Genomic DNA, 144,179 nt, shown 5'->3' with positions numbered 1-144,179 from the left:
GGCTGTCAGTCAGTCCTGGGGGCACAGGTTACTGCCACCGCTCTCTATGCACAGAGTGTGACTGATAGCCGACTCAGCATTTCATCGTTTTGCCTCCGCCTGTCAGTCTGTACTGGGGGCCTTGGGTATAGCCACCATTCTCTATGCACTGAGCGTGACTGACAGCCAGCTTAGAATTGCATCATTTTACCTCCGGTTGTCAGTCAGTCCTGGGGGCACAGGCTACAGCCACCATTCTCTATGCACAGAGCTTGACTGAAACCATGCCGGGGCCTTGTTACTGAAATTCCGAGGCTGTCAGGAGGAATAAAAATGTATTTCCTCCGAGCAGCAGGGCTCTTAGTGCGGTATCAGAACACTATTAACCTGCAGATTAACTCCATATCTGCAGGGTAATAGCGTTTTTTTTATTTTTACATGACAGGCTCCCTTTAAATAGAATGAAAGAAATCCATATTCCATATCTTGCTCCTATGAGCGGCTGCAGCATAATATATAACATACAGGCAACAAGCTGCAGTGCCCGGTACATCGATTGTAGGGGGTCTTTTGCTGCACCGGACCCCACTGTTGATTGAAACTGATGACCAGGATAAATGATCAGTTATAGTCCTGGAGAACAGCTTTATACAAGGTCTCGGATCCCTCCCCTCCCCCGCTCACCGAATCTCCCCATATCACAGAAGCAGCGTCGTGAATATTTCATGAAATTTCATTTACTCGCTGCAGAGAAAATCCACAGAATCACGATTTACAGAGCGGAGGTTGCAGCAGAATGAGCCATTTCTTCACTTTTCCACAATTAATTTCACCTAAGGGTGGTCCGATAAGACAGCGGCAACCGTCTCTTCTATCAGGTGGTCCGGCACAAAGGCTCTGGCAAACCTCCAATCTTTCTATAGCAGTGGCCAGCGGGTCACCGTACTGGCTACCTCCCAGCGCCGTGCCACGTCCCAGTGCTGTGCCACCTCCCAACGCTGTGCCACCTCCTAACGCTGTGCCACCTCCCAACACTGTGTCTCGTCCCAACGCTGTGCCTCCTCCCAATGCTGTGCCACCTCCTAACGCTGTGCCACCTCCCAATGCTGTGCCACCTCCTAACGCTGTGCCTCCTCCCAATGCTGTGCCACCTCCTAACGCTGTGCCACCTCCCAATGCTGTGCCGGCCTCTCAATGCTGTGCTTCCTCCCAATGCTGTGCCGGCCTCTCAATGCTGTGCTTCCTCCCAATGCTGTGCCTCCTCCCAACGCTGCGCCACCTCCCAATGCTGTGCCTCCTCCCAATTTGTGCCACCTCCCAATGCTGTGCCTCCTTTCAATGCTGTGCCTCCTCCCAATGTTGTACCACCTTTTAGTGCTGTGCCTCCTCCCAATGCTGTGCCTCCTCCCAATGCTGTACCCCCTCCCAATGCTGTGCCTCCTCTCAATGTTGTGCCTCCTCTCAATGTTGTGCCTCATCCCAGTGCTGTGCCTCATCCCAACGCTGTGCCACCTCCGACTGCTGTGCCACCTCCCAATGCTGTGCCTCCTCTCAATGTTGTGCCACCTTCTAGTGCTGTGCCTCCTTCCAATGCTGTGCCACCTTCCAGTGCTGTGCCTCCTCCCAATGCTGTGCCACCTCCTAACACTGTGCCACCACTTGTGCCACCTCCCAATGCTGTGCCGGCCTCTCAATGCTGTGCTTCCTCCCAATGCTGTGCCTCCTCTCAATGCTGTGCCTCCTCCCAACGCTGCGCCACCTCCCAATGCTGTGCCTCCTCCCAATTTGTGCCACCTCCAACTGCTGTGCCACCTCCCAATGCTGTGCCTCCTCTCAATGCTGTGCCACCTGCCAATGTTGTGCCTCCTCTCAATGCTGTGCCTCCTCCCAATGTTGTATCACCTTTTAGTGCTGTGCCACCTCCCAATGCTGTGCCTCCTCCCAATGCTGTGCTTCCTTCCAATGCTGTGCCTCCTCTCAATGCTGTGCCACCTGCCAATGTTGTGCCTCCTCTCAATGCTGTGCCTCCTCCCAATGTTGTATCACCTTTTAGTGCTGTGCCACCTCCCAATGCTGTGCCTCCTCCCAATGCTGTGCTTCCTTCCAATGCTGTGCCTCCTCTCAATGTTGTGCCTCATCCCAGTGCTGTGCCTCATCCCAATGCTGTGCCACCTCCGACTGCTGTGCCACCTCCCAATGCTGTGCCTCCTCTCAATGTTGTGCCACCTTCTAGTGCTGTGCCACCTCCCAATGCTGTGCCACCTTCCAATGCTGTGCCACCTTCTAGTGCTGTGCCACCTCCAAATGCTGTGCCACCTTCCAATGCTGTGCCTCCTCTCAATGTTGTGCCACCTCCCAGTGCTGTGTCACCTACCAATGCTGTGCCACCTCCCAATGCTGTGCCACCTTCCAGTGCTGTGCCACCTCCCAACGCTGTGCCATGGCAACAGTCGTACGGCCCAAGGGCACCAGTGCAGTGTTTCCATTCTGGCCCTATATAATGACCAAGCTAAGTGTCAGATCTGGGGATAGAAGAGCTAAGAAATATTTTGACAAGTTTATTTTTCTTTTTAGAAATCAGAGATCCCCCTTAACTAAACACAAGGTCTAAACGAGGTCACCCGAAAAACACACAACAGCTGTTCTAGTTCGTTAGCAGGTGCCACACACTTCCTTGCCCCCCCCCACCCCCGGTATGATGCCCTATTCTTGGCTTTAAGTAAGAAAAAAACAAAAAGAAAACAATAAAAAGCCGTTTATTTTTAAATTACTGTATTCTGTAAATATCAGTTTTGCTACAATGAGCAGAAGATCTGCCCAAGCATAAAACCACAGCTCTGAGCAGCAGCCCAGTGGGGGGAGTAGTGCAATGGCTGGAGCAGTGTCCCATGGAGGTCACATCACCAGAAGCCTCTGCCCCTCAGTATTGTGCGGACCCCCGTCCTCTTTACAGTACAGTTGTTACATTGGGGTCACAGCTGAATTTTCTATTTATAATGAGGCCCCCTTAGTGTCGTAAATGCCAACAGAGTCCTCGGTGTAACTCGCCCTCTGACAGCGCAGGGGTTTCATGGCCCAGCTGCCATTATAGTGAACTGTACACAATGCCCCGTCACAGTTGTTTGTAGCAGCAGCTGTCACTTCCCATAATGACAGCTGGTACAGCCCAAAACTACAGGGCACCACCATGGGCTCAGTGCTGGAAAGGTGCCCCCCAGACTTACAGAAGACCGGAGTAACAACATGGGGACAGAGTTATAGGGGTTTCTCCAATTGTCCCATCATTTTCATGGGGGTCTGATATTTGTTACCTCCTATTGTTCCTGTAAATAAAGGGACACTTCTACTGGTTTAGTGTTGTCTCCCTGAACAGGTTTAATAGTGACCCCCTGTGCCGGCCCGGTAGTGTCCCCCCTGTACCGGTTCGGTGGGGTCCCCCCTGTACCGGTTCGGTGGGGTCCCCCCTGTACCGGTTCGGTGGGGTCCCCCCTGTACCGGTTCGGTGGTGAATGAGCCAATGCAATTAGCAACACACACGGTGGCCGGAGCTCGGCTGAGCAGAAGAACATAGGAGGGAATGGAGCCACCATTAAAATATTTTGACTTAATAGAAATGTAGTCACAGGATGCACCAAATGTATCAACAGTATAAATCTCCGCCATTGGATTAAGATGCTTAAAGGGATTTTCCCGGATATATGGATATTAGAGCGGTTGGGGGTCCGACCACTATGATGGGGGGGGCTGTACATTTGCCGCAGACTCCAGCGGCAAAGAGGTTCAGCGGAGGTCGGGGCGTCAATATTAACCTCCTGGAGACCCCTCCAGCCCAGACCCCCATGGTGACCACAGAATACACAGTAACGAAGGCTGAAGACGTTTCAATTAAAACAGGGAAATTTATTGACACATTAAATAGAAAAAGACATTTTCTCATTTATAAACAATATTGCACGCTATTCAGTAAAGTGCTTCTAGAAACGACGCGAGACGATCCAAACAGATAGGAAAGAACGGAAATCCTCTGCCATCACCATCTTCAGTGTCCACAAAGTCAATGGGGCCAGAACAAGCCGCTGCGAGAGCACCAGAAGACAGACTGGTCAGGACGGGGCGCATCTGCAATGTGGCGACACTTGCCGATGGGTCCGACGCTCACTATACTAGTGGAGCTGGTGATACATGGGGCGAAACACAAAACATACCCCTCCCCCCCAAACTTGTGTACAAGTACTCCTCCCCCCTAAACTTGTGTACAAGTCCCGGCTCACAGGGGCTCTCGGGTGGCTCCTGCTGAGGGGTTCATACCAGAATCAAACTTGTACCAAAATATGGTTTTGATCCATTTTTTACATGTGATGGATGGGACACCATGTCCTTGTGTGACCCCCAGGTGAGCATCATATACGACAGCCCTCCCCCCTCCCGGGCCTCATCTCACAGCCCCCGATTTTAAATTCAACCCCAACTGAAATGAAATAAGTTAACCCTTTCCTTGCCGGAAACGTTACAACCTAACCAGACACGATGGTCCCTGAAAGCTTCTTGTAACGGAGACAAAACTATCAGGGCCAATACTAATCGGTATAATACGTATAGAAATGGGACACAATATAATAAACCAGTGATCACCGACCATTCACAAAACGTCTCTTGGAGTCGCAGTGCGGCCGCCGGACAGTAACACGTTGGGAGTCAGAACATAAGAACTTCCATAGACATCAACCCACAAAAGGTACATTGCCCACCCAGCTCCTGAGACAGGTCAGCTCTGGGGAACAAACCGCCGAGAACAGTCAGCATGGAGGTGAAGACGTGAGCGGGTCCTGCTGCATCACTGCAGGAGACACCAACATGGGGGAATCAGGCACAAGCTTCATTATACAGAACAGATGAAACAGGAAAGCGTCACTGTGCACGTACATTACCTGTATTATACCCCAGAGCTGCACTCACTATTCTGCTGGGAGAGTCATTCTGTACGGAGTGCATCTCTGGAGTATAATACAGGATGTAACAGGATCAGTACAGGATCAGTAATGTAGTGTATGTACACAGTGACTGCACCAGCAGAATAGTGAGTGCAGCTCTGGAGTATAATACAGGATGTAACAGGATCAGTACAGGATCAGTAATGTAGTGTATGTACACAGTGACTGCACCAGCAGAATAGTGAGTGCAGCTCTGGAGTATAATACAGGATGTAACAGGATCAGTACAGGATCAGTAATGTATGTACACAATAACTCCACCAGCAGAATAGTGAGTGCAGCTCTTGAGTATAATAGTAATGTATTGTATGTACACAGTGACTGCACCAGCAGAATAGTGAGTGCAGCTCTGGGGTATAATACAGGATGTAACTCAGGATCAGTAATGTAATGTACTGTATGTACACAGTGACTGCACCAGCAGAATAGTGAGTGCAGCTCTGGAGTATAATACAGGATAAGTAATGTATGTACACAGTGACTCTACCAGCAGAATAGTGAGTGCAGCTCTGGAGTATAATACAGGATAAGTAATTTATGTACATCGCGACTGCACCAGCAGAATAGTGAGTGCAGCTCTGGAGTATAATCCAGGATACGTATGTTACCTTTGCTGTAGATATTGCTCGTAGTGACTGTACTTACATTATATAACTTTTCTTGTGTGGTTTCTGTCTGTTCGTATAATGAAGCCGGGGCGCTGACACCCGCACATCATACACAGTATATATATATATATATATATATATATATATATATATATATATAGCCATACTTGGCACACATTATTAAAGTGCTCAGGATCATCCATTATTCTTATCTAAGGTGCTAAGACTTTAATGGGGAGCCTATTCAATGTGGACCCGCAGGGGGTCCGTATTGGGGTGCACTGTGGGACCTATGCAGTTATAGTATTGGGGTGACGTCTCTGTACAGGGGCACTTCTCCACTTCCGAACCACATTGCAAAGATAGATGAAAATTAAAGGGATAAATCCCCAGTACATCATGGTAAAATAAACAAAAAAATATATATATATTCACATTATTAAAAATGCGCTTCTCATGGCGCGTGACCAATACACCCGGAAAGCTGCCCCTCCATACAAGTTCCTATAGAACCTGTCATAAAAGCCCCCAGATCTGACCCCCCTCCCCACGGTCCAATATAAATGCCATTGTGACATTTTGCTCAGTGCAGACAGGGTTAAGCAGCGGCCATGTCCGTGACAACCGAGAACTTGTGTAGGCTCCTTCCTGACAACTTGGAGAAACATTACGATACAGCACAACATGAGAACCCTAAAAACACGACGAGCGACCACAGCCGGAACTAAGGGGGAACAGTCTAGAAGGTGGAGAGTATGGAAAATCCAGAACGAGAGGGAGCAGTGCAGAGGGGCGAGCGCTGCACCCCCACACCAGCAGAAGTGACTCCGAGGGGGCTGATCCGGGCAAAGGGGGGCAACGAGAGCTCCGAGGGCCGATTCGGGGACAGGGGTCACCGAGAGCTCTGGGAATTGATCCGGGCACGGCACAGGGGGCACCGAGAGCTCCGGGGGCCGATCCGGGCGCAGCACAGGGGTCACCGAGAGCTCCGGGGGCCGATCCGGGCACGGCACAGGGGTCACCGAGAGCTCCGGGGGCCGATCCGGGCACAGGGGGTCACCCCGAGAGCTCCGGGGGCCGATCCGGGCACAGGGGGTCACCCCGATAGCTCCGGGGGCCCATCCGGGCACAGGGGGTCACCCCGAGAGCTCCGGGGGCCCATCCGGGCACAGGGGGTCACCGGGGGCCAATCCGGGCACAAGGGTCACAGAGAGCTCCGGCGGGGGCCAACCCGGGCACAAGGGTCACCGAGAGCTCCGGCAGGGGCCAACCCGGGCACAAGGGTCACCGAGAGCTCCGGCGGGGGCCAACCCGGGCACAAGGGTCACCGAGAGCTCCGGCGGGGGCCAACCCGGGCACAAGGGTCACCGAGAGCTCCGGCGGGGGCCAACCCGGGCACAAGGGTCACCGAGAGCTCCGGCGGGGGCCAACCCGGGCACAAGGGTCACCGAGAGCTCCGGCGGGGGCCAACCCGGGCACAAGGGTCACCGAGAGCTCCGGCGGGGGCCAACCCGGGCACAAGGGTCACCGAGAGCTCCGGCGGGGGCCAACCCGGGCACAAGGGTCACCGAGAGCTCCGGCGGGGGCCGACCCGGGCACAAGGGTCACCGAGAGCTCCGGCGGGGGCCGATCCGGGCACAAGGGTCACCGAGAGCTCCAGGGGCCGATCCGGGCACAGGGGTCACTATGGGGCTGAATGTAGAATATGAGATAAATGGGCAGGGTAATACTGGGGTCTAAGGCAGAGAAGCGTCTGGGCCTGGGGGCCGCTGCACTCCGAGAAACCCCAAGTCTATTGGGTGCAGGATAGGAATTAACCCCTGGAGGACCGCTCCGTGCACAAGGGGACAGGGTTTAACCCCGCAGCGTAACTGACAACTCATGGTAACAGATGTGATTGGAACCCCTGCACCTATGTAGTTACGCCCCTGGTTTAACCCTTGCAGAACTGTGCCCTGTGCATACGATTGGGAGCAAGACCGAGTTAACCCCTGCACCCCTGTGAGGGTAAAAATTTGCACTAATGGACATTAACCCTTGCAGGAGGAGATGAGGAAAATCTGGGGTGATGCAGATGCGGTCGGCCGATCAGATCGGTCGGTGCTGGTGTGGGGGTCGCCGGCGCCTCATTTCTTGGAGCTCTGCGTCTTCTTGGGCAGCAGCACGGCCTGGATGTTGGGCAGGACGCCCCCCTGGGCGATGGTCACCCCCCCCAGCAGCTTGTTCAGCTCCTCGTCGTTGCGGATCGCCAGCTGCAGGTGCCGGGGGATGATGCGCGTCTTCTTGTTGTCCCGGGCAGCGTTACCGGCCAATTCCAGGATCTCGGCGGACAGGTACTCCAGCACGGCGGCCAGGTACACGGGGGCGCCGGCTCCGACCCGCTCGGCGTAATTCCCCTTCCGGAGCAGCCGGTGGACACGGCCTACTGGAAACTGCAGCCCGGCCCTGGAGGAACGGGACTTAGCCTTGGCCCGGGCTTTACCGCCGGATTTCCCTCGTCCTGACATGTTCACACCTGCGGGGGAGAGACGCACCATTAGCGGAGGGTGTCGGGAGTAGCGCGGGGCGCGCGGCCGGCGGGGACGTACCGTGCTCGGTAAACGCGTTATCCGGGATCACCCGTCGAGAGATCTGCCCTCCGCCACGGTCAGCGCTGTACTGCCGCCAAGCCCCGCCCACTCCAGCCTAGCCTACAGCGCTGAACACACTGATTGGTTAGTATTCCAGCGCCCCCCTTCTCAGTGGACAACCCGTCATCCTTGATTTGCATAGACACGCCCCCTCCTTAGTCTCCGCGTTCTGTTGTTTTGTATCGAACGTTCCAAAAACTGATAGAAAGGATCCTGCGGTCTGATTGGTGGAAAAGTTTCCTAAACTATATTGAGACTAAGAAACGTCTGCTAATGGCGAATTATTGGTAACCATCTTTAAATGATATACATCTTTATCCATGGCCCATTTAATTAACCCTTTAACTGTTGTGTAATAACTACGAGGACCCCCCCCCCCCCCAAGAAATGACATTATATTTAAAACTACGCTCGGAGCCCCCAAGGAGTAAAATTATTTTTTTTTCCTCTAAATATTGTATTTTCTGTTACTTGCTTGTATACAATCCTCCTGAATTGTAAAGCGCTGCGGAATATGTTGGCGCTATAGAAAGATTATTATTAATGGGAAAGAGAGGGGGACATGAAAAGCAGAGGCAGCCTTTGTGTATGAAAGTGGCCTTTTGATATTTTGCTTATATTTGTACCTGATCCCCAGATCTAATATAAGGAAGCCTGCACTATCAGGTTTTGGGGCCCCAGACTGACCCGATCCCTATTTATTTTTTTTAAACTGAACCTATCAGTTCCCCCATTATTGTAGGATTATTCCCACTCTCATAGATGAATATTATCAGAAAGAACTTATAAAAACAAGCACTTTTGCAATTTACTGCTTATTAAAATTTGCAGCCGTCCTTGAGATATTAACACTTAACTTTTGTTTACAGCTTGTTGCCTTGGAGACCGACCACCGCTGCTACAGAGATTGTGAGCACTGCACTAAGGCTATGTGCCCACGCTGCGGAAAATGCGCGGAATTTGCCGCGGATTTTTCGCGGAAATTCCGCGGATTTTTCAAAAATCTGCAGCACAGCTACTCCCCAGCCATTTCTATGGCATTTGGGAAATGCTATGCCCACGCTGCGGATTTTTCCGCAGCGGAAATAATGCGGATTTCCCTGCGGAAAAATCAGCAGCATATCAATTATTCCTGCGGATTTCTCCGCAGGGTCCCATATACTTACCTGCCTTGATAGCAGACACCCGAGTCACTTTCTCCGTCCGGTGTACAGCAGCGCAGTGGATCCAGGTACAGGAAGGAAGAGGTGGGCGGGGCCTGCACAAGCTCCGGTCATGTGACAGCCGGAGCTAGTTCAGGCCCGCCCACCTTCTCCTGCACAGTGCAGCAGACGATGACAGACTGACCCGGCTGCCGGAAAGCGAGGTGCTGCATGATGGAGGTAAGTATGAACACCCGATCACTGCAGCACTTGTTCTGCATTGAGGATGCAGTGCCGAAGCCATGGTACTGTATCCTCAATGCAGAATGCCCGCACCATATCCGCACGACATTCCGCAAGAAAACCGCAGCATGGAAACAGACAAAGTTGTGCTGCGGATTTCTGGGAGCTCCTGCGGAATGTCCTGCTGATATATCCGCAGGACACTGTCCCCGTGGGCACATAGCCTTACGCTTGGGTGAGATCGGGAGGTAACGGCGCGTTCCAGCAATCCTGGCAGCTTCAAAGTAGTGCTCAAGAGAAAGAGCTCTAAGAAGAATTGTGGAGGGACTGCTGTCTAGCAGGAGTGGTTGGTCTCTAAGGCAACAAGCTGTAAACAAAAGCGTTAATATCTCAAGAAAGGCTAAAAACTTTAACAAGCAGTAAAACATAAAATTGCTTATATTTATCTGTTTCCAGGGATTTATCACTTATTAGGATATGTGCCGTAGTTTCGATACAATCAGTGTTTTATTAGCAGATTATTAAAACAGAGGATTAGACCAGTCTGGCTAATCTGTATAACCCTGCCCCCACCAGTGATTTATCAACAAGCTGCCAATCAATGGTGTGGGCGGGGTTATACACAGTTCAGCAGTCCGAGCCCTGCTATATCTACAGCAGAAAAAAAGAACCCAGGAATTCTATCAAAACTGCACCAAGCAGTCTAGTAAGTAACACATTGCTGGAATCAGGGTCTCTGCCCCTACATAACAGCAAAAACCTGCTAACCAATTCCCTTTAAATTTATAGCAGAGGAAGGATTAGAGTCCATCCAAATTTTCCTGTTGAATGTTCTGCTCATTTTATAGACCTTCGTTCCTCGCTCACCAATATGTATTGTGATTGTAATAGGAAACATTCATGACCGTTCCATTGACAGATCCTATTCATATAATCTAGAGTCAATTTTTTTTTTATTAAAACAGTTTTATTTAAGTCAACGGCTTAAAACTTTTATTTTGTTACATCAGAAGACCAAAATACACATATAAAAAAAAACAAACTGTATTTTCTATTAAAATTGTACATACACCTGTCCCTTTCAGAGGTCAAAAATGCTAAAAGAAAGGTCATCAATGAAATGTCAGGAGACGAGTTTCAAGTTGTTTCCTCCATAACCATCAGCTGCAGGAAGGCACCAGCCGTGTATTGGGAGAAACCAACACAAAAACACAACCTTCCATCATGAAGATGACATTTAATGACTGAAATACAAATATTTCAAGGTTCAAAGACTTTAAACTCTGTGAGCATCCTACTAAAAAGGACACAAGGGCGGAGCACTGCGCAGATGGATCTGCACCAATCAGCATTGCCGAGAACAATGCCTGTGATGCTGATTGGTCTAAAGCAGCAGATAATACTCACAAAGCTCCTCCCCTCAGTGTCCTTTTCAGTTGGATACAGGCACAGCTCAGTCTCTTATAAAAGTGCCGACTTCTATGACGAGTTATTAAATTTATCGTCGTGGATTCTTACTTGGAACCAACAGTGTAAAGTGGATCGTCCCGGTGCAAAGACCAGAAACGTGGAACAGAACCTCATTAACAAAGTGTATAAAACCATACAGTACACAAGGCAATGCTGTGCTGGTATTTGTAGTGCCCAGGCCACACTATCTCCTCGGCTTCTTAGGTGACGGCTCCCCTTCTTTCTTCAGCCACTGGTGCATTAACCCGGCACTCGTCTTCTTGGGTGACAAAGCCAGCTGAGAAAGTTTAGCCGGTTTAACCCCTTCTGGTTCCTCCTTCTTGGGAGATTTATTTTGCAGCCATGCCAACATTTTCTTACTGCTGGCGCTGAGAGCAGGCTCCTGTAAGAATATACACATAGGACTATTAATGTGGATCAGGCGGGCAAAGGATTCTCAATCATCCTGGACTGGAACCAGTTATCACAGTCTTATTTTGTTAAGGCTAGTTTCACACTTGCGTTGGACGGGATCCGTAGCATTGCGTTGTGTTACGGATGCAACGGATGCGTTGCATATAGTGGAACAACGGATGCTACGGATCGTACAAAACAACGGAAAGCTTTTTTTTTTTTTTTTTTCTTTACAGTTACCGGCAGCAGACTATTGTGAACGATCAGCTGATCGCTCTCAATAGCCGGCGGCTGGTGGCTCAGTTGAGCGCTGTCACTTGCCGGCGGCCGAGCATGCCGGCGGGCGAGCGCTCAGCTGAGCGCTCTCACTTGCCGGCGGCCGAGCATGCTGGCGGGCGAGCGCTCAGCTGAGCGCTGTCACTTGCCGGCGGCCGAGCATGCCGGCGGGCGAGCGCTCAGCTGAGCGCTGTCACTTGCCGGCGGGCGAGCGCTCAGCTGGATGTTCGGCCACTGTGAGACAAAATAAAGTTTGTGATTTAAAAAAAAAAAAAAAAAGCAAAGCATGCGCAGTGAAATCCTGAGGATTCCGCTGCTCAAAACAACGTTACATGCTGCGTTCCTCCCGCTGGGCGGAAGCAACGGAGCGTCACCCAGCGGAAGCAACGCAGGTCCTTTTGGTACAATCCGTCAACCATACAAGTCTATGGGAAACAGCGGAATCCGTTAACGGATTCCGCTGGTTTCCAAAAGGGCGGATTGTAACGGAAGGAAAACAACGCAAGTGTGAAAGTACCCTAAGCTGTTGCTGCCATCTGTGTACACCAATGTGAACTTCATGGGAGATCGTCATAATTACTAAAAAAAATATTACTATATACAATACTGAAGGACTGCAGTAAATACTACAGACAATCGCAGCTTCGAGACTCCTAATATAAGTGAAGGTTTAAAGGGAATCTGTCAGGTGATTTTGTAGTACAATACTAATGTTATCTTTAAGTAGGGCTTTAGGAGACCTTTCAGGATCAGTAAATGTTATGTTATTGTTCTACCTTATCCTGTTATCTTGTTGTAAGCTCCATAGAATTAAAGCTGGTGTCACACATAACGACGACGACAACGACGTCGCTGCTACGTCACCATTTTCTGTGACGTTGCAGCGACGTCCCGTCGCTGTCGCTGTGTGTGACATCCAGCAACGACCTGGCCCCTGCTGTGAGGTCGCCGGTCGTTGCTGAATGTCCAGCTTCATTTTTTGGTCGTCACTCTCCCGCTGTGACACACACATCGCTGTGTGTGACAGCGAGAGAGCGACGAAATGAAGCGATCAGGAGCCGGCACTGGCAGCTGCGGTAAGCTGTAACCAGCGTAAACATCGGGTAACCAAGGGAAGCACTTTCCCTGGTTACCCGATGTTTACGCTGGTTACCAGCCTCCGCTCTTGCTGCCAGCGCCGGCTCCTGCACTGTGACATGTGGCTGCAGTATGCATCGGGTAATTAACCCGATGCATACTGTAGCAAGGAGAGCAAGGAGCCAGCGCTAAGCGCGGCTCCCTGCTCTCTGAACTGTGACATGTAGATGCAGCACACATTGGGTTAATTAACCCGATGTGTGCTGCAGGAGAGCAAGGAGCCAGCGCTAAGCGCGGCTCCCTGCTCTCTGAACTGTGACATGTAGATGCAGCACACATCGGGTTAATTAACCCGATGTGTGCTGCAGGAGAGCAAGGAGCCAGCGCTAAGCGCGGCTCCCTGCTCTCTGAACTGTGACATGTAGCTGCAGCACACATCGGGTTAATTAACCCAATGTGTGCTGCAGGAGAGCAAGGAGCCAGCGCTAAGCGCGGCTCCCTGCTCTCTGCACATGTAGCACAGCGACCTTATGATCGCTGCTTCTGCTGTGTTTGACAGCTAAGCAGCGATCATAACAGCGACTTACAAGGTCGCTGTTACGTCACCGAAAATGGTGACGTAACAGCGACGTCGTTGTCGCTGTCGTTTAGTGTGACACCAGCTTAAGTGTCTCCTGCACACTAGTCAAGTATATGTAAATACCAATTTGCATATTCACTGCTCCCCCCTCCCACTGCATTCACTATCACTTCTGAGAGGTGGGGGCAGCAGGGCAAATTCAGTTCGGATTTAGTATCACTTATACCATCACAGAGTTGGAAGGAGGGAGCAGGGCATATGCAGTTTGTATTTACATATGCTTGACTAGTTACTAAGTCACTCTGACTTCTATGGAGCTTACAACAAGATAACAGGGTAAGGTAGAACAATAAAATTTACTGATCCTAAAAGGTCTCCTTAAGACCTATTTACAGATAATATTAGTATTGTACTAGAAAAATCACCTTACAGATTCCCTTGCAAAAAAATATTGTATATAATATTGTATATTGTAGATATATAAGGAAGGATGTTTAAAAATTGCCATGACAAATAAACCTACGCAGTAAACAATGAACGGGAAAAATAAATAGTCTTCATATGGTTCATATGTGGCTGGAGAGATCTAGTTAAAGCTCTTTGAAAAAGGGAAGGGGGAAAAAAACAAAAGCACAACAACAAGAAAAGACTAAATGAGCAAAAAATAAAATAATATCATTTATATCTATCTCGCGGTCGGGGAATGGTTATGCCGCATTTTGCAGACTTGCCTTCTTCTTCTGCAGAATGATGGGAGCGACACATTCAGGGCTGTTGTTCCGAGAGTTGTTCACTATGGTGGACACTGGGTGGTAGGTGATGCTTTCGATGGGGTGTATTAGCTTCAGCGCTTCTTTAGCAGGAACCTCTCCAAAGTCCAACCATTTGTGGATCTCCTCATCGCCGTCTAGAATAGCCGGCATCCTGACAACCGAGATAGGACAAAAATGAATTAAAGGAGCAGAATTGAGTCCGAAGGAAGAGATAATAATAATAATAATAATAATAATAATAATAATAATAATAATACATTTATTCATTTTTATAGCGCTGTTAATTCCACGGCGTTTTCCATTACATACAATTGCAACCCCGTCAGTTCCGCAGCCATTCTGGTGAGTCAGGCAGGGGGTCTCGGAGAAGGTAGTGACAAGACCATTCATCTCCAGTGGCGCCCAATAATCCCTCCATAGCTCAAACTACAAAAATTATATAAATACAGTACAGACCAAAAGTTTGGACACACCTTCTCATTCAAAGAGTTTTCTTTATTTTCAAGACTCTGAAAATTGTAGATTCACATTGAAGGCATCAAAACTATGAATTACAACATGTGGAATGCAATACTTAACAAGAAAGTGTGAAACAACTGAAAATATGTTTTATATTCTAGGTTCTTCAAAGTAGCCACCTTTTGTTTTGATTACTGCTTTGCACACTCTTGGTATTCTCTTGATGAGCTTCAAGAGGGAGTCACCGGAAATGGTTTTCCAACAGTCTTGAAGGAGTTCCCAGAGATGCTTAGCACTTGTTGGCCCTTTTGCCTTCACCCTGCGGTCCAGCTCACCCCAAACCTTCTCGATTGGGTTCAGGTCTGGTGACTGTGGAGGCCCGGTCATCTGGCGTAGCACCCCATCACTCTCCTTCTTAGTCAAATAGCCCTTACACAGCCTGGAGGGGTGTTTGGGGTCATTGTCCTGATGAAAAATAAATGATGGTCCAACTAAACGCAAACTGGATGGAATAGCACGCCGCTGCAAGATGCTGTGGTAGCCATGCTGGTTCTGTATGCCTTCAATTTTGAATAAATCCCCAACAGTGTCACCAGCAAAGCCCCCCCACACCATCACACCTCCTCCTCCATGCTTCACGGTGGGAACCAGCCATGTAGAGTCCATCCGTTCACCTTTTCTACAAAGACACGGTGGTTGGATCTAAAGATCTCAAATTTGGACTCATCAGACCAAGCACAGATTTCCACTGGTCTAATGTCCATTCCTTGTGTTCTTTCACCCAAACAAGTCTCTTCTGCTTGTTGCCTGTCCTTAGCAGTGGTTTCCTAGCAGCTATTTTACCATGAAGGCCTGCTGCACAAAGTCTCCTCTTAACAGTTGTTCTAGAGATGAGAAGGTGTGTCCAAACTTTTGGTAGGTACTGTATATATCTTATACAGAAATACAAGATAAAAACATAATCTCAGTCTAGAAAAGGGAAATGACCTGACGACCCTGTATGTGCAGGCAGAGACGCTTTCCGCTTCGCCGGCTCTGAGTCAACAAGAAACCGTGCAGCAGAGGCGCGAAACAGAGCGATCAGAGGTCGGCACTTTCACGAGTTACACTATGACAAGCGCCATGACCTGAAGACGAACCGATAAGGGGTGTAAGCACGAGACAATCAGTAATCCAAGTCTTCCCCCCCCTAACTGGACATACAGCTGTGTGTACAGACTAATGTCCACTGACATCAGTGGGAGACACGGAAGGGGCAACACGCAGGAGGACCTCTTGTGCGGATAAGGGAGAAGGGATCATTTACCGGTCATGAATCCAGTTCATACTTTTGGAGGCGTCCACTGTGATAATAGTGTAGGAATATAGAGGGTCTCCTCCTCCACCCGGGGGCTCCCAGCAGTCAAACAGCCCGGCCATGGTGAGCAGCCGCTGACTCCCTCCATCAGGACCGTCCTTAGTGTCTTCAGACTGGAGAGAAAAAGATACAAATCAAAACAGATTTATTTAGAATCTCCGGAACATAAACAACGGTCAGTTTAATGGCAGCAGAGATCTCGAAAACAGTGGAGTATAGCTCAGTAGACGAGACGTTTTTATATACCCCGCCACCTGTTCAGACTTGACCTGTGGGAAGTAAATAAAGTACGGCTGCTTCTCCCCGTCCTGCCGTCTCCACTCATAGAATCCATCAGCGAGAACCACACATCGTCGGCCTTTAAAAAACGGCCCCTGCAGGAAAAAAAAAAAAAAAAAACAGGCATAAAGAACAGCTGATAACCCATCCAGTGGGACCCCCAGACATGCACCCCAGCCAATGGGGGACCCCCAGACATGCACCCCAGCCAATGGGGGACCCCCAGACATGCACCCCAGCCAATGGGGGACCCCCAGACATGCACCCCAGCCAATGGGGGACCCCCAGACATGCACCCCAGCCAATGGGGACCCCCAGACATGCACCCCAGCCAATGGGGACCCCCAGACATGCACCCCAGACAATGGGGACCCCCAGACATGCACCCCAGCCAATGGGGACCCCCAGACATGCACCCCAGCCAATGAGGGACCACCAGACATGCACCCCAGCCAATGGGGACCCCCAAACATGCACCCCAGCCAATGGGGACCCCCAAACATGCACCCCAGCCAATGGGGATCCCCAGACATGCACCCCAGCCAATGGAGGCCCCCAAACATGCACCCCAGCCAGCGGGGCCCCGAAACATGCACCCCAGTACTATCTGGGTTGATGAGAAATTACACTTGCCTTGTACAGAGTCTTCTCGCTCATGGTGTCGCTGCGGCAGTTGTTGGTGCTATACTGCATTTTCGATGGGTTTGTTTCAGGGAACCAGGAGGGGATAAGTCCCCAGCGCATGGCGGCGAGGACTCGCTCCGAAGAATCAGCATCCTGGAAGAGAAGAAAGTGCTTACACAGGGTTTGATGATCACAGATTTCAAGATCTCAGCTCAATCTGATCACGGCTCCAAACAGAACAGATCATACAGAGCCGCAGAAAAAGTGCAAACAACGAAGGTTTCCATTCACCAACCACAAGCAGAGATCTTCTAAAAAAAATCTTCTAGGACATTTATAAAAAAAAAATATAAAAAAAAAAAATAATAAAAAAAGTGAAATTTGCAAAACTGCTTATTACATAATAAGTTTAAATTATTTATTTTTTAATAGAAATTAGAAAACTCCGGCATTGAGTCTAATATCTGTACGGGGGCTGGGTACAGTCATGTCGCTCCTGGGGGTCTCATATCCTTTATCCGTCCCCACATAACTGCAGGATTTGGCTATAAAGGATTTGTTTGTAATTGTAACCAAGAAAACACCAAAGACAGCATGGGAGCTGCAGACACTAAAGGGGAGCTGCAGACACTAAAGGGGAGCTGCAGACACTAAAGGGGAGCTGCAGACACTAAAGGGGAGCTGCAGACACTAAAGGGGAGCTGCAGACACTAAAGGGGAGCTGCCGACACTAAAGGGGAGCTGCCGACACTAAAGGGGAGCTGCAGACACTAAAGGGGAGCTGCAGAGAATAAAGGGGAGTGGACTGTTTTGTCACCAAAGACAATTTGCAAACTGATTGATGCTCTGGAACAATCATGTGCAAAGTACAAGCGTCTGCAGGAAGGTTATGGCCGACCCTATAAGCTGCGGGGGTCCACTATATTAGGTGATTGTGGGGGGACCAACTGCCTTCTGTGGCACAAGGACTGCAGTGATCAGAGAGAAGTAATAGGTGTCATGATCCCCCAATCTACACATTGATGAATTATTCTAGTGAACTCCCCCCTCGCTCCATACCTGCGCCGACCCCCCCCTTCCTCCTCCATACCTGCGCCGACCCCCCCCTTCCTCCTCCATACCTGCGCCGACCCCCCCCTTCCTCCTCTATACCTGCGCCGACCCCCCCCTTCCTCCTCCGTACCTGCGTCGTCCCCCCCTCCATCTCCGTACCTGCGTCGTCCCCCCCTCCATCTCCGTACCTGCGTCGTCCCCCCCTCCATCTCCGTACCTGCGCCGTCCCCCCCTCCATCTCCGTACCTGCGTCGTCCCCCCCTCCATCTCCGTACCTGCGTCGTCCCCCCCTCCATCTCCGTACCTGCGTCGTTCCCCCCCCTCCATCTCCGTACCTGCGTCGTCCCCCCCCTCCATCTCCGTACCTGCGTCGTCCCCCCCCCTCCATCTCCGTACCTGCGTTGTCCCCCCCCTCCATCTCCATACCTGCGTCGTCCCCCCCTCCATCTCCATACCTGCGTCGTCCCCCCCCCTCCATCTCCATACCTGCGTCGTCCCCCCCCCTCCATCTCCATACCTGCGTCGTCCCCCCCCCTCCATCTCCATACCTGCGTCGTCCCCCCCCCTCCATCTCCATACCTGCGTCGTCCCCCCCTCCATCTCCATACCTGCGTCGTCCCCCCCCTCCATCTCCATACCTGCGCCGTCCCCCCCCTCCATCTCCATACCTGCGTCGTCCCCCCCTCCATCTCCATACCTGCGCCGTCCCCCCCCTCCATCTCCATACCTGCGTCGTCCCCCCCCTCCATCTCCATACCTGCGTCGTCCCCCCCTCCATCTCCATACCTGCGTCGTCCCCCCCTCCATCTCCATACCTGCGTCGTCCCCCCCTCCATCTCCATACCTGCGCCGTCCCCCACTCCTTCTCCATACCTGCGCCGTCCCCCACTCCTTCTCCATACCTGCGCCGTCCCCCACTCCTTCTCCATACCTGCGCCGTCCCCCACTCCTTCTCCATACCTGCGCCGTCCCCCACTCCTTCTCCATACCTGCGCCATCCCCCACTCCTTCTCCATACCTGCGCCGTCCCCCACCCTCCTCCTACATACCTGCGCCAACCCACCCCTTCTCCTCCCCTGCGCTGACTCCCCCCTTCCTTCTCTATACCAGAGCCGACTCCCCCCCAGCTGGACGTTACCTTCTGAAAATGCCTCATGGACAGGAGGACGGGGCTGTTGGACTGAGGGCTTTTATTGTAGGACGGTTGGTATTTCTCGGCGTCCCCGTCCCTCCATTGCGGACACTTTCTTTGCCCTTGTTTGTCTTTATATTCACAACATTTACTGACGTCCTCCGGGCACAGGGTGCAGGCCGTGCGGCCACACATCTTGGAATCAGTCCTGAAAAACAGAGGTATTAAAAGGGGGTCGGGCGCCGAAGTGGAATTTTTATTTTCTCCATTACTTAAACTCCTGTATTTCTGGTTAATTTGCTATTGAATTTCAATGAGATCGTTGTACCGTCTGCCTGCTGTTTCCGTCTGTTGCTCCTTACAGAACGAGTTAACTGAGAAACCATCAGTGAGCTCATATAGCCTAATAGGAAAGTCTAATTTTTGAATGTCTTTTTTTATAGTTTTTACAGTTGACAATGCAGAGAAACAAAAACCTGGAAAAGTTAAAATGATGAAAAATAATAAAAGATGTAAAAAATAAATAAAATCTAAAAGTGAAAAGCTGTTACTTTCAGTTTATGTAGCAGCCCTCCTGGGACCGATGTGAAACCCCACAAGAGCCGCTGTAGGGAGGTTTCAGAAGTGGCATCACACGATGGGGGTTGTGGTTCCAAACAAAAGAAATAGAAAATGATATTAAAATTATAAAATGTAATGTAGTGGTCAAGAAACTACAACTCCCAGCATTCCCTGGCCACCACAAGCTATAAAGGCATGCCGGGAGTTGTAGTTTCCCGACAAATAGGGAGCAGAACAGCGCAATAAGGAAAATGTGCACATTAGACCAGACTCTGACCTGTAATCCGCCTGTGACGAGCAGCCCGCACCGGACACACACGGCACCGGGACACCTGGCGGGAGTCTGAGGAGGAGGCGGGGCAGCAGACTACATAACAGGTCACATGACCTAGAGGGAAGGGGCGTGGCCAGAGAATGACTGACAGCCCGCATCACTGGGCCAAGGAGCAGTGCTGCAGTAGTGTGCTTTCCGGCTGTCGTGACTCTGTGGCTGTACAATGCTGGGACTTGTAGTTCCAATGCTAAAATGTCTGTCTTAGAGGCTGCAATGTTGGCTCTCACAGGCTGCTGCATAACTACAACTACTCTCACCATGGCAGGGTGGGAGCTGTAGTCTCATATCTGCTGGAGAGACTTTGTTGCTGGACAGTTTTTATAATCTATTATTTCATAGCTGTAGATAGGAGTAAATATGGATTTAAAGGAAACTGTCAGCAGTGTGGCTGCACAGGCGCTCGTCTGTTCCAGTCATGAGAAATCCAGTGGAATTCTATGCAAATCAGGCAGAAAGTGCACAGGAGGCGTGTCTGAGAAATCCAGAGAAATTCTATATAAATCAGGCAGGAAGTGCATCGGGGGCGTGTCTGAGAAATCAAGTCAAAGTCTATGGAAATCAGATAAACAATTGGGGGCGTGTCTGAAAAAAAATGACAAACTATATGCAAATCAGGCAAGAAGTGCACTGGGCGTGTCCAGTCAAATTCCATGTTAATCAGCCAGAAGAGGAAAACTATGCAAATCAGGCTGAAAGTGCACTGGGGTATGTCTGAGAAATCCAGTGAAATTCCATGCAAATCAGGCAGAGAAATCCAGTGAAATTATGCAAATCAGGCAGGAAGTGCACCAGGGGCATGTCTGAGAAATCCAGTGAAATTCCATGCAAATCAGGCAGAGAAATCCAGTGAAATTATGCAAATCAGGCAGGAAGTGCACCAGGGGCATGTCTGAGAAATCCAGTGAAATTCCATGCAAATCAGGCAGAGAAATCCAGTGAAATTATGCAAATCAGGCAGGAAGTGCACCAGGGGCATGTCTGAGAAATATAGAGAAACTATGCAAATCAGGCAGGAAGTGCACTGGGGGCATGTCTGGAAAAAATAAAAAAAATCCAAATTCTATGCAAATCAGGTAGGAAGCGCATTGGGGTGTGTGAGAAATGCAGAGAAACTATGCAAATCAGACAGGAAGTGCACTGGGGGCGTGTCTGAGAAACCCAGTCAAATTCTATCCAAATCAAACAGGAAGTGCATTGGGGGCGTGTCTGAGAAATCCAGAAAAATTATATGTAAATCAGGCAGAAAGTGCACTGGGGGCGTGTCTGAGACAGCCTGTGAAACTATGCAAATCAGGCAGGAAGTGCACTGGGGGCGTGTCTGGAAAAAAAAATCCAAATTCTATGCAAATCAGGTAGGAAGCGCATTGGAGCGTGTCTGAGAAATTCAGAGACACTCTATGCCAATCAGGCAGGAAGTGCACTGGGAGCGTGTGAGAAATCCAGTCAAATTCTATGCAAATCAAACAGAAAATCCACTGAGGGCGTGTCTGAGAAATCATGTGAAACTCTATGCAAATCAGGCAGCAAGTACACTGGGGCGTGTCTTAGAAATCCAGTGAAATTATGCAACTCAGGCAGGAAGTGCACTGGGGGCGTGTCTGAGAAACCCAGTCAAATTCTATGCAAACCAGGTAGAAAGTGCACTGGTGGCATCTGAAAAATCCTGTGAAACTCTATGCAAAAAAGGCAGGAAGTGCACTGGGGGCGGATTTAATAGAAGCAGTTCAGGTGCTGTGACACGCCCCCAGTGCACTTCCTGCCTGATTTCCATAAGAGTTTCACTGAATTTCTCATGATTGGGACATTGGATCTCTACTAGAAATTATTTCCAAAAATAGTTTTGTGTTTTATTCTCTTAATTTATTTTACATATTCACCTGTTATTGTTTTTGTATATATTTGTCACGCTGTGTGGGGGTTGGATGCTTTTTTAATTGCAAAATCTTTGCGTAAATGTACTCCAGATTCACAAATCAATAAACCACAAATGGGATTTTGAAGAATTTAGGGCAAAAGAATGTCAATGGACACAAGACAAAGTGGATGAGAAACACAAAGGCAACTAATACATTAGGCCACAGGTTTTGCTGAGATAACAGGAATACGGGAAACCCATCATTTTTGGCTGCAATTTGTAAGAAGAGAAAAAAAACCGTGGCCACAATGTGTGAATATAAGCAAGGGCTATGAGCAATAGAAAAAAATATACATATATAATTCTGCAGTAATAGTAAAAGCATAAATAAAGGGGAAAGTCCGGCAGATCCTTATTTTCCAGGGGTTCCCCCCTTTAGGCTGTTCCCCGTTTGATCTCCTATTCTTGTATCTTCATACACATTGATGGACGGTGATGACTCCAGTCTGCCGGGCAGGAGCGATGCGCTGGCGGTGACGGCTCCATAATGAGGGGATCCCGGCTTCACATCTCCACAAACGCCCTTGTTGAGGTCTCAAGATGGAACGTGTGGATAAGCCCCGGAGGACGGACAGCGGCATCTCATCTTCTTTAACAACGGATAACGCCACGTCCTGAATCCAGCTTGTAATAGCGCAGACGGATCAGATCCATAATTACTTTATTGTTGTCTCTCACAATAGATTGATTGTCTATAGTGCTGGCTATCACACACGCTCACTTCCACCCCATTCATCGTCTATAGTACAGGCTATCACACACACTCACCACCACCCCATTCATCGTCTATAGTACAGGCTATCACACACGCTCACTTCCACCCCATTCATCGTCTGTAGTACAGACTATCACACACACTCACCACCACCCCATTCATCGTCTATAGTGCTGGCTATCACACACGCTCACTACCACCCCATTCATCGTCTATAGTGCTGGCTATCACACACGCTCACTACCACCCCATTCATAGTCTATAGTACAGGCTATCACACACGCTCACTACCACCCCATTCATCGTCTATAGTGCTGGCTATCACACACGCTCACTACCACCCCATTCATCGTCTATAGTGCTGGCTATCACACACGCTCACTACCACCCCATTCATCTTCTATAGTGCTGGCTATCACACACGCTCACTTCCACCCCATTCATCGTCTATAGTGCTGGCTATCACACACACTCACTACCACCCCATTCATCGTCTATAGTGCTGGCTATCACACACGCTCACTACCACCCCATTCATCGTCTATAGTGCTGGCTATCACACACGCTCACTACCACCCCATTCATCGTCTATAGTACAGGCTATCACACACGCTCACTACCACCCCATTCATCGTCTATAGTGCTGGCTATCACACACGCTCACTTCCACCCCATTCATCGTCTATAGTGCTGGCTATCACACACGCTCACTACCACCCCATTCATCGTCTATAGTGCTGGCTATCACACACGCTCACTACCACCCCATTCATAGTCTATAGTACAGGCTATCACACACGCTCACTACCACCCCATTCATCGTCTATAGTGCTGGCTATCACACACGCTCACTACCACCCCATTCATCGTCTATAGTACAGGCTATCACACACGCTCACTACCACCCCATTCATAGTCTATAGTACAGGCTATCACACACGCTCACTACCACCCCATTCATCGTCTATAGTGCTGGCTATCACACACGCTCACTACCACCCCATTCATCGTCTATAGTGCTGGCTATCACACACGCTCACTTCCACCCCATTCATCGTCTATAGTGCTGGCTATCACACACACTCACTACCACCCCATTCATCGTCTATAGTACAGGCTATCACACACGCTCACTACCACCCCATTCATCGTCTATAGTGCTGGCTATCACACACGCTCACTACCACCCCATTCATCGTCTATAGTGCTGGCTATCACACACGCTCACTTCCACCCCATTCATCGTCTATAGTGCTGGCTATCACACACACTCACTACCACCCCATTCATCGTCTATAGTGCTGGCTATCACACACGCTCACCACCACCCCATTCATTGTCTATAGTGCTGGCTATCACACACGCTCACCACCACCCCATTCATTGTCTATAGTGCTGGCTATCACACACGCTCACTACCACCCCATTCATCGTCTATAGTACAGGCTATCACACACGCTCACTACCACCCCATTCATCGTCTATAGTACGGGCTATCACACACGCTCACTACCACCCCATTCATCGTCTATAGTGCTGGCTATCACACACACTCACCACCACCCCATTCATCGTCTATAGTGCTGGCTATCACACACGCTCACTACCACCCCATTCATCGTCTATAGTACTATCACACACACTCACTACCACCCCATTCATCGTCTATAGTACGGGCTATCACACACACTCACTACCATCCCATTCATCGTCTATAGTACTATCACACACACTCACTACCACCCCATTCATCGTCTATAGTGCTGGCTATCACACACGCTCACTACCACCCCATTCATCGTCTATAGTACGGGCTATCACACACGCTCACTACCACCCCATTCATCGTCTATAGTACTATCACACACACTCACTACCACCCCATTCATTGTCTATAGAACTGACTATCACACACGCTCACTACCACCCCATTCATCATCTGTATGACTGGCTGTTGCACACGCTCACTACCGCCACAGGGTCTATAGTAGTGGCGGTCGCACACACTCACTACCGCGCCATTCATTAGCTATAGTAGTGGTGGTCGCACACACTCACTACTGCCCCACTTATCTACAGTAGTGGTGGTCACACAGACACTCCCTATCGTCCCACTTATCGTCTGTAGTAGTAGCTGTTGCAAACGCTCTACCGTTCCATTGATTGTCTATAGTAGTGGCTGTCGTACACTCGCACTACCGCCCCGTTCATTGTCTGTTCCACACGCTTACTACCAACCCATTCATCATCAGTAGTACTTGCTATGGCACACGCTCACTACCACCTTTTTCGTCTATAGTAGTGGCTATCGCATGTGCTCACTACCACCCCATTCATCATCCGTATTACTGGCTGTTGCACACGCTCACTACCACCCCATTCATCATCCGTATTACTGGCTGTTGCACACGCTCACTACCACCCCATTCATCATCCGTATTACTGGCTGTTGCACACGCTCACTACCACCCCATTCATCATCCGTATTACTGGCTGTTGCACACGCGCTCACTACCGCCCTATTCATCATCTTTTGTAGTGGCTGTCGCACGTGCTCACTACCGCCCCATTCACTGTCTATAGTAGTGGTTTGTTGCACACGCTCACTACCGCCACATGGTCTATAGTAGTGGCGGTCGCACACACTCACTACCGCCCCATTCATTATCTACAGTAGTGGTGGTCACACACACTCCCTACCGTCCCACTTATCGTCTATAGTAGTAGCTCTCGCACACACTGTACTGCTCCATTCATTGTCTATAGTAGTGGCTGTCGTACACGCGCATTACTGCCCCGTTCATAGTCTATCATACTGGCTATTGCACACGCTCACTACCACCCCATTCATCATCTGTAGTACTGGCAGTTGCACACGCTCACTACCACCCCATTCATCATCTGTAGTACTGGCAGTTGCACACGCTCACTAACGCTCCATCCAACGTCTATAGTAGTGGTTTGTTGCACATGCTCACTACAGTCCCATTCATCGTCTATAGTAGTGGCTGTCACTCACATGCTCACTACTGCTTCTCTTGTCTATATTACTGGCTGCCACACACACTCACTACAGGCCCATTCATCATCTATAGTAGTGGCTGTCGCATGTGCTGACTACCACGCCATTCACTGTCTATGGTAGTGGTTTGTTGCACACGCTCACTACAGCCCCATTCATTGTCTATAGTAGTCGCTGTCGCACATGCTGACAATTCCTTAAATTATTCCTGGTCATTTTATTTAGGGGTGCCACACCTCTTTAAGGAAACATCAGGGTGCAGTCTGTTTGTAGTATGAGTGCAATGTGTATTTTCCAGGCTATTTCTCATGGTGTCTATACAATATATGAATGCATGGCTGACTATAGAGGACTGTAGGGAGAAGTATCCCACGACCTCTAAGCTGAGGACCCTCGGCAATATTCCTATAATCACGTTTTTTGCTCCCATGGCAGCCCGGATTTGGGCGCACAGATATCCAGAGTCAGTCAAATGGAGAAAGCAGAATTAAGTAACGCTAGGGCTACCTTTATTGAAATTAGGTCTCCACAATTGGCAAGAGGAGAGCGCTTATATCAGATCCCGACTGAGGGGGGCGAAGAAATCAATACCTAGTCAATAATTTATCGGCAAGGATAAAGATCATCATGTTTTCGCTCGTTACAAAAGCAGAGCTGATAATTACAGGATTCCCAAAGACAGTAATATTTTTTAACCCTTAACCTGCCCACCTCTTAATAGACAGGCAATGGTAAATCACTAGTAATCTGCAAAGCCCCAGCCTGAGGTCTGAGCAATGTATAACCAGGAGGATTGAAATATACTATGCTGTAGTGTTCCCATATGTTCAAGGCACCCTCTTGGCTGAAAAGGGTTAATGACTGTACAATGTAACGCCATTGCTTTCTGCAGCATAAAAAAGCTGCGACCCTTAGCCAACTGATGCCATAATGGCGTCGACCGGATACTCCTCCTTGCTCCGGGCTGTAACCTGCATAGTCACGGTGTCTGTCAGAACCAACTTTGCTCGTACCAAGATGTCATGGCCTCCCCGAAATACACCTGAAAAACAATCAGAAAGACTCATGGTAGCAGGGAACCGGGACTACTGTACAATTTAGTTCTGCCACATTGGAAATATATTACATTACTTATCCTGTACTGATACTGAGTTACCTCCTGTATTATACTCCAGAGCTGCACTCGCTATTCTGCTGGTGCAGTCACTGTGTACATACATTACTTATCCTGTACTGATCCGGAGTTATATCCTGTATCCTACTTCAGAGCTGCACTCACTATTCTGCTGGTGCAGTCACTGTGTACATACATTACATTACTTGTCCTGTACTGATCCTGAGTTACCTCCTGTATTATACTCCAGAGCTGCACTCACTATTCTGCTGGTGCAGTCACTGTGTGCATACATTACATTACTTGTCCTGTACTGATCCAGAGTTACCTCCTGTATTATACTCCAGAGCTGCACTCGCTATTCTGCTGGTGCAGTCACTGTGTACATACATTACATTACCTATCCTGTACTGATCCTGAGTTACATCCTGTATTATCCTCCAGAGCTGCACTCACTATTCTGCTGGTGAAGTCACTGTGTACATACAATACATTACTTGTCCTATACTGATCCTGAGTTACATCCTATATTATACTCCAGAGCTGCACTCACTACTCTGCTGGTGCAGTCACTGTGTGTTACATCCTGTATTATACTCCAGAGCTGCACTCACTATTCTGCTGGTGCAGTCACTGTGTGCATACATTACATTACTTGTCCTGTACTGATCCAGAGTTACCTCCTGTATTATACTCCAGAGCTGCACTCGCTATTCTGCTGGTGCAGTCACTGTGTACATACATTACATTACCTATCCTGTACTGATCCTGAGTTACATCCTGTATTATCCTCCAGAGCTGCACTCACTATTCTGCTGGTGAAGTCACTGTGTACATACAATACATTACTTGTCCTATACTGATCCTGAGTTACATCCTATATTATACTCCAGAGCTGCACTCACTACTCTGCTGGTGCAGTCACTGTGTGTTACATCCTGTATTATACTCCAGAGCTGCACTCACTATTCTGCTGGTGCAGTCACTGTGTACATATATTACATTACTTATCCTGTTCTGAGCCTGATCTATTTTTTTTTTTTATATATTTTCCCCTTTGGACACAACTCAGAAGAAAACTTACCCGCTAGGTATAGGGTGTGAGCATTTTTGTTCTCCGGTACTTTATCTGACCGCTCACATGGCTGCATTCCCAGGAACTTTATTACATTTCCAACCGCATCTGTGAATAAAACAATGTCTCCATCATTTAGTGTTTGCCATAACAGAACTGAAGAAAACCACAGGTATACAGTGTGGAGCCTTCAATAATACATAGAAAATGCAATATACATTCTCCGCCGATGTCTGACCACTGAGACTACTCCTGTATGAGCTGCACACAGAGGTTTTACCTTCCAGAGTTTTGATGGTGGAAAGGTTGAAAGTCTCTTCTTTTTCAAATTCCTCTCCCACCTCGTCCCATGCGGCACTGAAGTTCGGCTTCAGGACCTTCTGTATGTGATCCACCACCGTCACCTCCACGTCCTCCAGCTGCAGAAAAGGCACAAAAACAACTTAACCACAGCTAGAATCAACCCAGCCCAACTGTGTGACCGCCCGGATCTGTCACGGTGAGACTGATCATCTGCCATATAGACTAGAGGGAGCAAACTGTCCCCATCAAATAGTGCTCCCCTACCTTACTTTTTGCCACTGCTGCCATTTATCTCCTACCCTGATGGGGAGCCTTAAGCCCCATGGATGGAAAAGTTGGGTGAAGCCATTAAATGACATCTACTTACCACATACTCATCATCGTAACCCTCCTCGTCAGCTTCACCGGTGTTAGGATCGCAGTCCTTAACAGTGAACTTCAACATGCAGCTGAATGTACATGAATCTAGAAAAAAGGAGCAAATTAAAGGGAACCTGTCATCAGAAATTTTGCCCTAAACCTAAAAGATCCGCCCTCTGCAGCTCCTGGGCTGCATTCTGGAGAGGTTCCTGTTGTTCTTGTGCCCCCTTTCTGACCAAAATAAAGACTTTATAACGTGGTACCTTTTTGTATTCAGGTCTTGATAATGGTACACGGGGGCGGGCTCTCTGGTGTCCGTTAGTCTGCCTCCCTGTCGCTTTAGGCCGTCCCCATCGCGCAATTTCAAAGAGGTGAGGTAAGCTGGCCAGCACTTGCGCAGAATGGTGGAGGTGGCGGTGAAAGCGCGACCACGAGATTATGGGCGGGTACTTGCTGATGAAAATCACAGCGCCGCCCATAATCTCGCGCATGCGCAACACGTCACCAGCGGTCACACTGCACATTGCAGTCCCGCGAGAGTGGCACGGCGCATGCGCGAGATTATGGCCGCCCATAATCTCGCGCATGCGCCGTGCCACTCTCGCGGGACTGTGCAATGTGCACAGTGTGATGTGTTGCGCATGCCCGAGATTATGGGCGGCACTGTGACTTTCATCAGCAAGTACCCGCCCATAATCTCGTGGTCGCGCTTTCACCGCCGCCACCACCGTTCTGCGCAAGCGCTGGCCAGCTTACCTCACGTCACCTCTTTGAAATTGTGCGATGGGGGGACGGCCTAAAGCGTCAGGGAGGCCGACTAACGGACACCAGAGAGCCCGCCCCCGTGTACCATTATCAAAATCTGAATACAAAAAGGTACCACTTTATAAAGTCTTTATTTTGGTCAGAAAGGGGGCACAAGAACAACAGGAACCTCTCCAGAATGCAGCCCAGGAGCTGCAGAGGGGGGGATCTTTTAGGTTTAGTGCAAAATTTCTGATGACAGGATCCCTTTAAGAAAGTTAAAAAAATGGGAGTCTTTCTTGAAGATTATGCATATAATAATATACGATTAGAAACAATTAGCCCCAGTGTCCCCATTCCTTACAGGCAGAGAGGTCTTCTTCGGGGATAGACAGCAGAGTGTAGCAGGTTCCGGGCTGGTTGTAGGACAGGGACTTCACCGGTACACAGCAGATGACTTCATATCCCTCTATGGGCTCCATCTGTACAGTGACGTTCTCCAGGATCTGATCGTTCAGTGTATTGGTGCAATCAAACTATAAAAGAGAAAGGCGTCACTAAATGTGGACATTTGACCTGATAATAGTGTACAGCAGCCACCGCGAGAATCTCACCTGGAACACTATGTGATTGGCAAACGTGTGCTTTGTGCATCGGACGACGTATTCTGTCTCGGATTCGGTAAGGGCGACTGGTTCGGGAGACGACTTGAATAAAGCGCCGAGGCTCTTAAATTCAGGAACAGCCGCAAGTTGCTCTGCAGAAAGATAATAAATAATTAAGTCTCCTTATAGGAAACACGATATCCCAATATAACATTACAATTTCTACAAGGGTGCTCCTGCTTCAGGTCAATACAATGATCACTGTATTTCAATGCATTACCTTCCGTGCTATGGGATGACTAATACAGTGAAAAGACATGCCCACTCACAATAGCGAATGTTCGCATGAATTTGCTTATCCGTAAATTTGTCCATTTATGTGGCCTTTCTAGTGGTCATAGTCCACAGCCACACAAGGTAGCTGAACCGCCAAACCCCAAACTTACACCATTCTTACTTGTTAATATTTAAAGTAGGGTCCAATGGCATGATTGCTGAATTTGGGAAACCGCCGCCTCTGTTTAGGGAGGACTAATTAGCACAGAGGTTGCAATAACCTACATGTTACCGACAAGCTCGGGTACTTGCTGGACCTCACTCTTGGCTCTAGTCTTCAGCCACATGCGGCAACTGCACCATATAAATCTCGCCTTATAAATGCAAAGCTATTGGCTATTGGTAACTTACCTTGGAATATGTCCTGCCTGGTGGACACCACTTTCTCGGGCTGCCGTACCGCAGCAGCAGGGGCATTTTCTAATAAACAAGAAACCATACTAGTTAGTGCACAAATCTAACAAATGTATAAAAGTTATGCCTTAGGCGCACTGTAAAACGGAATTTTCTTAAGAAAATGCCGCAGGGTCTGAAAGATTACCGCACCCGTGGTAAAAAACCGCGGCAAAACGCACTCGAAAACCGCATGTGGTTTGCCGCGGTTTTACCACGGTATTGTTCGCGGTATTGCCGCATGCGGGTTGGTACATGTGCTTTAATGCATTCAATGCAATAAAGCACATTGAAAAAAAAATAAAGAAGGGAATTTTGTTTACTTACTGTAAATTCCTTTTCTTCTAGCTCCAATTGGGAGACCCAGACAATTGGGTGTATAGCTACTGCCTCCGGAGGCCGCACAAAGTACTACACTTAAAAGTGTAAGGCCCCTCCCCTTCTGGCTATACACCCCCCCGTGGGAGCACGGGTCCCTCAGTTTTAGTGCAAAAGCAAGAAGGAGGAAAGCCAATAACTGTTTCAAAAACAAATTCAATCCGATAAACAATATCGGAGAACGTAAGTTATTAACCTGAACAACATGTGCACCCGAAAAACAAATACCCTCAGAAAAACAGGGCGGGTGCTGGGTCTCCCAATTGGAGCTAGAAGAAAAGGAATTTACGGTAAGTAAACAAAATTCCCTTCTTCTTTTTCGCTCCTAATTGGGAGACCCAGACAATTGGGACGTCCAAAAGCAGTCCCTGGGTGGGTAAAATAATACCTCGCGATCGGGCTGTCAGGCAGCCCTTCCTTACAGGTGGGCCACCGCCGCCTGCAGGACTTGTCTACCTAGGCTGGCATCCGCCGAAGCGTAGGTATGCACCTGATAATGCTTGGTGAAAGTGTGCAGACTCGACCAGGTAGCCGCCTGGCACACCTGCTGAGCCGTAGCCTGATGCCGTAATGCCCAGGACGCACCCACGGCTCTGGTAGAATGGGCCTTCAGTCCAGAAGGAGTCGGAAGCCCAGCAGAACGGTAGGCGTGTAGAATTGGTTCCTTGATCCACCGCGCAAGGGTGGATTTGGAAGCTTGCGACCCTTTATGCTGACCAGCGACCAGGATAAAGAGTGCATCCGAACGGCGCAGAGACGCCGTGCGGGAAATGTAGATCCTGAGTGCTCTCACCAGGTCCAACAGATGTAAACCCTTTTCAAATTGGTGAACTGGATGCGGACACAAAGATGGTAAAGTGATATCCTGATTGAGATGAAAGGAAGATACCACCTTGGGAAGAAACTCTGGAATTGGACGCAGTACCACCTTGTCCTGGTGAAACACCAGGAAGGGCGATTTGCAAGATAACGCCGCCAGCTCTGACACTCTCCGAAGAGACGTGACCGCCACCAGAAAAGCCACTTTCTGTGAAAGCCGAGAAAAGGAAATCTCCTTCATAGGCTCGAAAGGTGGCTTCTGGAGAGCAATTAGAACCTTGTTCAGATCCCAGGGTTCCAATGGCCGCTTGTAAGGGGGAATGATATGACAAACCCCTTGCAGGAACGTGCGTACCTTAGGAAGTCGCGCCAGGCGCTTCTGAAAGAATACGGATAGCGCAGAAACTTGTCCTTTAAGGGAGCTAAGCGACAAACCTTTTTCCAACCCAGACTGCAGGAAGGAAAGAAAAATAGGCAATGCAAATGGCCAGGGAGAAACTCCCTGAGCAGAGCACCAAGATAAGAAAATCTTCCACGTTCTGTGGTAGATCTTGGCGGAGGATGGTTTCCTAGCCTGTCTCATGGTGGCAACAACATCATGAGATAAACCTGAGGTCCCTAGGACCCAGGACTCAATGGCCACACAGTCAGGTTCAGGGCCGCAGAATTCAGATGGAAAAACGGCCCTTGAGACAGCAAGTCTGGACGGCCTGGTAGCGCCCACGGTTGTCCTACCGTGAGATGCCACAGATCCGGGTACCACGACCTCCTTGGCCAGTCTGGAGCGACGAGAATGGCGCAACGGCAGTCGGACCTGATTTTGCGGATCACTCTGGGCAATAATGCCAGAGGTGGGAACACATAAGGTAGTCGGAACTGCGACCAATCCTGAACTAAGGCGTCTGCCGCCAGAGCTCGGTGATCGTGAGACCGTGCCATGAAAACCGGGACCTTGTTGTTGTGCCGTGACGCCATCAGGTCGACGTCCGGCATCCCCCAGCGGCGACAGATCTCCTGAAACACGTCTGGGTGAAGGGACCATTCCCCTGCGTCCATGCCCTGGCGACTGAGAAGAAGGGAATTTTGTTACTTACCGTAAATTCCTTTTCTTCTAGCTCCAATTGGGAGACCCAGACGATTGACGATTGGGTGTATAGCTACTGCCTCCGGAGGCCACACAAAGCACTACACTAAAAAGTGCAAGGCCCCTCCCCTTCTGCATATACACCCCCCGTGGGATCACGGGCTCCAGTTTTAGTGCAAAAGCAAGAAGGAGGAAAGCCAATAACTGGTTAAACAAATTCAATCCGAAGGAACATCGGAGAACTGAAACCATTCAACATGAACAACATGTGTACCCGAAAAACCAAAAATCCCGAAGGAAACAGGGCGGGTGCTGGGTCTCCCAATAGGAGCTAGAAGAAAAGGAATTTACGGTAAGTAACAAAATTCCCTTCTTCTTCGGCGCTCCATTGGGAGACCCAGACGATTGGGACGTCCAAAAGCAGTCCCTGGGTGGGTAAATTAATACCTCAAGTTAGGGCCGTAAAACAGCCCTTCCCTACATGGAGGCAACCGCCGCCTGCAGGACTCTTCTACCTAGGCTGGCGTCCGCCTAAGCGTAGGTATGCACCTGATAATGCTTGGTGAAAGTGTGCAGACTCGACCAGGTAGCTGCCTGGCACACCTGCTGAGCCGTAGCCTGGTGTCGTAATGCCCATGACGCACCCACGGCTCTGGTAGAATGGGCCTTCAGCCCTGATGGAACCGGAAGCCCAGCAGAACGGTAGGCTTCAAGAATTGGTTCCTTGATCCATCGAGCCAGGGTGGATTTGGAAGCCTGCGACCCTTTGCGCTGACCAGCGACAAGTACAAAGAGTTCATCCGAGCGGCGCAGGGGGCCGTGCGGGAAATGTAGATTCTGAGCGCTCTCATCAGATCCAACCAATGCAAATCCATTTCATATCGATGAACTGGATGAGGACAAAAGGAAGGTAAGGAGATATCCTGATTGTTAGATGAAAGGGGGATACCACCTTAGGGAGAAACTCCGGAATCAGGCGCAGAACCACCTTGTCTTGGTGGAACACCAAGAAGGGAGCTTTGGATGACTGCGCTGCTAGCTCGGACACTCTCTGAAGAGACGTGACCGCTACCAGAAAGGCCACTTTCTGTGAAAGTCGAGAAAGTGAACATCCCTCAGAGGCTCGAAGGGCGGCTCCTGGAGAGCAATTAGTACCCTGTTCAGAGCCCATGGGTCTAACGGCCTCTTGTACGGAGGGACAATGTGACAAACCCCCTGCAGGAACGTGCGTACCTGAGGAAGTCGTACTAGGCGCTTCTGAAAGAATACAGACAGCGCTGGGACTTGTCCGTTAAAGGAGCCGAGCGACAAACCTTTTCCCAAACCAGATTGCAGGAAGGAAGGAAAAGTAGGCCATGCGAATGTCCAGGGAGACACTCCCTGAGCAGAGCACTAAGATAAGAATATCTTCCACGTCTTGTGGTAGATCTTGGCAGACGTCGGCTTCCTAGCCCGTCTCATGGTGGCAATGACGTCTTGAGATAAACCTGAAGACGCTAGGATCCAGGACTCAATGGCCACACAGTCAGGTTCAGGGCCGTAGAATTCAGATGGAAAAACGGCCCTTGGGACAGTAAGTCTGGCCGGTCTCGTAGTGCCCACGGTTGGCCGATCGTGAGATGCCACAGATGCGGGTACCACGACCTCCTCGGCCAGTCTGGGGCGACGAGGATGGCGCGGCGGCAATCGGAGCTGATCTTGCGTAGCACTCTGGGCAACAGTGCCAGAGGGGGAAACACATAGGGCAGCTGGAACTGCGACCAATCCTGAACTAAGGCGCCTGCCGCCAGAGCTCTTTGATCGTGAGACCGCGCCATGAAAATCGGGTCCTTGTTGATGTGCCGAGACGCCATTAAGTCGACGTCCGGCATCCCCCAGCGGCTACAGATTTCCTGAAACACGTCTGAGTGCAGAAACCATTCCCCTGCGTCCATGCCCTGGCGACTGAGGAAGTCTGCTTCCTAGTTTTCTACGCCCGGGATGTGAACTGCGGATCTGGTGGATGCTCTGTCTTCCACCCACATCAGAATCCGCCGGACTTCCTGGGAGGCTTGCCGACTGCGTGTTCCGCCTTGGTGGTTGGTGTATGCCACCGCTGTGGAGTTGTCCGACTGAATTCAGATCTGTCTGCCTCCCAGCCACTGCTGGAAGGCTTGCAGGGCAAGATACCTGCCCAGATTTCCAGAACATTGATCTGAAGGTTGGACTCCTCTGAAGAGAGTCCTTGACCGTCTGAGAAAAGGAGACGTTCCCGTCTAGGGACGTCGACTTCCCATCCCATTGGCGGAGAATGACCCATTGAAGTGAACGCAGATGAACCTGCGCGAAAGGGACTGCCTCTGCATGAGGCGTCTTAAGGGGTGTGACTGGCCTTGAAGGAGAGACTGCACCCCCGTCTGTAGTGAACGCTGTTTGTCCAGCGGAAGCTTCACTATCGCTGAGAGAGTGTGAAACTCCATGCCAAGATCTGTCAGCGATTGGGTTGGTGTCAGATTTAACTCTGAACAGTTGATGATCCGCCCGAAACTCTGGAAAGTCTCCAGCGCAACGTTCAGGCTGTGTTGGCATGCCTCTTGAGAGGGTGCCTGACAAGTAGATCGTCCAAGTAAGGGATCACTGAGTGACCCTGAGAGTGCAGGACTGCTACCACTGCTGCCATGAACTTGATGAAAACCCGTGGGGCTGTCGCCAGACCGAAGGGCAGGGCTACGAACTGAAGATGCTCGTCTTCAATAACGAATCGTAGCAAACGCTGGTGCTCTGGGGCAATCGGCACTTGGAGATAAGCATCCTGATGTCTATTGACGCTAGGAAATCTCCTTGAGACATTGAGGCAATGACGGAGCGGAGGGATTCCATCCGGAACCGCCTGGTTTTCACGTGCTTGTTGAGCAGGTTTAGGTCCAGAACGGAACGGAAAGAGCCGTCCTTTTATGGCACCACAACCAGATTGGAGTAAAAACCGTGATCTTGTTCCTGAAGAGGAACCGGGGTTACCACTCCTTCTGCCTGCAGAAGAGCATCGGCTCGGTCGGGAGGTGGGGAAGTTCTGAAGAATCAAGCCGGAGGACGAGAACAGAACTCTATCCTGTACACATGAGACAAAATGTCTCTCACCCACCGGCCCTTGACCTGTGGCATCTAAATGTCGCCAAAGCTGGAGAGTCTGCCACCGACCCAGATGCGGAGAGAGAGAGAGGGCTGAAAGTCATGAGGAAACCGCCTTGGTAGCGGTTCCTCCGGCTGCCTTCCTTGGGTGTGATTGAGCCCGCCAGGAATCTGAGCCCCTCTGAGCCTGTTGAGTCCTTGTGGACGAGGAAAATTGGGACCTGCCCGAGCCTGGGAAGGACCGAAACCTCGACCCCAATCGCTCACCAAACAGTTTGTCACCAGACAATGGCAACCTGGTTAAGCACTTTTCGGAAGCAGAGTCTGCCTGCCATTCCCTTAACCATAAGGCTCTGCGTAAAACCACGGACGTGGCGGACGCCACTGACGTACGGCTCGTAGAGTCCAGGACAGCATTAATAGCGTAAGCCGCAATGCAGACATTGCGCGGTTAAGGACGCCACCTGCGGCACAGATGTACCTGTGACAGTGTCCACCTGCGCAAGACCAGCTGAAAAAGCTAGGAGTGCCCATACGGCTGCGAATGCCGGAGCAACCGACACGCCGATAGCTTCATAGACAGATTTCAACCAAAGGGCCATCTGTCTGTCAATGGCATCTTTAAGTGAAGTCCCATCTTCCTACTGCAACTATGGATCTAGCCGCAAGCCTGGAGATTGGGGGCTCCACCTTTGGACACTGGGTCCAGCGCTTGACCACGTCAGGGGGAAAGGGTAACGTGTATCCTTAAGACGTTTGGAGAAACGCTTGTCTGGATAAGCGTGGTGTTTCTGGACTGCTTCTCTGAAGTCAGAGTGGCCCAAAAGAAGGGAATTTTGTTTACTTACCGTAAATTCCTTTTCTTCTAGCTCCAATTGGGAGACCCAGACAATTGGGTGTATAGCTATTGCCTCTGGAGGCCACACAAAGTATTACACTTAAAAGTGTAAGGCCCCTCCCCTTCTGGCTATACACCCCCAGTGGGATCACTGGCTCACCAGTTTTAGTGCCAAAGCAAGAAGGAGGAAAGCCAATAACTGGTTTAAAGACCAATTCAATCCGAGGAAACATCGGAGAACTGAACCATACCACATGAACAACATGTGTACCCGAAAAAACAGAAAAACCCCGAGAAAACAGGGCGGGTGCTGGGTCTCCCAATTGGAGCTAGAAGAAAAGGAATTTACGGTAAGTAAACAAAATTCCCTTCTTCTTTGTCGCTCCATTGGGAGACCCAGACAATTGGGATGTCCAAAAGCAATCCCTGGGTGGGTAAAAGAATACCTCATGATAGGGCCGTCAAACGGCCCTCTCCTACAGGTGGCCAACCGCCGCCTGAATGACTTATCTACCTAGGCTGGCGTCTGCCGAAGCGTAGGTATGCATCTGATAATGCTTGGTAAAAGTAAGTAGACTCGACCAGGTGGGTGCCTGACACACCTGCTGAGCCGTAGCCTGGTGCCGTAATGCCCAGGATGCACCCACGGCTCTGGTAGAATGGGCCTTCGGCCTTGAGAGAACCAGAAGCCCAGTAGAACTGTAGGTTTCAAGAATTGGTTCCTCGAGCCCCCGAGCAAGGGTGGATCTGGAAGCTTGCGACTGTTTACGCCGACCAGCGACAAGGACAAAGAGTGCATCCGGGTGGCGCAGGAGCGCCATGCGGGAAGTAGAACCTGAGTGCTCTCACCAGAACCAACAGATGCAAATCTTTCTGAAATTGATGGACTGGACGAGGACACAAAGAAGGTGAGGTGATATCCTGATTGATATGAAAATGGGATACCACCTTAGGGAGAAATTCCGGAACCGGACGCAGAACTACCCTGTCCTGGTGAAGGACCAGGAAGGGAGTTTGTATGAGAGCGTTGCTAGCTCGGAAACTCTCCTAAGAGACGAGACCGTTACTAGAAGGCCACTTCCCGTGAAAAACGGGAAGGGAGACATCCTTCAAAGGCTCGAAAGGCGGCATCTGGAGAGCAATTAGAACCTTGTTCAGATCTCAGGGCTCTAACGGCCGCTTGTACGGAGTGCTGAGAAGACAAACTCCCCGTAGGAACGTGCGTACCTGAGGAAGTCGTCGTTTCTGAAAAAATACAGATAGCGCTGAGACTTGTCCCTAAAGGGAACTGAGCGACAACCCATTTTCCTACCTAGATTGCAGGAAGGAAGGAAACATAGACGATGCAACCGGCCAGGGAGAAACACCCTGCGCCGAGCACCGAGATAAGAACATCTTCCACGTCCTGTGGTCAATCTTGGCGGACGTTGGTATGCTAGCCTGTCTCATGGTGACAACCACGTCCTGAGGTAATCCTGACGACAGTAGGTTCCAGGACTCAATGCCACACCATCCGGTTGAGGGCCGTAGAATTCAAATGGAAGAATGGCCCTTGAGACAGCCAGTCTGATTGGTCTGGTAGTGCCCCCGGTTAGCCTACCGTGAGGCACCACAGAACCGAGTACCACAACATCCTCGGCCAATTTGTAGCGACGAGGATGGCGCGGCCGCAGTCGGTCTTGATCTAGCGCAGTACTCTGGGCAACAATGCCAGAGGTGGCACCTAAGGTAGCTGGAACTGCGACCAATGCTGAACTAAGGCGTTTGCCGCCAGAGCTCGATGATTGTGAAACCGTGCCATGAAGCTGGCACATTGTTGTTGTGCCGTGACGCCATTAGATCGACGTCCGGCCTCTGTCAGCGGCGCCAGATCTCCTGAAACCCGTCCGGGTGAGGAGACCATACTCTTTCGGCCACACCTCAGCGACTTAGGAAGTCAGCTTCCTAGTTTCCACACTTGGGATGTGAATTGTGGATATGGTGGATGCCGTGTCTTCCACCCACATCAGAACCTGCCGGACTTCCTGGAAGGCTTGCCGGTTGCGCGTTCTTCCTTGGTGGTTGATGTATGCCACCGCTGTGGAGCTGTCCGACTGAAGTCGGATATGCTTGCTTTCCAGCCGCTGTTGGAAGGATTGTAGGGCAAGATACACTGCTCTGTGTTCAAGAACATTGATCTGAAGAGTGGACTCTTGCTGAGTCCACGTACCCTGAGCGCTGTAGTGGAGAAAAACTGCTCCCCACCCTGATAGACTCGCCTCTGTCGTAACTATCGCCCAGGACGGGGATAGGAAGGACTTTCTTTTTGACCAAGAGGTGAGAAGAAGCCACCACCGAAGAGATTCCTTGGCCGCCTGAGAAAGAACGACGACTCTGTTGAGGAACGTCGACTCCTCGTCCCATTGGCGGAGAATGTCCCATTGTAGTGGACGCAGTAAAACTGCGCGAAAGGAACTGCCTCCATTGCTACCATCTTACGTAGGAAGTGCATGAGGCGTCTCAATGTGTGCGACTGGTTCTTAAAGAAGAGCTTGCAGCCCGTAGTGAATGCTGTTTGTCTAGCGGCAGCTTCACTATCGCTGAGAGAGTAAGAAACTCTATGCCTAGATATGTTATCGATAGGGTCGGGGTCGGATCTGACTTTAAAAAGTTGATGATCCACCCAAAACTCTAGAGAGTCTCCAGCGCAACGTTCGGGCAGTGTTGGCATGTTTCCTAAGAGAGTGCCTTGACAAGTAGATCGTCTAAATACGGGACCACAGAGTGACCCTGAGAGTGCAGGACTGTGACTACTGCTGCCCTGACCTTGGCGAAGACCAGTTGGACTGTCGCTAGCCGGACGGTAGAGCTACGAACAGAGGGTGTTCGTCTCCTATAACGAAGCGTAGAAACGCTAGTGCTCTGGATCAATCGGCACGTGTGGATAAGCATCCTTGATGCCTAATGATGCTAGGAAATATCCTTGGGACCTTGAGGCGATGACATGGCGGAGGGATTCCATCCGGAACCGCCTGGTGTCCACGAGCTTGCTGAGCATTTTTAGATCCAGAACGGGACGGAACGGCCCGTTGTTATAGGTACCGCAAAGAATTTGGGGTAAAAACCGTGACCTTGTTCCTGAAGAGGAACGGGGGTCATCACTCTTTCTGCCTGTAGAGTGCACCCTGTTTGCAGAAGAGCAGCGGCCCGGCCGGGAGGTGGAGAAATTCTGAAGAATCGAGTTGGAGGACGAGAAGTGAGCTCTATCCTGTACCCGTGAGACAGAATGTCTCACACTCAATGGTCATTGACCTATGGCCGCTAAATATCGCCAAGGCGGGAGAGCCTGCTACCGACCGAGGCCGCAAGTCATGAGGAAGCCGCCTTGGAAGCGGGTTTTCAGACTGTCGCTTTTTTGGGCGAGACTGAGCCCGCTAAGAATCTTAGCTCCTCTAATCCTTTTGAGTCCACATTGGACGAGGAAAAATGGGACCTGCCCGAGCCTCGAAAAGGCCGAAAACCCCGACTGCCTCTTGCTCTGTTGGGGTTTGTTGTGTCCGGGCTGAGGAAAGGATGAATCCTTACCCCTGGACTGTTTGATGGTTACATCCAACGCTCACCAAACAGTCGGTCAGCAGAAAAAGGCAACTGGTTAGGCAACCTTTTTTGGAAGCAGACCAGGCTCTGCTTAAAAACACGGAGTAGCGGAGGCTACCGCCGCACGGTTCGCAGAGTCCAGGACAACCTGAATCGCGTAAGAAACAAATGCAGACATTTGAGAGGTTAAGGATGCCACCTGCGGCACAGATGTACGTGTAACCGTGTCAATCTGTGTAAGACAAGCTGAAATAGCTTGGAGTGCCCCAAGGGAGAGAATGTCGGAGCCAACGGTGCGCCGACAGCCTCATAGATGGCCTTCGACCAGAAATCCATCTGTCTGTCAGTGGTATCTTTGAGTTTGCAGTTCCATCTCCCACTGCAACTATGGATCTAGTTACAAGCCTGGAGATTGGAGGATGCCGCTCGGGACATTGGGTCCAGTCCTTGACCAAGTCAGGGGACAGGGATAACGTGTATCCTAAGCCGTTTGGAGAAGCGCATATCTGGATAAGCGTGGTGTTCCTGGACTGCCTCTCTGAAGGCAGAGTGGTCCAGAAAAATACGTGAAGCTGACTCCTCCACTGGAGGAGCTGTGAGAAATAACCCACATTCTATAGATGGACGCTATAAGATTATTTACTATGGCGTCACAATCAGGTGTATCCAGATTGAGAGCGGTCTCAGGATCAAAATCCTGAGCCGCTACTTCCGCCTCATTACACAGCGAGTCCTTCTGTTAGGACCCTGATGAAACCGAGGCCGCTCATAGCGAGCCCACTTAGGCTGTCTGGGACTGACGTCCGTGCAGAGCCGTGACTCTGGGATGCGTGTGACATTCCCGGAGCTGTTAGTTATTCACACTGAGGGGGGCCATGGATCAATGATTCAACAGTGCCCATATTGTGAGAGACATGTCCGGACTGCTAGGCTTCTAGTATCATAGCCATAGTCTCAGAAAAACTGTCAGTAAATACTGCAGACACCGTCCTCATCCCCTGGCCATTAGTGCATACAATGGGGGTCTATGTAACCTGCCGGCCGTATAGCCGTACATGCTGTACCAGCTGTATAGAAAAACATGTGGTTCTGCACCTTTGTTTTACACAGAGAATATGCTGATAACTCCTCCGCATAATCCAGGAGGGTATATACAACGTGCGACCAAACAGTGCAATGTATATAGTACAAGCATATCTATAAGTGCACTTCTGCACTAGTGGGGTTAGCACCACAGGTGCTGCTTAACGCCTGTTGCAGCGATTGTGTGACTATCAGAATGCCAGGGTCTTCCACACTTGTCTCTGTATCGTACAGAAACTGACACTAATGGCTGCCGGTGTCCTTGTAGAGAAGGAAGCCGTGGGCGTGCCTGAGAAAGTGCGGGAATCCGGATTCACAGTGCACACAGTGAGAGGGGTGGAGTATGCAAAACATACTCCAGCTCTCAGCTCTGCTCTATGCAGCGTCACGCCCCTACCCTGACTGTCAGGGCTGTGGGCGGTAACGAAGGGAGACTAGGCCCAGAAGCCGGGGACTCGAGTTAACAGCGCGGCCGCCGTAAAAGCGCGGGCCGCGCTGAAGTCCCCGGCGCACCACAAGTGCCAGCCGCGCCGCAGTTCCAGCGGCCGGCGCGACCGATTCATAGAAGTGGCCAGCGTCCCGCCCCTCTCCTGACTGGCAGGTCTGGGGGCGGGAACGAACGGAAGCAGGCCGCAAAAGCCGGGGACTCGAGTTATCAGCGCGGCCGCCGTAAAAGCGCGGGCCGCGCTGAAGTCCCCGGCGCACCACAAGTGCCAGCCGCGCCGCTGCCAGCGGCCGGCGCGACCGATTCCTGGAAGTGGCCAGCGTCCCGCCCCTCTCCTGACTGGCAGGTCTGGGGGCGGGAACGAACGGAAGCAGGCCGCAAAAGCCGGGGACTCTATTATCAGCGCGGCCGCCGTAAAAGCGCAGGCCGCGCTGAAGTCCCCGGCGCACTACAAGTGCCAGCCGCGCCGCAGTCCCAGCGGCCGGCGCGACCAATTCCCATAAGTGAGCCTGCTTCAGCAAAGCTGAATGAGGCCATGGCACAGGCGCCGCAGCGCTGATGTCCCCCGGCGCACTACAACACCCAGCATGCTGCGGTGTGAGCGCCAAATGCACGGGGACACAGAGTACCTTGAGGAAGCAGGGCCATGTCCCTGATGTACTCCGCTCCATCCAGCATCTTCTCCAGGGGCTGTAGATGGAGCACGGTCTCAGTGCCTGGAGACCGGTAAATCCCACTTCACCCAGAGCCCTGTAAAAAGGGATGGGGAAGGAATCAGCATGTGGGCTCCTGCCGCCGTACCCGCAATGGGTACCTCAACCTTACAAACACCTCCGACATACAGTGGGGTGAGAAGGGAGCATGCTGGGGACACTATATGTGTCCTCTTTTCTTCCATCCGACATAGTCAGCAGCTGCTGCTGACTAAACAGTGGAGCTATGCGTGCATGTGTGCCTCCTTCGCACAAAGCACAAAACTGGTGAGCCAGTGATCCCACTGGGGGTGTATAGCCAGAAGGGGAGGGGCCTTACACTTTTAAGTGTAATACTTTGTGTGGCCTCCAGAGGCAATAGCTATACACCCAATTGTCTGGGTCTCCCAATGGAGCGACAAAGAAAAGTACTGAAGTTACGCTTGGGATACTTGAAATGGAATTTCTCCTGCTGCGAAGCTGACTCCTCCACTGGAGGGGCTGAGGGAGAAATATCCACCAGTCTATTGATGGACGCTATGAGATCATTCACCATGGCGTCCCCATTAGGAGCATCCAGATTGAAAGCGGTCTCAGGGTCAGAATCCTGATCAGCTACCTCTGCCTCATCATACAGAGAATCCTCTCGCTGAGACCCTGACCAGTGTGTGAAGTCGAGGGTCTCTCCCAGCGAGCTCGCTTAGGCTGTCTGGGACTGTCGTCCGTGTCAGAGCCTTCAGCCTGGGATGCATGGGACCCCCTTGGGGCACGGATTATTCCAACTGAGGGAGACCGGGGAGCCTTGATTCACCAGTGCCCATGTCTGAGTCACCGGCCTGGACTGCAAAGTTGCTAGACTTTTTTGGTCATAGTCCCAGACATGTTATCAGCAAAAAACTGCAAACTCTGTCCTCTGGACATTTTCACAGGTGGCTCTCTCTGGGCCACCACTAGCAGAAACCCTACCCAATGGGGGTTATTGGAACCTGCTGGTAAAACAGCCTCACATGCGGTATAGACAGCATAGAAGCCTGTGCCTTGGCACCCTTGCTTTTTGCGGACGACATGCTGTTGTCTCCTCAGAGCAATCTAGGGGTATATAGCCAAGAAGCGACCGTACAGTGCAAATATAGGTACAAGCATAAAGTACACAAAAAACACTGTGGCACTAGTGGGGTCAGCACCAAGGTGCTGCTTACCGCCCGCTTAAGCGGGTGTGTGGTCGCCAGAATCCCTTGACTGGGTTTCCCAGAGCCTGTGTCCGTTCTCCAGCTTAGACTGCATGCAGGAATGGCTGCCGGCGTCCTGTGAAGAGGGGCAGGCCGTGGGCGTGCCCCAGACCAAGTGCGGGAAGCTGGCGTCCTACTGTGCCCAGTGAGAGGGCTGGAGTATGTAAATAAGACTCCAGCCCTCGGCGCTGACCATTGTACAGCGTCTCGCCCCTTCCCTGACTGGCAGGGCTGGGGGCGGGAAGGAACGAAACTAGGCCGCAAAAGCCGGGGACTCGATTTATAAGCGCTGCCGTCGTAAAAGCACGGTCAGCGCGGAAGTCCCCGGCGCACCACAAGTCTCAGCCGCGCCGCAGCTCTAGCAGCGGCCGGCGCGGCAGTTTCACACACATTAACTCACTCAGCTAAGCTGCAGTGAGTATAGCCCACGTCCTGTGAAGAGGGGCGGGCCGTGGGCGTGCCCTAGACAAAGAGCGGGAAGCTGCAGCATCCCCTGTGCCCAGTGAGAGGGCTGGAGTATGTAAATAAGACTCCAGCCCTCGGCGCTGACCATTGTACAGCGTCTCGCCCCTTCCCTGACTGGCAGGCCCGGGGGCGGGAAGGAAACGAAAGTAGGCCGCAAAAGCCGGGGACTCGAGTTATAAGCGCTGCCGTCGTAAAAGCACGGTCAGCGCGGAAGTCCCCGGCGCACTAGAAGTCTCAGCCGCGCCGCTTCTCTAGCAGCGGCCGGCGCGGCAGTTTCCCACACATTAACTCACTCAGCTAAGCTGCAGTGAGTAAAGCCCAAGCGCGCAGCGCTGTTCTCCCCGGCGCACTAACACACCCAGCATGCTGGTGTGTGTGTGCGTGGTCTGTACGGGGACACAGAGTACCTTAACGTTGCAGGGCCTTGTCCCTGACGATACTCAGCTCCATTCCAGCAGGATCTCCGGGTCTGTGGATGGAGCCCCGGCCTCAGAGCCTGGAGGCCGGTAAGATCCCACTTCACCCAGAGCCCTCCGGGGTATGGGGAAGGAAAACAGCATGTGGGCTCCAGCCTCCGTACCCACAATGGGTACCTCAACCTTAACAAACACCGCCGACAGAAAGTGGGGTGAGAAGGGAGCATGCTGGGGGCCCTAGTATGGGCCCTCTTTTCTTCCATCCGACATAGTCAGCAGCTGCTGCTGACTAAACAGTGGAGCTATGCGTGGATGTCTGACCTCCTTCGCACAAAGCATAAAACTGGAGCCCGTGATCCCACGGGGGGTGTATATGCAGAAGGGGAGGGGCCTTGCACTTTTTAGTGTAGTGCTTTGTGTGGCCTCCGGAGGCAGTAGCTATACACCCAATCGTCAATCGTCTGGGTCTCCCAATGGAGCGCCGAAGAAAGTCTGCTTCCCAGTTTTCCACGCCTGGGATGTGAACTGCGGATATGGTGGATGCTGTGTTTTCCACCCACGTCAGAATCCGCCGGACTTCTTGAAAGGCTTGTCGACTGCGTGTTCCCCCTTGGTGGTTGATGTACGCCACCGCTGTGGAATTGTCCGACTGAATCCGGATCTGCTTGCCCTCCAGCCACTGTTGGAAGGCTCGCAGAGCAAGATAGACTGCTCTGATTTCCAGAACATTGATCTGAAGGGTGGACTCTCTCTAAGTCCACGTACCCTGAGCCCTGTGGTGAAGAAACACTGCTCCCCACCCTGATAGGCTCGCATCTGTCGTGACCACCGCCCAGGATGGGGGTAGGAACGACTTTCCTTTTGACAATGAGGTGGGAAGAAGCCACCATCGGAGAGAGTCCTTGGTTGCCTGAGAGAGGGAGACATCCCTGTCGAGTGACGTCGACTTCCCGTCCCATTGGCGGAGAATGTCCCATTGTAGAGGGCGCAGATGAAACTGCGCGAAAGGGACTGCTTCCATTGCTGCCACCATCTTCCCTAGGAAATGCATGAGGCGCCTCAATGAGTGGGACTGGTTCTGCAGGAGAGATTGCACCCCTGTCTGCAGAGAGCACTGCTTGTCCAGTGGAAGCTTCACTATCGCTGAGAGAGTATGAAACTCCATGCCAAGATATGTTAGTGATTGGGTCGGGGTTAGATTTGACTTTGAAAAGTTGATAATCCACCCGAAACTCTGGAGAGTCTTCAGTGCCACGTTCAGACTGTGTTGGCATGCCTCTTGAGAGGGTGCCTTTATAAGTAGATCGTCCAAATACGGGATCACGGAGTGACCCTGCGAGTGCAGGACAGCTACTACTGCTGCCATGACCTTGGTGAAGACCCGAGGGGCTGTTGCCAGCCCGAAAGGTAACGCTACGAACTGCAGGTGTTCGCTTTCTAGAACGAAGCGTAGAAAACGCTGATGCTCTGGCGCAATCGGCACGTGAAGATAAGCATCCTTGATGTCTATTGATGCTAAGAAATCTCCTTGAGACATTGAGGCTATGACGGAGCGGAGAGATTCCATCCGGAACCTCCTGGTTTTTACGTGTTTGTTGAGCAATTTTAGATCCAGGACGAGCCGAAAGGACCCGTCCTTCTTTGGCACCACAAACAGATTGGAGTAAAAACCGTGACCTTGTTCCTGAAGAGGAACGGAAGTCACCACTCCTTCCGCCTTTAGAGCGGCCACCGCGTGCAGCAGAGCATCGGCTCGGTCGGGCGGTGGGGAAGTTCTGAAGAAACGAGTTGGAGGACGAGAGCTGAACTCTATCCTGTACCCGTGAGACAGAATGTCCCTCACCCAACGGTCTTTGACCTGTGACAGCCAAATGCCGCCAAAGCGGGAGAGCCTGCCACCGACCGAGGATGCGGAGAGAGGAGGCTGAGAGTCATGAGGAAGCCGTCTTGGTAACGGTTCTTCCTGCTGTCTTTTTTGGGCGTGACTGCGTCCGCCAAGAATCTGAACCTCTCTGATCCTTTTGAGTCCTTTTGGACGAGGAGAATTGGGACCTGCCTGAGCCTCGAAAGGACCGAAAACCAGACTGACCCCTCCTTTGTTGGGGCTTGTTTTGTCTGTGTTGAGGTAAGGATGAGTCCTTACCCTTGGAGTGTTTAATGATTTCATCCAAACGCTCCCCAAACAATCGGTCACGAGAAAAGGGCAAACTGGTTAAGCACTTCTTGGAAGCAGAATCTGCTTTCCATTCTCTCAACCACAGGGCCCTGCGCAAAACCACGGAGTTGGCTGACGCCACTGCCGTACGGCTCGTAGAGTCCAGGACAGCATTAATCGCGTAAGACGCGAATGCAGACATTTGAGAGGTCAATGGTGCCACCTGCGGGGCAGATGTACGTGTGACCGAGTCGACTTGTATAAGCCCAGCTGAAATAGCTTGGAGTGCCCATACGGCTGCGAAAGCTGGCGCCAACGACGCTCCAATAGCTTTATAGATGGATTTCAGCCAGAGCTCCATCTGCCTGTCAGTGGCATCTTTAAGTGCCGCTCCATCTTCTACTGCAACTAAGGATCTAGCTGCAAGCCTGGAGATTGGAGGGTCCACCTTGGGACACTGGGTCCAACCCTTGACCACGTCAGGGGGAAAAGGATAGCGTGTATCTTTAAGCCGTTTAGAAAACCGCTTCTCAGGATAAGCGTGGTGTTTCTGGATTGCATCTCTAAAGTCAGCGTGGTCCAGAAAAGTGCTTAATTTACGCTTGGGGTATCTGAAATGGAATTTCTCCTGCTGTGAAGCTGCCTCCTCCTCAGTAGGAGCTGGCGGAGAAATATCTAACATCCTATTGATGGACGCTATAAGATCATTCACTATGGCGTCACCATCCGGTGTATCCAGATTGAGAGCGGACCCAGGATCAGAATCTTGATCAGTTACATCCGCCTCATCACCCATAGATTCGTCCCGCTGGGATCCTGACCAGTGAGACGAAGTTGAGGGCCCCTCATAACGAGCCCGCTTAGGTTGTCTGGGACTGTTGTCCGAGTCAGAATCGTCACCCTGGGGTGCATGTGACACCCCCGGAGCTTGGAAGTGTGCCAGCTGAGGGGGACCAGGGAGCAATGATGCCACAGTGTCCATGGTCTGAGTTACTGGTCTAGACTGCAATGTTTCAAGAATCTTTGACATGGTCATAGACAATCTGTCAGCAAAAGCTGCAAACTCCGTTCCTGTCACCTGGACAGCATTCACAGGTGGTACACCCTGGGTCACGTCCAGCAGAGGCCCCGGCTGTGCAAGTTGCACAGGGGCCGAGCACTGCACACAATGGGGGTCAGTGGAACCTGCCGGTAGAGCAGCCGCACATGCGGTACAGGCAGCATATAATGTCTGTGCCTTGGCACCCTTGCGTTTAGCGGACGACATGCTGTTGCCTCCTTGTAATCTAGGAGGGTATATAGCCGAGAATCACCAGCGACCGTACAGTACAAAGTATTTGCAAACACAAAATACTCAGTATACAAACGGCACAAGTGGGGGTGAGCCCTTGAGGGCTGCTTACCGCCCGCTGAACAGCGGGTATGAGGCCGTAGAATCCCGTGTCTGGGTCTCCCCGTCTCCCCTCTGCAGCTCAGCGTGCAGGCAGGAATGGCTGCCGGCGTTCTGTGAAGAGGGGCGGACCGTGGGCGTGCCACAAACAAAGAGCGGGAAACTGCGTCCTACTGTGCCTGGTGTGAGGGCTGGAGTATGTAAAAAAGACTCCAGCCCTCAGCGCTGATGCTCTGTACATCGTCCCGCCCTCCTCCTGACTGGCAGGTGCGGAGGCGGGAACGAACGAACTAGGCCGCAAAAGCCGGGGACTGTAGTAATAAGCGCGGCCGTGATATATGCACGGCCAGCGCGGAAGTCCCCGGCGCACCACAAGTCCCAGCCGCGTCGCAGTCCCAGCGGCCGGCGCGACCGTTCTCCCCGAGTCTACCCACTCAGCTAAGCTGAAGTGAGGAAATGGCACAAGCGCAGCAGCGCTGATGTCCCCGGCGCACTAACACACCCAGCAATGCTGCGGTGTGCGCGCGTATGCACGGGGACACAGAGTACCTTGACGGAGCAGGGCCATGTCCCTGACGATACTCAGCTCCAAATCCAGCGGCTTCTCCAGGGGCTGCGGATGGAGCACGGTCTCTGTGCCTGGAGACCGGTAAAATCCCACTTCGCCCAGAGCCCTAATGGGGATGGGGAAGGAATCAGCATGTGGGCTCCAGCCTCCGTACCCGCAATGGGTACCTCAACCTTAACAAGCACCACCGACAGAAAGTGGGGTGAGAAGGGAGCATGCTGGGGACCCTTGTATGGGTCCTCTTTTCTTCCATCCGACATAGTCAGCAGCTGCTGCTGACTAAACAGTGGAGCTATGCGTGCGTGTCTGACCTCCTTCGCACAAAGCAAAAACTGAAGGACCCGTGCTCCCACGGGGGGGTGTATAGGCTGAAGGGGAGGGGCCTTACACTTTTAAGTGTAGTACTTTGTGCGGCCTCCGGAGGCAGTAGCTATACACCCAATTGTCTGGGTCTCCCAATTAGGAGCGAAAAAGAAATAATAATTTCCTTCTGAGATAGATAGCAGACAGATAGATAAATAGACAGATAGATAGATAGAGTCCCTGTGAGCACACTCTGCAGTTCTCCCGAGCGGTAGTGAGTTCACACTACCGACCGTGGGAAATGCCCTGTGGTTACCTCTGCTGTCTTGTTGCGAGGCTGCATTCAGCAGTGTGTCAGTCGCGACTGGATGCAAGTATCGCAGGACGTGGATTATGCCGGAGCTGTGTGTTTTGGGGGGGAGGTTAATAAAATGGTGAACCAGGGGCTTTTTTATCTTTTATTTAAAATAAAGGATTTTTCGGAGTGTATTTTTTTCACTTTACTTACGGGTTGATCATGTCAGCTGTCACATAGACGCTGCCAAGATCAAGCCTGGACTTAGTGGCGGTGATCCGCCGCCATTAACTCCTTATATTACCCTGATTTGCCACCGCATCATGACAACAGGAAGAGCTGGGGACACTCCGGTACTTGCCGCATAATGGATGCGACAGTCCCGGGGCAGCTGCGAGCTGATATTCTCGTCTGCGGGAGGAGGGGGGCATTAACCCTGTTCCTCGCCCTCCCCAGCCTGAGAATACTGGGCCGCCGCTGTGGGCTTACCTCGGCTGGAAGGTAAAAATACGGCGGAGCCCACGTTTTTTTTTTTTTTATATATGTCCGTTTGCTTTCTATGTGTATTCTATGTCTGTGTCTGTGTTCTATGTCTGTGTCTGTGATGTCTGTGTGTGTCTGTGATGTCTGTGTGTGAGTGCGATATGTGTGTGTTCTATGTCTGTGTGTGTTTACTCTGCTCAGCTTCCTCTTCCTGTCCTAATGACATCGCTTCCCTGCAAACCGCAGGCAGCGATGAACATTACTGCAGGTAAACTGCGAAATACCGGAGGGAATAACGCAGGAAAATGCAATGAACCGCACAGAATTCGCTGCCTGCGTTATTCCCTGCGGGATTTCACGTTACATGGCAGTCAATGGAGTGAAATCCCGCAGCGACGTGCGGAAAAGAAGTGACATGCAATTGTTTTTGCTGCGGGAATCCCAGAGCAAAACATGCAGCTGTCAAAATCCGCATAGTGCACACAGCAATTTTTTTTCCCATAGGTTTTGCTGGTGAATCACTGCAGACATGTTATGAACATAACATGCAGCGAAACATGCAGCAAAACCGCAGGAAATCCGCGGCAAAAAACGGCAAGTGCGCACAGGGCCTTAAGGCCTAAGAGACACGGCATGAAAATCGGAGCGAGTGGAGTGCGATAAAACATCGAATTTCATTCGGACCAATATTAGCCTGTGTGTCAGTACCCATGAGCGATTATTTTCTCAGCCTTAATCATACCGAGAAAACAATCGTAGCATGCTGTGATTGTAATGCGATCCTTGTTTCTCTCACACCCATTCAAGTCTATGGGGCAAGAGAAAAGTCACACTGCACTCGCAGTACACCGATGTACTGCGAGTGCAGGGCGAGAATGGCAATAGCCGGCTACGGAGAAAAGAGGGAGATAAATCCCGCCCCTCCTCAGTGCCGGCCCGCCCCCCCGCAGCTGTGGTCCGATTGCATGATCGGACCTCAGTCGCAGGGACACTCGCATGACACTCGGCTCTGCTGTGTTGCCAGCGTGAGCCGAGTGTCATGCGAGGATCGCAGTAGTCCCCCCTGTGTGGCCCCGGCCTAACATGCAGAATTTTTTTTTTAACTTTATTATATGGGTTTAAATGAGACTTTGGCTTTTCGACTAATATTTGATATGTCTGTTATTGCAGCTCATCAAATATGCGGTCTTTAGCTTCAATACCAGATATAGTCAAAAGTGACACAGTTTCTGAAATAAATGCAAACCCTCTTTGAAATCTTGGAAACTTTTTTTTAAGCTGACACCAATACTACACAAGTAGGACTGCACTGCCCCTACGGGAGGAGTGATCAGGCTGCTTGCTAAAATCATAATTTCCCAATAATCCCAGTGCGATGATATATTTCCCGATGGGAAGACAGACCTGATCTCTGCTCTGCGATGGGTGCTGTGGCCAATGGTACAGACTTCAGGTCGAATGGCTTTTCAGAAGGCTCCAGCGTGTACTGATGTAACGCCCGCTCCAATCCTGGGACGGACACCGTTAACCCTGTGGTCACAAAACAAATTACAACGTGTAGCAATCATTTCTGGAGCAGCTAGTGTGAAGGTGGCCTGAGCTATAGCTTATTTGTTCAAACGTAATAAGAATATCTGTGTATATAAATAATCAAAATGTAGATGTAGTTGCATAATTATCTGTCTGTCTATGTAGCCATCGCATAGACCCATAATATAATTCTAAGCTGTATAAGTCATGAAGGAGTTAACCAAAGATAATGAAGTCAGAATGTGAAGCTGCAAAAGTGTTATCAGTAATGTTCACACAAAAAGAATGTAAAAGAAGAAGGGAATTTTGTTTACTTACCGTAAATTCCTTTTCTTCTAGCTCCTATTGGGAGACCCAGACAATTGGGTGTATAGCTTCTGCCTCCGGAGGCCACACAAAGTATTACACTTTAAAAAGTGTAACCCCTCCCCTCTGCCTATACACCCTCCCGTGGATCACGGGCTCCTCAGTTTTGGTGCAAAAGCAGGAAGGAGAAAACTTATAAATTGGTCTAGGGTAAATTCAATCCGAAGGATGTTCGGAGAACTGAAGACCATGAACCAAAAGAACAATTCAACATGAACAACATGTGTACACAAAAGAACAACCAGCCCGAAGGGCACAGGGGCGGGTGCTGGGTCTCCCAATAGGAGCTAGAAGAAAAGGAATTTACGGTAAGTAAACAAAATTCCCTTCTTCTTTGTCGCTCCATTGGGAGACCCAGACAATTGGGACGTCCAAAAGCAGTCCCTGGGTGGGTAAAAGAATACCTCAATAAAAAGAGCCGAAACGGCCCCCTCTTACAGGTGGGCAACCGCCGCCTGAAGGACTCGCCTACCTAGACTGGCGTCTGCCGAAGCATAGGCATGCACTTGATAGTGCTTCGTGAAAGTGTGCAGACTAGACCACGTAGCTGCCTGACACACCTGCTGAGCCGTCGCCCGGTGCCGCAATGCCCAGGACGCACCCACGGCTCTGGTAGAATGGGCTTTCAGCCCTGAAGGAAGCGGAAGCCCAGAAGAACGGTAGGCTTCGAGAATCGGTTCCTTGATCCACCGAGCCAAGGTTGACTTGGAAGCCTGCGACCCCTTACGCTGGCCAGCGACCAGGACAAAGAGCGCGTCTGAACGGCGCAGGGGCGCCGTGCGAGACACGTAGAACCGTAGTGCTCTCACTAGATCTAATGAATGCAAATCCTTTTCACATTGGTGAATTGGATTAGGGCAAAATGAAGGCAAGGAGATATCCTGATTGAGATGAAAAGGAGATACCACCTTAGGGAGAAAATCCGGGACCGGACGCAGAACCACCTTATCCTGGTGAAACACCAGGAAGGGGGCTTTGCATGACAGCGCTGCAAGCTCAGACACTCTCCGGAGTGATGTAACTGCCACTGCCACGAACTGAAGGTGTTCGTCCCCGATGGCGAAACGCAAGAAGCGATGTTCGGGTGCGATCGCCACGTGGAGATAAGCATCCTTGATGTCGATCGATGCTAGGAAGTCTCCTTGTGACATCGAGGCGATGACCGAGCGGAGAGATTCCATCCGAAACCGTCTGGTTCTCACATGTCTGTTGAGTAGTTTGAGGTCCAGAACAGGACGGAATGATCCGTCCTTTTTTGGCACCACGAACAAGTTGGAGTAAAAGCCGCGACCACGTTCCTGAGGGGGAACGGGGATCACAACTCCTTCTGTCTTCAGAGCGTCCACTGCCTGAAAAAGTGCGTTGGCCCGAGCGGGGGGCGGAGAGGTTCTGAAGAAACGAGCCGGAGGACGAGAGCTGAACTCTATCCTGTAACCGTGAGACAGAATGTCTCTCACCCATCGGTCTTGAACATGTGGCCACCAGGCGTCGCAAAAGCGGGAGAGCCTGCCACCGACCGAGGATGCGGCTCGGGGATGCCGAGAGTCATGAGGAGGCCCCCTTGGAGGCAGTGCCTCCTGCGGCCTTTTGGGGGCGTGACTTGGACCGCCACGCATAGGAGTTCCTCTGGCCTTTCTCCGGCCTGCTGGACGAAGAGGATTGGGGCTTGGCGGAGTGACGAAAGGACCGAAACCTCGATTGTATTTTCCGTTGCTGAGGTCTCTTAGGTTTGGACTGGGGTAAGGAGGAGTCCTTTCCCTTGGATTCCTTAATAATCTCATCCAATCGTTCGCCAAACAAGCGGTCGCCAGAAAACGGCAAACCGGTTAAGAACCTCTTGGAGGCCGAGTCTGCCTTCCATTCGCGCAGCCACATGGCCCTGCGGACTGCCACAGAATTAGCGGATGCCACCGCTGTACGGCTAGCAGAGTCTAGGACTGCGTTCATGGCGTAGGAAGAAAAAGCTGACGCCTGAGAAGTCAAAGAGGCAACCTGCGGAGCAGAATTACATGTGACAGCATTAATCTCAGCCAGACAAGCTGAGATAGCTTGGAGTGCCCACACGGCTGCAAAGGCCAGGGCAAAAGACGCGCCCGTGGCTTCATAGATGGACTTCACCAGGAGCTCTATCTGCCTGTCAGTGGCATCCTTTAGCGATGAGCCATCTGCAACCGATACCACAGATCTAGCCGCCAATCTAGAGACTGGAGGATCCACCTTGGGACATTGAGACCAACCCTTAACTACTTCAGAGGGGAAGGGGTAACATGTGTCAGTGAGGCGCTTAGTAAAGCGCTTGTCCGAAACCGCTCTGGGCTTCTGGACAGCATCTCTGAAGTTAGAGTGATCGAAAAACGCACTACGTGTACGTTTGGGAAACCAAAACTGGTGTTTCTCCTGCTGAGACGCCGACTCCTCTACAGGAGGAGGCGGGGGAGAGAGATCTAACACCTGGTTGATGGACGAGATGAAGGGAATTTTGTTTACTTACCGTAAATTCCTTTTCTTCTAGCTCCAATTGGGAGACCCAGACAATTGGGTGTATAGCTATTGCCTCCGGAGGCCACACAAAGTATTACACTTAAAAGTGTAAGGCCCCTCCCCTTCTGGCTATACACCCCCAGTGGGATCACTGGCTCACCAGTTTTAGTGCCAAAGCAAGAAGGAGGAAAGCCAATAACTGGTTTAAAGACCAATTCAATCCGAGGAAACATCGGAGAACTGAACCATACCACATGAAGAACATGTGAACCCGAAAAAACCGAAAAACCCCGAGAAAACAGGGCGGGTGCTGGGTCTCCCAATTGGAGCTAGAAGAAAAGGAATTTACGGTAAGTAAACAAAATTCCCTTCTTCTTTTTCGCTCCTAATTGGGAGACCCAGACAATTGGGACGTCCAAAAGCAGTCCCTGGGTGGGTAAAAGAATACCTCGTGATAGGGCCGTCAAACAGCCCTTTCCTACAGGTGGGCAATCGCCGCCTGAAGGACTTATCTACCTAGGCTGGCGTCTGCCGAAGCGTAGGTATGCACCTGAAAATGCTTGGTAAAAGTATGCAGACCCAATCAGGTAGGTGCCTGACACACCTGCTGAGCCGTAGCCTGGTGCCGTAATGCCCAGGATGCACCCACGGCTCTGGTAGAATGGGCCTTCAGCCTTGAGAGAACCAGAAGCCCAGTAGAACTGTAGGTTTCAAGAATTGGTTCCTCGATCCCCCGAGCCAGGGTGGATTCAGAAGCTTGCGACTGTTTACGCCGACCAGCGACAAGGACAAAGAGTGCATCCGGGTGGCGCAGGAGCGCCATGCGGGAAGTAGAACCTGAGTGCTCTCACCAGAACCAACAGATGCAAATCCTTCTGAAATTGATGGACTGGACGAGGACACAAAGAAGGTGAGGTGATATCCTGATTGATATGAAAGTGGGATACCACCTTAGGGAGAAATTCCGGAATCGGACGCAGAACTACCCTGTCCTGGTGAAGGACCAGGAAGGGAGATTTGTATGAGAGCGTTGCTAGCTCGGAAACTCTCCTAAGAGACGAGACCGTTACTAGAAGGCCACTTCCCGAGAAAAGCGGGAAGGGAGACCTCTTTCAAAGGCTCGAAAGGCGGCATCTGGAGAGCAATTAGAACCTTGTTCAGATCCCAGGGCTCTAACGGCCGCCTGTACGGAGTGCTGAGAAGACAAACTCCCCGTAGGAACGTGCGTACCTGAGGAAGTCGTTTCTGAAAAAATACAGATAGCGCTGAGACTTGTCCCTAAAGGGAACTGAGCGACAACCCTTTTTCCAACCTAGATTGCAGGAAGGAAGGAAACATAGACGATGCAACCGGCCAGGGAGAAACACCCTGCGCCGAGCACCGAGATAAGAATATCTTCCACGTCCTGTGGTCAATCTTGGCGGACGTTGGTATGCTAGCCTGTCTCATGGTGGCAACCACGTCCTGAGGTAATCCTGACGACACTAGGTTCCAGGACTCAATGCCACACCATCAGGTTGAGGGCTGTAGAATTCAAATGGAAGAATGGCCCTTGAGACAGCCAGTCTGATTGGTCTGGTAGTGCCCCCGGTTAGCCTACCGTGAGGCACCACAGAACCGGGAACCACAACATCCTCGGCCAATCTGTAGCGACGAGGATGGCGCGGCCGCAGTCGGACCTGATCTAACGCAGCACTCTGGGCAACAATGCCAGAGGTGGCACATAAGGTAGCTGGAACTGCGACCAATGCTGAACTAAGGCGTCTGCCGCCAGAGCTCGATGATTGTGAAACCGTGCCATGAAGCTGGCACATTGTTGTTGTGCCGTGACGCCATTAGATCGACGTCCGGCCTCTGTCAGCGGCGCCAGATCTCCTGAAACCCGTCCGGGTGAAGAGACCATACCCTTTCGGCCACACCCCGGCGACTTAGGAAGTCAGCTTCCTAGTTTTCCACGCCTGGGATGTGAACTGTGGATATGGTGGATGCCGTGTCTTCCACCCACATCAGAACCTGCCGGACTTCCTGGAAGGCTTGCCGGTTGCGCGTTCTTCCTTGGTGGTTGATGTATGGCACCGCTGTGGAGTTGTCCGACTGAAGTCGGATTTGCTTGCTTTCCAGCTGCTGTTGGAAGGTTTGTAGGGCAAGATACACTGCTCTGTGTTCAAGAACATTGATCTGAAGGGTGGACTCTTGCTGAGTCCACGTACCCTGAGCGCTGTGGTGGAGAAAAACTACTCCCCACCCTGATAGACTCGCGTCTGTCGTAACTATCGCCCAGGATGGGGATAGGAAGGACCTTCTTTTTGACCATGAGGTGGGAAGAAGCCACCACCGTAGAGATTCCTTGGCCGCCTGAGAAAGAAAGACGACTCTGTTGAGGGAGGTCGACTCCCCGTCCCATTGGCGGAGAATGTCACATTGTAGTGGACGCAGATGAAAACTGCGCGAAAAGAACTGCCTCCATTGCTACCATCTTACGTAGGAAGTGCATGAGGCGTCTCAATGTGTGCGACTGGTTCTTAAAGAAGAGATTGCAGCCCGTAGTGACTGCTGTTTGTCTAGCGGAAGCTTCACTATCGCTGAGAGAGTATGAAACTCCATGCCTAGATATGTTAGCGATAGGGTCGGGGTCGGATCTGACTTTAAAAAGTTGATGATCCACCCAAAACTCTAGAGAGTCTCCAGCGCAACGTTCGGGCAGTGTCGGCATGTTTCCTAAGAGAGTGCCTTGACAAGTAGATCGTCTAAATATGGGATCACAGAGTGACCCTGAGAGTGCAGGACTGTGACTACTGCTGCCCTGACCTTGGCGAAGACCAGTGGGACTGTCGCTAGCCGGAAGGTAGAGCTACGAACAGAAGGTGTTCGTCTCCTATAACGAAGCGTAGAAACGCTAGTGCTCTGGATCAATCGGCACGTGTGGATAAGCATCCTTGATGCGTAATGATGCTAGGAAATCTCCTTGGGACATTGAGGCGATGACATGGCGGAGGGATTCCATCCGGAACCGCCTGGTGTCCACGAGCTTGCTGAGCAGTTTTAGATCCAGAACGGGACGGAACGGCCCGTTCTTATAGGCACCGCAAATAATTTGGGGTAAAAACCGTGACCTTGTTCCTGAAGAGGAACGGGGGTCATCACTCTTTCTGCCTATAGAGTGCACCCTGTTTGCAGAAGAGCAGCGGCTCGGCCGGGAGGTGGAGAAGTCCTGAAGAATCGAGTTGGAGGACGAGAAGTGAGCTCTATCCTGTACCCGTGAGACAGAATGTCTCACACCCAACTGTCATTGACCTATGGCAGCTAAATATCGCCAAGGCGGGAGAGCCTGCTACCGACCGAGGATGCGGAGAGAGGAGGCCGCCAGTCATGAGGAAGCCGCCTTGGAAGCGGGTTTTCAGACTGTCTCTTTTTTTGGGCGTGACTGAGCCCGCCAAGAATCTGAGCTCCTCTGATCCTTTTGAGTCCACATTGGGCGAGGAAAAATGGGACCTGCCCGAGCCTCGACAAGACCGAAACCCCGACTGCCTCCTGCTCTGTTGGGGTTTGTTGTGTCCGGGCTGAGGAAAGGATGAATCCTTACCCCTGGACTGTTTAATGGTTACCTCCAAACGCTCACCAAACAGTCGGTCAGCAGAAAAAAGCAACTGGTTAAGCACCCTTTTTTGGAAGCAGAATCTGCCTTCCATTCACTTAACGAGCAGACCAGGCTCTGCTTAAAAACACGGAGTAGCGGAGGCTACTGCCGCACGGTTCGCAGAGTCTAGGGCAACCTGAATCGCGTAAGAAACAAATGCAGACATTTGAGAGGTTAAGGATGCCACCTGCGGCACAGATGTACGTGTAACCGTGTCAATCTGTGTAAGACAAGCTGAAATAGCTTGGAGTGCCCCAAGGGTGAGAATGCTGGAGCCAACGGTGCGCCGACAGCCTCATAGATGGATTTAGACCAGAGATCCATCTGTCTGTCAGTGGCATCTTTAAGTGCAGCTCCATCTCCCACTGCAACTATGGATCTAGCTACAAGCCTGGAGATTGGAAGATGCCGCTTGGGACACTGGGTCCAGTCCTTGACCACGTCAGGGGGCAGGGATAACGTGTATCCTATGCCGTTTGGAGAAGCGCATATCTGGATAAGTGTGGTGTTCCTGGACTGCCTCTCTGAAGGCAGAGTGGTCCAGAAAAATACGTGAAGCTGACTCCTCCACTGGAGGAGCTGGGCGAGAAATAACCAACATTCTATTGATGGACGCTATAAGATTATTCACTATGGCGTCACCATTAGGTGTATCCAGATTGAGAGCGGTCTCAGGATCAGAATCCTGAGCCGCTACTTCCGCCTCATTACACAGAGAGTCCTTCTGCTAGGACCCTGATGAAACCGAGGGCCGCTCATAGTGAGCCCGCTTAGGCTGTCTGGGACTGACGTCTGTGCAGAGCCGTGACTCTGGGATGCGTGTGACATTCCCGGAGCTGTTAGTTGTTCACACTGAGGGGGGCCATGGATCAATGATTCAACAGTGCCCATGTTGTGAGAGACATGTCCGGACTGCTAGGCTTCTAGTATCATAGCCATAGTCTCAGAAAATCTGTCAGTAAATACTGCAGACACCGTCCTCATCCTCTGGCCATTAGCAGAGACTCCGGCTGAGTTGGATACAATGGGGGTCTATGTAACCTGCCGGCCGTATAGCCGTACATGCTGTACCGGCTGCACAGAAAAACATGTGTTTCTGCACCTTTGATTTACACAGAGAATATGCTGATAACTCCTCCGCACAATCCAGGAGGGTATATACAACGTGCGACCAAACAGTGCAATGTATATAGTACAAGCATATCTATAAGTGCACTTCTGCACTAGTGGGGTTAGCACCACAGGTGCTGCTTAACGCCTGTTGCAGCGATTGTGTGACTATCAGAATGCCAGGGTCTTCCACACTTGTCTCTGTTCGTACAGAAACTGACACTAATGGCTGCCGGCGTCCTGTGTAGAGAAGGAAGCCGTGGGCGTGCCTGAGAAAGTGCGGGAATCCGGTTTCACAGTGCACACAGTGAGAGGGGTGGAGTATGCAAAACATACTCCAGCTCTCAGCGCTGCTGTGCTATGCAGCGTCACGCCCCTACCCTGACTGTCAGGCCTGTGGGCGGTAACGAAGGGAGACTAGGCCCAGAAGCCGGGGACTCGAGTTAATAAGCGCGGCCGGCATATCAGTGCTGGCCGGCGCGGAAGTCCCCGGCGCACCACAAATCCCAGCGGCGCCTTAAATAAAAATGGCAGCGGCGGTTAGCGCGGTAGTCACCCAATACACTAAACACACCCAGCAACGCTGTGGTGTGCGATGGCACTAGTGCGGACAGCGCCGCTGTCCCTGGCGCACTAACACACCCAGCAGTGCTGCCGTGTGTCTGCGCGGTCCCCACAGGGACACAGAGTACCTCCATGTAGCAGGGCCATGTCCCTGAAGATACTCCGCTCCATGTCCAGCAGATACCAGGGGCTGTGGATGGAGCACGGCCTCAGTGCCTGGAGACCGATACAATCCCACTTCACCCAGAGCCCTGTAAAAAGGGATGGGGAAGGAAGCAGCATGTGGGCTCCAGCCTCCGTACCCGCAATGGGTACCTCAACCTTAACAAACACCTCCGACATGAAGTGGGGTGAGAAGGGAGCATGCTGGGGGCCCTCGTATGGGCCCTCTTTTCTTCCATCCGACATAGTCAGCAGCTGCTGCTGACTAAACAGTGGAGCTATGCGTGGATGTGTTGCCTCCTTCGCACAAAGCACAAAACTGGTGAGCCAGTGATCCCACTGGGGGTGTATAGCCAGAAGGGGAGGGGCCTTACACTTTTAAGTGTAATACTTTGTGTGGCCTCCGGAGGCAATAGCTATACACCCAATTGTCTGGGTCTCCCAATTAGGAGCGAAAAAGAAAAGATCATTTACTAAGGCGTCCCCTTCAGGTGTATCAAGGTTGAGGGTGACGTCAGGGTCAGAGCCCTGAGCTGCGACGTCCGCCTCGTCCTCCAGAGAGTCCTCAAGCTGGGAACCCGAGCAGCGTGAAGAAGTCGGGGAAGATTCCCAGCGAGCCCGCTTAGCCTGTCTAGGACTGTGGTCCGGGCAGGAGTCCTCCACGTGAGACCTAGGGCCCAACCTGGGAGCGCGCTGCGGCGCGGACCGAGAGGGGCCTGGAGGCGACGATCCAACAGGGGCCGGGGCCTGTGTAAGGACCGGTCTGGACTGCAAGGCTTCTAGTAGCTTGGCAGACCATTTGTCCATAGACTGAGCCATGGATTGTGAAAGTGACTCAGAGAGTTTCTCAGCAAAAGAGGCGAACTCTGTCCCTGCCGCCTGGACAGGGGGAGCAGGGGGGGTCTACATGAGCCGAGGGGCCCACCAGTGTCCGAGGCTCCGGCTGAGCAAGCGAAACAGGGGTCGAGCATTGCTCACAGTGAGGGTAGGTGGAACCCGCAGGTAACATAGCCCCACAAGAGGTACAGGCCGCAAAAAAACCCTGTGCCTTAACAGATTTGCTCCTTGTGGACGACATGCTGTTGTCTCCTAGGAGAATGATCACTGAGGGTATATGGGAAAAAGGGTACATGGGAAAAAGGGTATACAGCCCGACCGAACAGAAATATATATATAAATACGACGTATCTATTCCGGCACCCTAGGGGAACCAGCACCGGGTGACCGGTGTGGCTTACCGACCGCTAAAAAGTGGAGTGTGTGTCCTCCAGATTCCCTGCCTTAGGTCCCCCGGAGCTGCAGAGCTCTTCCCTGAGAATCCTCCACCGGCAGAATGCCAAAAAATGGCTGCCGGAGCTCTCAGGGGAGGAGTGGAGCCGTGGGCGGCGCCAGGAAAGTGCGGGAATCTGGGGTCCCCACAGTGATCAGTGAGGGGGGAGGAAACATACAGGATGCTCCGGCCCTCACATCCGACGTCAGGTCGGCAGTCCCGCCCTTACCCCTGACAGGCAGGCCCGGGGGCGGGATTTTTGCTACAAGGCCGCGATGAAGCCGGGGACTAAATTTAAGACCGCGCCCGACAAGCAGGCACGGTCGGCGCGGAAGTCCACCGGCCTTCTCAATTCAGCAGCTGCTGCAGCGTCCGGGAAGAAGGCGCTCCCTGCACAGTCCCCATGGGGACACAGAGTACCTTAGAGTTGCAGGGCCCGGTCCCTGAGGATGAATAGACTCCGGTCCGGCAGATTCCCACAGGGGCTGCGGAGGGAGCACGGTCCCAGTAACTGGCTGACCGGTCAGGATCCCACTTCTCCCAGAGCCGCTAAGGGATGGTGAAGGAGACGGCATGAGGCTCCGGCCTTTGTACCCTCAATGGGTACCTCAACCTTAACAGCACCGCCGACGTAGTGGGGTGAGAAGGGAACATGCCGGGGGCCCCGTGGGGGCCCTCTTTTCTTGCAACCGATATAACTAATATGAGAATGCATGAGTGGATGTGTGCCTCCTTCCACACAAAGCATAAAACTGAGGAGCCCGTGATCCACGGGAGGGTGTATAGGCAGAGGGGAGGGGTTACACTTTTAAAGTGTAATACTTTGTGTGGCCTCCGGAGGCAGAAGCTATACACCCAATTGTCTGGGTCTCCCAATGGAGCGACAAAGAAACAAACTGCGCTGTGAGAAATTAAGGAGTACTCCCTGTTTAGCTTCAAGGTTAGAGATGCAAACTGTATAATTGGATCTATCTAATACACGGGTCAGTTGGTGATGCTGGCTCAAGGAGAACATGTCTTATGTATTCATTGTCTGATACATTGATATATCGGCACTGGTATACAGCTAATACGGCACCGTCTCTAGATATCCCAAAGGAAGACTCCATTAGCAGTCTTCACCCAAATTCCTCCCTTGACACTAGTAAGGCTAAAAACATTTACAGGACATCAGTGAACGCACCATTGAGGATGTATGAAGAATTCAGAGCCTTTTGCCTTTGCTCCAAAATGTTGAGATAGAACGTAGCCCGATCTCTCACTTCATTATCGTCATCCATTACACATCTGGAAAAGAAAACAAGTAAATCGATAAGAAACTAAAATAAAGAATCATTACATCACCCAACTCATAGACTAATACTGAAAATTGCTCCAGGATTACATAAAATCTTAACACTTGTGCCTTGGTTGTATCTGGTATTGCAACTTGGCTCCATTGGCAGTAAATGAGGCTGGGCTGCGGTACCAGATGTGATCAGAGCACAATTTTTTTACTTTTAATTAAATATTATACAGTGGAACCTCGGATTACGAGTAACCCGGTTTGCAAGCGTTCCGATAGACGAGTAAAGCTTTTCACAAGTTCGTAACTCTGTTTACGAGCAGGAACTCACAATACGAGCAAATGCTCACCGCGCACACTTCCGGTCCCATCCTGTCACTGCGCTCTGATCCGCCCCGGCTCTGGAGGTAACTTTCTGTCTATGCAGTACAGTACATCTATGCCTGGCTCAGCCGTCGCTGAGGCATTGTGGTGGTGTATTCGCTCTAAGGGTTTCAGGTTGTGAGGGATTAATGTTTGCTGTCTGGCTCTGATGGACAGGCTGCTATATCCTGTCGCTGCACCTCCGGTGCTTCGCCAGTGATATTTCCAGCTCAGCTGTTTTCTGCCCTGTCCCATCCTGAGCTCGGTCTCCCCCATGAACTGATCTGACCTCTGTCTCCCTCCGAACCCGACCTGACCTGTGTCTCCCATCTTGTCCTGGTCTTCTCATCTGATCCGACTGGCTGACTTCTCTATTGCCCTCTAGTGGGCTTGCCTGCTTACTGCTCTTTTAGGTGAGCTTCAGTGATTCCCTTCAGGGCAACGTTTCATTATACCAGGCTTGTTTTACAACCCTATCGCCCCCTAGTGGTTGGTCTCCTAACTAATCCCTTAGTTAGCTCTAGTGTCTCCTCAGTATAATGTAATAAATATAGTAAATATTTTTGGGTTGTGGAACGAATTCTCTGAGCTTCAGTTATTTCCTATGGGAAAATTCGCTTTGATATAAGAGTAACTTGGTTTAAGAGCGCACTCCGGGAACCAATTATGCTCATAAACTAAAGGTTCCACTGTAGGTTCCTTTTACAGATAAAAAGAGCTCAGAACAATGAATCTATTTACATACCTTCTCAACAACACCAATACGCTGGGCAACATGTCTTCATTTTGAGCACCAAATTTGGCCAAAGCACTGACGGCACCTACCAAACAGAATCAATACGTCAGAATGAGTAGCAGGATTTGAATGAAAATGTCCAGACTTCCATATAAATAGATGGCCACTCACCTGCTCGGACCTCCTCGTTCTCCAGTATAACTCTGTTGTAGATGAAGCGGATGTATTTAGACGGACTGCTGGTTCTGGGTCCTTCCTGTCCCAGGAGGTGGAGGATGCGGGTGGCCAAAACGGTGAACTCGCAGTCCTCTATGAACTCGCACAGATGGGACAGTCCGGTCTCTTTGCTTTCTGGATTCTCTTCGATGATACTGATGATGCAGTCGACTATGGCTCTCTTGTACTCAAAGCCGCCCTGTGTTCAAAGGAAATGTTAAGATGATTCCGTAAAGGGAATTTGTCACCAGGTTTTCCCCCATATAAAGTATGGCCAGCATCTTTCAACCCTTCATGCTAGAATGAATATGTCACTAATCTGCTCTGCAAGACACAAAAAGAAGGGAATTTTGTTTACTTACCGTAAATTCCTTTTCTTCTAGCTCTAATTGGGAGACCCAGACAATTGGGTGTATAGCTACTGCCTCCGGAGGCCACACAAAGTATTACACTTAAAAGTGTAAGGCCCCTCCCCTTCTGCCTATACACCCCCCGTGGGATCACGGGCTCCTCAGTTTTAGTGCAAAAGCAAGAAGGAGGAAAGCCAATAAACTGGTTTAAGCAAATTCAATCCGAAGGAATATCGGAGAACTGAAACCATTCAACATGAACAACATGTGTACACAAAAAAACAGGGGCGGGTGCTGGGTCTCCCAATTAGAGCTAGAAGAAAAGGAATTTACGGTAAGTAAACAAAATTCCCTTCTTCTTTGTCGCTCTATTGGGAGACCCAGACAATTGGGATGTCCAAAAGCAATCCCTGGGTGGGTAAAATAATACCTCGTGATAGGGCCGTAAAACGGCCCTTTCCTACATGGGGGCAATCGCCGCCTGAAGGACTCGTCTACCTAGGCTGGCGTCCGCCGAAGCGTAGGTATGCACCTGATAATGCTTGGTAAAAGTGTGCAGACTCGACCAGGTAGCCGCCTGGCACACCTGCTGAGCCGTAGCCTGGTGCCGTAATGCCCAGGACGCACCCACGGCTCTGGTAGAATGGGCCTTCAGCCCTGAGGGAACCGGAAGCCCAGCAGAACGGTAGGCTTCAAGAATTGGTTCCTTGATCCACCGAGCCAGGGTGGATTTGGAAGCTTGCAACCCTTTACGCTGACCAGCGACAAGGACAAAGAGTGCATCCGAGCGGCGCAGGGGCGCCGTGCGGGAAATGTAGATTCTGAGTGCTCTCACCAGATCCAACAAATGCAAATCCCTTTCACATTGATGAACTGGATGAGGACACAAAGAAGGTAAGGAGATATCCTGATTGAGATGAAAGGGGGATACCACCTTAGGGAGAAACTCCGGAATCGGGCGCAGAACCACCTTGTCCTGGTGAAACACCAGGAAGGGAGATTTGCATGACAGCGCTGCTAGCTCGGACACTCTCCGAAGAGACGTGACCGCTACTAGAAAGGCCACTTTCTGTGAAAGGCGAGAAAGGGAAACATCCCTCATAGGCTCGAAAGGCGGCTTCTGGAGAGCAATTAGAACCCTGTTCAGATCCCAGGGCTCTAACGGCCGCTTGTAAGGAGGGACGATATGACAAACCCCTTGCAGGAACGTGCGTACCTGTGGGAGTCTGGCCAGGCGCTTCTGAAAAAATACAGATAGCGGAGAGACTTGTCCTTTAAGGGAGCCGAGCGACAAACCTTTTTCCAACCCGGATTGCAGGAAGGAAAGAAAAGTAGGCAATGCAAATGGCCAGGGAGAAACTTCCTGAGCAGAGCACCAAGCTAAGAATATCTTCCACGTCCTGTGGTAGATCTTGGCAGAGGTTGGTTTCCTAGCCTGTCTCATGGTAGCAATGACCTCTTGAGATAATCCTGAAGACGCTAGGATCCAGGACTCAATGGCCACACAGTCAGGTTCAGGGCCGCAGAATTCAGATGGAAAAAACGGCCCTTGAGACAGCAAGTCTGGCCGGTCTGGTAGTGCCCACGGTTGTCCTACCGTGAGATGCCACAGATCCGGGTACCACGACCTCCTTGGCCAATCTGGAGCGACGAGGATGGCGCGGCGGCAGTCGGACCTGATCTTGCGTAGCACTCTGGGCAACAGCGCCAGAGGTGGAAACACATAAGGGAGCCGGAACTGCGACCAATCTTGAACTAAGGCGTCCGCCGCCAGAGCTCTGTGATCGTGAGACCGTGCCATGAAAGCTGGGACCTTGTTGTTGTGCCGGGACGCCATTAGGTCGACGTCCGGCATCCCCCAGCGGCGACAGATCTCCTGAAACACGTCCGGGTGAAGAGACCATTCCCCTGCGTCCATACCCTGGCGACTGAGGAAGTCTGCTTCCCAGTTTTCTACGCCCGGGATGTGAACTGCGGATATGGTGGATGCCCTGTCTTCCACCCACGTCAGAATCCGCCGGACTTCCTGGAAGGCTTGCCGACTGCGTGTCCCCCCTTGGTGGTTGATGTATGCCACCGCTGTGGAGTTGTCCGACTGAATTCGGATCTGCTTGCCTTCCAGCCACTGCTGGAAGGCTTGTAGGGCAAAATACACTGCTCTGATTTCCAGAACATTGATCTGAAGGGTGGACTCCTGCTGAGTCCACGTACCATGAGCCCTGTGGTGGAGAAAAACTGCTCCCCACCCTGATAGACTCGCGTCTGTCGTGACCACCGCCCAGGATGGGGGTAGGAAGGACTTTCCTTTTGACAATGAGGTGGGAAGAAGCCACCACCGAAGAGATTCCTTGGCCGCCTGAGAAAGAGAGACGTTCCTGTCGAGGGACGTCGACTTCCCGTCCCATTGGCGGAGAATGTCCCATTGTAGTGGACGCGGATGAAACTGCGCGAAAGGGACTGCCTCCATTGCTGCTACCATCTTCCCTAGGAAGTGCATGAGGCGTCTCAAGGGGTGCGACTGGCCTTGAAGGAGAGATTGCACCCCTGTCTGAAGTGAACGCTGTTTGTCCAGCGGAAGTTTCACTATCGCTGAGAGAGTATGAAACTCCATGCCAAGACATGTTAGCGATTGGGTCGGGGTCAGAATTGACTTTGAAAAGTTGATGATCCACCCGAAACTCTGGAGAGTCTCCAGCGCAACGTTCAGGCTGTGTTGACATGCCTCTTGAGAGGGTGCCTTGACAAGTAGATCGTCCAAGTAAGGGATCACAGAGTGACCCTGAGAGTGCAGGACTGCTACTACTGCTGCCATGACCTTGGTGAAGACCCGTGGGGCTGTCGCCAGACCGAAAGGCAGGGCTACGAACTGAAGGTGTTCGTCTCCTATAACGAAGCGTAGAAAAACGCTGGTGCTCTGGAGCAATCGGCACGTGGAGATAAGCATCCTTAATGTCTATTGATGCTAGGAAATCTTCTTGAGACATTGAGGCGATGACGGAGCGGAGGGATTCCATCCGGAACCGCCTGGTTTTCACATGCTTGTTGAGCAGTTTTAGGTCCAGAACAGGACGGAAAGACCCGTCCTTTTTTGGCACCACAAACAAATTGGAGTAAAAACCGTGACCTTGCTCCTGAAGAGGAACAGGGATCACCACTCCTTCTGCCTTTAAAGAGCACACCGCCTGCAGAAGAGCATCGGCTCGGTCGGGAGGTGGAGAAGTTCTGAAGAATCGAGTCGGAGGACGAGAACTGAACTCTATCCTGTACCCGTGAGACAGAATGTCTCTCACCCAACGGTCTTTGACCTGTGGCAGCCAAATGTCCCCAAAGCGGGAGAGCCTGCCACCGACCGAGGATGCGGAGAGAGGAGGCCGAAAGTCATGAGGAAGCCGCCTTGGTAGCGGTTCCTCCGGCTGCCTTCTTTGGGCGTGACTGAGCCCGCCAAGAATCTGAGCTCCTCTGATCCTTTTGAGTCCTTTTGGACGAGGAGAATTGGGACCTGCCCGAGCCTCGAAAGGACCGAAACCTCAACTGTCCCCTCCTCTGTTGGGGTTTGTTAGGTTTGGGCTGGGGTAAGGAAGAATCCTTAGACTTGGACTGTTTAATGATTTCATCCAATCTCTCACCAAACAGTCTGTCACCAGAAAATGGCAAACTGGTTAAGCACTTTTTGGAAGCAGAATCTGCCTTCCATTCCCTTAACCACAAGGCTCTGCGTAAAACCACGGAGTTGGCGGACGCCACTGCCGTACGGCTCGTAGAGTCCAGGACAGCATTAATAGCGTAAGACGCAAATGCAGACATTTGAGAGGTTAAGGACGCTACTTGCGGAACAGATGTACGTGTGACAGTGTCAATCTGCGCAAGACCAGCTGAAATAGCTTGGAGTGCCCGTACGGCTGCGAATTCCGGAGCAAACGACGCACCGATAGCTTCATAGATGGATTTCAACCAGAGTTCCATCTGTCTGTCAGTGGCATCTTTAAGTGAAGCCCCATCGTCCACTGCAACTATGGATCTAGTCGCAAGCCTGGAGATTGGAGGATCCACCTTTGGACACTGGGTCCAGCTCTTGACCACGTCAGGGGGAAAGGGATAATGTGTATCCTTAAGACGTTTGGAGAAACGCTTATCTGGATAAGCGTGGTGTTTCTGAACTGCTTCTCTGAAGTCAGAGTGGTCAAGAAAAGTACTCAATTTACGCTTGGGATACTGAAATGGAATTTCTCCTGCTGTGAAGCTGACTCCTCCACTGGAGGGGCTGAGGGAGAAATATCCAACATTCTATTGATGGACGCTATAAGATCATTCACTATGGCGTCACCATCAGGAGTATCCAGATTGAGAGCGGTCTCAGGATCAGAATCCTGATCAGCTACGTCTGCCTCATCATACAGAGAGTCCTCCTGCTGGGACCCTGACCAGTGTGATGAAGTCGAGGGCCGCTCCCAGCGAGCTCGCTTAGGCTGTCAGGGACTGTCGTCCGTGTCAGAGCCTTCACCCTGGGATGCATGGGACCCCCCGGAGCACGGATTTGTGCCAAATGAGGGGGACCAGGGAGCATTGAATCAACAGTGCCCATGGTCTGAGTTACCGGTCTGGACTGCAAAGTCTCTAGGATTTTAGACATAGTCACAGACAATCTATCAGCAAAAACTGCAAACTCCGTCCCTGTCACCTGGACAGTGTTCACAGGTGGTTCTCCTTGGGCCACCACTAGCAGAGACCCCGGCTGAGCAAGTGCTACAGGGGAGCATTGCACACAATGGGGGTCAGTGAAATCTGCCGGTAGAACAGCCTCACATGCAGTACAAGCAGCATAGACAGCCTGTGCCTTGGCACCCTTGCTTTTTGCGGACGACATGCTGTTGTCTAGCCATCTAGGAGGGTATATAGCCAAGAATAGCGACCGTACAGTGCAATGTATAGCATACAAGCATAAAGTACAAATGAACACTTCGGCATTAGTGGGGTCAGCACTTCAGGTGCTGCTTACCGCCCGCTCAAAAGCGGGTGTGTGGTCGCCAGAATCCTGTGACTGGGTGTCCCAGAGCTTGTCTCCCTTCTCCAGCTCAGACTGCAAACAGGAATGGCTGCCGGCGTCCTGTGAAGAGGGGCGGGCCGTGGGCGTGCCCCAGACAAAGTGCGGGAAACTGGCGTCCCACTGTGTCCAGTGAGGGGGCTGGAGTATGCTAAGCAGACTCCAGCCCTCGGCGCTGACGTTCTGAACAGCGTCCCGCCCCTCCCCTGACTGGCAGGCCCGGGGGCGGGAACGAAACGAAACTAGGCCGCAAAGCCGGGGACTCGAGTAATAAGCGCGGCCGTCCTATGTGCACGGCCAGCGCGGAAGTCCCCGGCGCACCACAAGTCCCAGCCGCGCCACAGTGTAAAAACAGCCAGCAGCGGCCGGCGCGGCAGTTCCTAATACATAAACTCACTCAGCTAAGCTGCAGTGAGTAATAGCACAAGCGCTCCGCGCTGTTGTCCCCGGCGCACTAACACACCCAGCAATGCTGGTGTGCGTGTGCGCGATTTGTACGGGGACACAGAGTACCTTAATGTAGCAGGGCCCTGTCCCTGACGATACTCCGCTCCATATCCAGCAGGTTCTCCGGGTCTGTGGATGGAGCACGGTCTCAGTGCCTGGAGACCGGTAAGATCCCACTTCACCCAGAGCCCTGAGGGGGATGGGGAAGGAAAGCAGCATGTGGGCTCCAGCCTCCGTACCCGCAATGGATACCTCAACCTTAACAAACACCGCCGACAAGAGTGGGGTGAGAAGGGAGCATGCTGGGGGCCCTATATGGGCCCTCTTTTCTTCCATCCGACATAGTCAGCAGCTGCTGCTGACTAAAACAGTGGAGCTATGCGTAGATGTCTGACCTCCTTCGCACAAAGCATGAAAACTGAGGAGCCCGTGATCCCACGGGGGGTGTATAGGCAGAAGGGGAGGGGCCTTACACTTTTAAGTGTAATACTTTGTGTGGCCTCCGGAGGCAGTAGCTATACACCCAATTGTCTGGGTCTCCCAATAGAGCGACAAAGAAAGAGCTTTTCTTATACTCACATACAGTGTGGTCCAGTACAATGGGTGTCTCTGGTCTTGATCCGGCGCCTCTTTCCATCTGGTGATTACCAATCCACTTCTCTGCTTCGCTTCCTGCATCATCGATGCACTTAGCATCCCCTATCGTGCTCCTATGCAAGTGGACGTCTCTCTGTCCTGCTGAAGGCAGCGCAAAGTAGTGTATTGCGCATGCGCGATGAAAGGCCAAAGAGTGCCGGTAACCCGTAGGTAAAGCTGGCGCATGTGCAATTCAGTTCCTTGCCCTCGGCAGGGCAGAGCGAAGCGCGCCTGAGCAGGAGCACAGTAGGGGAGACTAAAAGGATGACGTAGGACGTCATCCACATGAAGCACGGGAGGAGGACAGCGATCTCAAGAAGAGAGGAAGTGCCAGATCAAGACAGGAGGTGCCCATGGGACTGCATGATATGCGAGTATAATAAAAGCTCTTTTTTTGTGTCTTACAGAGAAGATTAGGGACATATATACATATACAGTGATACGTTCTAGCGACCCCCGCCATAGGTGAGAATCTGCGACGTAACAGAGTTATATTTACTTTATTATTTATCTGTATTTTTCAGATTATAAAGACACGTTTCCTCCCAAATATTTTGAAGGAAAATGAGAGGTGCGTCTTATAAGCAGAATCTAGCTTACTGATGGGTGGTGGAGAATAATGAAAGGAGGCAAGGACTGTGGACTGTGCGCTGCAGAAGGTGAAGCAGGGACCATCTTGAAAATGCCGGCGGTGCGGACTTCAAATAATGGCACCTGGAGTCAGCGTGTGTGCAGATGGAGCTCTCGACTCAAGATCTGATCTGTGCACTTGCCGCCTCCGGCCCATTGATCATCAAGCAGCGGACTTAAGGAAAATGGGGCCCGGAGGTGTCGGGTGCGCAGATGAGATATCTGTTCGTCATTGAGCCAATAGATCAACCTTCGCACACACCAACTACAGGCGCTGTATCCTTAAAGCCCACACCGCTGACAGTTTCTGGATGTACCTACCAGCACCTGCAGCGAGCAACTGGGACACCCGCTGCATTACCCTGCTCCACCATCGCTGCCGCCCCCCTCTCCTGTTTCTTGCGATATAGTGAAGCAATAAGTGAACCCCGATAGAACGGGGGACGACTGTATAGAGCATACCAAAATGCTGTAATGGAGGGCCGAAAGATGCTGGCCCTATTTTATATGTGGAAAACCTGGTGTCAGATTCCCTTTAATAAATACTGAACATTTAATTCCCATCATTTCCATCCACACAACAGATTTTACCTCTTCCCTGAGCATTGTGAATAGGAAGTTCATCATGACGGCATGCTTACGGGGATACTTGTGACACAGAGCACTAATGGCTTGTACCACCACCACCTAGAAAACAAAAAATACAATATGGCGTATTAGAGTGCAATACATTCAAATAGTTACTGACACTCATCATTCTGCTATATCCTATATAACCAATTTGTGACAACTAGAATTAGTCCTAGATATAAAAAGAAAAGAAAAAAAATGGATTTTTATTTTACCCTTTGCTTATTATGCTCTGGGGTCAAGTAAGATTATACGGCACATTTGATGTTAATCAAATTTCTTAGAAGAATCTGTAAAAAGAGAATTTTGTTTACTTACCGTAAATTCTTTTTCTTATAGTTCCGTATTGGGAGACCCAGACATTGGGTGTATAGCTTCTGCCTCCGGAGGACACACAAAGTACTACACTAAAAAGTGTAGCTCCTCCCTCTGAGCATATACACCCCCTGGATAACCAAATATAGCCAGTTTAGTGCAAAAGCTGAAGGAGAACAGCCACCCACAAGTAGAGATAGAGCAAGAACCGGAACAACCGGAGCCTCGGTCTACAACAACAGCCGGTGATAACACGCGGAACAAGAAACTGCCAACAGGCAACAGGGAGGGTGCTGGGTCTCCCAATACGGAACTATAAGAAAAAGAATTTACGGTAAGTAAACAAAATTCTCTTTTTCTTTATCGTTCCTATGGGAGACCCAGACATTGGGACGTCTCAAAGCAGTCCATGGGTGGGAATAAACAGAAAACTGAGAAGTAGGCGAAACCTAACTTCACAAATGGGCGACAGCCGCCTGAAGGATGCGTCTGCCCAAGCTCGCATCTGCCGAAGCATGAGCATGCACTTGGTAGTGCTTCGAAAAGGTGTGCAGACTAGTCCAAGTGGCAGCCTGACAGACCTGCTGAGCCGTAGCCTGGTGCCTGAAAGCCCAAGAGGCACCGACAGCTCTGGTCGAGTGTGCCTTGATCCCCGGCGGGGGAGGCACTTGAGTACACTGGTAGGCATCGGAGATGGCCGACCTAATCCAACGAGCTAGGGTCGGCTTAGAAGTTGAGAGGCCCTTACGCCAACCTGTGGTCAGCACAAAAAAAGAGAGGTGCACCGCCTAAGAACAGCGGTGCGAGACACATAGATCCGGAGCGCCCGCACCAGATCCAGAGTATGCAACGCTTTTTCAAAGCGATCAACAGGAGTCGGACAAAAGGAAGGCAGGGAAATGTCCTGGTTAAGGTGGAAAGGAGATACCACCTTAGGGAGAAAAAGTCCGGAGTTGGACGGAGAACCACCTTGTCTTGATGAAAAACCAAAAAAGGTGACTCCGAAGAGAGCGCAGCCAAATCAGAGACTCTCCTGAGGGAAGTTATGGCCACTAGAAAGACCACTTTCTGTGAAAGACGAGACAAAGAAACCTCCCTAAGAGGCTCAAAGGGGGGTTTCTGCAAAGCCGTGAGGACCAGATTAAGGTCCCAGGGATCCAAAGGCCGCCGGTAAGGCGGAATGATGTGAGACGCGCCCTGCATGAAGGTGCGCACCTGAGCCAGCCGGGCGATACGCCGCTGGAACAACACTGACAGAGCCGAGACCTGTCCCTTGAGGGAATTGAGGGATAGTCCTAGCTGCAGACCGGACTGTAGAAAGGACAGGAGGGTCGGCAAGGAAAAAGGCCAAGGAGCATGGCCGGAAGAGTGACACCAGGACAGGAAAATTCTCCAGGTCCTGTGATATATTTTGGCCGAGGAAGACTTCCGAGCCCGAGTCATAGTGGAGATGACTTCAGGAGGGATACCAGAAGTCGTCAAGATCCAGGACTCAAGAGCCACGCCGTCAATCTGAGAGCCGCAGAATTCTGGCGGAAAAAACGGACCTTGTGAGAGAAGGTCTGGGCGGTCCGGAAGATGCCACGGCACCTCTACGGACAGATGGAGCAGGTCTGGGTACCAAGCTCGCCTGGGCCAGTCTGGAGCAATGAGGATGACCCGACGGCCCTCCATTCTGATCTTGCGCAGGACTCTGGGCAAGAGAGCTAGAGTGGGAAACACGTAAGACAGACGAAACTGGGACCAATCTTGAACCAGCACGTCCGCTGCAAAGGCCTGAGGATCGTGAGAGCGAGCCACGTAAACCGGAACCTTGTTGTTGTGCCGGGATGCCATTAGATCCACTTCCGGAGTGCCCCACTTGCGGCAGATTGACCGAAACACTGCCGGATGCAGAGCCCACTCGCCGCTGTCCACGGTTTGACGGCTGAGATAATCTGCCTCCCAGTTTTCCACGCCTGGGATGTGGACTGCGGATATGGTGGACTTGGAGTCCTCCGTCCACTGAAGGATGCGTTGAACCTCCAACATTGCCAGGCGGCTGCGTGTCCCGCCCTGGTGATTGATGTAGGCAACCGCTGTCGCGTTGTCTGACTGGACTCGAATGTGCCGGCCCGCCAACAGGTGGTGAAAGGCTAAGAGAGCTAGAGGAGCACAGCTCTGATTTCCAGCACATTGATCGAGAGGGCTGATTCGGACGGAGTCCAAGTGCCCTGTGCTCTGTGGTGGAGATATACTGCTCCCCAGCCGGATAGACTGGCATCCGTGGTGAGGACCACCCAGGACGGGGCCAGGAAGGAGCGCCCGAGACAGAGAGAGGGGCCGAAGCCACCACTGAAGAGAGCTCCTGGTCTGTGGCGACAGAGCCACTAACCTGTGCAAGGAGGAAGTCCGCTTGTCCCAACAGCGGAGAATGTCCAGCTGCAGAGGACGCAGATGGAACTGGGCAAAGGGAACCGCTTCCATTGACGCCACCATCTGACCCAGCACCTGCATTAGGTGCCTGATGGAATGACAGCGAGGCCTCAGCAAAGAGCGCACCGCCAGATGGAGGGACTGCTGTTTGACTAAGGGCAGCTTCACAAGTGCCGGCAGAGTCTCGAATTGCATCCCTAGGTATGTGAGCTTCTGGGTCGGAGTCAGAGTGGACTAGGGCAGATTGACAAGCCACCCGAATTGGACTAGAGTGGCGAGAGTGAGCGAGACACTCCGCTGACAGTCTGCGCTGGATGACGCCTTGACTAGAAGGTCGTCCAGGTAAGGAATCACTGCCAACCCCTGGAGGTGCAGAACCGCAACCACTGTTGCCATGACCTTGGTGAATACTCGAGGGGCCGTGGCTAACCCGAAGGGGAGAGCCACGAATTGGAAAATGTTCCTCTCCGATTGCAAAACGTAGCCAACGCTGGTGTGAAACTGCAATTGGCACATGGAGATGGGCATCTCTGATGTCGATGGATGCCAGGAAATCCCCTTGGGTCATTGAGGCAATGACTGACCGCAGAGACTCCATGCGAAAGTGCCGCACCTGAACATGCTTGTTGAGAAGCTTGAGATCCAGGATGGGCCGGAAGGAACCGTTCTTTTTGGGGACTAGGAAGAGATTTGAGTAGAAACCTTTGAACCGTTCCCGGGCGGGAACCGGTACAATTACTCCGTTGGCCTGCAAGGATGCCACGGCCTGTGAGAAGGCGGCGGCCTTGGAGCAGGGGGGAGTTGAGAGAAAAAAAATCTGTTTGGCGGGCTGGAAGATAATTCTATCCTGTAGCCGTGGGAGATGATATCCCGCACCCACTGATCGGAGACGTGTTGAAACCACACGTCGCCAAAGTGGGAGAGCCTGCCACCGACCAAGGACGTTGCTGGCGCGGCCAGATAGTCAAGAGGAGGCTGCCTTAGTGGCAGCAGCTCCTGCGGTCTTCTGAGGACGCGGCTTCGTGCGCCAGTTGGGTTTTTGGTCCTTGGCTGAGTTAGTGGACAAGGCCGGGGGCTTAGAGGACGACCAGTTGGAGGAACGAAAGGAACGAAACCTCGACTGGTTCCTGCCCTGGACAGGTTTCCTGGTTTTGGTTTGTAGCATGGAAGTACTCTTCCCTCCAGTAGCTTCCTTAATAATTTCATCCAGTTGTTCACCGAACAGCCGGGACCCAGCAAATGGGAGCCCAGCAAGGTACTTCTTTGAAGAAGCGTCTGCCTTCCACTCTCTAAGCCACAAGATCCTGCGGATAGCGAGGGAATTAGCCGAAGCCACCGCAGTGCGGTGAGAAGCCTCCAGCATGGCAGACATGGCATAGGATGAAAAGGCTGAAGCCTGGGAAGTTAAGGCAACCATTTCGGGCATAGAGTCCCTGGTGAGGGAATGCATCTCCTCTAGAGAAGCAGAGATGGCTTTGAGAGCCCACACTGCTGCAAAAGACGGGGAGAACGAGGCCCCTGCCGCCTCATACACAGATTTGGCCAGAAGGTCAACCTGGCGGTCAGTGGAATCCTTAAGAGAGGTGCCATCAGCCACTGATACAACTGTCCGGGCTGAGAGTCTAGACACCGGAGGGTCTACCTTTGGTAAATGAGCCCACTCCTTGACCACCTCTGGTGGAAAGGGAAAACAGTCATCAGAACCACGCTTTGGGAAGCGTTTGTCAGGACAGGCCCTGGGCTTGGTCACAGCGGCCTGAAAACTGGAGTGATTAAAGAACACACTTCTTGTTCTCCTAGGCGAGGTAAACTGGTGCTTTTCTGCCAGAGAGGGTTGCTCCTCTGATACTGGCGGATTGAGGTCCAGTACAGAATTAATGGACGCAATCAAATCACTAACATCTGCGTCACCCTCGGACAGATCAATGGGGCACATGGAGGTAGCGTCCGAGCCCCCAGTAAAGGCATCCTCCTCCTGCGAGTCAGCTCTTGAATCAGAGCCGCGGGACGAGGAAGGAGAGGGGACCCTGCGTCTCCATTTAGGAGGACGGGGTCTGGGACCAGATGAAGGATCCTCTGTGAGCTCTGCTGAGCGAGCCGTAGCAGCAGAGGCGCCCTGAGAAGGGGGCTGATGCATGCTCAGCAGAGTCCGGGACAACTCTCCCATGGAGTCGGCAAAAGACTGGGAGATAGACTTAGAGAAGGATTCTACCCAAGCCGGGGGTTCAGCCACCGGAGCCGGAGCAGCCTGAGAGACCACTGGGGATGAGACTCCAGGCTGAGGCACCGCCATGTTAGAGCAGGCATCACAATGTGGATATGTGCTCGGTTCAGGCAGTACGAGCTTACATGCAGTGCATATTGAGTACAGCCTTGCACCTCGTGTGAGACATGCTGCTGAAGTGGGGGCTCTGAGCTAGAATGACCCCCAGAGAGTATATAAGCAGGTCCACAACCGGAGGTTGTGGCTTACCCGACCGTTTGTGTGCCCCTCCAGATCCCACAGCCCGGACCCCCAGAGAGATGCTGCAGCCAGCGCCGATCGCTCTGAGAACTCTGATAAAATAGCGCCGGAGCGAGGAGAGGGGGCGGGGCCTACTCTAAGAGCGGGATCCGGAGGGCCAAGGAGATATACAGGGGAGGGAATATTTCCTCAGAGAGGAGTGTCCCTCCCCTGTGCCGAACGGCCGCTGGGCGGAGCCGCACTGTCCCTCTGCATGATTGACATGCAGGGGCAGTGAAATCGAAACTAGGCCTCAGGCGAAGCCGGGGCCTAAATTTAACGATGCGGCCGGCGCGCAGGCACCATTGGCGCGGTTCTCGGGTGAAAACCAGAGAACCGGCCGGAAATGTCAGAATAGATACACAGCCCACTCTCCCCAACAATAAAGTACAAGGGACCCCCCGACAATAACGTATCAGATACTTAGCTTGTGAGACGCAGGGCCAGGTCCCTGAGGGATGAGTGCTCCGTCCGGCAGGATCCTGAAGGGCTGCGGATGGAGACCGGTCTCCTGCAAGGCAGGGAGAACCGTGCTGGCTCCCACTTCAAGCCAGAGCCCGAGGGATGGTGAAGGAGCGCGGCATGTAAGGCCCCAGCCCTGAAATCAACCTTAACAACACCGCCGATATAGTGGGGTGAGAAGGGACATGCCGGGAGTCCAGGCTTGGACTCGCTTTTCTTCAAACTCTTTCCAAAAATCAAAAATCAGATGAGAATGCATGTGTGGATGTGTGCCTCCTGAACACAAAGCATTGAACTGGCTATATTTGGTTATCCAGGGGGTGTATATGCTCAGAGGGAGGAGCTACACTTTTTAGTGTAGTACTTTGTGTGTCCTCCGGAGGCAGAAGCTATACACCCAATGTCTGGGTCTCCCATAGGAACGATAAAGATGGCGAGCGCGATAGTCCCCGCCCCCGTCGCACATGCGATATCTTGTGATAGCTGCCGTAGCGAACATTATCGCTACGGCAGCTTCACACGCACTTACCTGCCCTGCGACTTCGCTCTGGCCGGCGACCCGCCTCCTTCCTAAGGGACCGGTTTGTGCGGCGTCACAGCGACGTCACACGGCAGGCGGCCAATAGAAGCGGAAAGGCGGAGATGAGTGGGACGTAAACATCCCGCCCACTTCCTTCCGCATTGCCGGTGGAGGCAGGTAAGGAGATGTTCTTCGCTCCTGCGGTGTCACACACAGTGATGTGTGCTGCCGCAGGAATGAGGAACAACATCGTATCTCCTATTGGTGCGACATTATGAAAATGACCGACGCTACACAGATCACCGATTTTCGACGGTTTTTCAATCGTTTATCGGTGCATCTAGGCTTTACACGTTGCAACGTCATTACCAGCGCCAATGATATCACAGTAGCGATGTCGCAACGTGCAAAGTACTCCTTAGTGTCTTCATTTGGAAAATGGGATAGGTAAGTTATACTGCTGACCAGATCGCCACTTTATTAAAAGATACGATTCCCACCTTGAACTCATCTGAGATTTCAGACATGAAAGAGGAGATCTGTTTCATGAGCCGGTCGATGCTGCTCTCGCTGCCAGTCTTCAGCAGGGTGGTGATGGCCAAGGTGGCAATGCTGCGATTGGAGTCAGTCACCAGATTCTCTAAATCCAAGTTGCAGGCGGTTACGGCTGATGGATGTTTCATGGCGACCTGTAACCATCCAGATAAAGCTATAAACAGTCGTCACAGCTTTATATTTGGAGGCGCTGAAGTGGTTATTATTGGAGCTATTCGATGACACCAGATATCAGTGCTGTACCTTGTTAAGTGTTCTGACCGCGGCGTAACGCAGGGCGGCTTTTGGAGAACTGCAAAACAGCTGTAACACTAAAGAGAAAAAGACAGAACTAAATCAAAGTACAGGCCATAGGTGTGGAAAGAAAAATGGAAGAAATAAAAGGTTTTAACGACCTCTACCAACAAACAGATTAAATTAGCCCCTAACTAATAATTCACTGATGTCTGAAAAGCATCACATCCCCCTGGGCTCCCAATGGTCTCATGGAACCATTTTTTTGTACAGATAGGACTTTTATGGACACAGATCAAATAGATTGTGTCACGAGTGAGAGGGTTGGAGGGTGCGATGGGCACCAGAAAGGTGGTGTTCTGCAATCGCAGCACTTAAACGGCGATATTAGAGATGACCTGTCACCAGGTTTTTGCCACCTAATCTGAGAGCAGCATAACATATGGGCAGAGCTCCTGATTCCAGCGATGTGTCACTTACTGGGCTGCGTAGTGAAGCTTTTATGAAATCATTGTTTAATTAGCAGTAGATTATCAATACAACTTGGTGTGCTGCACGTAGCCCAGCATATTCCTGAGCTCTGTATAACTGCTTGATCTGCAGCAGAGAAAACATTGATTTTATCAAATTGACAGCAAACAGCTCAATAAGTGACACATCGCTGGAATCAGGGTCTCTGACCCTACATTATGCTGCTCTCAGATGGAGAGTAAAAACCTGCTGACTGATTCCCTTTAAGGTGTTAAACAGCAGTGATTGCTGCCATTAGAGGCAGTTCCCGGCTGTGTAACACAGTCAACACCAACTAAGTATGCAGCGGCTCAGCTCGTGTATGGGTAGGGGTTAAGCAGTGTATGGTGCTAATAATCGTACTCACCAGACACAGCGGGTGCCAGCTCTTTGGCAGTGCAGGAGGGCAGGTTAACGATGGCAGAAGCAGCTTCATAAACCACCATTTCATGTTTGTTTCTCAGGCAGCTCTCAATGAAATCAAACAAAGGACTGTCCCGGCTGGAAAGGAATATAAAGTTACTATCCATTCTCACACACTTTATCCAGGAATTACCTAATCACTGAGCCACTTACTTGCCATCTTCCTCCTCCAGGAGTTTGCTGGCCACCCGAATCATCATACAGTAGGCGAATGGAGACTTCAGGCCGTGACGCATAAACTTACTCAGCATCTTGTTGACGGAGAGACGATCGTTCTTACGGACGTGATACAGCAATCCAAGAGCGTGGTACTGAGGAGCGAGAGGACGGGAGGCGATTATTCCCTACGTGATACATTCTGCAATCACAGGGGCATTTATATGCAGCTCACCTGCACCATGATGTTATCGCTGGAGGCCGCTTCCTGCGCTTCATTCACCCACCGCTTCACTACGTCAAAACTGGTCTTCAGCAAGTGCTGAGGGGGTTAAACACCATGAAAAAAAAAAATAATCATCATTATGCATTTGTTTCGTTTGTTTTTGCTAGAACCCACGTGGTCGTTATGACCTGGTAAAACCGATGTAAGGCTATGTGCACACAGTGAGTTTTTCACGGTGTTTTTGTGCATTTTTCGGGTGCGTTTTTGGCCTCAAAACTGCATGAATTGGCTTCCCCAGCAAAGTCTATGAGTTTTCATTTTTGCTGTCCGCACACAACTTTTTTTTAAGCTGTGTTTTTGAGCTTAAAAAAATGGACGTCAATTCTTTCCTGCGTATTTCCCCATGCAATGCATTGGAAAAACGCAGCAAAACGCAGCCAAAAATACACCAAAACGCGGTAAAAACGCATGCTTTTTTGCCGCTTTTTTTTGCTGCTGGTGCGTTTTTGTGCGTTTTTAGCGGCCAAAAACGCACAAAAACGCTGCGTCAAAAAAAAAAACGCAGCGTGTGCACATACCCTTTGACCTACCAGAGAGGAGACCAGGGCTGAGCTGGACACGCTTGGCACCTTATCCACAATGGCCTGTTTCATGTAGCGTTCAATGGCCTGCAGCATGGTGCTCTGAGAAAACACAGGCACGGCGTGACAATGGGAAACTGGTAAAAAAGGAGGACAAACCGAAAAGCAGGGAACATGACTTACATCGGTGATTTTACACAAGGCTCTCACGGCCGGTCCTCTGTAGCTGTCATCTTTCCCGGTCATGTCTTTGGTTAAACTGCAAGTGAAATATCAACCTATAAACTGTACCGTAAATTATACCGAAACTCACTTGTTTCATTTATAACAAAAAAGAGCAAAACGTAATAGACGGCTGAACGTACCTACTGGTGACAATGATCACATCCTCAGAGATACCCGCCATCTCCTTTATGGTGAGGTAGCACATCCTGCGCAGGGTCGGCTAAAGGAGAAAAACAATAGGATTGTATCAATAATAAAAAAAAAAAAAAAAGTTGCAGAAATGTATGGGAACCAATCCTCAGGCTTCTTATATCAACGCTTTTGTTGTTTGTGCTGAAAAATCTCTAGTCACCTTTACTGAAAGTAGCATTGGGCACAATTAACTAACGGAAGCAAAAAGAGTATTCATTGCTCCCTATGTATGTTGCCATACTTGTTATCTACTTTTTTTTTAACCCCTTAACGACCGCGGGCCATAAAATTACGTCCTAGCGGTCATAACGTTACTGCCCGTGGTCTGCCGGGGGCAGCATGCCGCGATCGGCGCACATCTCAGCTGATTTTCACAGCCGAGATGTGTGCCTGCAAGGCACGAGCAGAATCGTTATCTGCTCGTGCTGTTTAACCCCTTAAATGGCGCTGTCAATATGTGACAGCGCCATTATAAGTGCGATCGCGGTAAGCTTTTACTTACCGCCCGATACCGGAAGTCACGTGACGCAATCACGTGACTTCAGGTAGTTGTCATGGTAGCACAGGGTCATGTGATGACTCCTGTACTACACATGAATTGCTTTCACTTTCGCTGTGCCCACGGCACAGTGAAAGAGAGCGTATCTGCTGTTTACAGCTCTGTAGCTGTGATCAGCAGATAGTGCAGAACGATCGGATTGCTGATCGCAATAGCCCCCTAGGGGGGACTAGTAAAATAAAAAAAAAAGTTAAAAAAAGTTTTAAAAAATTAAAAAAAAAAAAAAAAGAAAAAACCTAAAAAGTTCAAATCACCCCCCATTCACCCCATTGAAAATTAAAGAATTAAAAAAATAAAAAGAAGGGAATTTTGTTACTTACCGTAAATTCCTTTTCTTCTAGCTCTTATTGGGAGACCCAGACGATTGGGGTATAGCTACTGCCCTCTGGAGGCCACACAAAGCACTACATCAAAAGTGCAAGGCCCCTCCCCCTCTGGCTATACCCCCCCCGTGGTATCACGGGTTCTCCAGTTTTAGTGCCAAAGCAAGAAGGAGGAAGCCAATAACTGGTTTAAACAAATTAACTCCGAATAACATCGGAGAACTGAAAAACCGTTCAACATGAACAACATGTGTACCCGCAAACAACAAAAAAACATCCCGAAGGACAACAGGGCGGGTGCTGGGTCTCCCAATAAGAGCTAGAAGAAAAGGAATTTACGGTAAGTAACAAAATTCCCTTCTTCTTCAGCGCTCTATTGGGAGACCCAGACGATTGGGACGTCCAAAAGCTGTCCCTGGGTGGGTAAAGAAATACCTCATGTTAGAGCTGCAAAACAGCCCTCCCCTACGGGGGTGTCACTGCCGCCTGCAGGACTCTTCTACCTAAGCTGGCATCCGCCGAAGCATAGGTATGCACCTGATAATGCTTGGTGAAAGTGTGCAGACCGGACCAGGTAGCTGCCTGGCACACCTGTTGAGCCGAAGCCTGGTGACGTAATGCCCAGGACGCACCCACGGCTCTGGTTGAGTGGGCTTTTAGCCCTGAAGGAACCGGAAGCCCCGCAGAACGGTAGGCCTCTAGAATTGGTTCTTTGATCCATCGAGCCAGGGTGGCTTTAGAAGCCTGCAACCCCTTGCGCGGACCAGCGACAAGGACAAAAAGTGCATCGGCACGGCGCATGGGCGCCGTGCGGGAAATGTAGATTCTGAGTGCTCTCACCAGATCTAGCAAACGTAAGTCCTTTTCATACCGGTGAACCGGATGAGGACAAAAAGAAGGCAAGGATATATCCTGATTAAGATGAAAAGAGGATACGACCTTAGGGAGAAACTCCGGAATAGGGCGCAGCACTACCTTGTCCTGGTGGAACACCAGGAAGGGAGCCTTGGATGACAGAGCTGCCAGCTCAGACACTCGCCGAAGCGATGTGATCGCAACAAGAAACGCCACTTTCTGTGACAGCCGAGAAAAGGAAACTTCCTTCAGAGGCTCGAAGGGCGGCTTCTGGAGAGCAACTAGTACCCTGTTCAGATCCCATGGATCTAACGGCCGCTTGTACGGGGGCACAATATGACAGACCCCCTGCAGGAACGTGCGCACCTTAGAAAGACGTGCTAGACGCTTCTGAAAAAACACGGATAGTGCCGAAACTTGCCCTTTAAGGGAGCTGAGCGACAAGCCCTTTTCTAACCCCGATTGCAGGAAGGAAAGAAACTTGGGCAATGCAAATGGCCAGGGAGACACTCCCTGAGCAGAGCACCAGGATAAGAAAATCTTCCACGTTCTGTGGTAGATCTTAGCCGAATTCGACTTTCTAGCTTGTCTCATTGTGGCAACGACTCCTTGAGATAATCCTGCAGATGCTAGGATCCAGGACTCAATGGCCACACAGTCAGGTTCAGGGCCGCAGAATTCTGATGGAAAAACGGCCCTTGGGACAGTAAGTCTGGTCGGTCTGGCAGTGACCACGGTCGACCGATCGTGAGATGCCACAGATCCGGATACCACGACCTCCTCGGCCAGTCTGGAGCGACGAGTATGATGCGGCTGCACTCGGATCTGATCTTGCGTAGCACTCTGGGCAAGAGCGCCAGAGGCGGAAACACGTATGGGAGCTGAAACTGCGACCAATCTTGAACCAAGGCGTCTGCCGCCAGAGCTCTTTGATCGCGCGACCTCGCCATGAATGCCGGGACCTTGTTGTTGTGCCGGGATGCCATTAGGTCGACGTCCGGCACTCCCCAGCGGCGACAGATTTCCTGAAACACGTCCGGGTGAAGGGACCATTCCCCTGCGTCCATGCCCTGGCGACTGAGGAAGTCTGCTTCCCAGTTTTCTACGCCTGGGATGTGAACCGCGGATATGGTGGATGCTCTGTCCTCCACCCACATTAGAATGCGCCGGACTTCTTGGAAGGCTTGCCGACTGCGCGTCCCTCCTTGGTGGTTGATGTATGCCACCGCTGTGGAGTTGTCCGATTGGATTCGGATCTGCTTTCCTTCCAGCCACTGTTGGAAGGCCAGTAGAGCAAGATACACTGCCCTGATCTCCAGAACATTGATCTGAAGGGTGGACTCCTGCGGAGTCCACGTCCCCTGAGCCCTGTGGTGGAGAAATACTGCTCCCCACCCTGACAGACTCGCATCTGTCGTGACTACTGCCCAGGATGGGGGCAGGAAGGATCTTCCCTGAGACAATGAGGTGGGAAGGAGTCACCATTGTAGGGAGTCCTTGGCCGTCTGGGAAAGCGAGACTTTCCTGTCCAGGGACGTTGACTTCCCGTCCCATTGGCGGAGAATGTCCCATTGAAGTGGGCGCAGATGAAACTGCGCAAAGGGAACTGCTTCCATGGCTGCCACCATCTTCCCTAGGAAATGCATGAGGCGCCGCAAGGGATGCAACTGGCCCTGCAGGAGAGATTGCACCCCTGTCTGTAGTGACCGCTGCTTGTTCAGCGGAAGCTTCACTATCGCTGCTAGAGTATGAAACTCCATGCCAAGATACGTTAGTGATTGAGTCGGTGATAGGATCGACTTTGGAAAGTTGATGATCCATCCGAAAGACTGTAGGGTCTCCAGCGTAGCATTCAGGCTGTGCTGACATGCCTCTTGAGAGGGAGCTTTGACCAATAAATCGTCTAGGTAAGGGATCACCGAGTGTCCCTGAGAGTGCAAGACTGCTACCACCGCCGCCATGACCTTGGTGAAGACCCGTGGGGCTGTCGCCAGACCAAATGGCAGAGCTACGAACTGAAAATGGTCGTCTCCTATCACAAAACGTAGAAAACGGTGATGTTCTGTAGCAATTGGCACGTGGAGATAAGCATCTTTGATGTCTATTGAGGCAAGGAAGTCTCCTCTGGACATTGAGGCAATGACAGAACGCAGGGTTTCCATCCGGAACTTCCTGGCGTGCACATGTTTGTTGAGCCGTTTTAGGTCCAGAACAGGACGGAACGAGCCGTCCTTCTTTGGAACCACAAAGAGATTGGAGTAAAACCCTTGCCCTTGTTCCTGAGGAGGGACTGGGATCACCACTCCTTCCGCTCTTAGGGAGTCCACCGCCTGCAGCAGAGCATCTGCTCGGTCTGGATGTGGGGAGGTTCTGAAGAACCGAGCTGGAGGACGAGAATTGAACTCGATTCTGTACCCGCGAGACAAAATGTCCGTCACCCACCGGTCTTTGACCTGTGACATCCAAATGCCGGAAAAGCGGGAGAGCCTGCCCCCGACCGGCGATGCGGAGGGAGGGGGCTGGAAGTCATGAGGTAGCCGCTTTGGAAGCGGTACCTCCATTTGCTTTCTTGGGGCGCGTGTGAGCCCGCCACGAATCTGAGTTTCTTTGCGTCCTCTGAGTCCCTTTGGACGAGGTAAATGGTGTCTTGCCCGAACCTCGAAAGGACTGAAACCTCTGCTGCCACTTTTTCTGCTGAGGTTTGGTTGTTCTGGGTTGTGGTAAAGAGGAGTCTTTACCCTTGGACTGCTTAATGATATCAGCCAATGGCTCGCCAAACAGTCTATCTCTAGATAAAGGCAAACTGGTTAAACATTTTTTGGAACCAGCATCTGCTTTCCAGTCCTTTAACCACAAGGCTCTGCGCAAAACTACCGAATTGGCAGACGCCATTGAGGTGCGACTGGTAGATTCTAGGACCGCATTGATAGCGTAAGACGCAAACGCCGACATCTGCGTGGTAAGGTGCGCCACTTGCGGCACTGCTGGATGTATGATAGCATCCACTTTTGCTAAGCCAGCTGAAATAGCCTGGAGTGCCCATACGGCTGCGAATGCCGGAGCAAACGACGCGCCGATAGCTTCATAGACAGATTTTAACCAAAGGTCCATCTGTCTGACATTGGCATCTTTAAGTGAAGCGCCATCCTCCACTGCAACTATGGACCTAGCTGCGAGTTTGGAAATCGGGGGGTCTACCTTTGGACACTGTGTCCAGCGCTTGACCACCTCAGGGGGGAAAGGGAAACGCGTATCTTTAGATCGTTTAGAAAAACGCCTTTCTGGGTGAGCGTCGTGCTTCTGGATTGATTCTCTGAAGTCAGCGTGATCCAACAAAGCACTCAATTTACGCTTGGGATAAAGGAAACGAAACTTCTCCTGCTCCGCAGCCGCCTCTTCTGCTGAAGGGGCTGGGGGAGAAATATCCAACAGCCTATTGATGGCTGAGATAAGGTCGTTTACCATGGTATCCCCATCAGGGGTATCCAGGTTGAGAGGGGTTCCAGGAATGGATTCCTGATCACTCTCATCAGACACATCACAGGGAGACTGATTGCGCTGAGACCCTGAGCAGTGTGATGACGTCGAGGGTCTTTCCCAGCGAGCTCGCTTAGGGTGGCTGGGGCTATCATCTGAGTCATAATCCTCGGCCTGTGAAGCCGGGGACCCCCCTGTGGGCTGGATTAATTCCAAGTGAGGGGGACCTGAGGACAGAGGCCTCGCCGTGCCCAAAGACTGAGCCCCATGCATAGATTGCAAGGTTTCAAGGATTTTTGCCATAGACACAGACATATTATCAGCAAAAACTGCAAAGTCTGTCCCTGTCACCGGGGCAGAACTTACAAGCGTCTCAGCCTGGGTCACTACCCCTCCGGACTCCGGCTGGCGAAGCAGCACCGGGTCGGAGCATTGCACACAATGGGGGTCATCGGAGCCTGCTGGTAGATTAGCCCCACATGCAGCACACGCAGTATACACAGCCCTAGCCTTGGCCGCCTTGCGTTTTGAGGATGGCATGTTGTTGCTTCCACAGAGGGATCTGGGAGATGCAGCCAGAAGCGACCTCACAGTGCAAGAAATACAATATCTCTATATCCTACACAGTACACCGATACACCGTGAGGCACTAGAGGGACCAGCACAGAAAAATCGCTTACCGCCCGCTTAAAAAGCGGGTGTGTGGTCGCCAGATAGCCCCTAGTCCAGGTCTCCCAGAGCCTTGCGTCCTTCCTCCAGCCAGACTGCATGTAATGGCTGCCGGCGTCCTGAGAGAGAAGGGGGGCGGGCCCTGGGCGTTCCTGGCTAAGAGCGGGAAGCCTGCTTCCCTCTGTGCCTAGTGTGAGGGCTGGAGCATGTAAATCAGGCTCCAGCCCTCGTCGCTGCTAGCGAACAGCGTCTCTCCCCTACCCTGAATGACAGGGTGGGGGCGGGAACGAATCGGAGCTGCCGGCGTCCTAGGCCCAAAAAGCCGGGGACTCAATTTATAACCGCCGCCGCCGTAAAAGCGCGGACGGCGGATCCCCGGCGCACCACAAGTCACAGCAGCGCCGCCCGGTCCAGAGGGGGTCGGCGCTGCGTTCCCATACACAAAAAATCCCCCAGTAATCTGTAGGGACACCAACTCCAACGTTGCGGTCCCCGGCGCACTACAACACCCAGCCAGCCCGGAGTGTGTCTGTGCCTGCCGGGGACACAGAGTACCTGTATGATGCAGGGCCTGTCCCTGATCGTACTCCTGCTCCGTCTCCATCAGGTTCTAATGGGTCTGTGGATGGAGCCCGGCGTCAGAGCTGAGAGGCCGGCAGGATCCCACTTCCACAGAGCCCTACCAGGGGATGTGGAAGGAAAACAGCATGTCAGGCTCCAGCCCTGTACCAGCAATAGGTACCTCAACCTTACAACACCATCCAGGGGTGAGAAGGGAGCATGCTGGGGACACTATATGTGTCCTCTTTTCTTCCATCCGAAATAGTCAGCAGCTACTGCTGACTAAAATCTGTGGAGCTATGCATGGAATGTCTGACCTCCTTCGCACACAAAGCTAAAACTGGAGAACCCGTGATACCACGGGGGGGGGGGGGGTATAGCCAGAGGGGGAGGGGCCTTGCACTTTTGATGTAGTGCTTTGTGTGGCCTCCAGAGGGCAGTAGCTATACCCCAATCGTCTGGGTCTCCCAATAGAGCGCTGAAGAAATATACACACATTTGGTATCGCTGCGTTCAAAAACGCCCGATCTATCAAAATATAAAATCAATTAATCTGATCAGTATACGGCGTAGCGGCAAAAGAATTCCAAACGCCAAAACGACGTTTTTTTGTTGCCACAACTTTTGAGCAAAATGCAATAAGAGGCAATCAAAACGTAGCATCTGCGCAAAAATTGTACCGTTAAAAACGTCAGCTCGAGACGCAAAAAATAAGCCGTCACTGAGCCATAGATCCCGAAAAATGAGAACGTTACGGGTCACGGAATATGGCGTAAAACGTGCGCCACTTTTTTCGGACAAACATCTGATTTATTTTTAACCCCTTATATAAAAGTAAACCTACACATGTTTGGTGTCTACGAACTCGCACTGACCTGAGGCCTCACACCCACACATCAGTTTTACCATATAGTGAACACAGTGAATAAAATATCTCAAAAACAATAGTGCTATCGCACTTTTTTTGCATTTGGAATTTTTTTGCTGTTTTCCAGTACACTATATGGTAAAACTGATGGTTTCATTTAAAAGTACAGCTCGTTGCGCAAAAAAATGAGCCCTCACATGACCATATTGACTGAAAAATAAAAAAGTTACGTCTCTCAGAAAAAGAATGGCGAAAAAAAAAAACGGAAAGCGAAAAATCGGCCGGTCGTGAAGGGGTTAAAACTTCTGTCACTCAAGATGTATACCTTCAGCATACAAAATGAAGAGAGATTATAACATGGCATCAGGCCTCTCTTCTAACTGGTCTTGGGTCTGTGTCAGTTATATAAAATACTTCATTGCAACCCTGGACCTTAATCTACGTTCTGCATTTAGGGACAGGACTGGGGCCGCACACAATTACAAGGTTTCTAGACGTTGCAGGAATCACTTACATCATTTGACTGGAACAATTTGGTCATTGCAAAAAAAGCTTCTGTAGCTTCTGTGGCTCCCATGTGCTCCCCCTGCGAGGAACAGAAAAGACCGATGTGTACAGTGTATAGAGGAGACCAGAACGCAGCTTAATGAGGGAGAAAGTTTATCAAAAGACCACAGCAAAAAAAAATAAGTTCTGAGTCTGACCCCCTCCATGAATCACTAATGATCTACACACCGATATCGGGGACTTCGCCTTTATTAAAATCAAACTAGCACTGTGCCTGTTAGTTGTACAGTGGCTGAGACAAATACTTTTACTTGCAAAAAGAGGAGGCTTTGGTGGATCATTGACATGTCCAAAACTGTGGTGCCCCTTTCCTGAGGGCTTTCATTCACATTTGATTGGCAGCGTTCACTTCGCAAAACAAGCTTTGAATGAACTCATAATAATAACTCAATAATAACTCAACCCATGTGAGCACATGCACTAACGCCGCCCCAGCCCAGGGGCCCGCACTGACGCCGCCCCAGCCCAGGGCCCCGCAATGACGCCGCCCGAGCCCAGGGCCCCGCACTGACGCCGCCCCAGCCCAGGGACCCCCACTGACGCCGCCCCAGCCCAGGGACCCCCACTGACGCCACCCCTGCCCAGGGCACCGCACCGGCGCCAATCGAGCCCAGGGCACCGCACCGACGCCGCCCGAGCCCAGGGACCCGCACTGACGCCGCCCCAGCCCAGGGACCCGCACTGACGCCGCCCCAGCCCAGGGACCCACACTGACGCCGCCCCAGCCCAGGGACCCGCACCGACGCCGCCCCAGCCCAGGGCACCGCACCGACGCCGCCCCAGCCCAGGGACCCACACTACACAGCACCCCCGCCCAGGGCACCGCACCGGCGCCGCCCGAGCCCAGGGCACCGCACCGACGCCGCCCCAGCCCAGGGCCCCGCACCGACGCCGCCCCAGCCCAGGGCCCCGCACCGACGCCGCCCCAGCCCAGGGCCCCGCACCGACGCCGCCCCAGCCCAGGGCCCCGCACCGACGCCGCCCCAGCCCAGGGCCCCGCACCGACGCCGCCCCAGCCCAGGGCCCCGCACCGACGCCGCCCCAGCCCAGGGCCCCGCACCGACGCCGCCCCAGCCCAGGGCCCCGCACCGACGCCGCCCCAGCCCAGGGCCCCGCACCGACGCCGCCCCAGCCCAGGGCCCCGCACCGACGCCGCCCCAGCCCAGGGCCCCGCACCGACGCCGCCCCAGCCCAGGGCCCCGCACCGACGCCGCCCCAGCCCAGGGCCCCGCACCGACGACGCCCCAGCCCAGGGCCCCGCACCGACGCCGCCCCAGCCCAGGGCCCCGCACTGACGCCGCCCCAGCCCAGGGCCCCGCACTGACGCCGCCCCAGCCCAGGGCCCCGCACTGACGCCGCCCCAGCCCAGGGCCCCGCACTGACGCCGCCCCAGCCCAGGGCCCCGCACTGACGCCGCCCCAGCCCAGGGACCCGCACTGACGCCGCCCCAGCCCAGGGACCCGCACTGACGCCACCCCAGCCCAGGGACCCGCACTGACGCCGCCCCAGCCCAGGGACCCGCACTGACGCCGCCCCCAGCCCAGGGACCCACACTGACGCCGCCCCAGCCCAGGGACCCACACTGACGCCGCCCCAGCCCAGGGACCCGCACTGACGCCGCCCCAGCCCAGGGCCCCGCACTGACGCCGCCCCAGCCCAGGGCCCCGCACTGACGCCTCCCGAGCCCAGGGCACCGCACCGACGCCGCCCGAGCCCAGGGACCCGCACTGACGCTGCCCCAGCCCAGTGTTCCATGTATCGCTGCTAGTAGCTGCACAGAAATCCTCCTATAGCACTTGATGTAATGCAGGAGACATACCTGGTTTATCAGATACAGGACCTTGGTCAGGATGTGAGCACATTTTCGGGGATTGATGGGAGTCTCATTAAACAATCGAGCCTAAAAGTAAAAACATAATAGACAATGAGACAATTTGGCCAAATGTGTAACAGAATGGCACCTTTGGTGTAACCTTTAGGACACCGGAATAGCATTAAACACTACAGTGGTTTTAGTCATGGACATGTTGCTGTAAGCTGCGATTTTCATCTTTCACATTGTCAAGTGTGAGGTCCGTGGTAACACGTGCACTAAAAACTGATATTCTACAAATTTTCCGTCTATATCTGCAGCCCTACTGTATCATATGTAATATGGAGCGTCCGAGTGTTTGTGTCTTAGTGATTATGTGGCTTCTTTCCCATCCTCATTAAGTCGCTCTGGTGACGCTGGTATTACACTGGTCTGTGACTGTGAAAACATAGAAACTCACCTCCTGGAGAACTGCACTTTTCTCCAAGTGCTGGAAAGGATTGGAGCTGCCACCTGAAATCCCAGAAATAAAAATTATCACTTATTATTGAGATGAAGCTAGAACCTCATGTAATTAAACACAAGCTTGAAAATAACCTCAGAAAAAAGACACTCATACACGAAAAGCCTGTAGGGCTACAGCACTATGTGTGCTGGGATGTGCGACAAAAGGGCTCCATCCACCTGTTGAAGGAGTTGAGAGCGGCTTTTTGACTCTTGTCAGGATTGACATATATCATAGAAAGCGGATTATTCTTTTCACCTCCCATGAGTTCCAGACTAGAGCTTTATTAGGCATCTATATCACAAATTTACTAGAGGAAGAATTGTCATAAATGGACTATACTAATAGTACAGTCATAAGTGATCTCAGGTAAAGCCCAATAAAAAAAGACGAGGGGGCGCTCCCTCCAGAGGGGACAGTGCTTCATTGCCAGGAGCACTATTAGGGTATGTGGCCACAATCAGGCTTCTATGCGTTCTGGATGCAGAATGATTCATTTTCCAGAGACACTAGAGTCCTGGGTGGAAGAACGCATTATCCACGGCCACCATCAGGATTCTGGTCACAGCATATTTTCGCCCGTGTTCTCCCACTGAAAACACTCATGTCGCCGCAAGAATAAATGAACACGCTGCGGTTTGGAAAGCCGCGCATCAGATTAGTTTACGCGGTATTAAAAAGAAGCACAGTGGGCATGGGATTTCTATAAATCCCATTCACTGTGCTTCTACTATACAACACAGCATTTTGGACGCACCAAAACGACTCTGCATCCAAAAAGCTACTAAGACTAGGGCACAGGTCCTTTATCTGTGGAGCAGTCGACCTCAGGAGCTGGTTCTTTACTGTAAGAGCAGAAACTATATAAAATATTAGGAGTCACAGCAGGAACCAATGACTTTCAAAAAGGCTCAGATGAAGAAGACAATAATATAATTATGTAATGGTTTGGTCCAGTGGCTCCATAACTGGGACCAGGTGTGAGGGACTCGCTCTTTGTGGCAGACCGGATCATGCCTTGTGGTTGTACCTTCAGCCCTTCCGTTTATTCCTGGTCCCTCGGTTGAGCTTGATGAAAATGTGTCTTCTGGGTGGCACAGTGGCTCAGTGGTTAGCACTGTATAGTGGCTCAGTGGTTAGCACTGCAGTCTTGCAGCGCTGGGATCCTAAGTTCAAATCCCGCCAAGGGAAACATCTGCAAGGAGTTTGTATGTTCTCCCCGTGTTGGCGTGGGTTTCCTCCGGGTACTCCGGTTTCCTCCCACACTCCAAAAACATACTGATAGGAATTTTAGATTGTGAGCCCCAATGGGGACAGAGTTATATATAATATTTATTCACTTATATAGCGCTATTAATTCCAGGGCACTTTGCACACATTGGTAACTCTGTCCCAATTGGGGCTCACAATCTAAATTCCCTATCAGAATGTCTTTGGAGTGTGGGAGGAAACCGAAGAACCCGGAGGAAACCCACGCCAACACGGGGAGAATATACAAACTCCTTGCAGATGTTGTCCTTGGTGGGATTAGAACCCAGGACCCCAGCGCTGCAAGACTGCAGTGCTAACCACTGAGCCACAAGACTACACTGCTAACCACTGAGGCACCACAAAACTGCAGTGCTAACCACTGAGGCACCACAAAACTGCAGTGCTAACCACTGAGCCACCACAAGACTTCAGTGTTAACCACTGAGCCACCGTGCCGCCCAGAGTTGCTAATGTATCTAAAGCGCTGTGGCATTAATGGTGCAATATAAGTAATTATTATTATTTTATCCTTTTGACTGTATAACTACATAAGTATTAATTGCTCTCCAAATGGGTAATAGAAAAAAATCTAGCTCCAAAAAAAAAAAAATCAGGCAAAATCAATTAGCTTTATTGACAAAATTTTAAAATACAGAAGACAGATCCATGTTTAATACCAAAAGCCTGCAGCAACAGCTCATGACTACGCGTTTCGGACGCAAAAAAGGCATCCTATGTCCAAGCTCTCAGTGGAAGAAACAAAATAATCTATAGTCATGATGCCTTTTAATGGCTAATAAAAATATCTATGTAACTACGTCACGTGCAGCGCTATTTTCCCCATCACAATCCCTGACATCTTTGCAGAAAATGACGGACCCCCGTATAAGTCAATGGCGTGGACTGGGCACCGCTTCGATAAATATGCTCTTAAAGGGGTACTGCGGCTGCCTCCAATTCTGCAATGGAACCGAGTCCTGCCGATGATGTTACGACCCCACTATCCTGATGAGACTTGGGCCTGATTCCTGGAGATTGTGCAGGCGTCTCGGGACACGTGTGGGGTCGAAGCTTCATCAGCTGTGTTCAGCTCCGATGCAGATGTGAGCGGGGTCCAGTGACCCTTCTAATAAGACGTGTGTGTGGATGGCAATCCTACAATACACAAAGTAAAGGGGCTCACAAAGAGAGGGGACCCCCACTGTCATGTGTCAGGCTGCTTTCACACTTGTGTTGTTTTTCATCAGTCACAGTCAGTTTTGTGGCTGATGTGACCGTTGCAGATTGTGGATCCGTTAAAAAAAATGGGCACCCACACAGGCACTACCGCCCCATCATCACGGCACACACGCAGGCACTACCGCCCCCATCATCACGGCACACACGCAGGCACTACCGCCCCCATCATCACGGCACACACGCAGGCACTACCGCCCCCATCATCACGGCACACACGCAGGCACTACCGCCCCCATCATCACGGCACACACGCAGGCACTACCGCCCCCATCATCACGGCACACACGCAGGCACTACCGCCCCCATCATCACGGCACACACGCAGGCACTACCGCCCCCATCATCACGGCACACACGCAGGCACTACCGCCCCCATCATCACGGCACACACGCAGGCACTACCGCCCCCATCATCACGGCACACACGCAGGCACTACCGCCCCATCATCACGGCACACACGCAGGCACTACCGCCCCCATCATCACCGTACACACGCAGGCACTACCGCCCCCATCATCACCGTACACACGCAGGCACTACCGCCCCCATCATCACCGTACACACGCAGGCACTACCGCCCCCATCATCACCGTACACACGCAGGCACTACCGCCCCCATCATCACCGTACACACGCAGGCACTACCGCCCCCATCATCACCGTACACACGCAGGCACTACCGCCCCCATCATCACCGTACACACGCAGGCACTACCGCCCCCATCATCACCGTACACACGCAGGCACTACCGCCCCCATCATCACCGTACACACGCAGGCACTACCGCCCCCATCATCACCGTACACACGCAGGCACTACCGCCCCCATCATCACCGTACACACGCAGGCACTACCGCCCCCATCATCACCGTACACACGCAGGCACTACCGCCCCCATCATCACCGTACACACGCAGGCACTACCGCCCCCATCATCACCGTACACACGCAGGCACTACCGCCCCCATCATCACCGTACACACGCAGGCACTACTGCCCCATCATCACCGCACACACGCAGGCACTACCGCCCCCATCATCACCGTACACACGCAGGCACTACCGCCCCCATCATCACCGTACACACGCAGGCACTACCGCCCCCATCATCACCGTACACACGCAGGCACTACCGCCCCCATCATCACCGTACACACGCAGGCACTACCGCCCCCATCATCACCGTACACACGCAGGCACTACCGCCCCCATCATCATCGCACACACGCAGGCACTACCGCCCCCATCATCACCGTACACACGCAGGCACTACTGCCCCATCATCACCGCACACACGCAGGCACTACCGCCCCCATCATCACCGCACACACGCAGGCACTACCGCCCCCATCATCACCGCACACACGCAGGCACTACCGCCCCTAACATCACCGCAGACACGCAGGCACTACCGCCCCTAACATCACCGCACACACACCGGCACTACCGCCCCCATCATCACCGTACACACGCAGGCACTACCGCCCCCATCATCACCGTACACACGCAGGCACTACCGCCCCCATCATCACCGTACACACGCAGGCACTACCGCCCCCATCATCACCGTACACACGCAGGCACTACTGCCCCATCATCACCGCACACACGCAGGCACTACTGCCCCATCATCACCGCACACACGCAGGCACTACCGCCCCCATCATCACCGTACACACGCAGGCACTACCGCCCCCATCATCACCGTACACACGCAGGCACTACCGCCCCCATCATCACCGTACACACGCAGGCACTACCGCCCCCATCATCACCGTACACACGCAGGCACTACCGCCCCCATCATCACCGTACACACGCAGGCACTACCGCCCCCATCATCATCGCACACACGCAGGCACTACCGCCCCCATCATCACCGCACACACGCAGGCACTACCGCCCCCATCATCACCGTACACACGCAGGCACTACTGCCCCATCATCACCGCACACACGCAGGCACTACCGCCCCCATCATCACCGCACACACGCAGGCACTACCGCCCCCATCATCACCGCACACACGCAGGCACTACCGCCCCTAACATCACCGCAGACACGCAGGCACTACCGCCCCTAACATCACCGCACACACACCGGCACTACCGCACCCATCATCACAGCACACACGCAGGCATTTCCACTTCTGAGCATGGTGTGTTGCTAAAAACAGATCCGTCACTCCAAAAAACGTTACATTCTGCTTTCTTTCCCGATGACGGTCGGTCATTCCATGACTGAAGCGTCGGCCGGTGGATGCAACGCAAGGCCATCAGTCACAATGGATCGTCAAAACACGTCTATGGGAAACAGTGCAATCCGTTAACAGATTGCGCTGTTTTCCATAGCGGCAGATTGCGACTGAAGGGAAAGAACACAAATGTGAAAGCAGCCTTAGTGAGGCACAGAGGCCATAACTATGGGATATCCCTTTAAGAGAATAAAGGGGTACATCTGTTATAAGAGATCTCAGGGCACTGAATGGACGATAAAGTTTAGATAGGAAGGGTCCTATCGCAGAGACCCCCCTGAGCAGGACAGCGCACCCCAACAGCTCCCCCATGAATACGACCTGGGGGGAAGCACCCCAAGTAAGCTACAGAACCCACACTATAGAAAGTACACTACAAGTCCCAGCATGCCCCGCAGGGCTGGCACACAGCACACTGGGACTTGTGGTTCCCCTTTCATGCTCGGTACAAGGCCTGGCTCCTCACAGCCGCCATGACGCCTCAGCCCCTCACCGGACTCCTCGTCCTTCTTATCGAACTTCTTCAGCATCTTCACGACTCCCTGGAACGAGCTCCGCCACTTCCTGCCAGGCTGTCACCGGGACACGTCACCCCTGACAACACAGTCCGCGCATGCGTGCTAGGAAAGGAGAGGGAACGTCGGGGATCCATAGGCCGGTGTGGTTCACGCATGCGCGCTTACGGCACTTTACGACACTGTCGTACGGGCAGTTCCCATTCAACCCAGCGTTAACGCGCATGCGCAGTGATGGAAATCCTTTTTGTGCTGCAGTTTATAATGCAGATTGAAGAGACGTCGCATGCAATCTGCCACAGATGCAATTTGTTGGGGTTTTTTCTCCCCTTTTTATATTTTTGAGGGTTGAGTTATATTTGTAAGGGCACAGTTGGCTGCGTATTATGTACATGTCGGTCTTTAAAAAATAATTATCAATTTTCATCCATTTGGGGTTCGTGTGTCGCCAATTTCCAAGAAAGAAGACGCACGCGGTTTGTACAATTTGCCCAAAGTCAAAACACTCTTTAGGTCGGGTTGATTATTGCATTTTTTTTCTCGTTTTTAGCAGATTTTTGCCTAATTTTCATCTTTCCCTTAGATAAAAAATAAATATTTTTATATAGCGCTAACATATTCCGCAGCGCTGCACATACATCAGGAACACTGTCCCCATTGGGGCTCACTATCTAAATTCCCCATCTGTATGTCTTTGGAGTGTGGGAGGAAACCGGAGAACCCGGAGGAAACACACGCAAACACAGGGAGAACATACAAACTTCTTGCAGATGGTGTCCTCCCCTTATTTTTCCTTTTCATTTGCGCGTTTACGTCTCCTCCTGTTATTTCTTTTATGCCCACTTGGTGTTTCTAGATATTTTCGGCTGATCACTCACATGCAACTTTTTAAAAAGTCGGAAAAGTTTTTGCACAGATGATCTCCATCCGCTCCCACCCCCTTTATATTCTACACCTGTCATTTTTGCACAAATTTTGCAGAACTTACCTTTTTTTTTTTACTAGAGGTGCAAGAACAGTCGAAAAAAAATAAATAAAAAAAATTAAAAAAAAGCATGTTTTAATTCACAAAGTCTGCTCAATTTAAATAAAACTTGGTGCAAAAAAAAAAAAACAAATGCCACGAAAATAAAAGTGACAAAATAAAATTATTTGAGGCCTTTATTTTTTTTTTCTTTTTTACATGCAAAAAGTTGCACATTCAGATAGAATGTCACAAAATTTGTGGGGGAAAAAAAAACCAAATGTACATGAAATCGTCTGGTGCAGGTTAAGCGTGGTGGTTGCCATTGATGAACATCTGGTAACCTCCAAATCCTGCCCATAATGGCGAACATGAAAAAACAGGCAAATACATATCCACTAGACTTAAAGGGAACCTGTCACCAGGTTTTACCCTTATGAGCTGCAGTCACCACCAGTCCGCTGTATATACAGCATTCCAGAATACTGTATATAAGAGCCCAGGCCACTCTGTATAATGTAAAAAACACCTTTATTAGGGTATGACCGCACTTTGTGTTTTTACCTGCGTTTCCGCAGCGTTTTCATGCCAAAAGGCATGCGTTTTGTTTTTCTATGATAGTCTATGGAAAATCTTGAATTCCTGTCCGCACTTTGCGTTTTTAAACGCTGCGTTTAATTTGTATATTTTGTGGCAAAAACCATGCGTTCAAAGAAGCAGCATGTCAATTGTTTTTGCCATTTCTGCAGCGTTTTGCTAACATTGAAGTCAATGAGAAGTAGCAAAAAGCAAGAATTATCAAAATTCCAGCGTTTTATCTGCTTTTTAGGTGCAGAAAACATGCGTTTTGGACATCAAAATAATGATTTCATATGTCCCGTTACACACACACATAGTCCGACAATTTAAATAAAGAAAAATAATAATTTAATGCTATTTTTCCAATAAATAGTATATTACCGCTATCATTTTATTAAATATATCTATTTTCTTTATTATATCAAAAATTATGTGTTCTTTTTTTTCTCTTTTTTTCATTGTGTTTGACAGATTAAACTTTATTTAGCAGTGTCTTGATGTTCAAAACGCATTTGTCAAAACGCAATGGAAAAAGCATGCAAAAACCGCTGAAAACGCATCGAAAACGTGATAAATACGCATGCGTTTTTAGCGCTAAATTTCTGAAAAAGGCAACTTTGGCTAAATCAATTAAAGGCAAAACGTGCGTTCTAAACTGCAAGTAGGGCAACGCAAAGTGCGGTCATAGCCTTATACTTATAGGGCAGCACGGTGGCTCAGTGGTTAGCACTGCAGTCTTGCAGCGCTGGGGTCCTGGGTTCAAATCCACCAAGGACACCATCTGCAAGGAGTTTGTATGTTCTCCCCGTGTTTGCATGGGTTTGCTCAGGGTTCTCCGGTTTCTTCCCACACTCCAAAGACATACAGATAGGGACTCTAGATTGTGAGCCACAATGGGGACAGAGTTGCCAATGTATGTAAAGCGCTGTGGAATTAATAGCGCTATATAAATGAATACAATTATTAAATTATATTATTATACTCATCTAGGGGGCAGTCAGGTCCGATGGGCGTCACTGGTCTCGGTCCGGCGCCTTCTATATCTTGCGCAATTGTGGTCCTCCTCCTGCCTAGCCCAGTGGACATGATGCATCCTACGTCATCCCCACAGAGGCCGCCATTGCGCTTCTGCACATGTGCACACCGATCTGCCTTTGAACAGCAAAGCACAGTAATGCACAGGCGCGAGAAAGGGTGAAAGACCACCTGAGCATGCGCATTATAATACTTTGATCTGCCCTCAGCTGTGAAGATCAAAGTGCGCCTGTGCAGGAGCACAATGGCGGCCTCTGTGTGAATGATGCAGGACGCGTAATCCACATGGGGCTGGGTAGGAGGATGGCGATCGCCGCAGAGAGGAGGCGCCAGACCGAAAGCAGGGACATCCATCAAACCGAACCGCTCCCTAGGTGAGAATAATAAAGGTGTTTTTTACATTATACCGAGCAGCCTGGGCTCTTATATACAGTATTATAGAATGCTGTATATAAGGGATCCTGGTGGTGGCCGCAGCTTATAAGGCTATGTGTCCACGAGAGAATGTAGCTGCGGATTTTTCTGCATCAAAATCCGCAGCTTTCCCGCAAAATCCGCACCTTTTCAAAGGTGCGGATTTGCCACGGATTTACCGCGGAATTGCCGCGGATTTTGGTGCGGATTTTTTTTTCCCAATTTTAAAGCCAAAATCCGGATGAAAATCCGCAACAATAATTGACATGTTGCAGATTTTTCCGGACCAAAATCCGCACGAAATCCGCTGCGGAAAAATCTGCAGCATGGACACAGCATTTCCAAAATGCCATAGAAATGGCTGGGAAGTGCTGGTGCTGCAGCTTTTCGGGAAATCCGCGGCTTTTCCGCGAGAAATCCGCGGCAAAATCCGCGCATTTTCCGCAGCGTGAACACATAGCCTAAGGGAAAAACCTGGTGACAAATTCCCTTATAACCTTATATCCCCTAAAACAGGAGAAAAATACAAAAAAAGGCTCAAATGCAATAATGAATCGTCCCAAAGAACATTTTTATTCCAACAAATTGTATGAATGAGAAAAACCAACGCATGGACACCAAGTGGATGTTTGTTTTTTTAATACCGACTTTATACATTATACGCAGCTGATGGTGCCCTTAAAAATACAACCCATCTTGCAAAATAAAAATTAAAATGTTGCATAAAAAAAAAGTGCAAATGCTAAAATGAATCGTGACCATCAGTTTTTCGTTTTTCTAATTTATCACATTGTGCATCTGGAAACAAACTATGTTACAGATGACTCCTGATGGTTTAGGATCAGCTCCTGAGCAAGCGCCAAATCTGTGCAGCACTTTGCACAATACATCGGCTTCTTACACTGTATATACATAATTACAGAGGTGTAAAAAACTTCAGTCCATCGAGTTCAACCTTTCTCAACCAATTATACATTTTCTGTCACTATTATGTGTAACTCACAATGTTGTGTGTACTGAGGAAATCACCCAGCCCTCGTATAAAAGCTGTTATAGTGTCTGCCATTACTACCTCTTGTGGTCGGCATTCCACAGTCTGACTGCTCTAACTGTAAAGAACCCTTTCCTAATTAGCTGCCGGAATCGCTTTTCTTCCACTCGCAGGGAATGCCCCCTGGTCCGTCTGCCATTACTACCTCTTGTGGTAGGGCATTCCACAGTCTGACTGCTCTAACTGTAAAGAACCCTTTCTTATTTTGCTGCCGGAATCGCTTTTCTTCCACTCGCAGTGTATGCCCCCTGGTCCGTCTGCCATTACTACCTCTTGTGGTCGGCGTTCCACAGTCTGACTGCTCTAACTGTAAAGATCCCTTTCCTATTTTGCTGCCGGAATCGCTTTTCTTCTACTCGCAGTGAGTGCCCCCTGGTCCTTAGTATTGTCTTTGGAAGGAATAAGTCATGTGCCAGTCCTTTATATTGACCACACATGTATTTATACATATAAATGAGCTCTCCTCTGAGAGGTCTTATTTGTAAGCTAAACAAATCTAACTTTTCCAACCTCTCATCATACGGGCGGCCTCCATTCCTATGTAATAATCTAGCTGCCGCTTTTGAACTGACTCTAACTTCTGAATATCCTTTTTAAGACCCGCAACACACATCCGTTTTTTTTGTACGTGTGCGGTACGTATTTGCACGTACCGGAGACACGGAGACCCATGTTATTCAATTGTAGATGGCACACACACGTAAAATCACACGGAACGTGTGTCCGTGTGGTAAGTACGTGTGTGCGCTTTTCTATACGGACGACATGTCCGTTTTTGGCCGGCAGCACGCAGGCACGTACCCGCTTTAGTCTATGGGTCCGTGCCTGCACGGACCGCACACGGAGTATGTCCGTGTTCAGCACGTATTGTCCGTGTCCGTTTTTCATCACAAAATCTGAAACACTTGTTTCCACTCTATCAGGTCAATTGATGGCAAACAACAACACCAGGATCTCATGATGAATGATTAAAATCCTTAATTGGGTAAGAATATGGATCTTAAAAAACGGACGGCACACGGACTGCACACGTACGTATTTTATGTCAATACGGACATTCCAAACACACACACGGCTCGCATACGCCATCACACGGATGCCATACGTACCGGAGAAACGCCCCTAAAAAACGGAACACGGACCCGAAAAACGGACTGTAAGACACGTACGTTTTTTTTGCGGAAGTGTGTTTTAGGCCTAAAATGTGGAGCCCAAAACTGGATCCCATATTCCAGATGTGGCCTTACAAGTGATTTATAGAGGGGTAACAATACATTGGGATAATGTGCTCTAATTTTATGCACCCTAAAATCTTGATTGCTTTTGCAGCTGCTGCCTGACATTGAGTGCTGCTGAGCCTTCATCGCAGATTCTGGAAAAAAATATAGAGCTTTATTTTTCAGCAATATGAAAAAGACTCTATCAGAACCCGACAGACCCCATTACAAGTCAGAAGAGTATATAGGACCCTGTTCCTATCACAGGATAGAAAAGATAACACACGCACATTATTTTTTTTGTGTAATGATCATGGCGTCTATGGCAGTGATATCCAATTTTTCATTATCATGAAGCTACAACTTCCAACATCAGTCAAAGACAGGTCAGAAATAATCGGTTTGTGGTAACAGAACACCCGCATTTCCCATATAGAACATTTACCATTATAGTCTATGGGGCTGTTCACACTCGTTTTACCTGCACTGATCAAAGAGCTTGTCTTAGATACGTTTTTGATGCTGTATTCCATTTAATTGGGTGCCAGTCGGAAAACATATTTAGTATAAAAATATATTTATCAGTAGCACTGACCACAGTCCCACGTGAAGCGCTGCAGACAATCAGTCCTGTCTATCAGTGTGGTAGAAGACGGGGATCATTCCCAATGTGTGAATTTTGTGTAAGATCTGCGTGAGGTTTACTACCCTCCGTCCTATTCGGACATTCTCACCTTTCAATTATCACCTTCGAGAATTGCAAACATATTCACGCTAATAACGCTACAACTTCCTACAATGTAAGAGATATGCAGGGTGCGGGCCTACCATAGCGGTGGTCTGCCAGGAACATGGCTTCCAGAATTTAATGCCCCCCGGTGGAGCGGCAGCAATCCCTGTGTGGTCGGAGTCCTCCTGTACGAGGCGTCTTCTGTACTTTGAACGGTGTCTTACAATGTCACCTAAGACTGACGCTTATCTGAACCTGGAAATTAACCCTTTCATAGCTGACATAGTTTGAGTCAGATGAGGTCATCTTAGCCAACGCCGCTGCTGATTTAATACCATTGAAGAGTTTTGTTCCATAAATCTTTTTTTATTAAAATTATATTTTAACTCTTGGTGTAATTATTAATGGGAACCTGTCAGGTGCAATATGCACCCATGACCACGAGCAGTTCTGGGTGCATATTACTATTTCTAAAGATCCTTTATGATATGCTAATGAGCTTGGGGACTAGTCCCAAAGGCATTATATCCCCCGACTAGTCTGCCCTCTTAGCATGTTAGTACACCCACAGGGGCATGCTAACATGCTATTCAATGCAGCATCACAAGCAGTGACGCGCGTACCTGTGTTCGCTGTGACCTCGCTTCTGAATTCCCGTAACTTCCGGTCATGTGCAGTATGAAGCCTGGTGTACCTGTCCCGGCTTCAGAGTGGTCTAGTGCGCATGACTAGAGGTGCCGGACATTCAGAAGAGCAGTCACAGCGAACACAGGTACGCGCGCAACTGCTGGTGATGCTACATTGAATAGGATCTTAGTACGACCCTGTGGGTGTGCTTCCATGCTAAGAGGACAGACTAGTTGGGGAATATAACTTTTCTTTCTTTTATTCTTTCTTTTTTTCTATTTCCATTATTTTCTTTTTTATCTTTCCTTTCTTCTTTGTTTCTTTCATTCTTTATATTTTTCTTCCTTTTTTCCTTTTTTATCTCTTTCTTCCCTTTTCTCCTTTTATTAACTGAGCTAAGTTCCTTGAGAATCCTGGGATGCAGCCCATCTAGGCCCAGGGCCTTCTTCACATGGAATTTATGTAACCTAGCTTGGTCCATATCTATGTCCAACCAACAGAGTACATTAGATGACATATAAAAGGAACTGGGATCAGGTACATCTGCCGCGCTTTCTTCTTCGGTATATACTGAACTATAGAACCCATTCAGTAATTCTGTCTTCGATATATCCTTAGTGACCAACTCCCCGTTACCATTAGTCATGCAACCCAACTGTGGAAATATAATTTTTTGCTACAATATATTACCATGTTTCCCTGAAAAGAAGACACTGTTATATTATTTTTTGCCTCAAAAAATGTGCCAGGGCTTATTTTCAGCGTGAGGCTTATTTTTGGGGAAACACAGGTAAGTTTACTCCTCAAAAGAAGGCAGACACCCCCCTGGAAAATCATAGTTACCAGACCTTGCATATCTATATTGCTCCCAGGTCCTCCTACATTCCTCAGCCGGCACTCCCAGCAGGTCCTCGATGAGTTCCACAATGGTAAAGCCGGCCAGAAGCAGTATGGTATTACTGGATGTGTGTGTGTATGTGTGTGTGTGTGTGTGTGTGTGTGTGTGTGTGTGTGATGTTACTGCAATAGGATGTGTGTTTGCGAGAGAGCAGAGGGATCCTGGACCTGGTGGGTGTGTGTGTGTGTGTGTGCGTGTGTGTGTGTGTGTGTGTGTGTGTGTGTGTGTGAGCGGAACTGTCAGCAAATCAGATTTCTGTGGGAGAGCCGTCTGCAACTACCAGCTGTAGCTGTTTTCAGTCTGGTGAGTGTGACTTTTTTTTGCGGGGTTGTCTGCTTCCTTTTGGGGCTGTCTTCTCTCTTTTGGGTCTGTCTTCTCTCTTTTGGGTCTGTCTTCTCTTTTTTTGGGTTTGTCCTCCTCTTTTGGGTCTGTCTTTTCTTTTCTCGGTCTGTTTTCTCTCTTTTGTGTCTGTTTTCTCTCTTTTGTGTCTGTCTTCACTCTTTTGGTCTGTCTTCTCTCTTTAGGGGTGTCTTTTCTCTTTTGTGTCTGACTTCTCTTGTCACATCACCACCAGAGTCCGCTCCTGTGACTTCTGCTTCGATCACCAGGCAACATTGTGTTCTCGCCATGGATAGTGCTGGTGATAGTAAAGAAGATGGTGCCAGTGGCTCTGGTGGGCGCAGGCTCCGGTCTTCCACTAAGCTGGATTTCCCTGGGACTTGCAGTAACACTGGCTGGCTGTAGGTGGCGTGTGTCTTCCAGCTGACGTTACCACCATTCAGCTACAGTCAATAGGAATACACCACACCCTTCTAATTCCCCTCCTGTCTGCTGGTCACTGCCAGATATAGTTTTCAATTTCTGCTTCCTGGCTCCCGCTCTCTTCAGTATAGTGATTCCTGTGTTGACTTCTGCCTGTTCTCTGACTACCGTCCTGCCTGCCATTTTTGTACCTCACTTCCAGATCCAGATTTGACCTTTGCCTGGTTTCCTGACTAGATCCTAATCTGCTGATTTTGTCCCTGTTCTGCATCTCCTGGTTTGACCCTGCTGGAATACTACTCTAATCTGTAAAAAATAGCAAAACCCAAGCACTCAGAGGAAGAAGAGAGGAATTGTTTTGATGCAAGTGTTTTATTGAAAAACTGCAAAAAATGGGTACCCTGACAGTAGCAACACCCAACGTTTCGGTTATGACACCTTTATCAAGGAAGTTGCCTACAAAGGTTAAAAATACATAGTGAATATCTACAAGTGAGAAATATACATAAATATATACAAATATGTACAGGATAGACACATATTTAATGTAAAGATGCTATGTCGCACGCATTCACATGCGTTTCATCTATGCGTTCCACCTGGCCACACCGGAAGTGATGTAGTTAACCTCACTTCCTATATAATGGCGCTCCCCTCCTAATTTTTAACCTTCATTTTCAGGCGTCCTTTTCTCCACGTCTTTGCTCTGTCCCAGCCTACCACCATTACTCCGGTACGTAGTTCTTTTCTCCTTGTGCTTCACTGTTTAATTCATGTATCTTATCCTAGATTAGTTATGAGGCTTTGCCATATGATGCACACTGGTAATAAACCTGAATGCTATGAACTTCTTATGCATAACTTGACATCATTACTGTGGACAATTTCTGTTTATGTTCATTTCTTCCATTATTGGTACATGCTTGTTTAACATATGTATTCTCTATACACCAGACACTGTATACTGCAAAATGTGATGCTCTCCACCTAACTTCAGTGACGGTTGGCCAAGGGGACCAGTGCGACATAGCATCTTTACATTACGTATGTGTCTATCCTGTACATATTTGTATATATCTATGTATATTTTTCACTTGTAGATATTCACTATGTATTTTTAACCTTTGCAGGCAACTACCTTGATAAAGGTGTCATAACCGAAACATCGGGTGTTGCTACTGTCAGGGTTCACACTTTTTGCAGTTTGTCAATACATCACTTGCATCAAAACAATTCCTTTCCTCTTCCTTTGAGTGCTTGGGTTTTTGCTACTTTTTGTGGATGGTAGTACCCGCCTCCGGCAGTGGGCTGCCTCTTCGCGTGCTTTTTGGGGTGCCGCCCATGACGGCACGTCCCCTTTTCTTCCTGCGATCAATGGTTAACGGCGGTCATTGTTTTTCAATAACAGTATTACACAGTCCTTGAAGGCGCACAGTATCCGTTGGTTGCGGGCACGAAATCCTGTTCATGACGCCAAGTTGAAGCTCCCACGGGGCCTGGGGTTTTTCTCGTCACTGGGCCGGTAGTGGAGAGGGATCTCACGGTGACCTGGCCCCCAATTCCGTGGTCCCATCAGTGTCAACAAAAATGGGGATGGGGATGTTGGGAATAGTTGTCTCCTGATGCCACCTGTGGTATGCGGCTATGAGGGGAGCCACAGCTGTGGAGTGTCTTTCTCTTCTGGGGCCAATGGTAACGCAGCTCGGGTATTTCAGCTCTGCACAGGTAGAGCTAGGCCCCAGGGAGGATGAAGGTGGTGGTAGTAGCTGATGGAGTCGGAGCGTGGAACACCGGCGCTGGCAATGATGGGATGACACAGGGACTACGGTTCAAGTTCTTTTTACTCACTGTACTGTCACCCTTGGAGTGCCGGTTTCCGTTGTGATGAATCCCAGTCGATCCCGGATAGTTCAGAGGTCACCACCGGTGTTCCTACTGTGTGTCTTTGTTGGCAGGGAACCTTCCACGCTAATGTATGCTTTATGGAACGGGCTGCGGGTGCTCACTGCATGCTCCACGGACCCTGGTATCCTCCTCTTGTAGAGAGCCCGGGCTGAGCTTCCTGCTCCAAGCCTCGGGCCTCGTGGTGCTTCCTAAATGTAATCTTGCCTGGACCGAAGTCCTGACTTGTCTACTGTCTGCTGGGTGCAGACTTGACTGACTATGTGTGTATGTTGCTCCTACTTCTCCCCCCAGTGGTGCCCACCCCCCAGTTGGTTGTCCTAGTGACCGGAAAGTCCCATGCCTCGTGATGGCCACCCTCGCCCAGTCCCAGTGGGAAAGCACCTAACCTGTGTGTTGTGTGAATGTGATGAACACCAGCGATTAACCTCCTCCTTACCCAGGATGAGTGGATGAGTACTTCACCTTAAGTGAGATGCAATACCCTGTGGCGAGTGAAGCCTCGGGTGCCAAAGATTCATTGGACTTTGATTTGTCTGTAAAGTTTGTGCTTCTTATCTTACTGTAAATACTTTTATGCCAAAACAGACAAACTTTTCTCTACCGGCCAACACAAAAATATTTGCTTTTGGAGCACAGAGGCTTCTTCATCAGGCAAATATACAAATGAAACAAAAGCTCATTTCCGGATTATCAGCTGAATAAATAGGCCGCCAGTCACCCGACTAAGGAGAAAAATGTTGTCCATCAGGTGACAGATGATGGTGCAGATGATTGTCCTGTGCTAGAGTTATTGAGAATCGATTCACAAGATCCGGTCTATTGAGCTCGTCAGTAATCGGAGAATCATCAATAATCTGAGAGTCCTGAGATCCACGGAGGAAGGAGACGGTTCTTAGGGCATCCAGCGGCCACAGATTACTGACATAGCCGATATACTGGGTCTTACAAATCGATTTGTAACAACTGTATTCTGTGCGCCTGGAAGTGCGATGATCGGCTGGTCTAGAAAGACCACCAAAAGATGGACAATCGACTTTATGTGGCCGATCAGCGGTCGTTTAACAGACATGATTGACCATTGTAAGTGCACTGTGCTTCCCACTGCCTATAAGACTGTATGCAGATGAGAACAACTGGACTCATCATTCCCATAGCTCACAATTAGTGGCTGATCGGCCACCAGTGATACACTTTAGATTAGGGCTACACAGCGGCACGTGCGGGCGACATCTACATCATTCGTCTCATTGCTGTCATGATTCGCCTCCCTATACACATGGCTAGGGGGCAGAGCCTTCTCTCGGGCCTCACTTCCGGCCCCTGGATGCCTTAAAAGCTGACACTTCCAGTGAACCAGCGCCAGCTATAAGCTTAGCTCTGCTTTGCCTGTGATTGCTGGTCCTGTGAGTGATATCCTGATCTGTCTGTTTCTGTGCCCCCGTCCCCTTGTCTGTGTTCTGTCCCCTGGTCGTCCCTCCTGTCCTGTGTCCCCCCTCCTATTTCCCCACTCGGTTGCTATCTCCGGTACTAACCTTAGCCTGACTTTGACTTCGCTTCTGCTCGCTCCTCCGGTCCTGCTTCTGCCCGTACGGTGTTTGACCCAGCCTGTCTCACTATTCCTCACATACCCTGCAGTTTTGCCTCTCAGCTGTGCTGATTAGGCAGTGCATGAGAACGCAGTGCATTTCCTTCCTGGTTTTCATTGCTCTGTGTAGTGTCTTCTGCTGCAGAGCTCTGGCTCCCCCTGGTGGCAGCATTACAGTATAGCCGGCCCCAATAGGCTTTATCGCCCATAGGGGGGAAAAAAAAAAAAGCAATTTAATTCTTGGTAGTGGGATCCAACTTTGCAGGATACCAGACTGTAATGGATCCACTCAGTACTTTGTGCGAGCAAGTAGCCAACCTTACGCAGCTGGTGCAGGATTTGGCTGCAGAGCATCACACCCTGGTAGCTTCACACAACATTCTGCAGAGTGAGTTTTCTGCTTCTGCGAGGGCCACCTCAGTGGCAGTTACCTCACAAACCGTAGGACTGCATAGTCCCACTGATGTCCAACTGACCTCCCCCGAACCCACGGTGATGCTCCCCGATAAATTCTCGGGGGAGAAAAACCTATTTCGGACATTTAGGGAGAGTTGCAGGCTTCTTTTCACTCTCTGGCCTCGGTCCTCGGGGAATGAGATCCAGCGGGTGGGGATCATCATGTCGTTACTTAGAGGGGGTCCCCAGACCTGGGCGATTTCCCTACCCCCTTCGGCCCCGGAACGGCATTCGGTTGACCTCTTCTTTGACTCCCTCGGGGTGATATATGACGAACCAGACCATGTACGGGTGGCTGAGGACAGGATCAGGTGTCTCACTCAGGGAAACCACACTGCTAAGCTATATTGTTCTGAGTTTTGGCAGTGGTCCACTGAGGTACGGTGGAATGATTCTGCACTCAGGTGCCAATTCCAGAGAGGTCTTTCGGACTCCCTGAAAGACGCTTTGGCTCTGCACCCTCCTCCCAGCACCTTGGATGATGCGATGACGGAGGCAGTTCGTATGGACCGCAGATTACGGGAAAGAAGGGGAACCATGCGTGAGATTCCGCCCCCTCTACTTAGGGCACCTTCTTTACCGGCTATGGAACAGATGGAAGTTGGAGCCATCAGTCCGGATGAGAAGGAGAGGAGAAGACACCGGGATCTCAAGCTGTGCTTCTATTGTGGACACCATGGACACTGGAGGAAAGACTGCCCGGCTTGCGCCTCCGCTAAACAGTCGTCGGGAAACTTCTAAGTCTGGGTAATGGTCGAGGAGGTTGCCCAGACTATCAGGTACCTTTCCTATCCTCCAATAAGATACTTCTGAATGTCGACCTCCGGGTCAAGGAGTTGGTCTGGTCTGCTACTGCCTTTGTTGACTGTGGGTCCGCTATGAACTTCATTGACTCTGAGTTGGTCCAAAGATTAGAGTTAGTGACAGTGAGGTTAGAAGGACCCATTCAACTCCTGGCAATTGATAAAACACCGCTGCCTCAAAACCTCATTCGGTTTGCTACAGAAAAATTTACTCTGGTGATCGGGTCTCTGCATTCTGAAACGATTTCTTGTTTTGTAATGGCCAATCTCCCTGCTGGATTAGTGTTGGGGTATCCATGGTTAAGGTTACATAATCCCGTTATTGATTGGGAGTGTCGTACCATAATCAAATGGAGTCCTGCTTGTCATAAAAGGTGTTTACAATCTGTACCTGTGTTCTCTGTAAGTCCTGAGGGTCTTCCGGAATACCTGAGGGACTACGGAGACGTATTCTCGGAAACAGAGGCCGAGGTTTTGCCACCTCATCGCCCATATGACTGTGCCATCGATTTACTTCCCAATACCAAATTGCCCAAGGCCCGTTTATATCACCTCTCGGGTCCAGAAAGGGCTGCTATGAAATCATGCATATCTGATAGTATACGTAAAGGGCATATCCGTCCTTCTTCTTCCCCTGTGGCTGCTGGGTTCTTTTTTGTAAAGAAGAAGGACGGAGGATTAAGGCCATGTCTCGATTTCCGAGAATTAAACAAAATTACTGTGAAAAACACGTGTCCGCTTCCACTCATCCCTGATCTCTACAACCAACTCTCTGAAGCCCGGTGGTTTACCAAACTAGATCTCAGGGGGGCCTATAATCATATCCGTATTAGAGAAAGGGATGAGTGGAAAACGGCCTTTCTGACGTCACAGGGGTTATTCGAGAATTTGGTGATGCCTTTTGGTTTAACCAAAAGCCCCTGCGGTGTTTCAAAATTTCATCAACGATATCTTTTCTGATTTTCTTGGTCGTTTTGTGGTCATCTATCTCGATGACATTTTGATTTATTCTGCCGATAGAGATACGCATATTATGCATGTTCGCTCAGTATTACAGAGATTGCGTGATAACCATCTGTTTGCCAAGCTTGAAAAATGTGTTTTCTCTGTTCGGGAAATAGCCTTTCTTGGGTTACTCCTTTCTCGTGATGGGTTTAAAATGGACCCAGGAAAGGTGCAGGCTATCGTGGATTGGGTGCAACCCAGGGATATCAAGGCGCTACAACGCTTTTTGGGTTTCGCAAATTATTATAGAAGGTTCATTAAGGGGTTCTCTCAAATTGCCAAGCTATTGACTGACCTTACACGGAAAGGGGCGGATCTGCATAACTGGTCGCAAACGGCTGTTCAGACCTTTCTTGAGTTAAAGGACCGGTTCATGTCCGCCCCAGTCCTGGTACAGCCTGACCTCGAGGCGCCGTTTGTTGTGGAGGTGGACGCCTCAGAGGTGGGGGTGGGAGCTGTTCTCTCTCAGGGCCCTGCTACTCTGACTAATCTGCGACCATGTGCGTTCTTCTCCAAGAAATTCACTCCGGCTGAGAGGAACTATGATGTGGGTAACCATGAATTATTGGCGGTAAAGTTGGCATTCGAAGAATGGAGGCATTTTTTGGAGGGTGCTGTTCACCGTATTACTGTCATCACTGATCATAAAAACCTCGCGTATATCGAGTCCGCCAAGAGATTGACGCCTCGACAAGCGAGGTGGGCTCTTTTCTTTTCTAGATTTCATTTTTGTATTACTTTTCGGCCGGGGTCTAAAAACGTGAGGGCAGATGCACTGTCTCGTAGTTTGGACCCGGTGTCACCTCCAGAGCCTCCTTCCTCAATTCTTCCACGAGGGGTGGTGGTCGCTGCCTTGTCGTCCGAGTTAGAGGCTGAGGTCAGGGAGGCCCAGTCCTCAGCGCCATCTTCCGCTCTAGACACTAAACTGTTTGTCCCTTTGCACCTCCGGTTACAGGTACTTCAAGAGTTCCATGAGTCCGTACTTAGTGGCCATCCTGGAGTTACAGCCACTCGCAGGGCTGTTGCTCGACTGTTTTGGTGGCCATCTCTTCACTCAGATGTTGCTCGGTTTGTGTCTGACTGTGCTACATGTGCCCGTGCTAAGGTATGTCGTAACCGGCCGGCCGAGGAATTGGTTCCATTACCTGTTCCTGAAAGACCACGGACCCACTTGTCCATGGATTTCATTACGGACCTCCCTGTCTCAAATGGTATGACTGTGATCTGGGTGGTGGTGGATTGTTTTAGTAAACAGGCACATTTTGTTCCCCTCTCCGGTCTACCTTCTGATGCGGCCCTTGCCAACCACTTTATTGACCAGGTGGTTCAGTTACATGGGTTGCCCCTGAATATTGTGTCTGACAGGGGGGTACAATTCATTTCTCGGTTTTGGAGGGCCTTGTGCAGGCGGTTGGGAATTGAGTTGTCCTTCTCGTCCGCCTATCATCCTGAGTCCAATGGGCAGACGGAAAGGACGAATCAGACCCTTGAGCAAATCCTGCGGTGCTTGGTTTCTGCTCAGCAGGAGGATTGGTGTACGTTTTTGCCCCTTGCGGAGTTTGCATTCAATAGCAGAGTCCATCAGTCTACGGGAACTTCTCCCTTCTTCTGTAATTACGGGTTTCACCCTCACTTCGGGACCTTCTCTAGAGTGGATTCGGGGTGTCCAGGGGCTGACTCCATCATTCAGCATCTGGGGGAGGTGTGGAAGGAGGTACGGCGGTGCATCGTGATGGCTCAACAGTCCCAGAAACGCCAAGCGGACAAACGCCGTTCTCTGGGACCCCCCTTTCAGGTGGGGGACAAAGTGTGGTTGTCCACTCGGAATATCAGGCTCAGGGTTCCGTCTGCTAAGTTCGGTCCGGAGGACCGGTCCTGGGTGCCGTCTCGATCCGTGCGGGCCGATCGGTTAATTGCGGCTTTCCACCGAAAGTATCCTGGGAAGCCTGGGGGTCCGGTGGCCCCCCCTTGAGGAGGGGGTACTGTCATGATTCGCCTCCCTATACACATGGCTAGGGGGCGGAGCCTTCTCTCGGGCCTCACTTCCGGCCCCTGGATGCCTTAAAAGCTGACACTTCCAATGAACCAGCGCCGGCTATAAGCTTAGCTCTGCTTTGCCTGTGATTGCTGGTCCTGTGAGTGATATCCTGATCTGTCTGTTCCTGTGCCCCCGTGCCCTTGTCTGTGTTCTGTCCCCTGGTCGTCCCTCCTGTTCTGTGTCCCCCCTCCTATTTCCCCACTCGGTTGCTTCCTCCGGTACTGACCTTAGCCTGACTTTGACTTCGCTTCTACTCGCTCCTCCGGTCCTGCTTCTGCCCGTATGGTGTTTGACCCAGCCTGTCTCACTATTCCTCACATACCCTGCAGTTCTGCCTCTCAGCTGTGCTGATTAGGCAGTGCATGAGAACGCTGTGCATTTCCTTCCTGGTTCTCATTGCTGTGTAGTGTCATCTGCTGCAGAGCTCTGGCTCCCCCTGGTGGCAGCATTACAATTGCTACATTGCAAGACAAATGTTTCCAAATGTGTTTGATTTTCTGTTTTTCTTTATTGCAGGAAAGTAAAGGAGACACAAAGTTATATGTATAATATTCTATCTTTTATGACTGCCATATGTACTCTACCTATAAATGTGAGGTTCTTAGTGCACATTTTAACCAAATTGTGCAAGCCCATCTGCCAACGACAAGGCGACCTCATCAGATGGGGCCCTACACTAACCTATTTATTGTATTAATAATATTCTTATTATTATCCTAGTTATCTATTCATTACTATTACAATATTATTATACTTATTATTACTATCATTACTCTAGTACTATAATATTACTAGAATTAAAGCTGTTGATCCAGAAAAAGGCAAAAACCCCCAGACACATTCAGCCAATTTGTGTCAAGGGGAAAAATTCCTTTTCGACCCCGGGAAAAGGCGATCAGTCCGAGAACCCTGGATCAATTCTGCTGGTGCCTAATAATGTGTTATGTTCTTATTATTTATTATTTATTATTATTCCTAATAATAGTGTAATATTATAATTTATATTACTAATATTTTTTAAAATACTATTTCTATCCTTTTTAAACTTATTATTTTTACTTCTATTATTGTTATTATTATTAATAATAATATTTCTATTATTTCTCTACTTACAATTAATTAGATCCCTATTTCTAAAGCTGTTGATCCAGGAGAAGGCAAAAACCCCTGGACACATTCAGCCAATTTGTGTCTCAGGGGGAAAAATTCCTTCTCGACCCCGGGAAAAGGCGATCAGTCCGAGGACCCTAGATCAAACCTTACACTACCTAATAATGTATTATGTTATTATTATATTATTCCTAATAATAATGTAATATTATAATTTATATTACTATTATTTTTTACAATACTATTTCTATCCTTTTTAACCTTATTATTTTTACTTCTATTATTATTAATAATATTTCTATTATTTCTTTACTTACAATTAATTAGATCCCTATTCCTAAAGTTGTTGATCCAGAAGAAGGAGAAAACCCCATACACATTCAGCCAATTTGTGTCTCAGGGAGAAAAATTCCTTCTCGACCCCGGGAAAGGGCAATCAGTCTGAGGACCCTGGATCAAACCTGCTGGTGCCTAATAATGTATTATGTTATTATATTATTTCTAATAATAATGTAATATTATAATTTATATTGCTATTATTTTTTAAATACTATTTTTATGCTTTTTAGCTTATTCTTTCTAATATTATTATTACTAATAATTATATTATTTCTCTATTTATTATTAATTAGATCCCTAGTCCTAAAGCTGTTGATCCAGAAGAAGGCAAAAACCCTCAGACACATTCAGCCAATAAGTGTCTCAAGGGGAAAAATTCCTTCTCGACCCCGGGAAAAGGCAATCAGTCCGAGGACCCTGGATCAAATCCCCTATACCTATTAATTATATACTAATTATTCTAGTCATTACTATAAATTTTGTATTATTATTACTACTATTATTTATGCTATTTTTAGTTTGTTCCTATGTTACTGATCTTATTACTGATCTATTATTTACTCTAAAATTTTATTCTAGATATCTTTGGATTATTGCTCTTTTATTATTACTAACATTTGTATTTATATTTTACTAAAATTATAACTTAGATTCCTATTCCTAAAGCTGTTGATCCAGAAAAAGGCAAAAATCCCTGGACACATTCAGCCAATTTGTGTCTTAGGGGGAAAAATTCCTTCTCGACCCCGGGAAAAGGCGATCAGTCCGAGAACCCTGGATCAAACCTGCTAAGAATATTTTTATGGCTCTAATTATCATTATTATACAATTAATGTTATAGTTACTGCTCCTATTATTATTATATTAGACACTATATTACTGTTCCTATTATATAAGTCTTTTTAATGTTTTAACTACATTTTTCACCTATTTCTAAACCTAATAATTACTATTTTATGTTGTTATTAATTATTATTTTTATTATTATTATTATTATTACTATTATACTTACCAGATTTTATGCTGTTGATGTTCTTACAGCTTGTATGTTGGGGCCACACAGTCCATCAGCGTCTCATCACTTTGAGGAGGATGATTCACATGGGGTTTCTTTTTCCTCTGAGGTTGGTGCTGATGTATTTGGACATGGAATGCTGGCGGATCATCTGTCTACGCGCTGGCTGGTTCTGAACTTGTTCTCTCCATGGCGGCTGGTTCTGCACTTCTTGTTTCTGTGGTGGCAGGTTCTGACCTCGTTGTCTCTGTGCCGGCTGGTGCTGACCTCGTCATCTCTGCGCCGGCTGGTGCTGACCTCGTCGTCTCTGCGCCGGCTGGTTCTGACCTCATCGTCTCTGCGCCGGCTGTTTCTGACCTCGTCGTCTCTGCGCCGGCTGGTTCTGACCTCGTCGTCTCTGCGCCGGCTGGTTCTGACCTTGTCGTCTCTGCGCCGGCTAGTTCTGACCTCGTCGTCTCTGCGCCGGCTGGTTCTGACCTCGTCGTCTCTGCACCAGCTGGTTCTGACCTCGTCGTCTCTGCGCCTGTTGGTGGTGACCTCGTCATCTCTGCGCCGGCTGGTTCTGACCTCGTCGTCTCTGCACCGCCTGGTGCTGACCTCGTCGTCTCTGCGCCGGCTGGTGCTGACCTCGTCGTCTCTGCGCCGCCTGGTGCTGACCTCGTCGTCTCTGCGCCGGCTGGTGCTGACCTCGTCGTCTCTGCGCCGGCTGGTGCTGACCTCGTCGTCTCTGCGCCGGCTGGTGCTGACCTCGTCGTCTCTGCGCCGGCTGGTGCTGACCTCGTCATCTCTGCGCCGGCTTGTGCTGACCTCGTCGTCTCTGCGCCGGCTGGTGCTGACCTCGTCGTCTCTCCGCCTGCTGGTGCTGAACTCGTTTCTTTGCTGGCTGGTTCTGATCTCGTTTTCTCTGTGCCCCGGCTGGTTCTGAACTTGTCTCCATGCCGGCTGATTCTGAACTGGTTGTTTCTGTGCCGGATGGTTCTGAAGTCGTTGTCTCTTTGCCGTCTGGTTCTGATCTGGATGTTTCTGTGCCGGCTGGTTCTGAAGTCGTTGTCTCTTTGCCGGCTGGTTCTGAACTGGTTGTTTCTGTGCTGGCTGGTTCTGAACTTGTTGTCTCTTTGCCGGCCAGATCTGAAGTCTTTGTCTCTTTGCCGGCTGGATCTGAACGCTTGTTGTCATATTTTGCACCAATCTTCGTTTAACTCCTGAATTTCTCTTTTCTTTTTTCTTAGTGTCTTCTGTCTCATCTTCTTCCAGGTCTTTCACCTCCCGATACTTCATTGGATCGGATATCACCACTTCATTAGACTGCTTTGGCGTCTTCTTAGTGTCTTCTTTCTCACTTTCTTCCTGGTCTGTCACCTCCATTGGTTCCGGTATCTCCTCTTCATTCTGCTCTTCTGGCGTCCATGATGGCGGCTCTGGCGTCACTGATGGCGGCTCTGGTGTCACTGATGGCGGCTCACGTCTTTCTTCATATAATGGAAATGGAAGATATTTTTCCTGGGCTTCACGGTTGGTCGGCATCAGGCGCTAAGAAAAGAAGAGTCAGTTAATTATCTGCTGAGACGTTCCTTTACATCTATGGACAGAACACGAGGACATAATATGCGGAGTGATCAGTCACCTCCATCTTGAAGATCGGTGATGGGAGGAATTTTGTGCAGTAAATAAGCAGTTGGTCTTCTGCCTCCTCCCTCGTGCTGGGACAAGCTGGAGAGAAAACACAAGCAGATAATGGGATCAATCATACAATGTCCAGAAATCCTTAAAATTACAGGAAAATTCTTTTAACCCAAATCACCGTGACCTGCTGGATTCTGAATGATTCTATGCAAAGAAAATCACACAAATTACTAAGTAAAACTATTTTCTAACTGACAATGTGGTGTAATTCTGTGCTGGACTAATACATGTTCTGGATTATTAAATGCTGGATTGTAGGAATGACATTTTATTCTCAGATTAACTGTAAATTCTTTTTATTTAAAATAATAATCTCACATGATAAGTATCCAGATCCGAAGACGCATTCCTGGCGGCGGTAGACGTCCTAAAGAAAACAGAAACCGGTGAGTGTCCACTTATCACTCATCAGGGATGGACAATAGAACGAGGGTCCGTATATAATAAAGCTGCGGACCTCCATAGAGCGGCTGCTCGCTGCCATCTTGTAAATCTCATGCATTGATAACTCCATTGGAAAATCTGTGAATCCAAAAAAGATTTAGTCACAGATCTGATAAATACACAAACACCGCAGATCCCACACATATTCATAGTGAGCGTCCCCCCAGGTATCGGACCCCATTACACCCATACATGGAGGCAACATGAGCAAATCCAGTCTATTCTGTGTGCTTGTAGAGTCTCCAGTATAGGTAATATCACATGGAAAACACTGTACATTGGATTGTACTGGGGCCTGTAAATACAGATATATGGCATACATGGATTCCTATGTTCTTCATGCAAATAAAAACAAGTAACCCCACAAAAATGACAGTGACAGTGACTTCATTACCAGCACATCGAGCCTGACCCCCAATAACAGTACCAGGCACTAACCCAACTGACATTAGTGGTAAATAATGCCCCAATAAATAATACCGGCCGCAGTGTCCTGTGTAACCTAAACAAAAACTTCTGCTTTCCTGCAGCCACTAGGGGGAGCACAGGGCACCAGTAAATACAGATTGCACTGATAGCGCCCCCTAGTGGCCGGTGACAGCAGCTGTTGTGGCAGAATTCTCTGCTCTGCCCGGTTTCTCGCCTGTTTTGAGTTTAGGTGAAATAATAAAATCATCAGCGGATTCCAGATAACAGGAAAGAAGCATCGAGGAGAGGAGATAAATCAGTGTCCGGTCATCAGGGGATGTGATGGCGGCACTCACCGATATACAACTCCACTCGTCACTGTCTGTAAAACACTGAGGAGAGCGACAGTTTGTGTTTATTTCTTCAGATTCAAATCCAGCAATCTTATTGGCTGCTGACCAGTGTCATGCAATACACAGGATTTAAAGGGACAGGACGCTGTTATTTCTCCACAGTGCATTTCATATAGACGTGCTATAATCTGCTTAATATATGAAGCTGGGGAGATAATCTGGGGGAGCAGCTTTATGTTTTCATACTCAGCAATTAAAATGTCACTATCGATATTGTCAGAACATTATATTCTACATATTATTAGAGTATCGGTGCATGAAGGAGTTAATTATAAATTATATTATTTTCAATTACCTCTTCCTGAACAGGATATTTTACACAATTTTCTTTTTCTCACACGGCTGATGGTTATTTCTACATTACTGACATTTATCTTAATGAACCTGACTGCGGCCGAGGTGTCACCTGACCCCAATATCATCACTGGGGTCCATAGGTTGCAATAAGTTCTGAGCTGATGGGGCTGAGGGAGATTTTCTGATTCATGTTCTGTCTTTCATCTGCTGCTGTTTCCTTCTCTGCATGTTCAGCGCTCAACGTCGCCCATTTCTTGCTGCATCTTTACAATTACTTGAACGACAAATCTTGAAGCCCCGTCTACTGTGAAATTGTTGCCACTTTTTGCTGTGCTCTGTCTTGACATGAAATTGTCTTCATCAACCTCACCTTTGCAGTTGAGTTTGACTTTTCCTCACCCAGTTTTTGTCTAGTTACTAACATACCTGACTATAATCCCTCATAATCCCTGATTTTGTGTTATGGGCAGCACAGTGGCTCAGTGGTTAGCACGGCTGCTTTCCAGTCCCGGGTTCAAAAGGGGTCAGTATTATAGTAGTTATATTATTGTACATAGGGGGCAGTATTATAGTAGTTATATTCTTGTACATAGGGGCAGTATTATAGTAGTTATATTCTTGTACATAGGGGGTAGTATTATATTAGTTATATTCTTGTACATAGGGTGCAGTATTATAGTAGTTATATTATTATACACAGGGGGCAGTGGTATAGTAGTTATATTCTTGTACATAGGTGTCATAATTATAATAGTTATATTCTTGTACATACGGGGCAGTATTATAGTAGTTATATTCTTGTACATAGGGGCAGTATTATAGTAGTTATATTCTTGTATATAGGGGCAGTATTATAGTAGTTATATTCTTGTACATAGAGGCAGTATTATAGTAGTTATATTCTTGTATATAGGGGCAGTATTATAGTAGTTATATTCTGATACACAGGGGGCAGTGGTATAGTAGTTATATTCTTGTACATAGGGGTCATTATTATAATAGTTATATTCTTGTACATACGGGGCAGTATTATAGTAGTTATATTCTTATACACAGGGGGCAGTAGTATAGCAGTTATATTCTTGTACATAGGGGTCATTATTATAATAGTTATATTCTTGTACATACGGATCAATATTATAGTAGTTATATTCTTGTACATAGGGGCAGTATTATAGTAGTTAGATTCTTGTACATAGGGGCAGTATTATAGTAGTTATATTCTTGTACATAGGGGCAGTATTATAGTAGTTAGATTCTTATACATAGGGGGCAGTATTATAGTAGTTATATTCTTGTGCATAGGGGGCAGTATTATAGTAGTTATATTCTTATACATAGGGGGCAGTATTATAGTAGTTATATTCTTGTGCATAGGTGGCAGTATTATAGTAGTTATATTCTTGTACATAGGGGCAGTATTATAGTAGTTAGATTCTTATACATAGGGGGCAGTATTATAGTAGTTATATTCTTGTGCATAGGGGGCAGTATTATAGTAGTTATATTCTTATACATAGGGGGCAGTAATATAGTAGTTATATTCTTGTGCATAGGTGGCAGTATTATAGTAGTTATATTCTTGTACATAGGGGGCAGTATTATACATTATATATAACCGTGTCTTATTTGAACAATGTAGTCCACTTTGTTTGTCTGAGTCTCCAGCCACAGCTTAGACTTCGTAGCGTCTCATGGAAAAGGATAAAGTGGCGAGTCCCATAATTAATATCTTCATCTTTATTCAGCAAATTTTTAAAAGATCATGATGGTTAAATTATAGTCTCAATATGTTTCAGGAAAGCATGCCCTTAGTCACTGAGATACAAAATCACTATAACCAAAGGTTTAAAAGCACTAATTCAACAACCTATGATCATATAGACATCTGTTAGCAATAATTACACATATGACGATCATTTACATAATCACAAGTCACTCCACGAATTTCTTCAAATGAATCAGTACAGATACAATGTGTCATTCCTATAGTTAATTCCCTTAGGGTATTTTGTATCCAATTTTATAATCCAATATAATTCCCTCAATAAGAGATTTTTTCGTACTTTTCCCCCTGTAACCTGAGCATCCATTTTCTCTATACCACAAAAAGTTAAGTTATGTAAATCACCATTATGCTTCTCCACAAAATGTTTACATGCACCTAAATATCCAGAATTTTTATTTTTAATATTGGTAATGTGCTCCGCTATCCGTTTTTTTATTTTTCTAATTGTACAACCAATATATTTCATTTCACATTATTTGCAGTATATGCAATAAACCACAAAATTCGTATTGCAATTAATACATTTTTCATATCCATATTCGTGTCAATTTTTTGTGTTTGTAAAACATATTGGCATACATTACACTTCGGGCATTGCCTTTTTTTTTTTTTTTGCTTTTTCTTGGTGTTTTTTCCATATAAATTTTTAAAAAATAAATCTTTATTTTTATATAGCGCTAACATATTCCGCAGCGCTTTACATATATCAGGAACACTGTCCCCATTGGGGCTCACAATCTAAATTCCCTATCTATATGTTTTTTTGGAGTGTGGGAGGAAACCGGAGTACCCGGAGGAAACCCACGCAAACATGGGGAGAACATACAAACCTCCTTGCATATGTTGTCCTTCGTGGGATTTGAACCCAGGACCTCAGCGCTGCAAGACTGCAGTGCTAACCACTGAGCCACTAGAAGACTTCAGTGCTAACCACTGAGCCACTACAAGACTTCAGTGCTAACCACTGAGCCGCTACAAGACTGCAGTGCTAACCACTGAGCCATCGTGCCGTCCATATTGATCCATACCTCCACCCAACTCTGCTGAAAGTGATACCCTTCTTCATGGAGTTACGGCAAGAAAAGCTGTGAGATGTATTTGGTGAATCAGCAAATAGCATTGATCCAGACCTTAAGGGGTTAATGCACAAGTTGGAGAAAATCTCTCATCGTGAACTAAGAACATGGTGGGATCGTAATACTCTGAATACTTATGTGGAGAAAATGATGATACCGAGAGGACTCAGGATCAAAAAGATACCCAAATATATTTTCTCTGACACATTCCTTAAACAATGGAATGAGATCCTGTCACAATGTTCTATCAGTCTAATGAAATTAATTATCTCAGAGGAAGAAAAAAAGTTGGAACAGATTAATTTGGACATTGCACAAATCAAGACCTCTTTGGAGGGATTTTATAGAAACAAGGAATATGAATTCCTTATGGTACGGGGGGAAGGGTTAGGACAGTCAATACAGTAAGCAGGAATACAGGTACAGAGTCATACGTAACGTGCATGTACACTAATGCCCGAAGCCTCACAAATAAGGTGGAGGACTTAGAATTAATATTGTTGGAAGAAAATGATGCTATAGTGGGGATATCAGAGACATGGCTGGATGAGAGCTATGACTGGGCTGTTAATTTACAGGGTTATAGCCTATTCAGGAATGACCGTACAAATAAGCGAGGGGGAGGTGTGTGTCTATATGTAAAATCATCCTTAAAACCCATCCTGCGTGACAAAATATGTGAGGGTACTGAGAATGTAGAGTCCCTATGGGTGGAGATAAGGGGGGGATAATGAATAATAAAATACTGATAGGGGTGTGTTATAAGATGCCGAATATTATGGAAGAGGTTGAGAATCTCCTCATAAAGCAAATTGATAAAGCAGCGAGTCTCGGAGAGGTAATTATTATGGGGGACTTTATCTATCCTGATATAAATTGGGGAACAGAAACTTGCAGTTCCAGCAAAGGAAATAGATTTTTGATAACAATGAAAGATAATTACCTTTCACAAATGGTACAGGACCCCACAAGAGGGGGAGCACTACTAGACCTTGTACTAACCAATAGGCCAGACCGCATATCAAATATACAAGTTGGGGGTTACTTGGCGAATAGTGATCACAAAATAATAAGTTTTCATGTATTCTTTAGTAAGATGTACAGTAGAGGGGCTACAAGGACACTAAACTTCAGGAAAGCAAATTGTAAATGGTTGAGAGATGATCTTAGTGCAATAAACTGGGATGATGTACTAAGTAATAAAAGTACACAAAGCAAATGGGAGACTTTTATGAGCATCCTGAATAGGGCTTGTGCAGAAAATATACCCTATGGGAACAAACATGCTAGAAATAGGAAGAAACCCCTATGGCTAAATAGAGCTGTAAGGGAAGCAATAAAAGAAAAACAGAAAGCCTTAAAAGAATTAAAGAGGGTAGGTAGTGATGAGGCATTATATAATTATAGAAAATTAAATAAAATATGTAAAAAGCAAATTAAGTTAGCTACGTTTGAGACAGAGAGACTCATTGCAAGAGAAAGTAAAAATAATCCTAAAATATTCTTTAACTACATAAACAGTAAAAAACTGAAAAGCGATAGTGTTGGCCCCCTTAAAAATAGTCTTGGTGAAATGGTGGAAGGGGATGAGGGTAAAGCCAACCTGCTGAATGACTTTTTTTCTACGGTTTTTATACAAGAAAATGCCATGGCAGATGACATGACCAGTGATACCATAAATTCACCCTTGAATATTACCTGCTTAACCCAGCAGGAAGAACGCCGTCGCCTCGAAATCACTAAGGTTAACAAATCTCCGGGCCCGGATGGCATACACCCCAGAGTACTACAGGAATTGAGTTCTGTGATAGATAGACCACTATTTTTAATCTTCACAGAATCCTTAATAACAGGGTCAGTACCGCAGGACTGGCGCATAGCAAATGTGGTGCCAATATTCAAAAAGGGGACAAAAACTGAGCCGGGAAATTATAGGCCGGTAAGTTTAACCTCTACGGTTGGTAAAATCCTTGAGGGGTTCTTGAGAGATGCTATACTGGAGTATCTCAAGAAAAATAACCTTATGACAGAGTATCAACATGGGTTTATGAGGGATCGATCCTGTCAAACTAATTTGATCAGCTTCTATGAAGAGGTAAGTTCAAGCCTGGACCAGGGAAATGCAGTGGATGTTGTGTATATGGACTTTTCAAAAGCTTTTGATACGGTGCCACACAAAAGGTTGGTACATAAAATGAGAATAATGGGGATAGGGGAAAATATGTGTAACTGGGTTAAAAACTGGCTCAGTGATAGGAAACAAAGGGTGGTTATTAATGGTACGTACTCGGACTGAGTCTCAGTTCATAGTGGAAACAAAAGGGAGAAAAAAGTACACATAATAGAGGCGCACATCAGAGTCATGTAGTATTCAAATGTAATAAATTTTATTGGGTCAAAAAAGAAAAGACAAGGACATCATAAAAACCTTTAAAATACACATATGACATATGACCTCACTGATACTCCAATTGAAATAAATAGCAAATGTGGATAAACAAATAGTAGTTCAATCAACAATGTATAGCATACCAAAACACCTTTTAAATCAAAAATGGGGACACATACCTAGTAGGACAATTAATACTAAGGTAGTATATAACATGAAAGCCCCCAAATTGGTGCTTACACAGTTAAAACAAGACTGAAGACTACGCCCATATTAATGGTATATACATCCGGTCCCTCCAATACTACCCTAGTACTATAACAATATTCATATAGATTATATGTGACAGTGTAAGACACAATGATCAATCACAAATTGTCCCAATACTAGGTAAGCTGGATATAGTTGCACGAGAAGAGACACATAGCATCAGATAAAATACATGGAACAACAAGTCCCAGCCAGGGAATTTCACTATGCTCATGCAGCCAGGGACCGCAGATCACACTGGTTGTTTCAGTGATCTATGGTGATCTAGGTAAGCTGGATATAGTTGCACGAGAAGAGACACATAGCATCAGATAAAATACATGGAACAACAAGTCCCAGCCAGGGAATTTCACTATTCTCATGCAGCCAGGGACCGCAGATCACACTGGTTGTTTCAGTGATCTATGGCCAAATTGCCAGAGATGCCTGGACTGGCAAAATTGTGAATATAAGGAAAGTGCACAGCTTTCCACCCATGCAAAATGCAAGGAGAATCACAAAGACATATCCATGAATCATATAAGCAGTATGAGCGCAAAATAAGCGCGTTTACCAGCCGGGCCCGGCGCAGTCAAAGAAAGGTATGCATAAATCGTGCAAGGAGTATAAGTGTATGTCAGGAGACGGCCCAACGCGTTACGCTGCCTAGCAGCTTCGTCAGGGGAGGTGTGAGACAAAGGACCCACCACACATATATATATACAGATCACAATTAAGTAGTTACCTGCCATTTGCCGTTAAATTGATTACAGCTGCCTGCAGCCACTGGGCACCCCAGAGGTCTGCTAATAGGCAGGCGAGCGATCGCACAGTGCATGATGATCCCTGTGCAAACAAAACAGAAAGTCTCAGGGTGCACGTGACGACGCAGTAACCACGTGCATGAGGCCAGGGAATAGAGCATGTAAACAAAGCGTAATGCGCATGCGCGAGCCGTGCATGGTAGAAGGCGTCCCTCCCAGCAGCACAGGCAGATCTAACGCCGCATATAGAGTCCAGGGAGATGGATATGTACGAGCACAAGTGCTAGAGCAGACAGGAATCTGCGTTCGAATCCAGACATTATACAGATAAATATTCCTAAGAACAAGTAAAGGTAGATCCGTAGGTACCAACTGAATCCATGATTAGGGAAGATAAATAGATGAAAAATAAGGATATATAGTTTTTAGAAAGCAACCTCCGTGCCAAGCTCAATGGTAGATATGGGCAATCTATATTCCAAACATAATAAAAGGAGAAAAAAAAAAAAAAAACAGTGATCTTCAGGCGGACATATGATAAGTGTCAACACGAGCTTAATAATAATACAAGTGAGTATAATGTATTTAAGCTCAATAATAGAGTGCTACAGAACCAAATAAAGTTTGACCATGGTTTGACTCATGTCATATTTCTGAAATAATCAGAGACAGAGACGGACACTACAATCTACTCGCACTGCCCTTTCTGACATATCAGGACACAAAGCAGAGAGCATAAATCATGTATAATGTCCAGTCACAAATAATATATGGGTCCCGGTAGACGTCAGCCCCCAAGGTTCATCACAGGTTCTAGTGCTGGATTCACTCTTGATCTCTTGCCACCATTTTTTCACTGATCATAGTTTGATCTCTTGTTCTGTTGAATCATCACTTGCCGTTATCTTCATACTGTAAACAATACATCAGATCTTAATTCAATGCCATCAGAGGATGTACTGCAAAGGAACAATAGTCAAGAACATGATGGGCCAATTTTCCAAAAATGAACACCGACAACCTAGCCCAGAAAACCAGTGTACAGCAGCTCCTCATTAAGCCCATGGGGGGCAAGTGAATCAAGGTGGAAAATCCATCTTGATTCTGCTCGGAGGAGCGCCTTATGAGGGGAACCACCTCTGCCGGTTTCATGAATCTTTTCCAGACCCACTACCAACAAATTTCTGCTGGAACTCAAATGGAACCTCAAAAAATGAGATGCTATCGAGGTAAGGGTCTTACCTTTCTTGAGGTCAGTTGCTGCTAGATTGATGGTAGAGGTGTGTTTTTGAATACGCTTGCGGAGCTCCTGAGACGTCTGGCCCACATACACCTTTGGACAATCACAAACAATAGCATAAACAACATTAATCGTCTTGCAGTTAATGTAAGAATGCAAGGTGTATTTTTTAGTGTCGCAGGGATTCACAAAATGCTCCCTAGTGGGATGCATGTGAGGACACACACTGCAGGCTCCACAAGGGAAAGAACCCTTCAGAACAATGCCCCTCTGCAGTCTCACTGTGGGTCTACGGAAGTGGCTGCTAGTAAGCATATCTCTAAGCCGTGGTGCACGTCGTGCCGTAAGTAACGGCGTGTCACTCACCAGTGATGACACTTGGGGGTCCGAAGTGAGAATCGCCCAGTTCCTTGATAAGATCTGATGTACCTGCCTCCATTGGTTGTTATAATCCGTTACCAGTCGGAGTGGTTGTTCTCCCTTCACGGGTTGCTTCTTGATGAGAGATTGTTGAGTTTCATTCTTCGCCCTCCTGTAAGCACTGGAGATAACACTGCGAGGGTAACCTCGTTTCCTGAAACGATGGGTTAGATCGTTAGCTTGTGCGCAAAAATCTTCAGGTAGAGTGCAGTTTCTACGTACCCTTAGGAACTGCCCGATCGGCACTCCTCTTCTGGTGTGAAAGGGATGGAAGCTGTCGAAGCTGAGCAGACTATTCGTAGCCGTCGGTTTGCGATATAGCCCAGTTTCAAGGCGTCCATCCTTGATCCTGACTTGAAGATCCAAGAAGGTAGCTGTAGATGGTGAGATGGTATAGGTGAGGAAGATATTCATGCTATTATCATTCAAGAACCTCAAGAAATCGTGACATACCTCCTCAGGACCAGACCAAATGAATATCACGTCGTCGATGAATCTTCTCCAATGAGTGACAAATCGTTCAAAAAATTCCGACTGGTAGACTACCGTTGCCTCCCACCATCCTAATAACAAATTCGCATAAGAAGCTTCGACAGCTTCCATCCCTTTCACACCAGAAGAGGAGTGCCGATCGGGCAGTTCCTAAGGGTACGTAGAAACTGCACTCTACCTGAAGATTTTTGCGCACAAGCTAACGATCTAACCCATCGTTTCAGGAAACGAGGTTACCCTCGCAGTGTTATCTCCAGTGCTTACAGGAGGGCGAAGAATGAAACTCAACAATCTCTCATCAAGAAGCAACCCGTGAAGGGAGAACAACCACTCCGACTGGTAACGGATTATAACAACCAATGGAGGCAGGTACATCAGATCTTATCAAGGAACTGGGCGATTCTCACTTCGGACCCCCAAGTGTCATCACTGGTGAGTGACACGCCGTTACTTACGGCACGACGTGCACCACGGCTTAGAGATATGCTTACTAGCAGCCACTTCCGTAGGCCCACAGTGAGACTGCAGAGGGGCATTGTTCTGAAGGGTTCTTTCCCTTGTGGAGCCTGCAGTGTGTGTCCTCACATGCATCCCACTAGGGAGCATTTTGTGAATCCCTGCGACACTAAAAAATACACCTTGCATTCTTACATTAACTGCAAGACGATTAATGTCGTTTATGCTATTGTTTGTGATTGTCCAAAGGTGTATGTGGGCCAGACGTCTCAGGAGCTCCGCAAGCGTATTCAAAAACACACCTCTACCATCAATCTAGCAGCAACTGACCTCAAGAAAGGTAAGACCCTTACCTCGATAGCATCTCATTTTTTGAGGTTCCATTTGAGTTCCAGCAGAAATTTGTTGGTAGTGGGTCTGGAAAAGATTCATGAAACCGGCAGAGGTGGTTCCCCTCATAAGGCGCTCCTCCGAGCAGAATCAAGATGGATTTTCCACCTTGATTCACTTGCCCCCCATGGGCTTAATGAGGAGCTGCTGTACACTGGTTTTCTGGGCTAGGTTGTCGGTGTTCATTTTTGGAAAATTGGCCCATCATGTTCTTGACTATTGTTCCTTTGCAGTACATCCTCTGATGGCATTGAATTAAGATCTGATGTATTGTTTACAGTATGAAGATAACGGCAAGTGATGATTCAACAGAACAAGAGATCAAACTATGATCAGTGAAAAAATGGTGGCAAGAGATCAAGAGTGAATCCAGCACTAGAACCTGTGATGAACCTTGGGGGCTGACGTCTACCGGGACCCATATATTATTTGTGACTGGACATTATACATGATTTATGCTCTCTGCTTTGTGTCCTGATATGTCAGAAAGGGCAGTGCGAGTAGATTGTAGTGTCCGTCTCTGTCTCTGATTATTTCAGAAATATGACATGAGTCAAACCATGGTCAAACTTTATTTGGTTCTGTAGCACTCTATTATTGAGCTTAAATACATTATACTCACTTGTATTATTATTAAGCTCGTGTTGACACTTATCATATGTCCGCCTGAAGATCACTGTTTTTTTTTTTTTTTTTCTCCTTTTATTATGTTTGGAATATAGATTGCCCATATCTACCATTGAGCTTGGCACGGAGGTTGCTTTCTAAAAACTATATATCCTTATTTTTCATCTATTTATCTTCCCTAATCATGGATTCAGTTGGTACCTACGGATCTACCTTTACTTGTTCTTAGGAATATTTATCTGTATAATGTCTGGATTCGAACGCAGATTCCTGTCTGCTCTAGCACTTGTGCTCGTACATATCCATCTCCCTGGACTCTATATGCGGCGTTAGATCTGCCTGTGCTGCTGGGAGGGACGCCTTCTACCATGCACGGCTCGCGCATGCGCATTACGCTTTGTTTACATGCTCTATTCCCTGGCCTCATGCACGTGGTTACTGCGTCGTCACGTGCACCCTGGGACTTTCTGTTTTGTTTGCACAGGGATCATCATGCACTGTGCGATCGCTCGCCTGCCTATTAGCAGACCTCTGGGGTGCCCAGTGGCTGCAGGCAGCTGTAATCAATTTAACGGCAAATGGCAGGTAACTACTTAATTGTGATCTGTATATATATATGTGTGGTGGGTCCTTTGTCTCACACCTCCCCTGACGAAGCTGCTAGGCAGCGTAACGCGTTGGGCCGTCTCCTGACCCCACTTTTACTCCTTGCACGATTTATGCATACCTTTCTTTGACTGCGCCGGGCCCGGCTGGTAAACGCGCTTATTTTGCGCTCATACTGCTTATATGATTCATGGATATGTCTTTGTGATTCTCCTTGCATTTTGCATGGGTGGAAAGCTGTGCACTTTCCTTATATTCACAATTTTGCCAGTCCAGGCATCTCTGGCAATTTGGCCATAGATCACTGAAACAACCAGTGTGATCTGCGGTCCCTGGCTGCATGAGAATAGTGAAATTCCCTGGCTGGGACTTGTTGTTCCATGTATTTTATCTGATGCTATGTGTCTCTTCTCGTGCAACTATATCCAGCTTACCTAGATCACCATAGATCACTGAAACAACCAGTGTGATCTGCGGTCCCTGGCTGCATGAGCATAGTGAAATTCCCTGGCTGGGACTTGTTGTTCCATGTATTTTATCTGATGCTATGTGTCTCTTCTCGTGCAACTATATCCAGCTTACCTAGTATTGGGACAATTTGTGATTGATCATTGTGTCTTACACTGTCACATATAATCTATATGAATATTGTTATAGTACTAGGGTAGTATTGGAGGGACCGGATGTATATACCATTAATATGGGCGTAGTCTTCAGTCTTGTTTTAACTGTGTAAGCACCAATTTGGGGGCTTTCATGTTATATACTACCTTAGTATTAATTGTCCTACTAGGTATGTGTCCCCATTTTTGATTTAAAAGGTGTTTTGGTATGCTATACATTGTTGATTGAACTACTATTTGTTTATCCACATTTGCTATTTATTTCAATTGGAGTATCAGTGAGGTCATATGTCATATGTGTATTTTAAAGGTTTTTATGATGTCCTTGTCTTTTCTTTTTTGACCCAATAAAATTTATTACATTTGAATACTACATGACTCTGATGTGCGCCTCTATTATGTGTACTTTTTTCTCCCTTTTGTTTGCATCATTGGTTTACACATAGGCTGCACTCAACTGTGTTGATTTTGTGCTGTGCATCCCTATATTTCCATTTATCAGTTCATAGTGGGGTACCACAGGGGTCAGTATTGGGCCCGCTTCTTTTCAACATATTTATTAATGACCTTGTTGGGGGCATGCGGAGTAGAATTTCAATATTTGCAGATGATACTAAACTCTGCAGGGTAATCAATACAGAGGAAGATAAGTTTATATTACAGGGAGATTTATGTAAATTGGAGAATTGGGCTGAGAAGTGGCAATTGAAGTTTAATGTAGATAAATGTAAGGTCATGCACTTGGGTAGAGGAAATAAAATGTATGATTATGTACTTAATTGTAGAACACTGGGTAAAACAGACACAAAAAAAGACTTGGGTGTATGGGTGGATGGTAAACTTCACTTTAGTGGCCAGTGTCAGGCAGCTGCTGCCAGGGCTAATAAAATAATGGGATGTATTAAAAGAGGTATAAGTGTTCATGAAAAAAATATAGTTCTACCTCTGTACAAGTCACTAGTGCGACCGCACTTAGAATACTGTGTACAATTCTGGTCACCGATATATAAGAAGGATATAGCTGAACTGGAGAGGGTGCAGAGAAGAGCCACCAAGATTATTAGAGGAATGGGTGGGCTGCAATACCAAGACAGGTTATTAAACTTGGGGTTATTTAGTCTGGAAAAACGAAGGCTTAGGGGGGGATCTAATCACAATGTATAAATATATGAGGGGACAGTACAGAGACCTTTCCAAAGATCTTTTTACACCTAGGCCTGCAACTGGAACACGGGGGCATCCGCTACGTCTTGAGGAAAGAAGGTTTAATCATAATCACAGACGAGGATTCTTTACTGTACGAGCAGTGAGACTATGGAGCTCTCTGCCGCATGATGTTGTAATGGGTGATTCACTACTAACATTTAAGCAGAGCCTGGACGCCTTTCTTGAAAAATTTAATATTACCAGTTATGTATATTAGATTTTATGACAGGGTGTTGATCCAGGGAACTAGTCTGATTGTCGGATGTGGAGTCAGAAAGGAAATTTCTTCCCCATTGGAACTTGTTTGTCACATTGGGGTTTTTTTTTTTTTTTTTTGCCTTCCTCTGGATCAACATGTTAGGCTACGGGTTGAACTAGATGGACTAAAGCCTGGTTTACACGCTTCAATAGATCTTTCAATCCGTCGTCGGGGTCAAGTTGTAAGTGACGCACATCCGGCATCGTTCGTGACGTATTTGCGTGTGAAACCTACGTGCAATCAAGATTGAACGAAAATACGGTGATCGCATACACGTCGTTTATTCCTCATACATTGGACGTTTTGCTGTATGAACCTAGTCAATTGAAACGTGTTTTGTTACCATGATTGTATAATGCCATTATTTCTGTATACTTAAAAATCTTTTATGTATCTTTTTATTGTAGTGTAAACTGATGAAGGTCGGATGACCGAAACGTCTTTAATAATTACACAGATCAATCAATAAAATATAAAACAATTTCAGTTGAATGCTTTGAGTGCTGGATTTTTTTCAATTTTTTGATCTGGGGTGGGACCCTATCCAAGCACCAGCGACTATAGAAGGAGTGCCACATTTCTATATTTTATACAATTGAAACGTGTGACATCCCTCATACGATTTTGGTGTCTGATGCTATGTGCGCAGGTGTGCGCTCTGCACCGCAGCTTAATAAAAGGTCCGCTTCAGAGCGCAGCTGAAAAGCTGCGTTCTGAAGCGCCTCACAATGTCTGTCATTCACTAATCTCTGTCCCTCTCTCTCTGTCCATGTCAGTCTATCCCTCTCCCCCCTCTCTCATATACTCACCGATCCCCGATCTCCGGCTCTGCACGGCATTCACACTGGTCCGGCGGCTTAATCCATGATTAATCTGTAAATTACAGTAAATAAACACACACACCCGAAAAATCCTTTATTAGAAATAAAAAACACAAACATATACCCTGGTTAACCACTTTAATCAGCCCCAAAAAGCCCTCCTTGTCCGGCGTAATCCAGGATGCTCCAGCGTCGCTTCCAGCGCTGCTGCATGGAGGTGACCGGAGCTGCAGCAGACACCGCCGCTCCGGTCACCTCCAACAACAAATGAAGACAGCCGCGCGATCAGCTGCTGTAACTGAGGTTACCCGCGGCCACCGCTGCATCCACCGCTAGATCCAGTGACAGCGGGTAACCTCAGTGACAGCTCAGCTGATCGCGCGGCTGTCTTCATTTGCTGTGTGGAGGTGACCGGAGCGGCTGTGTCTGCTGCAGCTCCGGTCACCTCCATGCAGCAGCGCTGGAAGCGACGCTGGAGCATCCTGGATTACGCCGGACAAGGAGGGCTTTTTGGGGCTGATTAAAGTGGTGAACCAGGGTATATGTTTGTGTTTTTTATTTCTAATAAAGGATTTTTTCGGGTGTGTGTGTTTTATTTACTGTAATTTACAGATTAATCATGGAGGGTGTCTCATAGACGCCTGACATGATTAATCTAGGACTTATTGGCAGCTATGGGCTGCCAATAACTCCTTATTACCCCGATTTGCCAACGCACCAGGGCAAATCGGGAAGAGCCGGGTACAGTCCCAGAACTGTCGCATCTAATGTATGCGGCAATTCTGGGCGGCTGTTGGCTGATATTGTTAGGCTGGGGGGCTCCCCATAACGTGGAGCTCCCCATCCTGAGAATACCAGCCTTCAGCCGTATGGCTTTATCTGGCTGGTTTTAAAATTGGGGGGGAACCGCACGCCGTTTTTTTTAATTATTTAATTATTTATTTCACTGCACAGTATAGACACGCCCACCGGCTGCTGTGATTGGGTGCAGTGTGACACCTGTCACTCAGCGTGGGGGCGTGTCTCACTGTAACCAATCATAGGCGCCGGTGGGCGGGGAAAGCAGGGAATACGAGATTGTTTAATGGGCGGCCGGCTTTTTCAAAACAGTAAAAGCCGCCGGAGCAGTGTGAATGCCATGCAGAGCCGGGGATCGGGGATCGGTGAGTATATGAGAGAGGGCTGCTCAATTCACTTACTCAGGAGTTTAGCGGTCACCGGTGAGCCCTTCACGGGTGACCGCTAATCAGGACGCGACACAGACAGAGCCGCAGCATGACCATGAAGTCGGGTGAGGTTCACCCGAGTTCATTCTGACAGTGCGGCTCTGTCTGTGTCTGCTGTCATCTGCCATTCAGCTCTGCTACATGGCTGTCTGTGTCTGCTGTCATCTGCCATTCAGCTCTGCTACATGGCTGTCTGTGTCTGCTGTCATCTGCCATTCAGCTCTGCTACATGGCTGTCTGTGTCTGCTGTCATCTGCCATTCAGCTCTGCTACATGGCTGTCTGTGTCTGCTGTCAGCGGCCATGTAGCAGAGCTGAATGGCAGATGACATAGTAAAAACGCATCCCTACACATTACACACGCTTGGCAAGTCAATAAATAAAAAAAAAAAAAAAAAAGGTGCCCAATGCATACATCACGGAACACATGATCTAAAGGATCGCACACAAAATTGATCAATTTAACATAGACTACTAACGCACGTGTGACAGCAAATGAACGACCAACGTGCAATCTCATTCAATCGCATATGCGACCTGGGCGTGTCACATCGCATACGAGATCGCATCCCTAATTGTAAGGTGTAAAGCTGGCTTTAGAGTCTCCCTTCAACCTTAAAAACAATGATACTATGATACTATGAATGATTATATGAAATGAAAGAGAATCTGGATAAAATTGAGGAGAATATTACAACTATTAAAAAGAGAAAATTTCAGAGAGACTGTATAGACTATAAATATGACAACATTTATGAATGGAGAAGGAAAAAGTGTGTTCCACCTAAATTGGACTCAAAAACTAAATTTGATCCAAAACCTATTCTTAAGGCCTCTTTCACACGTACGTTTCTCCGGTACGTGTTTGGCAGTTTTCTCACGTACCGGAGACACGTACACCCGTGGACCTATGTATTCCTAATGTTTTGGACACACGTAAATGTACCGCCCCGCGCTCGGCCGCAGCCGAGCCGCTCGGATCCGGGCTCGTGTGTGTCAGTGGCTCGAGCGCCTCCGGACTGGGGGTCACTTCGCTCTGCAAGGGGGCTGGCACTTTGAAGGGGGGTTTAGGGTTACGGCCGAGGCCGTGGTTTTTGTTGTTAGAGTTTGTGACGCCACCCATGGGTTGTGGTGAATGTAGGCACCACCGCTGCTGTTTACTAGGCACCCCGGGGGAGATGTTTGTGCAGCTTCTGGTGTTAACCCCTCCGTAGGCAGGGGTGATGGCCCGGGACCCGATGGGTATGGTGTAGTGGTGCTTGGCTGTGCGCAGCCCGAGGGCACAGTGGTACTCACTATTAAAGATGCACCGAGTCTCTGGTAAACCAAGAAAGATGGTGGTCGGTGCCCGCAGCCGGCTGCGTCTGGTCCCCTGTTCGGGTTTGTGGTCTCCGCCTTTCTCCTGCACCTTTTTGTAGTTGGACACCCGTGCTTCAGCAACGGGAGCCCCGCTCCCCAGCGTGTATGTGTCAGGAGAGCCCGTTTGCCCGCAGACGCTGGCCCTTTGGATCGCTAGCCTTGGCGATGACTTTTATCCCCTTTTAGGTAGGCTGTTGTCTTTAGTCGGGACTTGGGTGGGAAAGGACCTATAGCCCAGACCTCAATCAGTTAATTAACGGGGTCCGGTAGTTTCGGGACCGCGTTTCAGGGTCTGAGTACCCCCTCTGTGCTCCTGCTTCCAGTCGGCTCCCCGGTTCGGTTCCGGCGGGCCACTACCCTGTCCTGGTCCCTTACGATTCCACCGAGCTGTCTCCCCGGCTCCTGCAGGCTGAGGCCACCGCATGCCTCCTAGCCAGAGGTGACTGGGCTCCGACCCAGACACCTGGAGTTAGACTGGGGCAGACCTGGACACAGGTCTGCACTTGAACTCCTCCACACTCCTCTCACTTTCACTGTCAAAACTAATCTAATCGGCTTTTCCTGCCTCAGGACCTGTGAACTCCTCGGTGGGCTCCGCCCCCCTGGTGTGGACATCAAATCCTGAGGGAGGTGACTAGGGTTTTAAGGGTTGGCTGATATTACCCTTTTTAGGGGACGGGTGTTGTGCAAGGGCCTACCTGTGACTACCTGGCTAGTCCAGGGCGTCACATAAGTATTTTCGAACGGAACGTGTGTCCGTTCCGTTCTTACGTGTGTCCATGTATTTCTCACGCCGACATGTCCGTTTTTCTCCGGCATCATGGGTGCCACACGGAACGCAAACGTGTCACACGTAACACACACGGACCACACGGATGTGTTCCATGTGACACGCACCAGAGAAAAGACATGTGTCTGCGAGAAAAAAAAATTAGCTGTGCGCACGCTGCGTTTTTTTCTCAAGAAAATTCTTTCTGAAGATTTTCTTGAGAAAATGTGCATGTCAATTAGTTTCCGCAGGTACCTGCGGAATACCCCCGGTATTTCACTCCATTCACTGTAATGTAATCGCGAAATACCGGGGGTATACCGCAGGTAGCAAATGATGTGCGGTATACCCCCGGCATAGCCGCGATTTACCTGCGGTAATGCTCATCACTGCCTGCGGTTTTGCACGGAGGGATGTCAGTGTCTGCCCGCAGAATCAGCAGCTTGTCACCCTGCAGTGCTGGCAGCTGCGGGGATGCCGAGCGCTGCTGTCAGGAGGTGAGATGAAATCATTACCTGCTGTGACGATCTCCTGCCTCCTGATGTCACCGCAGTCACTGCTGTCTATGCCCGTCTCGCGAGCGGCCCGAGACTGTCACTAGCGGGGACGTCACGGGTTCTCGCGATACTGCTGACAACGCGGCGGGCATAGAAGGCAGTGACAGCGCTGATGGCAGGACTGCAGGAAATCATCACAGCAGGTAATGATCTCATCTAACCTCCTGACAGCAGGGCTCGTCAACCCCTGCAGTGACCTGGGCTGACCTATTGATGTTAGCTCAGGTCACTGCATTGCTCTCCCAGCCAATGGGGAACGTTCTGTTCTTCATTGACTGGGACAGTGACTATGGTATGGATCACCGTGGGACCCCCCCTATTGGATTACGCCGGATATGGAATTGATTGTTCTTTTCAATAAATTGGTGAAAGAGGGAATGTTTTGGGCAGTGTTTTTTCAAATAAAACTTTTTTGTTGTGTATTTTTTATTTTTTACTGACTGGGTTGGTGATCTCAGGTATCTGATAGACGCGTGACATCACGAACCCCAAGGCTTGATGCCAGGTGACATTACACATCTGGCATCAACCCCATATATTACCTCGTTTGCCAACGCACCAGGGCAACGGGATGAGTTGGGGCGAAGCACCAGGATTGGCATGTCTAATGGATGCGCCACTTCTGGGGCGGCTGCGGCCTGCTATTTTTAGGCTGGGGAGTGTCCAATAACGGTGGACCTCCCTAGTCTGAGAATACCAGACCACAGCTGTCCGCTTTACCTTGGCTGGCGATCCAATTTGGGGGGGACTCCACGTTTTGTGTTTTAAATTATTTATTTAACGTAAAATAACAGCGTGGGGTGCCCCCTGTTTTGGATTACCATTCAAGGTGAAGCTGCCAGCTGTGGTCTGCAGGCTGCAGCCGTCTGCTTTACCCTAGCTGGCTACAAAAGATGGGGGGACCTCACGTGTTTTTTTTTAAAAATTATTTATTTATTTTATGGCTAAATCCAAGGCTAAGCACCCTTTAGTGCCACATGAAAGTCACCAAAGGGTGCCAGCTTAGAATATGCAGGGGGGTGGGACATTATATAGGTCTTTCTCATCTATCTATCTATTCATCTATCCATCTTTCCCTCTAACCATTATCTGTCTATCGATTATCTTTCTATTATCTATATTATTTATTGCAGTTACAGCATAAAAAACGCATGCGTTTTTCCCGCGGGTTTGGTGCGGTTTTTTTACCGCAAGTGCGGTAATCTTCAACTCCCAGAAGTTTCTCAAGAAATTTTCTAGTGCGCACATAGCCTTAGGCCATGCACACATCTCACCAAGGGCAATATGCATCTTTGACACGTCCGTGAAAAACGTGCGTGTTTTTCAGGGACGTGTAAAAGAGGCCTAAAGGGGCAGAAGCTCATCGAAGAATGTAACCTTCTCGTCTGAAGATTGTTTCTCAGATGCTAATATAGAGGACTCTGTATCATCAATGGAGGAAGCTGTGGAGGATTGTAGCTTTTCCTCCTCAAAAAACGGGGGGGAAAAAGAGGAGAAGTCGGAGGAAATCTAGATCCTCCCAGTTCAAATACAAGAAGAAAGAAATAATGGATAATTTATGGGCAAGTGTTATTGTTCTCAGCCCTACAATTTTATCGGAACTTGAGATCAATGTATTAAATAAGGGAATGAATGTTGTTCCCAATCAAAACTTTGATTTATATCAAACGATTATGGATATAAATAAATTAGCCAGAATGCTTACGGTAAAAAAACATTTTTACATTGATCAAAATGTTTCGGATGAAGAAATAGGGGTTGAAGAAAACCCACACAATGTGCCACTATTAATGTTTGATGAACAATGTTTACGGTTAGATTTGGAAGAACTAGAGAGGAATTCTGACAATGTAGATTTGATAAGTATGAAAGCTGGTGAATTCCGTGTTGCTAATCCTGCTTTCTATCCTAAAGAATCAAGGGTTGAATGTGTCTCAACCTTCCAAACATTGGTTGAGAAGGACTTGAAGGAGTTATTTAGAAATACCAAGGATAACAGGTGGAGTGGTGGTGACAATTTAACCCTTGAGGAGAGAAAAGCGATTGCTAGTCTTCAGGGCCGCCATCAGGGCATTACTACTGGGACTCCTGTACTGGGCCCGGTGAGCAGTAGGCAGGAGGCCGGGCCCGGACACGCTGACAGCCCGGGCCCCTCCCCTTTCATTCCTCTGCTCACCGGGCCCCAGGGCAGGGGGCAGGGACGTTGCACTGACAGCACCTGCAGTCGCACAGGGGCCCCAAGCGGGAGCGGGCCCCTAGAGCCTGAAAACATACTGTGTACATCATAGCTCCCTGGTACTTAAGGACCCATGACGTACCCAGTACGTCATGGCGAGATCGCGGCTCCGGTGGCTGCGATCGTTGCAAATATCTGAGATTCGGGGAGGAGGGGCCCTCTGCCTGACCTCAGGAGGGGTAGTGTCTCCTCCCCGGACCTAAGGAGGCTGTGATTGGCTGACGAACGCCGCTCAGCCAATCACAGCCACTGTAATGTTTCAGCCATTGAAAATGGCTGAAACATTGAAATCCAGACATCATCAGTGCAGCTATAGCACCGATCATTGGCTGGAGCTGGGTGACCTCAGTTTCACCCGCCCCCAGCTCTGATTGGAGAGATCGACCTTGTGACCGATCTCTCCAATCCCTGGGGATCTGGGGCCAGAGACCACCCCCTCACCTTCACTCCAACGTCCGTGGAAGCCGATGGGAGCGATCGGTAAGTTTAAAGACACTGTCTCCTTTCAGCCGCCGCCTGCAGAAGTAACTGCCCCCCATCCACCGCCACAGAACCCATCTGCTGCCTCCCCTCCATCTGCCACCGCTCTCCCCCATCAGCCGCTGCCCCCCCTCCCTCACCTGCTGTCCCCCCTCCCTCACCTGCTGCCCCCTCTCCCTCACCTGCTGCCCCCTCTCACCTTCCTCCACCTGATGTGATCCCCCCCACCTGCTGTGAGACCCCCCCACCTGCTGTTAGACCCCCCCACTTGCTGTGAGACCCCCACCTGCTGTGAGACCCCCCCACCTGCTGTGAGGCTCCCCCACCTGCTGTGAGACCCCCCCACTTGCTTTGAGACCCCCCCACCTGCTGTGAGACCCCCACCTGCTGTGAGACCCCCCACTATCTATCCCTCTATCTATCTATCCCTCTCTCTATCTCTCTATTCCTCTATCTATCTATGATTCTGTATATTTATCTCCTATCTGTAGCACCCACGGGGCAGGGGTTAAATGATGTCGGGTCAGGGGTGGCCACAGGTGGCCCTACCCGGCTTCGTGGCCTCGAGGTGTACAGTAAAAGGGGATTTGGATGATGGTGGGAGAATGATGAGGATGATAGTCATGTGACGCCACCTGTGGTACGTGGCCAGGGATTAGCCGCCGCTGCTGTCTCTGTCCTCCGTGGTGGATGGTGTTGCAGCAAGGATGGTTCTGCTCCCTACAGGTGGAGCGGGGCCCCGGGGAGGATAATGAGAAGAGTAGTGGCCATTGTCGCCAAAGTGCGGGGCGACGGCAATCAAAAGGCTGAATCAGCTGCTGTGGTTCCAGCCGTGATGGGCCCCAGCCGATCCCAGATCCATTGGAGGTTAGAACCGGTCCGGTGGTCGATGGCCCTTCCTTGTTGCGCCTTTACAGATGGATCCTCGTGGCCTGAAGCTGCTTGGGGATCCCGGTTCGTGTAGTGTTAGCTCCTGTCCCGTGTGTAGGTGACGCGGAGTCGCTGTGGGGTTGACTGTAATTACGACTCCGGACCCTATGTGGATCTCGTGGTGGTCAGAGGGACATGCAATCCCCCTGTCCTGCAGATTCTGGTGATACAACGTGAAGTCTGTTCCACCCAAAAACTCCTCACCCTGAACCGCACCGGTCCCGCACCTGTTCTCTCCTGCTGGAGAACACTCTAACTGTTGTGTAAGCTCCTAACTCCCCCTGGTGGCTGCTCCTCCCCCAGTTCCCTGTCACTAGTGGGTGGCTGCCCCCCATGTTTGATGACTACCTTAAGACCCGACCCTAGCCTGGTCCCCAATAGGGAGGGCAACCTGGTTGTGTGTATGAGTTTGTGTTGTGGAACTGGTACCGACCGCCTCTGGATCCAAGATGAGTACTGCATCTTAAGTGAGGTGCAGTACCCTGTGGTGACTGAAGCCACAGGGTCGCCACATATCCATCTATCTATCTATCTATCTATCTATCTATCTATCTATCTATCTATCTATCTATCTATCTATCTATGATTCTATCTATCTATCTGCTGAAAGAGCCTTAAAGAGCCATCTGAGAGCAGCATAATGTAGAGACAGAGACCCTGATTCCAGCGATGTATCACTTACTGGGCTGTTTGCTTTCATTGTGATAAAATCAATGTTTTCTCTGCTGCAGATCTAGCAGTTATACAGAGCTCTTTTTGCTGGACTACCTGCAGCATGACAAGTAGCCCTGTAATGATAATCTCCTGCAGATTAACCAGTGATGTTATCAAAACTACATTAAGCAGCCCAATAAGTGACAATCACTGGAATCAGGATCTCTTCCCCTATGTTATGCTGCGCTCAGATTAGGTGTTAAAAACCTGGTGACTGATTCCCTTTGAAGAGGTTGTTAGGTCTAAATCCACAAGTCAGCATTATCACAATTTGGTTTCAATTAGTTTAAAAACTTGTATGTGACACATTCCTTTAAAGAAAAAAAAATAGATATATACCAAAGAAGTTAGATTTAAAAAAAAAAAAAGTTAGAGTAGGGCCCGGCCAAAAGAGTCTACCTTGCCTTGGAGGCCGGCTTAAAAAAATCTTTTGGCCAAAACAAAATCTGATGGCTGCGTGTGTGAGGCCAAAAACACACTTCCGCCTAAAAAACATAGAGAGAGCATTGTAGTGCCCGCTCATCATTAGTTACGAGTACCAAGCACCCGAGCATGGTAGTGCCCGCTCATCACTAGCTACGAGTACTGAGCACCCGAGCATGGTAGTGCCCGCTCATCACTAGTTACGAGTACTGAGCACCCGAGCATGGTAGTGCCTGCTCATCACTAGCTATGAGTACCGAGCATCCGAGCAAGGTAGTGCCCGCTCATCACTAGTTACAAGTACTGAGCACCCGAGCATGGTAGTGCCCGCGCATCACTAGGTACAGTAGTATTGAGCTCCCAAGCATGGTAGTGCTCGCTCATCACTAGTTAAGAGCACCTGAGCATGGTAGTACCCGCTCATCACTAGTTACCAGTACTGAGCACCCGACCATTGTAGTGCTCACTCATCACTAGTTCAGAGTACCAAGCACCCGAGCATTGTAGTGCCTGCTCATCACTAGTTACGAGTACCGAGCACCCAAGCATGGTAGTGCCCGCTCATCACTAGTTACGAGTACCGAGCACCCGAGCATGGTAGTGCCCGCGCATCACTAGTTACTAGTACGAAGCACCCGAGCATGGTAGTGCCCGCTCATCACTAGTTACTAGTACGAAACACCCGAGCATGGTAGTGCCCGCTCATCACTAGTTACTAGTACGAAACACCCGAGAATGGTACTGCCCGCTCATCACTAGTTAAGAGCACCCGAGCATGGTAGTGCTCATTCATGTCTATAGATGTAGAATGGGAGGTCAGAGAAGCTCCTGGAGGAGGATGTGGAGGGGGCACATACTTACCTCCGCAGTCTCTGTATACAGTATATAATGTCTATGGATGCAGAATGGGAGGTCAGAACAACAGATGTGATGGGGAGGGGGCATAGTATGTCCAATTTAAGAATATCAGATCAGATAAATTGCTGGGAATTGTAGTTCAATAGGAATCTGAATAAGAAAAGAAGTATCTAGCTCCTACAAATGTCACTAAAGGATATATGACCATCGTAGACGGGCACTGCCGCATGGGACCTCTCACTGTATGAGTGGAGAATGGAGCGCTGCCCCGGCAGATTTGGCCGGCGATGTGCAGTATTTAATGGGCGACATTCATGTGAATTAGCATATAATAATACAGAAATAATGATGCACAACATTCAGATTACCATTCACTTTAAATAAAATCTTTTTATTTCAGGCAGTAGCACAAAGGGTGGAAATTTAGATACAGGGGCAACATGAGGCCAGACGTCCAGGCTTCCTGCACTAACCATAGTAAGACGCGATGACATACAAGGGCAGCTCCAGACACCATTTATATTGTGAACAATCATAAAGGAATCAGCAGAAAAATACTTAATTTTTTAATTTATGTTTTTATGTTAAAAATGTAGTTTCTTTTATTTTGGATGTTTTTTTTCATATTAATTTTCATACAACTTTTATGTTTCAAAAATAATAAAAAACAAACTGAAAATCTTGAACTTTTCATCCTTTTTGTCTAATAAAAGAGCCATTTTTCCTGTTTTTCACATCAACATTAGCCGCAATAGACTGATTCAGACACTATTTGTTTGTAAAGAAGCATTATCCAAGCATGCTGTAATCTGGGCAAAGGTCATTGAAAGGGAGGGAGAGGAGGTGAGCTGTGACATCACCTGTTGTGAATGGTGGATCCTGGTGTTATCTACTGCATATGGAGGTGTTATCAGTCTTTGTACAGGAGGGGAAGGTGAGCTGTGACATCACCTATTGTGAATCTTGGTCCTGTGTTATCTACTGTATATAAAAGGTGTTATCAACCATTGAGTGAGCTATGACATCACCTTTTGTGACTGGTGGATCCTGTGTTGTCTACTGTATATAGAGGTGTTATCAGTAATTGTACAGGAGGAGGTGAGCTGTGACATCACCTATTGTGACTGGTGGATCCTGTGTTATCTACTGAGTATATAGGTGTTATCAGTCATTGTACAGGAGGAGGTGAGCTGTGACATCACCTATTGTGACTGGTGGATCCTGTGTTATCTACTGAGTATATAGGTGTTATCAGTCATTGTACAGGAGGAGGTGAGCTGTGACATCACCTATTTTGAATGGTGGATCCTGTGTTATCTACTGCATATAGAGGTGTTATCAGTCATTGTGCAGGAGGACGAGGAGGTGGGTTGTGATATCACCTGTTGTGAATGGTGAATCCTGTGTCATTAACTGTACATAATGGTGTTATCAGTCATTGTACAGAAGGAGAAGGAGGTGAGTTGTGACATCACCTGTTGTGAATGGTGAATCCTGTGTTATATATTGTATATAGAGGTGTTATCAGTCACTATACAGGAGGAGGTGAGCTGTGATATCACCTATTGTGAATGGTGACTCCTGTGTCATTTACTATATACAGAAGTGTCATCAGTCATTATACAGGAGGAGAGCTGTGACATCACCTATGGTGAATGCTGAACCCTCCCGTGTAATCCACTGTATATAGAAGTGTTATCAGAAATTGTACAGGAGGAAGAAGTAAGCTGTGACATCACTTATTGTGAATAGTGGTGAATGCTGAAAGGTGATTCTAGTATTTGACTTTTTGCATGCTGAAGATATTAAAAAAAAACCCATTATTAATATATATATATATATATATATATATATATATATATATTAATATTTTTTTTAACACTTTGAAATAAAAATACATTTAGAAAATAGGTCATTTTCCGATTACACATTCCCTTTTGGTATTGACACTTAAATAATATTTTGCCAGTTTTTCTGAAAATGTCAAAAGTTGTATCTCTAAAATATAAGTGTCATATAATGCGTAAATAATGTCTCCATTAAATGTCTAAAAAAAATGGTACCATATAGTGCTCAGTTTACGCTGCTGTATATATGCTGAAAGGATTTATGGTAAATGATGTGGCTACTTTGCTTCTCCTGTCTTTGGATAAGAATATAACTGCTATAATATGGTCCTCTATTACACAAGAATATAACTACTATAATCCTGCCAGCGCCACCTACTAGACGAGAATACAGGTAGCATTATTTTTTATGTGCCTGGAGTTGCCCTTTAAATGTAAAAATAAATGTATTCTGTGTAATTTTAGCCTGGAATTATATGGAACTTTTCTGGGCATAATATATTGTCTGTTTTGCTTTAGATGTGAATGGTTATAGCGGTCTTATCAGCTAGAAATGACTAAAACATCAAGGGAAATTTCATGACATTTGCTGCAGTGACATCCTATGGACAAGTCACATGTTGTCTTTTCGGTGCAGATTTTCCGCGCTGATTTGCGAGTAGAAAATGTGAAGGTGATAGTTAATGAATGGCGGATGTTTTCTTCGCGCTTGGTGCGGATGTTGCAATCTGCGGAATGTTGAATCTTTATGTGGATTCAAACTTTGCAAATGGAAACGGGAAAATCTGCACCAAATCCTTAACAAAATCCCCCAGTAGTGTATTAATTTTGCTGCGGAAAAATCTGCACTAAATAGGCAGTGTGTGAACTTAGCATTAAGTAAAGATGGAAGATTATGCGGATATAAATGGTGGATTTTAAAAGGGATATTACTTTTTAAGTCTGGGTAACCAGGGCCGTACCATTTGCTTTGATTGCACTTAAAGGGGTATTCCCATCTCCATGTTCCTATCCCAATTTGTAGTAGGCATAATAAGGCCCTGTGCGCACAGTGCAGTTTTTGATGCAGTTTATTGTGCAGTTTGTTGCCCAAATCTACATGTCTATCCTTATCCCAGCAAAGTCTATGAGAAATCAGAAGTGCTGTGCACATGTTGCTTCTTTTTTCCATGCAGTTTTTGGTACAGAAAAAAGAAGCACCATGTCAATTTTTGGTCTATTTTTTCCCGCATTTTTTAGCCTTTGCAGCCATTGCATGCACTAAAATAAACGCACTCAAAAAAGCACCAGAAATGTACCAAAAACACATGCATTTTTTTGGTGCATTTTACAGCCACAAGGCGTGTTTTTTGGTGGAGAAAATGTCTGCAACGTGCGCACATACCCCAATAATAATATTAGCAAATACCTACAATTAGAAATGTAGTATGGTTCTCCTAATTAGCTGTCTCTTACCTCATGTGCAGGGCATTGCAGCTTAGCTGGTTATGACCTTGA

General features: G+C 49.2%; 3 protein-coding genes across 5 annotated transcripts; all 3 read right to left on the bottom strand.

The window, feature by feature from the left end:
- Positions 1 to 3,858: 3,858 nt before the first annotated feature.
- LOC142249699 (histone H2A type 2-B-like) lies at positions 3,859 to 8,247 on the bottom strand. Its single transcript, XM_075321500.1, has 2 exons — positions 8,167 to 8,247; positions 3,859 to 8,093 (listed from the first exon to the last, which is right to left on the bottom strand). Exon 2 carries the CDS (start codon positions 8,083 to 8,085, stop codon positions 7,705 to 7,707), a length of 381 nt encoding a protein of 126 aa, XP_075177615.1. The 5' UTR covers positions 8,086 to 8,093; positions 8,167 to 8,247; the 3' UTR covers positions 3,859 to 7,704.
- A 2,310-nt stretch (positions 8,248 to 10,557) lies between these two features.
- On the bottom strand, positions 10,558 to 20,006 carry HMCES (5-hydroxymethylcytosine binding, ES cell specific). Of its 3 annotated transcripts, XM_075320740.1 has the most exons (8): positions 19,905 to 20,006; positions 19,618 to 19,671; positions 19,073 to 19,274; positions 16,891 to 17,034; positions 16,233 to 16,352; positions 15,928 to 16,091; positions 14,121 to 14,313; positions 10,558 to 11,445 (listed from the first exon to the last, which is right to left on the bottom strand). In XM_075320740.1, the coding sequence occupies exons 3-8, from the start codon at positions 19,259 to 19,261 to the stop codon at positions 11,248 to 11,250; spliced, it is 1,008 nt and encodes a 335-aa protein (XP_075176855.1). In that variant the 5' UTR covers positions 19,262 to 19,274; positions 19,618 to 19,671; positions 19,905 to 20,006; the 3' UTR covers positions 10,558 to 11,247. The 3 variants fall into 3 exon arrangements, with proteins under 3 accessions (XP_075176855.1, XP_075176854.1, XP_075176856.1); XM_075320739.1 differs by lacking the exon at positions 19,618 to 19,671; XM_075320741.1 differs by lacking the exon at positions 19,618 to 19,671 and having other exon boundaries at positions 16,248 to 16,352.
- Positions 20,007 to 26,100: 6,094 nt separating this feature from the next.
- COPG1 (coat protein complex I subunit gamma 1) lies at positions 26,101 to 96,225 on the bottom strand. The gene is made up of 24 exons (XM_075321499.1): positions 96,078 to 96,225; positions 90,794 to 90,846; positions 90,340 to 90,420; positions 88,468 to 88,539; positions 80,590 to 80,669; positions 80,408 to 80,483; positions 80,234 to 80,326; positions 79,653 to 79,739; positions 79,415 to 79,572; positions 79,206 to 79,339; positions 78,338 to 78,405; positions 78,040 to 78,228; positions 71,286 to 71,381; positions 63,546 to 63,789; positions 63,384 to 63,459; positions 62,174 to 62,277; positions 51,275 to 51,400; positions 30,502 to 30,570; positions 29,824 to 29,966; positions 29,574 to 29,745; positions 28,473 to 28,570; positions 28,083 to 28,221; positions 27,812 to 27,910; positions 26,101 to 26,655 (listed from the first exon to the last, which is right to left on the bottom strand). The coding sequence occupies exons 1-24, from the start codon at positions 96,112 to 96,114 to the stop codon at positions 26,525 to 26,527; spliced, it is 2,625 nt and encodes an 874-aa protein (XP_075177614.1). The 5' UTR covers positions 96,115 to 96,225; the 3' UTR covers positions 26,101 to 26,524.
- Positions 96,226 to 144,179: the final 47,954 nt, after the last annotated feature.

This window comes from Anomaloglossus baeobatrachus, chromosome 8 (assembly GCF_048569485.1).
Source record: "Anomaloglossus baeobatrachus isolate aAnoBae1 chromosome 8, aAnoBae1.hap1, whole genome shotgun sequence".
Taxonomy (NCBI): domain Eukaryota; kingdom Metazoa; phylum Chordata; class Amphibia; order Anura; family Aromobatidae; genus Anomaloglossus; species Anomaloglossus baeobatrachus.
The sequence above is the reverse complement of the archived record's forward strand: the minus strand, read 5'-3'. Positions and strand labels throughout refer to the sequence as shown.

What these genes read in the sequence shown, in the direction of transcription:
- HMCES (XM_075320740.1), bottom strand. Translation starts at nt 19,261, where the DNA reads ATGTGTGGCCGCACGGCCTGCACCCTGTGCCCGGAGGACGTCAGTAAA. An exon ending in CCATGAGGCATTTTCAGAAG is followed by an intron (nt 17,035 to 19,072) that starts GTAACGTCCAGC and finishes CTTCTCTTCCAG; the next exon opens with GATGCTGATTCTTCGGAGCG. An exon ending in TCATTCTGCAGAAGAAGAAG is followed by an intron (nt 11,446 to 14,120) that starts GCAAGTCTGCAA and finishes ATATTCTTACAG; the next exon opens with GAGCCTGCTCTCAGCGCCAG.
- COPG1 (XM_075321499.1), bottom strand. Translation starts at nt 96,114, where the DNA reads ATGCTGAAGAAGTTCGATAAGAAGGACGAGGAGTCCG. An exon ending in AAATCTCAGATGAGTTCAAG is followed by an intron (nt 71,382 to 78,039) that starts GTGGGAATCGTA and finishes TTTGTTTTCTAG; the next exon opens with GTGGTGGTGGTACAAGCCAT. An exon ending in GAACGAGGAGGTCCGAGCAG is followed by an intron (nt 63,460 to 63,545) that starts GTGAGTGGCCAT and finishes TCTGTTTGGTAG; the next exon opens with GTGCCGTCAGTGCTTTGGCC.
- LOC142249699 (XM_075321500.1), bottom strand. Translation starts at nt 8,085, where the DNA reads ATGTCAGGACGAGGGAAATCCGGCGGTAAAGCCCGGGCCAAGGCTAAG.